Consider the following 120,581-nt stretch of genomic DNA (forward strand, 5'->3'; position numbering starts at 1 on the left):
TATGCAGGATCACAGAGGGCTCAAGGAACAAAGGGGCATTAGTTTATCCGGGCTTAGAGCAGGAGGGCTTCCTCGACACTCGTGGTCTTCCACCCTCCCGAGTTACCTAGCGTAGTGCCCAGTGTCCCCAACAGGTTCATCGCTGAAAGAAACTCATCAACTCAATTACACAGTCGGGGCAGCTGAGACTCAACTGAGGACTTGGCTGGCCTCAGCGTTTGGGCGTATCTGTACTGCCAAGTTTTTCCGCCCATAAGGCAGCTTTTGGCGGCGGAGCAATGGAGGTGTACACACTGCAAAGCCACTTTTGGTGATGAAATGCCGCAATTTCAGCGCTGTAATAAAACCACCTCCGTGAGAGTCATAAGGCTTCTTACACAAAAGTTTTATCGCCATAGTGCCAGTGTAAACACTGGGCTGGCTTTTCTCACTGTAACTAGCCTCCGGAGGTGTCCCACAAGGCCTGCCGTGGCCTCTCTGCTCATTGTTGTGAACTCAGCAGCCCTGCAGGATGCACCTCTCCCCTTTCAAAGCTCCGTTCTGACAGCCGGTCTGCTGTGCAGTGCTGCTCTGCTCCGGGAAACAGAGCCAGTCTTCAGAGTAGCAGCCGTGTTAGTCTGTATCTGCAAAAAGAAAAGGAGTACTTGTGGCACCTTGGAGACTAACCAATTTATTTGAGCATCAGCTTTCGTGAGCTACAGCTCACTTCGTCGGATGAACGGATGCAACTTCATCCGAGAAGTGAGCTGTAGCTTACGAAAGCTCATGCTCAAATAAATTGGTTAGTCTCTAAGGTGCCACCGGTACTCCTTTTCTTTTTGCAGAGCCAGTCATTACCTTGGAACACTCCTGCTCTCCCACACTGGACACGGAGGTAGGCAGGCAGGGGTGGATGTGTGTGTGTGTGTGAGAGAGAGAGAGAGAGACTGCTGTGCTATGCAGAGCCGGGGGGGGGGGCTGGGGGCTGAATTTGGGGGTTTCCCCCTCCCCCTGCCTCAGGACTGGTTGCTTCCAGCGACTGTCTGAACATACAAGACAACATGCTTTGAGCGGGGGGTTGGACTAGATGACCCTCTGAGGTTTCTTCCAACCTTAATCTTCTATGATTCTATGCTGACACACTCACTCCCCCGCCAACACACCCTGTCTCTGACTTTCTCTCTCACACACACACAAGCATGCTCCCTCTCACACACTCCCCCCCACACACACACTTTGGTTGAAAAGCAGCTGGCAATCTCATTGGATGCCCATGGAACAATGGGATTGAGAAACCTGCATCATGTGACACTGTGCCTGCCAACATCAGGCATTGCAAACCCTTCCCAAAGCACCCTGCGGCCAGTTGCACAGTGGGATAGCTACCCACAGTGCGCTGCTCTCTGTGTCGCTTCAAGAGCTGCTAGTGTGGTGGATGCACTCCGCTGACACAGGGAGCATAGTGCGGACATGCAACAGTATTTTAATTAAAGAGCTTTCATTAAAGTGGCATAACTTTTGGTGACAAAACTGTGCAGTGTAGACACTGCCTCAAGGTCCCCAGGAAACACTTGTGAAACCCTCCTGCACTATAAGCAGTGGGACTGGCTACCAAGATTACAGACTGGATGCAGTGTTGCCTGCCTGATCGTAAGAGACAGCCTGCAAAGACATTGCTAAGGAGGTGTGAACTGTCCCATTCATCTCAATGGCATCTTAACTCTGAAATGCAGCACAGACAAGTAGAACTGGATGCAGTATGCAAACAATAATTCAAAGATCTCACTGGGCAGAGTATATAAGTGGTTGTGTTATAGGTTGTAACTGTCAATTTTGCATTAGTAAATGAAACCAGATTCCCTACACATGTTGCTGCGGGTTAGATTTTCACAGCAGTGCACCTTACTATGACTGGCTGGCTGACTCCCAGCACTGCTTTGAAAATCTCAGCCATCTCATGTGCATTTGAAAAATCAGCCTTGAAGCCCAATTGCTTTTGGCCTTGACTCCCCAAGGAAGTGCCACTCTGCCTGTGTTCACCTGTGGCTGCTGGGCTCGGATGAATTCACTGCCATTTGCAGTCCCTCGCCTGGGGGGCTGAGGGCAATGTGCTTTCAGTGGTGAATCTTCAATGCTGGCATACACTGCCCTTGTTGGTCCTACAGATCCTGAGTCACAAAGCAAGGCCCCACTCTGTACTTTTGCCCAAAGTGTGGTGTGTGCGGGGGTATATCTCAGTGTAATGAATTTCATTTCAGCCAGTTAATTGTTTGTGCTATTAAATAACATGGACACGTGCCCAGAGGTGGTATTCTAGGCATATTTGATTGCAAAGAATTGCACAGTAGGTTAATAATTCAGTGGCCCCATAGATTCCCCAGAGGGGCTCACTTACTTAACAACCGCCATGTCTCAAGTGCTCAGATGCCCTGCAAGGGCTCCGAGTGAAGGTGCCATTTACTGCAAGGGGCAGTACTTCATTCATAAGGTTCTGGAGGAGAGAATGTGTCCATGGTCCAGCCTGGCACAACATCCCCATCTACATCTCCAGAGCTAGGAGGCCTCCAGCCATCAGACCTGGCCTTCGCCCTGCCCAGCTCGTGCTGTTACAGAGTCTTTTTCTTAGGCTATGTCTACACTGCACACCTTACAGAGAGTGGCTGCAGCCACGCCGTTGTAAGCTGCACAGTGTAGTCGCTCCGTGGTGCCGGGAGAGAGCTCTCCCAGCAACAAAATAAAACCACCCCGAACCAGGGCGGTAGCTCATTGCTGGACGAGAGTCTCCCGCCGATGAAGCACTGTCCACACCGATGCTTTTTGTTGTTACAACTTTTGTCGTTCAAGGGGGTATTTTTTTCACACCACTGAGCAACAAAGGTTTTAATGATAAAAGTGCCAGTGTAGACAGAGCCTTTGTGTGAGTAACGTTTTAGTCTTGGAAGAAATGTTTGTGGTGTTTTGGTCATACAAGGCGAGAGGGAGCTGTGGGAGCTGCAGGACAGTTTGCTGTCTGCCCAGGGCTCTGATCAGAGTCAATTCTTGAGGAAGAGTTGTTTCCTGGCCCCCTGGCAGTGGTGTTGGGCTGAGATTCCTGGGAGAAGGGCCTGCCTGGCTTCTCCATTCCAGAACCGGAATAGGTGAAAATAAACTTAGCTACACTCAGAATATACCCAGACTCCACGTCACTGATTGCCTCTCCACTGGGGAGCTGGCCTTCAAGACCCAAATGTCTGCCATGGCTCACAGAGGGCTGACACTGGTGTCAGAAAAGGGACACTGATGTTGCTAAAAAAGGCAACAATACAAACACCTACTGGCAGGGGGTGGCTTCCATCCAGTGGGCTGGGTCAATCCTCATCAAGGCAGGTGCAACTGCCTAAGTGCCGGGGTAATCCCTTCCACAGATGTGAGCAGGCTGGTGATGTGATCAGTGCAGAGAAGAACAAACACCCTGACAAGGAACAGCGTGAATGTTGGAAACAACCGTACACCGCTGTTCCCTGCAGCTGTGAGACAGTCAGGAGGGGGCAGCGTTCCCATGACCTCAGCGTGCCGGGCCTGAGCTCTTGTGAAACACTGGAAGGACTGATCGTAGTAATAGCGACTCTGACCACCCGGGGGAGCTCGTCCTCTATCCAGTGCTGGAGCTGGGCGTCTGGGTGAGTGCAGCCGTGTCCAGGTGCCAGGCTACAAACTGCGGGGACAGAGACATCTCTGGGCTTGGGGCTTTTCATACCCCTACAACTTTCCCCTTTCCAATGTGACCCTGGAGGACACTGTGCTTTAGATTCTCACTCCCCAGCCACCCCCCTCCTCTCTCTGCTCCCCGGGCCCTGGAGCAGGGGCACTCAGACTGGCCGTCTCCTTTGGAATGGCTGGAGGGTCACGACAAGATCACCAAAACCCAGTGGCTGCTCTAACCAGGGAGGGGGAAGCGAAGGGGAGAGAAGCAGAAGTTCTCTCCCTCTTCTCCTGCCACATTCCCATCCCGCTGCCCACACCAGGTCCTTCTGCAGGGAAAGCCACAAAAATCCATCAGGAGCCAGCTGCCTTGCTCACCAGGTGCCCCATTGCTCACAGTATCCTCAGCTGGTTCCTCACCATCTTTCAGTGAGTTTCCCATGGGCAGTGTGCAGCGCAGAAGGGTTTCAGCCCCTCCCCTACCCCTTTCCAGCAGGACATCCCTCAGCAGCATCTTCCAGGAGCACCATAACCACCCAGCCGCACGTCCACCACCCAGCAGCCGCCACATTGTCCGCTCCCAAACCCCCGCCAACACCCGCCCCAGGCAGCAGCTGCGAATCCCAGAAGCCATCAGTCCGCACCCGCCAAACCTCTCAGAGACACCTGCACAACCTGCACCGCCAGCAAGTCCCAGCACCCGTCCCACCAAGGACACACAGCCCCAAACCAGACAGGGTTCCTTGACGCAGCAGAAGATTGTGGGTCAGGGTCATGACAAGAAACCCAGCTAGCTTTGCAGTGCCAAGCAGACAACGTTGGAGACTCCTCACTCCGGGGGAGTGTTCTGAACGGTAATGGTCTGAGTAGACAGAGCACTTCGGGAGCCCCTCACCCCCAATATAAGCTACATTTTTCCTTGCAAATGGGAAACAAAACAATTCTTGGGTCTGTCCGTAGCTGTACTGAGGGGAGGGAGGTGCCAGCAACAGCCAGTGAGCAGGGGGCAGATTTGCATGAAGGGGCCGTTCTCCAGCTCTGGGGGTTTAAGAGATAATTGGAGGGTCCCCGCCACAGACCCGTTTGCCTCAGGAAACCGAGCTTGTCTGGATCCACCATGGCCTGGGCCCCTCTGCTCCTCTCTCTGCTCACTTACTGCTCAGGTGCGGCGAGGGAGGGGGGCTTATCTCAGTCTTTCAATCAAAGAGGGTCTTTGATTTTAGACCCATTTCTCCCATTGCTTCACGCGGCTGCTGGCCCAGAGCTTTCATCATCATGATTTTATCCCCGTGTTTTCTCCTCATCTTGCAGGTTCGCTCGCCCAGTACGTGCTGACCCAGCCGCCTGCAGTGTCTGTGTCTCCAGGGCAAAATGCTCAACTCACCTGCACAGGCGAAAAGATTGACAAGCAGTATGTGAGCTGGTACCAGCACAAACCTGGCCGTGCCCCCGTACTCGTTATATATGCAGATAGTGAGAGACCCTCCGGAATCCCGGAGCGATTCTCCGGGGCCAGCTCCGGTAACACGGCCACGTTAACCATCACTGGAGTCCAGGCGCAGGATGAGGCTGATTATTACTGTGAGCGGTGGGACAGTGACAGCAGCTCTGCTCACAGTGACACAGTCAGGTGGGGAAGTGAGACACAAACCTCTGTTGTCGAAGGGACACATTTATTCTTGTTCTTCCTGTGACAGCGTGAGGGGCCCTTTCCGAGGTGGGAATGGAGGCTTCTTATTTCATCTGCCCAGAAAGCCTTCTCAGCAGCCTGGGGTCACAGTATGGTTCCTTAGTAAGCCCTAGGAACCATCTCACCTCCCTGCATGGGGGAAAATCCTGGCCCCATCCATATACAAGGACAGCGAGGGACCCTCCAGAATCCCGGAGCGATTGTGTCTGTTGGGGCCCTGACTGATGCCATCTCAGCACAGCTCTGCTGGGGAGCTGGCCACACGTGGAGTCCTGGGCCGGGTTGGGCAAGGGCTGAGTCTCTCCTCCCCTGACACAGGCTCTGCCGCTGTGCAGACAGGGCTCCGTGCTCCTCTGAGTGGAGAGGCCCATTCTGCTCCCAGAGGAGTGTTGGAAAGTCCCCCAGCAGACAGCTCCCCTGTGGGCTCCTGCCCCAGCCAAGCAGGCATTGCTACTGCAAACCCCAGGGGTCCTGAGGAAAGGGAGAGGGGACACACCCCTGCCTCTCACGAGGTGGCCGGGTTCCTCAGCAGCCCATCAGTTGCTCTACTTCTCAATCAAATCCCCAGGGGAGTGGGATGAATGCCCAGGGCATAGAAAGGCAGAGACGCTCTTCCAGGATATTGTGATTACACCTGAACTCTGTGGAGATTTACGGTTCCTCGGCACTCTCGGTGTAGGGGATCTAAGGTGGTGACAGTCAATTTCTAGTCTGTCCGGCAATGTTCAAAAGCGCAGGGTAAAGCACCATGCAGGAGCCCGGGGTGGTTCTGCCTCGCTGCCCCTTCCCCTGGGGACGGGTCTGTCTGTGTCTCACAGAGTTAGATTCATGTAGCCGCACCCTGGTGGCTGCCCAGCTCTAGAATGTCTTAATCTTTATCCAGGGGGCTGCAGCTGCCTCAATAACTGGCTGATCTCTGCCCAAAGTGACTAAGCCGAGGGCCTGATCCGCTGGTTAGTGTGGAGAAGGACATCCAGGAAGGAAGAGGGTGAATGCTGGAAGGGACTGGTTAGCAATGTTCCCTACAGCCCTGGAGAGTCAGGGACGTGACCATGGCAAGTGCGACGCTGGCCACTAGGGGGCAATAGTAATCTGTGGGAGCCGACCCCACTGCAGGGAGTGGCTGTGAGTGCTGGTGTGCACTGGCCCTAGATGTTGGGGAAGGTGCGTTTGCCACACGCTCAGAGGCAGGGGCTGTCAGCGCGCCCAGCACTAGACCCCTCCGCCTCGAGCCCACGAACACTCACCGTCTGCTGAATAACAAAGGACGCAGTGTGAGGGCTGCCAGAAATAAACGGGGCATCGCACTTGGCACGACGGCTTAAAGGGAGAAAGAAAAGATGAACCAGCAGCTCCTCACTCGTTCCCGTGGGGCGGCCAGGCCAGACCTGAGCAGGGCTGTGACCCGCTCACTAGGGGCCAGGTTGCAGTTCCCAGAGTGAGGAGCCAAGTCCAGCCAGCGCCGTGGAATGGGGAGTTTCTGCGTCACATTGGGACTGTCCTGGGAACCATGGATTTTTCTGCAAATATCAACAGCCTTCATCCAGTCTCCACTCTGAAACTAGCCCAAATCCAGTCTCCATCCAACAGCACCCACCCATCCAGCACCCACTCCATAACCAGCCCCCACACCAGTCCCCATCCAACAGCACCCACACCATCCAGCACACCAGAAATGATCACCCCAAAACTGGCCAGCATTTCTTCCTGCAATGACCGAAAATAGTGGCATAACTCTGAAAACAATTGTGGCCTGGGAGCATGAGAAGAAACCACAGTTTAATGTGAGGTCCAAGGCAGATAAAATTGGAGACTTCTGGGGAGAGGGGTCTGCACTTGACGTTCTCAGCAGACCAAACCCATTGGGAGCTGCTCACCTCTGGAATGAGCTGAACTTTCTTCTTGCTGATGAAAAGCAAAGCAGTCCTTTCCCCTACAGGTGTCTCAGGGGATTTATGCAGAGAGGCTCTCCCCTGGGTCCCTTCGCTCTTGGGGAGTGAAATGCAGCAGCAGCCAGTGAGCAGGGGGGCTGATTTGCATGAAGGGGCCGTTCTCCAGCACTGGGGGTTTAAGAGAGGATCGGAGGGTCCCAGACACAGACCCGTTTGCCTCAGGAAGCCGAGCACATCTGGATCCACCATGGCCTGGGCCCCTCTGCTCCTCACGCTGCTCACTTATTGCTCAGGTATTACAAGCGGGAGAGTTTTTCTCCATCTCTTTAGTCAGGGGATTTTCTCTTCCTCGGGTTCCTGCACGGCCTGTGGTGGGTTAGCTCTTGAAATATTGATTGTATCCCCATGTTTTCTCCTCCTGTCTCAGGTTCTCTCGCCCAGTACGTGCTGACTCAGCCGCCCTCAGTCTCTGTGTCTCCAGGGCAAAACGCTCAACTCACCTGCTCAGGGAACAACATTGGGGGCAAGAATGTGCAGTGGTACCAGCAGAAACCTGGCAGCGCCCCCCTACTCGTTATATACTATAGTAGCAGCAGACCCTCCGGAATCCCCGATCGATTCTCCGGGGCCAAATCCGGTAACACGGCCACGTTAACCATCACTGGAGTCCAGGCGCAGGACGAGGCTGATTATTACTGTCAGGTGTGGGACAGTGACAGCAGCTCTGCTCACAGTGACACGGCCAGATGGGGAAGTGAGACACAAACTGCCTGTTGACACAGGGGATCATTTATTCTCATTCTTTCTGGGACAGCGTGAGGGGCCATTTCTGAGCTGGGAATGGAGGCGTCTTATTTCATCTGCCCACGAACCCTTCTCGGCAGCCTGGGCTCACACTTTGTCTCCTTCGTAACCCCTGGGGTGGGAAAGGGCTGAGTCTTCCCTCCCCTGGCGCAGGCTCCAGGCTCTGCACGCCAGTGAGTTGACAGGCCCATTCTGAGCATTAGTAAGTCTCCCAGCAGACAGCTCTCGTGTGGGCTCCTGCCCCGGCCAAGCAGCCATTGCTAGTGAGAACCCCAGGGGGTCCTGAGGAAAGGGCGAGGTGCCACACCGCTGTCTCTCAGGAGGTGGCCAGATTTCTCAGTAGCTCACCAGCTGCTCTTCTTCTGAATCCAGTCCTCAGGGGAGTGGGGTAAACCCGGCAGTGACACCGTTACCAAGTGTCCAGAGGGTTGTCAATGTGCACCTGCCGGACTGGAGTTGTGCAGATCAGTGATCGAGCGCTTCAGGGGGGATCTCAGCCCCGAAAGAGGGTTTGCTGAGAGTCCCCCCTGGGTTCAACACGGGGCATCGAAAGGCAAAGTGAGTTCCACGTAACTATTGCTGCTCCAAACGTTTCAGACAAATAACTTATTCGGCAAAAGGTGCAGTTTCGGTCCAGCCGAAAGGACGCACAAATTGGACCCGGCTCGTTTTGGCCAGTCACAAACTGGCCAGAGGGGGGCTGGTGCTGCTCTTACTGTTCCTGACACCCCCACCCATTCTTCATTTACCCAGTGGGGAGGGTGCTCACCTAGACCAGGGGCAGCCCACGTTCAACTCCCCGCTCTGGAACCATTCCAAACCAGACTTTTCACGTTTCAGATTCGATCTGAGCTGAACTGAAGACACGTCCAGTGACGCCGGCTATTTAACCATCTCCGGGGCACTGGCAGAGGATGAGGCTGATAATTACGGTGCTGTGGTGCACAGCAGTGCCTGCTCCAGTGACTCGGTCAGATGGGGAAGTGAGACAAACTCCTCCCTCCCCTTTCCCCATCCAAGTTCTGTGGTGGGAGGAACAAAAACACACAAGCTGCTGTGTTTGGTTTCTGCCCGTAACGCATCACACAACAGTTGTTCTTCTCAGCGAAGCTCATTTCCCCACTCTCGGCAGTTGCCCAGTGATTCCCTAGTCTTCCCTGTTCTCTCCTCAGACTCTCTCTGCTGGGGTCCAGGTAGACACCTCTAAGAACATAAGAACGGCCACCCTGGGTCAGACCAATGGTCCATCTATCCCAGTAGCCTGGCTTCCCACAGCGGCCAGTGCCAGAAGCTTCAGACGGAATGAACAGAACAAAGCAATTACTGAGTGATCCGTCCCCTCTCGTCCAGTGCTAGCGTCTGGCAATCTAGCCATTGATGGACCTATCCTCCACGAACTTACCGAGTTCTTTTTCCACTCCTAGTTATTCTTTTGGCCTTCACAACATCCCCTGGCAACGAATCCTACAGGTTGACTGTGCGTTGTGTGAAGAAGTACTCGCTTAGGTTTCTTTTAAACCTGCTGCCTATTAATTTCATTGGGTGACCCCTGGTTCTATTGCTATGGGACAGGTTAATAATACGTCCTTATTGACTCTCTCCGCACCAGTCATGATTTTATGGACCTCTATCATCTCCCCCATGTGTTCTCCAAGATGAACCATCCCAATCTTTAGAATCTCTCCTCAGATGGAAGCTGATCCATACCTCGAACCACATTTTTGTGGTTCCGCTTTCTACCTGATCCATATTGGGATACAGCTCCCAGATGTCAAGAGTTCCAAATAGAAGTGGTGGAACTTCTGAAAGGCCGACCGGGAAATAGACCAGGAAGCGCTGGAGAAGACAGTAGTGACAATACCAGCCTGGCATCTCTCGGTAAATGAGACCTACCATCGCTTCTGTGGTGCTGTCAACAAAGCAGCCTGCAGAGCCTTGACCAAGGCGGCTTTCGCCAAGGCCATAGCACATGCAAACAAGTACTCGCACTGACTATATTTGTTGAAAATGGTTCCAGAAAAACTTGAAAACAGGCGCTGTTTTCATCAATCTAACCACAGTGTACGATACGGTACAGCACACTGGCCTGCCCGTGAAGGTATCAAAGGTCCTGCGACCTTGGGTCAAAGGCGTCATTTAACTATTCCTCCGCGATAGGCAATTCAGAGTCCATATGGGGGAGAAGACGAATGCTTGGAGATGACAGTGCAGTGGGTTACCCCAGGGTTCTGTGCTTTCGCGAACCCTGTTCAATCCTTACATCAATGTCCTGCCAACAACAGAGTCACAAAAGTTCATTTACGCAGACGACATCTGTTGCAGTACCCAAGCCCAGACATTTCACCAGATTGATGACACCTTAAACCAGGACATGATAAAGTTCGCTGACTGCTGGAAGACTTTCTGCCTCCAGCCAAGCGTCATAAAAACAGTCTCCAGTTTGGTCTATCTTCATCACACCAGTGCCAAAACCCAGTGGCTGCTCTGACCCGGGAGGGGGAAGCGAAGGGGAGAGAAGCAGAAGTTCTCTCCCTCTCCTGCTGCCACATTCCCGTCCCGCTGACCACACCAGGTCCTTCTGCAGGGAAAGCCAAGAAAATCCATCAGGAACCAGCTGCCTTGCTCACCAGGTGCCCCATTGCTCACAGTATCCTCAGCTGGTTCCTCACCATCTTTCAGTGAGTTTCCCATGGGCAGTGTGCAGCACAGAAGGGTTTCAGCCCCTCCCCTACCCCTTTCCAGCAGGACATCCCTCAGCAGCATCTTCCAGGAGCACCATAACCACCCAGCCGCACGTCCACCACCCAGCAGCCGCCACATTGTCCGCTCCCAAACCCCCGCCAACACCCGCCCCAGGCAGCAGCTGCGAATCCCAGAAGCCATCAGTCCACACCCGCCAAACCTCTCAGAGACACCTGCACAACCTGCACCGCCAGCAAGTCCCAGCACCCGTCCCACCAAGAACACAAAGTAGGAGGCATCTGGTGACCCAGACGCCGCTGACCCTCTGATCGAATCATTGGACACTGCTCGCCGAGCCAGATGGGAGGAGACGACCGAGAGGATGAGCTTTACCTGCTCCAGATGCAAGTCTTGGAGTCGCACCAACACCTTCGAGCAGCACAGCAGCCACCTGCACCCTGCCGACCTTCAGTGACGTCAGTGGTGAAGAACTGCATCACACCACTGGAGATTCCATCGCTTGGCTAGACGACTATGCACACGCGAAACAAACACCTTTTCCAATTCTAAAACATCTCTTTTGACATGGGGTGTCCAGAACTGCACACAATATTCAAGGTCTGGGCACACCATGGTTTTATATAGTGTCATGATGATATTTTCAGCCTTCTTATCTATCCCATTCCTGTCATTCCGAACACTGTTTGCTTTTTTGACTGCAGCTGCACATTGAGCAGATGTTTTCAGAGACTTCTCCACAATGGCTCCAAGATCTCTCTCTTGAGTGGTAACAGCTAACAGCGACCCCATCATTTTATATGTGTAGTTGGGATGATGTTTTCCAATGTGCATTACTTTGCATTCATCAACATTGAATTTCATCTGCCATTTTGTTGCCCAGTCGTCCAGTTTTGAGAGATCCCTTTCTAACTGTTCGCAATGAGCTTTGAACTAAATTATCTTAAGTAGTTTTGTATCATCTGCAAACTGTGACACCTCGCTGATTGCCCCTTTTCCAGACCAATTAGGAAGATGTTGAACAGCACTGGTCCTACCCAGATCCTTCTGGACTCCACTATTTGCCTCTCCCCACTCTGAAAACTGACCATTTTTTCCTACTCTTTGTTTCCTATCTTTTAAGCACTTACTGATCCACGCAAGGACCTTCCCTCTTATCCCTGGAGAGCTGGCCTGCACGGCCCCAGTATCCGCTACCGCTCACGGTGGGGTGCCACTGGGATCAGAACAGAACATTAGTGTCCCAGGAAGAGACAACAATAGCAAACCAGCTAGGAGGAGGTGACTTCATAGAATCACAGAGTATCAAGGTTGGAAGGGACTTCAGGAGGTCATCTCGTTACTCTTCGAAACCCTTCTCGTTACTCTTAACATCTCTTGCTAGCTGCAGCTCCAGGTGCGATTTGGCCCTCCTGATTTCATTCCTACATGCCCGAGCAATATTTTTATACTCTTCCCTGGTCATTTGTCCAATCTTCCACTTCTTGTAAGCTTCTTTTTTATGTTTAAGGCTCGCAAGGATTTCACCATTAAGCCAAGCTGGTCGCCTGCCATATTTACTATTCTTTCGACACATCGGGAAGGTTTGTCCCTGTAACCTCAATAGGGATTCTTTGAAATACAGCCAGCTCTCCTGGACTCCTTTCCCCGTCACGTTATTCCCCCAGGGGATCCTACCCATCAGTTCCCTGAGGGAGTCGAAGTCTGCTTTCCTGAAGTCCAGGGTCCGTATTCTGCTGCTTACCTTTCTTCCCTGTGTCAGGATCCTGAACTCGACCAACTCATGGTCACTGCCTCCCAGATTCCCATCCACTTTTGCTTTCCCTACTAATTCTTCCCGGTTTGTGAGCAGCAGGTCAAGAAAAGCTCCCCCCCAGTTGGCTCCTCCAGCACTTGCACCAGGAAATTTTCCCCTACGTTTTCCAAAAACTTCCTGGATTGTCTGTGCACCGCTGTAGTGCTCTCCCAGCAGATATCAGGATGATTAAAGTCTCCCATGAGAACCAGGGCGTGCGATCTAGTAGCTTCTGCGAGCTGCCGGAAGAAAGCCTCGTCCACCTCATCCCCCTGGTCCAGTGGTCTATAGCAGACTCCCACCACTACATCACTCTTGTTGCTCACACTTCTAAACTTCTAATCCAGAGACACTCAGGTTTTTCTGCAGTTTCGTACCGGAGCTCTGAGCAGTCATACTGCTCCCTTACATACAGTGCTACTCCCCCACCTTTTCTGCCCTGCCTGTTCTTCCTGAACAGTTTATCTCCATCCATGACAGTACTCCAGTCATGTGAGTTATCCCACCAAGTCTCTGTTATTCCAATCACGTCATAATTCCTTGACTTCACCAGGACCTCCAGTTCTCCCTGCTTGTTTCCAAGGCTTTGTGCATTTGTATATAGGCACTTGAGATAACCTGCTGATCGCCCCTCATTCTCAGGCTGAGGCAGGAGCCCTCCCCTCACAGATGTTCCTGCCTGTGCTTCCTCCCAGTATGCCGCTTGCCCACTTACCTCAGGGCTTTGGTCTCCTTCCCCCGGTGAACCTAGTTTAAAGCCCTCCTCACTAGGTTAGCCAGCCTGCTCACAAAGATGCTCTTCCCTCTCTTCGTTAGCTGGAGCCCGTCTCTGCCCAGCACTCCTCCTTCCCTAGCTTGGGTTGCATTCATCTTAATCTAGGCAGGTGCAACTTCTGAAACCCCTGGGGAATCCCTTTCAAAGATGGGACCAGGCTGATGACGTGATCAGTGCAGCCAGCACAGAGAAGAACACCCTGAAAAGGAACAACATGAATGCTGCAAACAACTGTACAGTGATGTTCCCTGTGGCTGTGAGAGACAGTGAGTGGGGGCCCGCTTTGTGATGAGCTCAGCATGAAGGGTCGACAGCTTTTGTAAAACCCCAGCCAGAATAATTTTAGTAACAGCAGCACTCACCAACAGGGGGTGCTCTTCACCTTCACAGTGCTGGAGCTCAGAGTCTCTACTCGGGCAGTGTAAAGCGAGTCAGGCTACACACTGCTGGGCTAGAGAGATCTCTGGGCTTTGGGGCTTTCTATTCCCCAACAGCACTCACATGACCGAGCTGGACAAGGGACCCTAGAGACCACTGTTTGGATTCCAACTTCCCAGCCACTCCCTCTCTGCTCCCTGGTCTCTGGGGCAGGGGTTCTCCAACTGCCAGTCTTGCTTGGAGTACTGTGAGGGTCACGACAAGATCACCAAAACCCAGTGGCTGCTATAACCCAGAGGGGGCAAGCTTTGTCTTCAGCCTGCCCACACTGTCCTGCTGCAGGGAAGTACCACTATAAGGGGAGCAGTCAGGAACCAGTTGCCTTGATCCTCATGGTCCCCATTGCTCAGCTGGTTCCTCGCTGTCTTTCAGTGGGGCTCCTCTCCAGGAGTGTGCCGTGCAAACGGGTCTCGGCCCCACCCTTCCCAGCAGAGCCTCACCTAGCAGCATACTCCAATAGCACCCCAGAGCCTCCCAGCAGCACCCATCCTGGTCAGTCCCAACCCCAATCAAAAACAACTCCAGAGCCCAGCAGCAGCCACTCACTCCTCAAGCCATCGGTCTGCAGCATCTCCCAGTGACACCTAACCAGCCAGCAGCCGTCCCATCAGACACACAGCTCCAAACTAGCCAGGGTTTCTTGCGGCCACAAAACCCATGGCAAAGGGACGCTGCAAGAGCAATCACGCACCACTCCCTAGCAGCTCAGGTACATCATTTCAGGTACCCGGAGCAGCTGGTGAAGAAGTAAATCACCACAGGGCTGGCGATACCCCATCCAGGAGCTCCAATCCTGAACCAGGATCAGCTGCTAGTCCCGGCTGGGCTGGAGGCAGGAGAGGAAGGGACTTCCTCTTCCTCTGCAAGGAGTACGGGGCTGTGTCAGACTCACCCCAAAAAACCTTCCCCAGCTGCAGCAAGCTCAGCATCCTCCCCGCTTCCTGCCCCCATCGCTCCTCAGCTGCAGGGCGAGGGGACACTGTACGGGGAGCTGCTCCCCCATTCCCCCAACACCCATGCATCTGGACCTCCCATATCCAGACACCCCCACCAAGCCTCATCCCATGCACCTAAAACTCACCTAGCTCTCCATACCCAAACCCCACCCCACTGAACCTCAACTCCTGCATCTGGAGCCCACCTGCACCCAGACCCCCTGCCTCCAACCTCCACCCCTGCACCCACACCGCCCCCACTGACCTCCCTGCACTCAAACCCCAACCCTTATGAGCTCCATCACCCTGAGCCCCCACATGCAGACCCCCATGCCACTTACCCCCCAACTAACTGCAACCAGATTCCCCGCTGAGACCCCCATGCCCAGACCCCTCCATTGATCCCCAGCCACCTTCACCTGGAAGCCCCTGCACAGTCCCATTGTCCCTGCACTTGGACCCTGCCCCTCCCCGAGCCCCTGTGCATCCACATCCTGCCACAGTCTGCCTGCACCCAGATTGTCCCACACAGGTGGGACACCTAGATCCCCCCACACTGAGCCTCTTCAGACTTGGATCCTGCCTGGTTCAGCCTGCCTGCCCCACACCGGGTCCACCTGGCACAGAGGGGAAGAGTCTCATGGTGTTTCTGGGACAGCAGCTGTTCGAACTCATGAGACAGCATGTCGACAAACTCACTCCCCCCCAACACACACTGCCTCTGTCTCTCCCTCTCCCGCTCACACACACAGACACACGCATCCTGTCACACACTCCCCCCGACCCCCACACCTGCACAGGAGAAGAGACTGACGAATAGTTTGTGCAGTAGGACCAGAAGAAGCCTGGCCTTGCCCCTCCCCCCACTCATTATATACAAGGACAGTGAGAGACCCTCCGGAGCGATTGTGTCTGTTGGGGCCCTGGCTGATGCCATCTCAGCACAGCTCTGCTGGGGAGCTGGCCACACGCGGAGTCCTGGGCCGGGCTGGGCAAGGGCTGAGTCTCTCCTCCCCTGACACAGGCTCTGCCGCTGTGCAGACAGGGCTCCGTGCTCCTCTGAGTGGAGAGGCCCATTCTGCTCCCAGAGGAGTGTTGGAAAGTCCCCCAGCAGACAGCTCTCCTGTGGGCTCCTGCCTCGGCCAAGCAGGCATTGCTACTGCGAACCCCAGGGGTCCTGAGGAAAGGGAGAGGGGACACACCCCTGCCTATCACGAGGGTGGCCAGGTTCCTCAGCAGCCCATCAGTTGCTCTACTTCTCAATCAAATCCTCAGGGGAGTGGGATGAATGCCCAGGGCATAGAAAGGCAGAGACGCTCTTCCAGGATATTGTTATTTCACCTGAACTCTGTGGAGATTTACGGTTCCTCGGCACGCTCGGTTTAGGGGATCTAAGGTGGTGATGGTCAATTTCCACTCTGTCCGGCAATGTTCAAAAGCGCAGGGTAAAGCGCCATGCAGGAGCCCGGGGTGGTTCTGCCTCGTTCCCCTTCCCCTGGGGATGGGTTTGTCTGTGTCTCACAGAGTTAGATTCATGTAGCCGCACCCCGGTGGCTGCCCAGCTCTAGAATGTCTTAATCTTCATCCAGGGGGGGAAAAACTGACTGATCTCTGCCCAGCGTGACTAAGCCGGGGGCCTGATCAGCTGGTTAGTGTGGAGAAGGACATCCTGGAAGGAAGAGGCTGAATGCTGGAAGGGACTCGCTAGCGATGTTCCCTACAGGCCTGGAGAGTCAGGGACGTGATCATGGCAAGTGCGAGGCTCGCCACTAGGGGGCAATAGTAATCTGTGGGAGCCGACCCCACTGCAGGGAGTGGCTCTGAGTGCTGGTGTGCACCGGCCCTAGATGTTGGGGAAGGTGCGTTTGCCACACGCTCAGAGGCAGGGGCTGTCAGCGCGCCCAGCACTAGACCCCTCCGCCTCGAGCCCACGAACACTCACCGTCTGCTGAATAACAAAGGACACAGTGCGAGGGCTGCCAGAAATAAACGGGGCATCGCACTTGGCACAACGGCTTAAAGGGAGAAAGAAAAGATGAACCAGCAGCTCCTCACTCGTTCCCGTGGGGCGGCCAGGCCAGACCTGAGCAGGGCTGTGACCCGCTCACTAGGGGCCAGGTTGCAGTTCCCAGAGTGAGGAGCCAAGTCCAGCCACCCCCGTGGAATAGGGAGTTTGTGCGTCACATTGGGACTGTCCTGGGAACCATGGATTAATGTAAGGTCTGAAAACATCAACTGCCCTCATCCAGCCCCCACTCCGAAACAACCCCAATTCCAGTCCCAATGTAACAGCACCCTCCCACATCCAGCATCCATTCCTTAACTAGCCCCAACACCAGCCCCCATCCAACAGCACCCACACAATCCAGCACCCCAGAAATGATCACCCCAAAACTGGCCAGCATTTCTTCCTGCAATGACCGAAAATGGTGGCATAACTCTGAAAACAATTGTGGCCTGGGAGCATGAGAAGAAACCACAGTTTAATTTGAGGTCCAAGGCAGATAAAATTGGAGACTTCTGGGGAGAGGGGTCTGCACTTGACGTTCTCAGCAGACCAAACCCATTGGGAGCTGCTCACCTCTGGGATGAGCTAAACTTTCTTCTTGCTGATGAAAAGCAAAGCAGTCCTTTCCCCTACAGGTGTCTCAGGGGATTTATGCACAGAGGCTCTCCCCTGGGTTCCTTCGCTCTTGGGGAGTGAAAGGCAGCAGTAGCCAGTGAGCAGGGGGCTGATTTGCATGAAGGGGCCGTTCTCCAGCACTGGGGGTTTAAGAGAGATTCGGAGGGTCCCAGACACAGACCCATTTGCCTCAGGAAGCCGAGCTCATCTGGATTCCCACCATGGCCTGGGCCCCTCTGCTCCTTGCGCTGCTCACTTACTGCTCAGGTATTATAAGCGGGAGAGTTTTTCTCCATCTCTTTAGTCAGGGGATTTTCTCTTCCTCGAGTTCCTGCACGGCCTGTGGTGTGTTAGCTCTTGAAATATTGATTGTATCCCCATGTTTTCTCCTCCTGTCTCAGGTTCTCTCGCCCAGTACGTGCTGACTCAGCCGCCTTCAGTCTCTGTGTCTCTCGGGCAAAAAGCTCAACTCACCTGTTCCGGAAGCAACATTGGTAGCAAGAGTGTGCACTGGTACCAACAGAAACCTGGCAGCGCCCCGCTACTCGTTATATATGGTGATAGCAGCAGACCCTCCGGAATCCCCGATCGATTCTCTGGCGCCAACTCCGGTAACACGGCCACGTTAACCATCACTGGAGTCCAGGCGCAGGACGAGGCTGATTATTACTGTCTGGTGTGGGACAGTGACAGCAGCTCTGCTCACAGTGACACGGCCAGATGGGGAAGTGAGACACAAACTGCCCGTTGACACAGGGGATCATTTATTCTCATTCTTTCTGGGACAGCGTGAGAGGCCATTTTGAGCTGGCAATGGAGGCGTCTTATTTCATCTGCCCACAAACCCTTCTCCGCGGCCTGGGCTCACACTTTGTCTCCTTAGTAACCCCTGGGGTGGGAAAGGGCTGAGTCTTCCCTCCCCTGGCGCAGGCTCCAGGCTCTGCACGCCAGTGAGTTGACAGGCCCATTCTGAGCATTAGGAAGTCCCCCAGCAGACAGCTCTCGAATGGGTGGCTCCTGCCCCGGGCAAGCAGCCATTGCTAGTGAGAACCCCAGGGGGTCCTGAAGAAAGGGCGAGGTGCTACACCGCTGACTCTCAGGGGGTGGCCAGGTTTCTCAGTAGCTCACCAGCTGCTCTTCTTCTGAATCCAATTCTCAGGGGAGTGGGGTAAACCTGGCAGTGACGCCGTTACCAAGTGTCCAGAGGGTTGTCAGTGTGCACCTGCTGGACTGGAGTTGTCCAGAGCAGGGATAGAGCGCTTCAGGGGGGATCTCAGCCCCGAAAGGGGGTTTGCTGAGAGTCCCCACTGGGTTCAGCCTGGGGCATCGAAAGGCAAAGTAAGTTCCACGTAACTAGAGCTGCTCCAAACGTTTCAGACAAATAATTTATTCAGTGAAACGTGCAGGTTTGGTCCAACCGAAAGGACGCACAAATTGGATCTGGCTCGTTTTGGCCAGTCACAAACTGGCCGGAGGGGGGCTGGTGCTGCTCTTACTGTTCCTGACACTCCCCCCTACGCTTCATTTACCCAGTGGGGAGGGTGCTCACCTAGACCAAGGGCAGCCCACGTTCAACTCCCCGCTCTGGAACCATTACAAGCCGGACTTTTACAATACTCCAAAACACGTAAAACCTTTCAGATTCAATCTGAGCTGAACTGAAGACACGTCCAGTAACGCCGGCTATTTAACCATCTCCAGTGCCAGAAGCTTCAGATGGAATGAACAGAACAAAGAAATTACTGAGTGATCCGTCCCCTCTCGTCCAGTGCTAGCAGCTGGCAATCTAGCCATTGATGGACCTATTATCCACGAACTTACCGAGTTCTTTTTCCAATCCTAGTTATTCTGTGGCCTTCACAACATCCCCTGGCAACGAATCCCACAGGTTGACTGTGCGTTGTGTGAAGAAGTACTCGCTTAGGTTTCTTTTAAACCTGCTGCCTATTAATTTCATTGGGTGACCCCTGGTTCTATTGCTATGGGACAGGTTAATAATACGTCCTTATTGACTCTCTCCGCACCAGTCATGATTTTATGGACCTCTATCATCTCCCCCATGTGTTCTCCAAGATGAACCATCCCAAACTTTTTAATCTCTCCTCAGATGGAAGCTGATCCATACCTCGAACCACATTTTTGTGGTTCCACTTTCTACCTGATCCATATTGGGATACAGCTCCCAGGTGTCAAGAGTTCCAAACAGAAGCGGTGGAACTTCTGAAAGACCGACCGGGAAAAATACCAGGAAGCGCTGGAGAAGACAGTAGTGACAATACCAGCCTGGCATCTCTCGGTAAATGAGACCTACCGTCGCTTCTGTGGTGCTATCTACAAAGCAGCCTGCAGAGCCTTGAGGATCTAAGGTGGAAATGGACAATTTCTACTCTGTCCGGCAATGTTCAAAAGCGTAGGGTAAAGCGCCATGCAGGAGCCTGGGGTGGATCTGCCTCCCTGCCCCTTCCCCTGGGGACGGATCTGTCTGTGTCTCACAGAGTTAGATTCATGTAGCCGCACCCCGGTGGCTGCCCAGCTCTAGAATGTCTTAATCTTCATCCAGTTGCCTGAATACCTGACTGATCTCTGCCCAACGTGACTAAGCCAAGGGCCTGATCAGCTGGTTAGTGTGGAGAAGGACATCCTGGAAGGAAGAGGGTGAATGCTTGAAGGGACTGGTTAGCAATGTTCCCTACAGGCCTGGAGAGTCAGGGACGTGATCACGGCAAGTGCGACGCTGGCCACTAGGGGGCAATAGTAATCTGTGGGAGCCGACCCCACTGCAGGGAGTGGCTCTGAGTGCTGGTGTGCACCGGCCCTAGATGTTGGGGAAGGTGCGTGTCCAACACGCTCAGAGGCAGGGGCTGTCAGCGCGCCCAGCACTAGACCCCTCCGCCTCGAGCCCACGAACACTCACCATCTGCTGAATAACAAAGGACGCAGTGCGAGGGCTGCCAGAAATAAACGGGGCATCGCACTTGGCACAACGGCTTAAAGGGAGAAAGAAAAGATGAACCAGCAGCTCCTCACTCGTTCCCGTGGGGCGGCCGGGCCAGACCTGAGCAGGGCTGTGACCCGCTCACTAGGGGCCAGGTTGCAGTTCCCAGAGTGAGGAGCCAAGTCCAGCCACCCCCGTGGAATAGGGAGTTTGTGCGTCACATTGGGACAGTCCTGGGAACCATGGATTGATGTAAAGTCTGAAAATATCAACTGCCCTCATCCAGCCCCCACTCCGAAACTACCCCAATTCCAGTCCCAATGTAACAGCACCCTCCCACATCCAGCATCCATTCCTTAACTAGCCCCAACACCAGCCCCCATCCAACAGCACTCACACAATCCAGCACCCCAGAAATGATCACCCCAAAACTAGCCAGCATTTCTTCCTGCAATGACCGAAAATGGTGGCATAACTCTGAAAACAATTGTGGCCTGGGAGCATGAGAAGAAACCACAGTTTAATTTGAGGTCCAAGGCAGATAAAATTGGAGACTTCTGGGGAGAGGGGTCTGCACTTGACGTTCTGAGCAGACCAAACGCATTTGGAGCTGCTCACCTCTGGGATGAGCTAAACTTTCTTCTTGCTGATGAAAAGCAAAGCAGTCCTTTCCCCTACAGGTGTCTCAGGGGATTTATGCAGAGAGGCTCTCCCCTGGGTCCCTTCGCTCTTGGGGAGTGAAAGGCAGCAGCAGCCAGTGAGCAGGGGGCTGATTTGCATGAAGGGGCCATTCTCCAGCACTGGGGGTTTAAGAGAGAATCGGAGGGTCCCAGACACAGACCCGTTTGCCTCAGGAAGCCGAGCACATCTGGATCCATCATGGCCTGGGCCCCTCTGCTCCTCATGCTGCTCACTTATTGCTCAGGTATTACAAGCGGGATAGTTTTTCTCCATCTCTTTAGTCAGGGGATTTTCTCTTCCTCGGGTTCCTGCATGGCCTGTGGTGTGTTAGCTCTTGAAATATTGATTGTATCCCCATGTTTTCTCCTCCTGTCTCAGGTTCTCTGGCCCAGTACGTGCTGACTCAGCCGCCTTCAGTCTCTGTGTCTCTCGGGCAAAACGCTCAACTGACCTGTTCAGGAAGCAACATTGGTAGCAAGTATGTGCAGTGGTTCCAACAGAAACCTGGCAGCGCCCCGCTACTCGTTATATATGGTGATAGCAGCAGACCCTCCGGAATCCCCGATCGATTCTCTGGCGCCAACTCCGGTAACAAGGCCACGTTAACCATCACTGCAGTCCAGGCGCAGGACGAGGCTGATTATTACTGTCTGGTGTGGGACAAGGACAGTAGCACTGCTCACAGTACACGGCCAGATGGGGAAGTGAGACACAAACTGCCCGTTGACAGAGGGGATCATTTATTCTCATTCTTTCTGGGACAGCGTGAGGGGCCATTTCTGAGTTGGCAATGGAGGTGTCTTATTTCATCTGCCCACAAACCCTTCTCCGCGGCCTGGGCTCACACTTTGTCTCCTTAGTAACCCCTGGGGTGGGAAAGGGCTGAGTCTTCCCTCCCCTGGCGCAGGCTCCAGGCTCTGCACGCCAGTGAGTTGACAGGCCCATTCTGAGCATTAGGAAGTCCCCCAGCAGACAGCTCTCGAATGGGTGGCTCCTGCCCCGGGCAAGCAGCCATTGCTAGTGAGAACCCCAGGGGGTCCTGAAGAAAGGGCGAGGTGCTACACCGCTGACTCTCAGGGGGTGGCCAGGTTTCTCAGTAGCTCACCAGCTGCTCTTCTTCTGAATCCAATCCTCAGGGGAGTGGGGTAAACCTGGCAGTGACGCCGTTACCAAGTGTCCAGAGGGTTGTCAGTGTGCACCTGCTGGACTGGAGTTGTCCAGAGCAGGGATAGAGCGCTTCAGGGGGGATCTCAGCCCCGAAAGAGGGTTTGCTGAGAGTCCACCCTGGGTTCAACCCGGGGCATCGAAAGGCAAACTGCGTTCCACGTAACTATTGCTGCTCCAAACGTTTCAGACAAATAACTTATTCGGCAAAAGGTGCAGTTTCGGTCCAGCCGAAAGGACGCACAAATTGGACCCGGCTCGTTTTGGCCAGTCACAAACTGGCCAGAGGGGGGCTGGTGCTGCTCTTACTGTTCCTGACACCCCCATCCATTCTGCATTTACCCAGTGGGGAGGGTGCTCACCTAGACCAGGGGCAGCCCACGTTCAACTCCCCGCTCTGGAACCTTTCCAAACCGGACTTTTCACGTTTCAGATTCGATCTGAGCTGAACTGAAGACACGTCCAGTGACGCCGGCTATTTAACCATCTCCGGGGCCCTGGCAGAGGACGAGGCTGATAATTACGGTGCGGTGGTGCACACCAGTGTCTGCTCCAGTGACTGGGCCAGATGGGGAAGTGAGATTGGTGGGGGGGACAAAAACACACCAGCTGCCGTGTTTGGTTTCTGCCTGTAACGCATCACACAACAGTTGTTCTTCTCAGCGAAGCTCATTTCCCCACTCTCAGCAGTTGCCCAGCACTTCCCTAGTCTTCCCTGTTCTCTCCTCAGACTCTCTCTGCTGGGGTCTAGGTGGACACCTCTAAGAACATAAAAACGGCCACCCTGGGTCAGACCAAAAGTCCATCTATCCCAGTAGCCTGGCTTCCCACAGTGGCCAGTGCCAGAAGCTTTAGACGGAATGAACAGAACAAAGCAATTACTGAGTGATCCGTCCCCTCTCGTCCAGTGCTAGCAGCTGGCAATCTAGCCATTGATGGACCTATCCTCCACAAACTTACTGAGTTCTTTTTCCACTCCTAGTTATTCTTGTGGCCTTCACAACATCCCCTGGCAACGAATCCCACAAGTTGACAAGTGCATTGTGTGAAGAAGTACTCGCTTAGGATTCTTTTAAACCTGCTGCCTACTAATTTCATTGGGTGATCCCTGGTTCTATTGCTATGGGACAGGTTAATAACACATCCTTATTGACTCTCTCTGCACCAGTCATGATTTTATGGACCTCTATCATCTCTCCCATGTGTTCTCCAAGATGAACCATCCCAATCTTTTTAATCTCTCCTCAGATGGAAGCTGATCCATACCTCAAACCACATTTTTGTGGTTCCTCTTTCTCCTGATCCATATTAGGATACAGCTCCCAGGTGTCAAGAGTTCCAAACAAAAGCAGTGGAACTTCTGAAAGGCCGACCGGGAAATAGACCAGGAAGCGCTGGAGAAGACAGTAGTGACAATACCAGCCTGGCATCTCTCGGTAAATGAGACCTACCGTCGCGTCTGTGGAGCTCTCTACAAAGCAGCCTGCAGAGCCATCCCACGCGGTTGCTCCCCGGTCTACATCCCCTGTCTCGAGGAGGAGAGCGCTGCCTTACACAAGCAGTAGGAGGCGTCTGGTGACCCAGACGCCGCTGACCCTCTGATCGAATCATTGGACACTGCTCTCCAAGCCAGATGGGAGGAGACGACCGAGAGGATGAGCTTTACCTGCTCCAGATGCAAGTCTTGGAGTCGCGACAACACCTTGGAGCAACGCAGCAGCCACCTGCACCCTGCCGACCTTCAGTGACACCCAGCCAGGTAGCCGGACACCTACTGAGAGTGGCCAGAAACAGGAGAAACAGGTGCGAAGACAAGTGAGGAACGAATGGCGTATATTTCAATATGTACACCAGATCAGAAGCTGCCCACAACCATTTACTGTAACAGAGCTGGAACAGACACTGGGTAGCATCAAGTGTGGAACAGCTGCGGGCTATCTCCAGAATTCCTGAAAAACCTTGGCCCCCGTGCTTGGCTTTGGTGTGTGATATTCGTCACCAGGATCATCAGTGACGGTAGGTTACAGAAGATATGGCGCACCGCAAAAGTCATTGGCCTCCAAAAGCCTGGAAAGGACCCAAGTCCAGCATCAACCTATTAACCCATATCATTACTGTCGGTGTACTATAAGGCCCTGGAGCGCTTTGTCCTACCGCACATGTTACCCGACGTGGAGAGAATTTTGAGCCTTGACCAAGCCGGCTTTCGCCGAGGCCATAGCACATGTGAACAAGTACTCGCACTGACCATATTTGTTGAAAATGGTTCCAAAAAAATTGAAAACAGGCGCTGTTTTCATCAATCTAACCACAGTGTACGATACGGTACAGCACACTGGCCTGCCTGTGAAGGTATCACAGGTCCTGCAACCTTGGGTCACAGGCATCATTTAACTATTCCTCCGCGATAGGCAATTCAGAGTCCATATGGGGGAGAAGACGAGTGCTTGGAGACGACAGCGCAATGGGTTACCCCAGGGTACTGTGCTTTCGCGAACCCTGTTCAATCCTTTCATCAATGTCCTGCCAACAACAGAGTCACAATAGTTCATTTACGCAGACGACATCTGTTGCGTTACCCAAGCCCAGACATTTCACCAGCTTGATGACACCTTAAACCGGGACATGATGAAGTTCGCTGACTGCTGGAAGACTTTTTGCCTCCAGCCAAGCGTCATAAAAACAGTCTCCAGTTTGGTCTATCCTCATCACACCAGTGCAACCCGAGAACTGAATGTTTATCTGAATGGTCAGGAGGTGAAGCATGAAGTAGAACCGGTCTACCTAGGTGTGACCTTCGACTGCACACTGAGTTATCCTTTCCTCCTGAAGAAGACAGCAGCTAAAGTTAAGAAGCGCAACAATCTTCTTTGCAAACTGGCTGGTTCGTCTTTGGGTGCTCGTGCTCCAACCAGCCCCTTGTCGCCGACCCCACAATTTGCCTGCTCGGTTGTGACCTACCCCATCGCCAGTGGTCCCTGTTGAAGAAGTTCCAGACCGGGCCAGGTCTCTGTGCAGCCGACCAGTATCCCTGTGGCTTTGGTAGCAGCCCTTTGTGCAGCTGCGGCGTAACCCAGACGGTGACACACTTGTCAATGGAAGCTACTGACCAGGTCCAGAGGTGGCCCAGAAGAACTGCATCACGCCACTGCAGATACCATCGCTTGGCTAGACGAATATGCACACGCGAAACAAATACCTTTTCCAATTCTAAAACGTCTTTTTTGACATGGGGTGTCCAGAACTGCACACAATATTCAAGGGCTGGGCACACCATGGTTTTATATAGTGTCATGATGATATTTTCAGCCTTCTTATCTATCCCTTTCCTGTCATTCCGAACACTGTTCGCTTTTTTGACTGCAGCTGCACATTGAGCAGATGTTTTCAGAGACCTCTCCACAATGACTCCAAGATCTCTCTCTTGAGTGGTAACAGCTAACGGCGACCCCATCATTTTATATGTATAGTTGGGATGATGTTTTCCACTGTGCATTACTTTGCATTCACCAACTTTGAATTTCATCCGCCATTTTGTTGCCCAGTCGCCCAGTTTTGAGAGATCCCTTTGGAACTGTTCGCAATGAGCTTTGGACTAAATTATCTTGAGTAGTTTTGTATCATCTGAAAACTGTGACACCTCCCTGATTGCCCCTTTTCTAGACCAATTGGGAAGATGTTGAACAGCACTGGTCCTACCCAGATCCTTCTAGACTCCACTATTTCCCTCTCTCCACTGTGAAAACTGACCATTTTTTCCTACTCTTTGTTTCCTATCTTTTAAGCAGTTACTGATCCACGCAAGGACCTTCCCTCTTATCCCTGGAGAGCTGGTCTGCACGGCCCCAGTATCCGCTACCGCTCACAGTAGGGTGCCCCTGGGATCAGAACAGAACATTAGTGTCCCAGGAAGAGACAACAATAGCAAACCAGCTAGAAGGAGATGACTTCCCTAGCTTGGGTTGCATTCGTCTTAATCTAGGCAGGTGCAACTTCTGAAACCCCTGGGGAATCCTTTCCAAAGATGGGACCAGGCTGATGACGTGATCAGTGTAGCCAGCACAGAGAAGAACACCATGAAAAGGAACAACATGAATGCTGCAAACAATTGTACAGTGATGTTCCCTGTGGCTGTGAGAGACAGTGAGTGGGGGCCCGCTTTGTGATGAGCTCAGCATGAAGGGTCGACAGCTTTTGTAAAACCCCAGCCAGAATAATTTTAGTAACAGCAGCACTGACCAACAGGGGGTGCTCTTCACCTTCACAGTGCTGGAGCTCAGAGTCTCTACTCGGGCAGTGTAAAGCAAGTCAGGCTACACACTGCTGGGCTAGAGAGATCTCTGGGCTTTGGGGCTTTCTATTCCCCAACAGCACTCACATGACTGAGCTGTACAAGGGACCCTAGAGACCACTGTTTGGATTCCAACTTCCCAGCCACTCCCTCTCTGCTCCCTGGTCTCTGGGGCAGGGGTTCTCCGACTGCCAGTCTTGCTTGGAGTGGTGCGAGGGTCACGACAAGATCACCAAAACCCAGGGGCTGCTACAACCCAGAGGGGGCAAGCGTTGCCTTCGGCCTGCCCACACTGACCTGCTGCAGGGAAGTACCACTCAAAGGGGAGCAGTCAGGAGCCAGTTGCCTTGATCCTCATGGTCCCCATTGCTCAGCTGGTTCCTCGCTGTCTTTCAGTGGGGCTCCCGTGCAGGAGTGTGACGTGCAGAAGGGTCTCGGCCCCACCCTTCCCAGCAGAGCCTCACCTAGCAGCATGCTCCAATAGCACCCCAGAGCCCCACAGCAGCACCCATCCTGGTCAGTCCCAACCCCAATCAAGAACAACTCCAGAGCCCAGCAGCAGCCACACACTCCTCAAGCCATCGGTCTGCAGCAGCCGCATCTCCCAGGAACACCCAACCAGACAGCAGCCATCCCATCGGACACACAGCTCCAAACCAGCCAGGGTTTCTTGAGGCCACAAAACCCATGGCAAAGGGACGCTGCAAGAGCAGTCACGCACCACTCCCTAGCAGCTCAGGTACATCATTTCAGGTATCCGGAGCAGCCAGTGAAGAAGTCAATAACCACAGGGCTGGCGATACCCCAGCCAGGAGCTCCAACCCTGTACCAGAATCAGCTGCTAGTCCCGGCTGGGCTGGAGGCAGGAGAGGAAGGGACTTCCTCTTCCCCTGCAAGGAGTATGAGGCTCTGTCAGACTCACCCCAAAAAACCTTCCCCAGCTGCAGCAAGCTCAGCATCCTCCCCGCTTCCTGCCCCCATCGCTCCTCAGCTGCATGGGGAGGGGACACTGTACGGGGAGCTGCTCCCCCATCCCTGCAACTCCCATGCATCTGGACCTCCCATATCAGATACCCCCACCAAGCCTCACCCCGTGCACCTAAAACTCACCTAGCACTCCATACCCAAACCCCACCCCACTGAACCTCAACTCCTGCATCTGGAGCCCCCTGCACCCAGACTCCCTGCCTCCAGACCTCCACCCCTGCACCCACACCACCCCCACTGACCTCCCTGCACTCAAACCCTGACCCTTATGAGCTCCACCCCCCTGCATCACCCTGAGCCACCACATCCAGACCCCCATGCCACTGACCCCCAACTAACTGCACCCAGACTCCCCTGCTGAGACCCCCAGGCCCAGACCCCTCCATTGATCCCCAACCACCTTCACCTGGAAGCCCCTGCACAGTCCCATTGTCCCCGCACTTGGACCCGGCCCCTCCCCGAGCCCCTGTGCATCCACATCCTGCCACAGTCTGCCTGCACCCAGATTGTCCCACACAGAATCCTCTCACCCGACACCTGGATCCCCCCACACTGAGCCCCTTCATACTTGGATCCTGCCTGGTTGAGCCTGCCTCCCCCACACCGGGTCCACCTTGCACAGAGGGGAAGAGTCTCTCATGGTGTTTCTGGGACAGCAGCTGTTCGAACTCACGAGACAGCATGCCGACAAACTCACTCTCCCCCAACACACACTGCCTCTGTCTCTCTCCCTCTCCCGCTCACACACACAGACACACGCGTCCTGTCACACATTCCCCCCGACCCCCACACCTGCACAGGAGAAGAGACTGACGAATAGAAGAAACCTGGCCGTGCCCCCCCCTACTCATTATATACAAGGACAGTGAGAGACCCTCTGGACCAATTGTGTCTGTTGGGGCCCTGGCTGATGCCATCTCAGCACAGCTCTGCTGGGGAGCTGGCCACACAAGGAGTCCTGGGCCGGGCTGGGCAAGGGCTGAGTCTCTCCTCCCCTGACACAGGCTCTGCCGCTGTGCAGACAGGGCTCCGTGCTCCTCTGAGTGGAGAGGCCCATTCTGCTCCCAGAGGAGTGTTGGAAAGTCCCCCCAGCAGACAGCTCTCCTGTGGGCTCCTGCCCCGGCCAAGCAGGCATTGCTACTGCGAACCCCAGGGGTCCTGAGGAAAGGGAGAGGGGACACACCCCTGCCTCTCACGAGGGTGGCCAGGTTGCTCAGCAGCCCATCAGTTGCTCTACTTCTCAATCAAATCCTCAGGGGACTGGGGTGAATGCCCAGGGCATCGAAAGGCAGAGACGCTCTTCTAGGATATTGTGATTACACCTGAACTCTGTGGAGATTTACGGTTCCTCGGCACTCTCAGTGTAGGGGATCTAAGGTGGTGATGGTCAATTTCCACTCTGTCCGGTAGGGTAAAGCGCCATGCAGGAGCCCGGGGTGGTTCTGCCTCCCTGCCCCTTCCCCTGGGGACGGGTCTGTCTGTGTCTCACAGAGTTAAATTCATGTAGCCGCACCCCAGTGGCTGCCCAGCTCTAGAATGTCTTAATCTTCCTCCAGCTGCCTGAATAATTGGCTGATCTCTGCCCAACGTGACGAAGCTGAGGGCCTGATCACCTGGTTAGTGTGGAGAAGGACACCCTGAAAGGAAGAGGCTGAATGCTGGAAGGGACTTGCTAGCGATGTTCCCTAAAGGCCTGGAAAGTCAGGGACGTGATCATGGCAAGTGCGACGCTGGCCACTAGGGGACAATAGTAATCTGTGGGAGCCGACCCCACTGCAGGGAGTGGCTCTGAGTGCTGGTGTGCACCGGCCCTAGATGTTGGGGAAGGTGCGTGTCCAACACGCTCAGAGGCAGGGGCTGTCAGCGCACCCAGCACTAGACCCCTCCGCCTCGAGCCCACGAACACTCACCATCTGCTGAATAACAAAGGACGCAGTGCGAGGGCTGCCAGAAATAAAAGGGGCATCGCACTTGGCACGACGGCTTAAAGGGAGAAAGAAAAGATGAACCAGCAGCTCCTCACTCGTTCCCGTGGCGCGGCCGGGCCAGACCTGAGCAGGGCTGTGACCCGCTCACTAGGGGCCAGGTTGCAGTTCCCAGAGTGAGGAGCCAAGTCCAGCCACCCCCGTGGAATGGGGAGTTTGTGCGTCACATTGGGACTGTCCTGGGAACCATGGATTGATGTAAAGTCTGAAAATATCAACTGCCCTCATCCAGCCTCCATTCCGAAACTAGCCCAAATCCAGTCTCCATCCAACAGCACCCTCCCACATCCAGCATCCACTCCATAACCAGCCCCCACACCAGTCCCCATCCAACAGCACCCACACCATCCAGCACTCCAGAAATGATCACCCCAAAACTGGCCAGCATTTCTTCCTGCAATGACTGAAAATGGTGGCATGACTCTGAAAACTATTGTGGCCTGGGAGCATGAGAAGAAACCACAGTTTAATTTGAGGTCTCAGGCAGATCAAATTGGAGACTTCTAGGGAGAGGGGTCTGCACTTGACGTTCCAAGTACACCAGACCCATTGGAAGCTGCTCACCTCTGGGATGAGCTAAACTTTCTTCTTGCTGATGAAAGGCAAAGGAGTCCTTTCCCCAACAGGTGTCTGAGGGGATTTATGCAGAGAGGCTCTCCCCTGGGTCCCTTCGCTCTTGGGGAGTGAAAGGCAGCAGAAACCAGCGAGCAGGGAGCTGATTTGCATGAAGGGGCCGTTCTCCAGCACTGGGGTTTAAGAGAAAATTGGAGGGTCCCAGACACAGACCCATTTGCCTCAGGAAGCCAAGCTTGTCTGGATTCCCCACCATGGCCTGGGCCCCTCTGCTCCTCACGCTGCTCACTTACTGCTCAGGTATTAGAAGCGGAAGAGTTTTTTTCCATCTCTTTAGTCAGGGGATTTTCTCTTCCTCGGGTTCCTGCACGGCCTGTGGTGGGTTAGCTCTTGAAATATTGATTGTATCCCCATGTTTTCTCCTCCTGTCTCAGGTTCTCTCCCCCAGTACGTGCTGACTCAGCCGCCTTCGGTCTCTGTGTCTCTAGGGCAAAACGCTCAACTGACCTGTTCGGGAAGCAACATTGGTAGCAAGAATGTGCAGTGGTACCAACAGAAACCTGGCAGCGCCCCCCTACTCGTTATATACTATAGTATCAACAGACGCTCCGGAATCCCCAATCTATTCTCTGGCGCCAGCTCCGGTAACACGGCCACGTTAACCATCATTGGAGTCCAGGCGCAGGACGAGGCTGATTATTACTGTCAGGTGTGGGACAGCGGCCCTGCTCACAGTGACCCAGCCAGATGGGGAAGTGAGACACAAACCTCTCGTCAGCAAAGGGCAACGTGTGATAGCATTCGTCCTGTGACAGCGTGAGGGGCCATTTCAGAGGCAGGGAAGCAGGTATCCTATTTAATCTGCCCAGAAAAACTTCCAGGCAGAGCCTGGGACCACACTGCATCTCCCTCATAACCCTTGTGAACAATCTCACCCAATGCACAGAGCTCTAAAGGACACTTCAGAGAGCGAGGGGATCTCTGCCCCATTCCTGTCAAAGGGACAAACTTGACTCACACCCAGTGCCTGGCTCCGTGTCAGTCTCTCATCTCACCTCTCCTATGATACCCCTGGGCATGAGGACGCCCCTCACCTGGCAACAGTCCAGGGCTGGACACTGTTATCCAAACTTCTCCTGCCAAAGTCAGACTCGTTCTCTTCTCCTCACAGCTTCGTCTAGACGTCCACACACACACACAGGGCCCTGCAGTGGGAATAGGGGATGGACCCTGGCACTGGAGAAGATCACTTGAGTGTCAGGCTCCTGGAGCCAGCAGCGAGAGCTCACTTTTCCCTGCTCTCCATCCCCACGGGCCTTGGGGGCATCTGTGTCCTGCACCCTATGTCCCAGCCTCCGGATATCCTACACAACAGCCCACCCGCGAGCCAGGCCGAGGCCTGTGACAAGCCCCCGCGTGGCACCAGCAGGAAGGAGAAGAGCCTCAGTCTCTGACTAACGGGAATGTCAAAGGGCTGATTTCTGAGGGGAAGCACACAGGAGCAGGAGGGCTCTGACCGCACAGAGCTGCGCCAAATTCTCAGAGCCATGAGCGAGGGCGAAGGTTCGTTAGCGCAGCCCTGACACCGGGGTGAGGGAGGCAGTGTGAATGCACCGGGCTGGGTTCCCTGATCCCGGCTTAAAACAAGAAGCCCCAGAATGCACGTCTGCTACTTCCGCAACGATCACTGTCCACTCAGTGCAGGAGCCGGGACCAGAACTGCAGAGTTCCCGGCTCCAAGGCCTGTCCCCTGAGCGCTGCCTCTCACCCCTCCTGCTGGGGCAGGCTCAGTGCTGCTGCTGGTGGCTACCTGCCCCTCCCTGCTCCCTGCTGGGGCCATTCTGGGAGGGAGATCGAACGTGGTTAACAACAACTTCACAATCGCTTCTGCAAACCTCTTTATTCAGCCCCAGACTGAAGGGGGCTGCTTTCCTGCGTGACATACACCCCACCGCAACCAAGGACACCCCACAGACCTTCCCCGCCTGCCCAGCAATGCAGATAGCACAGAGCTGAGCCATAGGATCAGCAGAGATTGAAACCGTGTGAAATGACCCCTTGCGACAGGTGGGAGTGACTGAATAGTTCGCCTCAAGCCACAGACCAGCGTTCGGCAGAGCCAAGGAGCATTTGCGGTGGTGTCCGTGCAGGTTCATGTGAAGCATCAGGAGTCCTATACAGCTACGGCCGCTCCTGTGTATCCGTTTCAGTGGAGGAGGCCTGTGGGCTGTTCTGAAGCGACATCGGCCCATTGTGACTTCCCTGCCCGGTCTGGGACAGCTCAGCTCCTGCCACCACCAAGCTGTGCTGTGGGCAAAACCCTGTCTGCAGGGCGCTGACCCGCTCCAGGGGAATGACTGAAACAGGGCCTGAGATGGCTAAAGACCCTCACCACAGCATGCCCCCCCGCTTCACACACGGCACTTTCCCTGTGATCTTGAGGACCGACGAGGCAGGATCAGATGAGCACAAAGGTGGAGCTTGTGTGCGCCTCCCCCAGGAGGATCAATATAAGGGGCAGATACCGTCAGGCCGTCTCAGCGCATTTGACTCTTTTTCTCCCCGGGGCCTGAAATCTCCTCACCATGCTCTGGGCTCCCCTCCTCCTCCTGCTGGGGACGGGGTGCACAGGTGAGAACAGGGGAGCGGGGTCAAGACACACTGAAGTTGCTGCTGGAGTCAATGCACAAACTGCATCACTCCCGGCCGGGGACGGGCCCCGGGGGGGTTCACCGGATTCTCCATTGTTTCCCCAGCGTCCAGCTCGCACTCTGTGGTGACTCAGCTGCCCTCAGGGGCCTGCGCAGGCTACTAGGTTTGGTCTCTGCCTGTCGCATGACACACAAATACATGTCCTTCACCCTGCCTCTCCGCTCCTCAGCCCCTGTGACGGGGTGAGAGCCGGCTTGAGGCACAGGCACGGTCTATATGGCCAGGCCGAGGGTCCTGGCTCTTGTGGCGAGATCAGAATCTCGGCCTTCATGACGAGAAATTATAGCCTGTCCTCATGGGTTGTTTGGAAAGGCTTGAAGCACAACTGCAGTGTCCCTGACACCTGCCTGAGTCTGCAGAGAGCCTGAAACAACAGCTCCAGAGCTGTGAGCCACCCACTCATCCTGACCCGGAGAACCTGCTGCTTGTTGTAGGTTCTCACCACCAGAGCACTCTGTGTATTGGGGCCCTGGCTGATGCCATCTCAGCCGGGGTCTGCTGGCCACACGCAGAGTCCTGTGCTGGGGTGGGTCAGGGTTGAGTCTTCCCTCCCCTGACACAGGCTCCACCGCTGTGCAGACAGGGCTCCGTGCGCCCGTGAGTTTAGAGGCCCATTCTGCTCCCAGAGGAGTGTTGGAAAGTCCCCCAGCAGACAGCTCTCCTGTGGGCTCCTGCCCCGGCCAAGCAGGCATTGCCACTGAGAACCCCAGGGGTCCTGAGGAAAGGGAGAGGGGACACACCCCTGCCTCTCACGAGGGTGGGCAGGTTCCTCAGCAGCCCATCAGTTGCTCTACTTCTCAATCAACTCCTCAGGGCAGTGGGGTGAACACGGCAGCGATGCCGTTACCAGCTCCCCTGAGGGTTTTCACCATGGACCTGCCATACTGGAGCTGTGCAGAGCAGGGATCGAGTGCTCCATGGGGGATCTCACCCCCACAAGAGGGTTTGTTGGGAATCCCCGCTGGGTGCAGCATGGGGCCCCAACACCCATCCCCATCCAACAGCACCCACCCCATCCAGCACCCACTCCATCACCTGCCCCAGCCTCAGCCCGCATCCCACAGCCCCAAAAACCCTGAAAAGGAACAGCGTGAACGCTGGAAACAACCATACACCGCTGTTTCCTGCAGCTGTGAGACAGACAGGAGGGGGCAGCGTTCCCATGAGCTCAGCGTGCCGGGCCTGAGCTCTTGTGAAACACTGTAAGGACTGATTGTAGTAATAGCGACACTGATCACCCAGGGGAGCTCGTCCTCTATCCAGTGCTGGAGCTGGGCGTCTGGGTGAGTGCAGCTGTGTCCAGGTGCCAGGCTACAAACTGTGGGGACAGAGACATCTCTGGGCTTGGGGCTTTTCATACCCCAACAACTTTCCCCTTTCCAATGTGACCCTGGAGGACACTGTGCTTTAGATTCTCACTCCCCAGGCACTGCCTCCCCTTTCTGCTCCCCGCGCCCTGGAGCAGGGGCACTCAGACTGGCCGTCTCCTTTGGAATGGCTGGAGGGTCACGACAAGATCACCAAAACCCAGGGGCTGCTCTGACCCGGGAGGGGGAAGCGAAGGGGAGAGAAGCAGAAGTTCTCTCCCTCTCCTGCTGCCACATTCCCGTCCCGCTGACCACACCAGGTCCTTCGGCAGGGAAAGCCACAAAAATCCATCAGGAGCCAGCTGCCTTGCTCACCAGGGGCCCCATTGCTCACAGTATCCTCAGCTGGTTCCTCACCATCTTTCAGTGAGTTTCCCATGGGCAGTGTGCAGCGCAGAAGGGTTTCAGCCCCTCCCCTACCCCTTTCCAGCAGGACATCCCTCAGCAGCATCTTCCAGGAGCACCATAACCACCCAGCCGCACGTCCACCACCCAGCAGCCGCCACATTGTCCGCTCCCAAACCCCCGCCAACACCCGCCCCAGGCAGCAGCTGCGAATCCCAGAAGCCATCAGTCCACACCCGCCAAACCTCTCAGAGACACCTGCACAACCTGCACCACCAGCAAGTCCCAGCACCCGTCCCACCAAGGACACACAGCCCCAAACCAGACAGGGTTCTTGACGCAGCAGAAGATTGTGGGTTAGGGTCATGACAAGAAACCCAGCTAGCTTTGCAGTGCCAAGCAGACAATGTTGGAGACTCCTCACTCCAGGGGAGTGCTCTGAACGGTAATGGTCTGAGTAGACACAGCACTTCGGGAGCTCCTCACCCTCAAGATGAGTTTCATTTTCACTTGCAAATGGGAAACAAAACAATTCTTGGGTCTGTCCGTAGCTGTCTCTGAGGGGAGGGAGATGCCAGCAGCAGCCAGTGAGCAGGGGGCAGATTTGCATGAAGGGGCCGTTCTCCAGCTCTGGGGGTTTAAGAGAGAATTGGAGGGTTCCAGTCACAGACCCGTTTACCTCAGGAAGCCGAGCTCGTCTGGATCCACCATGGCCTGGGCCCCTCTGCTCCTCTCACTGCTCACCTACTGCTCAGGTGCAGCGACAGTGTGTGTGCGGGTGGGTGGGGGGAGGGGGCGGGAAGCTTTTCTCAGTCTTTCAATCAAAGGGGACTCTGATTTTAGATCCATTTCCCCCATTGCTTCCCCGGGCTGCTGGCCCAGAGCTTTAATCATCATGATTTTATCCCCGTGTTTTCTCCTCCTCTTGCAGGTTCGCTCGCCCAGTACGTGCTGACCCAGCCGCCTGCAGTGTCTGTGTCTCCAGGGCAAAATGCTCAACTCCCCTGCACAGGAGAAAAGTTTGACAAATACTATGTGCACTGGTACCAGCAGAAACCTGGCCGTGCCCCCGTACTCGTCATATACAAGGACAGTGAGAGACCCTCCGGAATCCCCGATCGATTCTCCGGGGCCAGCTCCGGTAACACGGCCACGTTAACCATCACTGGAGTCCAGGCGCAGGACGAGGCTGATTATTACTGTCAGGTGTGGGACAAGGACAGTAGCACTGCTCACAGTGACACGGCCAGATGGGGAAGTGAGACACAAACTGCCCGTTGACACAGGGGATCATTTATTCTCTTTCTTTCTGGGACAGCGTGAGGGGCCATTTCTGAGCTGGCAATGGAGGCGTCTTATTTCATCTGCCCACGAACCCTTCTCGGCAGCCTGGGCTCACACTTTGTCTCCTTAGTAACCTCTGGGGTGGGAAAGGGCTGAGTCTTCCCTCCCCTGGCGCAGGCTCCAGGCTCTGCACTCCAGTGAGTTGACAGGCCCATTCGGAGACAGCTCTCGTGTGGGCTCCTGCCCCGGCCAAACAGTCGTTGCTGGTGAGAACCCGAGGGGGTCCTGAGGAAAGGGCGAGGTGCCACACCGCTCCCTCTCAGGAGGTGGCCAGGTTACTCAGTAGTCCACCAGCTGCTCTTCTTCTGAATCCAATCCTCAGGGGAGTGGGGTAAACCCGGCAGTGACACCATTACCAAGTGTCCAGAGGGTTGTCAGTGGGCACCTGCCGGACGGGAGTTGTGCAGAGCAGGGATCGAGTGCTTCAGGGGGGATCTCAGCCCCGAAAGAGGGTTTGCTGAGAGTCCCCACTGGGTTCAACCCAGGGCATCGAAAGGCAAAGTGAGTTTTACGTAACTAGATATTCTCCAAACGTTTCAGACAAATAACTTATTCAGCAAAAGGTGCAGTTTCGGTCCAGCCGAAAGGACGCACAAATTGGACCCGGCTCGTTTTGGCCAGACACAAACTAGCCAGAGGGGAGCTGGTGCTGCTCTTACTGTTCCTGACACCCCCACCCATTCTTCATTTACCCAGTGGGGAGGGCGCTTACCTAGACCATGGGCAGCCCACGTTCAACTCCCCGCTCTGGAACCATTCCAAACCGGACTTTTACAATACTCCAAAACACATAAAACGTTTCAGATTCGATCTCAGCTGAACTGAAGACACGTCCAGTAACGCCGGCTATTTAACCATCTCCGGGGCCCTGGCAGAGGACGTGGCTGATAATTACGGTGCTGTGGTGCACAGCAGTGCCTGCTCCAGTGACTGGGTCAGATGGGGAAGTGAGACAAACTCCTCCCTCCCCTTCCCCTATCCAGGTTCTGTGGTGGGGGGAACAAAAACACACCAACTGCCGTGTTTGGTTTCTGCCTGTAACGCATCACACAACAGTTGTTCTTCTCAGCGAAGCTCATTTCCCCACTCTTAGCAGTTGCCCAGCACTTCCCTAGTCTTCCCTGTTCTCTCCTCAGACTCTCTCTGCTGGGGTCCGGGTGGACACCTCTAAGAACATAAGAACAGCCACCCTGGGTCAGACCAATGGTCCATCTATTCCAGTAGCCTGGTTTCCCACAGTGGCCAGTGCCAGAAGCTTCAGACGGAATGAACAGAACAAAGTAATTACTGAGTGATCCGTCCCCTCTCGTCCAGTGCTAGCAGCTGGCAATCTAGCCATTGATGGACCTATCCTCCACGAACTTACCGAGTTCTTTTTCCACTCCTAGTTATTCTGTGGCCTTCACAACATCCCCTGGCAACGAATCCCACAGGTTGACTGTGCGTTGTGTGAAGAAGTACTCGCTTAGGTTTCTTTTAAACCTGCTGCCTATTAATTTCATTGGGTGATCCCTGGTTCTATTGCTATGGGACAGGTTAATAACACGTCCTTATTGACTCCGCACCAGTCATGATTTTATGGACCTCTATAATCTCTCCCATATGTTCTCCAAGATGAACCTTCCCAGTCTTTTTAATCTCTCCTCAGATGGAAGCTGATCCATACCTCGAACCACATTTTTGTGGTTCCTCTTTCTACCTGATCCATATTGGGATACAGCTCCCAGGTGTCAAGACTTCCAAACAGAAGTGGTGGAACTTCTGAAAGGCCGACCGGGAAATAGACCAGGAAGCGCTGGAGAAGACAGTAGTGACAATATCAGACTGGCATCTCTCGGTAAATGAGACCTACCGTCGCTTCTGTGGAGCTCTCTACAAAGCAGCCTGCAGAGCCATCCCACGCGGTTGCTCCCCGGTCTACATCCCCTGTCTCGAGGAGGAGAGTGCTGCCTTGCACAAGCAGTAGGAGGCGTCTGGTGAACCAGACGCCGCTGACCCTCTGATCGAATCATTGGACACTGCTCACCGAGCCAGATGGGAGGAGACAACCCAGAGGATGAGCTTTACCTGCTCCAGATGCAAGTCTTGGAGTCGCGACAACACCTTGGAGCAACGCAGCAGCCACCTGCACCCTGCCGACCTTCAGTGACACCCAGCCAGGTAGCCGGACACCTACTGAGAGTGGCCAGAGCACCTTTGGAGAAACAGGTGCGAAGACAAGTGAGGAACGAATGGCGTATATTTCAATATGTACACCAGATCAGAAGCTGCCCACAACCATTTACTGTAACAGAGCTGGAACAGACACTGGGTAGCATCAAGTGTGGAACAGCTGCGGGCTATCTCCAGAATTCCTGAAAAACCTTGGCCCCCGTGCTTGGCTTTGGTGTGTGACATTCGTCACCAGGATCATCAGTGACGGTAGGTTACAGAAGATATGGTGCACCGCAAAAGTCATTGGCCTCCAAAAGCCTGGAAAGGACCCGAGTCCAGCATCAAGCTATTATCCCATATCATTACTGTCGGTGTACTTCAAGGAACTGGAGCGCTTTGTCCTACCGCACTTGTTATCCGACGTGGAGAGAATTTTGAGCCTTGACCAAGCCGGCTTTCGCCGAGGCCATAGCACATGTGAACAAGTACTACCACTAACCATATTTATTGAAAATGGTTCCAGAAAAACTTGAAAACAGGCGCTGTTGTCATCAATCTAACCACAGTGTACGATACGGTACAGCACACTGGCCTGCCCGTGAAGGTATCACAGGTCCTGCGACCTTGGGTCACAGGCGTCATTTAACTATTCCTCCCCGATAGGCAATTCAGAGTCCATATGGGGGAGAAGACGAGTGCTTGGAGACGACAGCGCAATGGGTTACCCCAGGGTACTGTGCTTTCGCGAACCCTGTTCAATCCTTACATCAATGTCCTGCCAACAACAGAGTCACAAAAGTTCTTTTACGCAGACGACATCTGTTGCGGTACCCCAGCCCAGACATTTCACCAGCTTGATGACACCTTAAACCGGGACATGATGAAGTTCGCTGACTGCTGGAAGACTTTTTGCCTCCAGCCAAGCGTCATAAAAACAGTCTCCAGTTTGGTCTATCCTCATCACACCAGTGCAACCCGAGAACTGAATGTTTATCTGAATGGTCAGGAGGTGAAGCATGAAGTAGAACCGGTCTATCTAGGTGTGACCTTCGACCACACACTTAGTTATCATTTCCTCCTGAAGAAGACAGCAGCTAAAGTTAAGATGCGCAACAATCTTCTTTGCAAACTGGCTGGTTCCTCACTGGATGCTCGTGCTCCAACCAGCCGCTCGTCGCCGACCCCACAATTTGTCTGCTCGGTTGTGACCTACCCCATCGCCAATGGTCCCTGTTGAACAGGTTCCAGACCGGGCAAGGTCTCTGTGCAGCCGACCAGTATTGCTGGGGCGTTGGTGGCAACGCTTTGTGCAGCTGCGGCGTAACCCAGACGGTGACACACTTGTCAATGAAAGCTGATGACCAGGTCCAGCGGTGGCCCAGAAGAACTGCATCATGCCACTGCAGATTCCATCGCTTGGCTAGACGACTATGCACACGCGAAACAAATACCTTTTCCAATTCTAAAATGTCTTTTTTGACATGGGGTGTCCAGAACTGCACACATTATTCAAGGTCTGGGCACACCATGGTTTTATATAGTGTCATGATGATATTTTCAGCCTTCTTATCTATCCCTTTCCTGTCATTCCGAACACTGTTCGCTTTTTTGACTGCAGCTGCACATTGAGCAGATGTTTTCAGAGACCTCTCCACAATGACTCCAAAATCTCTCTCTTGGGTGGTAACAGCTAACGGCAACCCCAGAATTTTATATGTATAGTTGGGATGATGTTTTCCAATGTGCATTACTTTGCATTCATCAACATTGAATTTCATCTGCCATTTTGTTGCCCAGTAGTCCAGTTTTGAGAGATCCCTTTCTAACTGTTCGCAATGAGCTTTGGACTAAATTATCTTTAGTAGTTTTGTATCATCTGCAAACTGTGACACATCGCTGATCGCACCTTTTCCAGACCAATTAGGAAGATGTTGAACAGCACTGGTCCTACCCAGATCCTTCTGGACTCCACTATTTCCCTATCTCCACTCTGAAAACTGACCATCTTTTCCTACTCTTTGTTTCCTATCTTTTAAGCAGTTACTGATTCACGCAAGGACGTTCCCTCTTATTCCTGGAGAGCTGGCATGCACGGCCCCAGTATCCACTACCGCTCACAGTAGGGTGCCCCTGGGGTCAGAACAGAACATTAGTGTCCCAGGAAGAGACAACAATAGCAAACCAGCTAGGAGGAGATGACTTCCCCAGCTTGGGTCGCATTCGTCTTAATCTAGGCAGGTGCAACTTCTGAAACCCCTGGGGAATCCCTTCCAAAGATGGGACCAGGCTGATGACGTGATCAGTGTAGCCAGCACAGAGAAGAACACCCTGAAAAGGAACAACATGAATGCTGCAAACAATTGTACAGTGATGTTTCCTGTGGCTGTGAGAGACAGTGAGTGGGGGCCCGCTTTGTGATGAGCTCAGCATGAAGGGTCGACAGCTTTTCTAAAACACCGGCCAGAATAATTTTAGTAACAGCAGCACTGACCAACAGGGGGTGCTCTTCACCTTCACAGTGCTGGAGCTCAGAGTCTGTACTTGGGCAGCGTAAAGCAAGTCAGGCTACATACTCCTAGGCTAGAGAGATCTCTGGGCTTTGGGGCTTTTTATTCCCCAACAGCGCTCACATGACTGAGCTGGACAAGGGACCCTGGAGACCACTGTTTGGATTCCAACCTCCCAGCCACTCCCTCTCTGCTCCCTGGTCTCTAGGGCAGGGGTTCTCCAACTGCCAGTCTTGCTTGGAGTGCTGCGAGGGTCATGACAAGATCACCAAAATCCAGTGGCTGCTATAACCCAGAGGGGGCAAACGTTGCCTTCGGCCTGCCCACACTGTCCTGCTGCTGGGAAGTACCACTCAAAGGGGAGCACTCAGGAGCCAGTTGCCTTGATCCTCATGGTCCCCATTGCTCAGCTTGTTCCTTGCTGTCTTTCAGTGGGGCTCCCCTCCAGGAGTGTGCCGTGCAGAAGGGTCTCGGCCCCACCCTTCCCAGCAGAGCCTCACCTAGCAGCATGCTCCAATAGCACCCCAGAGCCCCACAGCAGCACCCATCCTGGTCAGTCCCAATCCCAATCAAGCACAACTCCAGAGCCCAGCAGCAGCCACACACTCCTCAAGCCATCGGTCTGCAGCAGCCACATCTCCCAGGGACACCCAACCAGCCAGCAGCCATCCCATCGGACACACAGCTCCAAACCAGCCAGGGTTTCTTGCGGCCACAAAACCCATGGCAAAGGGACGCTGCAAGAGCAGTCACACACCACTCCCTAGCAGCTCAGTACATCATTTCAGGTATCCGGAGCAGCCAGTGAAGAAGTCAATAACCACAGGGTTGGCGATACCCCAGCCAGGAGCTCCAACCCTGAACCAGAATCAGCTGCTAGTCCCGGTTGGGCTGGAGGCAGGAGAGGAAGGGACTTCCTCTTCCCCTGCAAGGAGTATGAGGCTCTGTCAGACTCACCCCAAAAAACCTTCCCCAGCTGCAGCAAGCTCAGCATCCTCCCCGCTTCCTGCCCCCATCGCTCCTCAGCTGCAGGGGGATGTGACACTGTACAGGGAGCTGCTCCCCCATTTCCCCAACGCCCATGCATCTGGACCTCCCATATCCAGACACCCCCACCAAGCCTCACCCCGTGCACCTAAAACTCACCTAGCACTCCATACCCAAACCCCACCCCACTGAACCTCAACTCCTGCATCTGGAGACCCCCTGCACCGAGACCCCCTGCCTCCAGACCTCCACCCCTGCACCCACACCACCCCCACTGACCTCCCTGTACTCAAACCCTGACCCTTATGAGCCCCATCCCCCTGCATCACCCTGAGCCCCCACATCCAGACCCCCATGCCACTGACCCCCCAACTAACTGCACCCAGACTCACCCGCTGAAACCCCCATGCCCAGACCCCTCCATTGATCCCCAACCACCTTCACCTAGAATCCCCTGCAGAGTCCCATTGTCCCTGCACTTGGACCCCGCCCCTCCCCGAACCCCTGTGCATCCAGATCCTGCCACAGTCTGCCTGCACCCAGATTGTCCCACACAGGTGGGACACCCAGATCCCCCCACACTGAGCCTCTTCAGACTTGGATGCTGCCTGCCCCACACCGGGTCCACCTGGCACAGAGGGGAAGAGTCTCTCATGGTGTTTCTGGGACAGCAGCTGTTCGAACTTACGAGACAGCATGCCGTCACACTCACTCTCCCCCAACACACACTGCCTCTGTCTCTCTCCCTCTCCCACTCACACACACAGACACACGCGTCCTGTCACACACTCCGCCCGACCCCCACACCTGCACAGGAGAAGAGACTGATGAATAGTTTGTGCAGTAGGACCAGAAGAAACCTGGCCGTGCCATTCCCCCCCCTACTCGTTATATACAAGGACAGTGAGAGACCCTCTGGACCAATTGTGTCTGTTGGGGCCCTGGCTGATGCCATCTCAGCACAGCTCTGCTGGGGAGCTGGCCACACAAGGAGTCCTGGGCCGGGCTGGGCAAGGGCTGAGTCTCTCCTCCCCTGACACAGGCTCTGCCGCTGTGCAGACAGGGCTCCGTGCTCCTCTGAGTGGAGAGGCCCATTCTGCTCCCAGAGGAGTGTTGGAAAGTCCCCCAGCAGACAGCTCTCCTGTGGGCTCCTGCCCCGGCCAAGCAGGCATTGCTACTGAGAACCCCAGGGGTCCTGAGGAAAGGGAGAGGGGACACACCCCTGCCTCTCACGAGGGTGGCCAGGTTCCTCAACAGCCCATCAGTTGCTCTACTTCTCAATCAAATCCTCAGGGGAGTGGGATGAATGCCCAGGGCATCGAAAGGCAGAGACGCTCTTCCAGGATATTGTGATTACACCTGAACTCTGTGGAGATTTACGGTTCCTCGGCACTCTCAGTGTAGGGGATCTAAGTGTAACCCTTCTGCCCATCTGAGTTGGCAGCAACAAGGGCCGGGTTCAATATCTAGGGGTTCCATTCCAATAACACAATGCAAACCGGCTCGAGCCCCCACCCAGTGACCTGGGACAAATATATATACCACCCCCGCTGGGCACCTCCAAGAGGCAATACTTCCCCTCTCGCAAGCACATAGTCTGAGTGTAGCAAAAGCCTTTTAATAACAGAGAGAAACAATGTGGCATTATGTTGGGGAAACACCACCAACAGGATTCATAACACAACCCATGAGCAAAAAAAACCCACCCCAGGCAAATTGGGGCATGCCCTTTTCCCTTTGGTTCTTGAGTCCAGCAACCCCAAATCACCCAAAGTCCCAAAAGTCCAATGCCCCAAAAGTCTCTGTCCCTGGTCAGGGCAGCCCCAGAGTTCAAAAGTTTATCTGCAGAGCTTTACCTCCCAACCTGGGTGGAAATGGGACGGGGGGTAAGAGGCACCTTACGTGATCTGAAGCTGACCGCCCCATAGCTCCATAGCGGCGCTCCGCTCCGCCAGCCGCCCCACGAACTCCTTCGCTCTGCTCCGCTCCGCCAGCCGCCCCACGAACTCCTTCGCTCAGCTCCATGGCCCACAAGCAGCTCCTGCCATCCACACGCTGCTCCACGTTGAACTGCTTCACCAGCCGTCCCGCAAACTGTTCCACAATATATCTTCAGGCTCCCCCACTACTTAACACAACACTCAGTGATTTCAGCTCTTAGGTGAATTCAGCTTATAGTAGGGGAGCCCCAGTGCTGGTGCACTGTCAGCCCAAAGTGAGCTCAGCAGCCTATAACTAGACTTCTAATGAAATCAAAATTAGCTCTGATATTCCACAGGGGAGAGAGGAGGAAGTGCAATTAGCACGTAAGGCCCTCATCAAGGGGCCCATGCCACCAAGTATTAATACTTGTCCCCAGCCTCTCTCTATTCACACAGTTTTGGAACCCATGACCCTTGCCTAGCGAGTGCTACTTAGTTGATGGTGAATCCCTCCATCATAACAAAAGGCCACGTACAGTTCCAAGCACAGTTCCCATAATCAGGGTAATAACAATTTATTCTTCCTGCCCCAATAACAGAGACACTGGGGATCCCACAGCAGCCAAAGTGACCATTTGGGCAGCTATGGTCTCATTCTAGGCGTGGTGGGTGTGCCTATGCAAATGAGATCGGCCCCTGAAGTTCTTTTCCACAACTTGCCACACCTCACCACCAGATGTCAGGGTGGAGCTCATCCTGACACTGCTTACATCAGGTTCAAATGGACAATTTCTACTTTGTCTGGCAATGTTCAAAAGCGCAGGGTAAAGCGCCATGCAAGAGCCCGGGGTGGATCTCCCTCCCTGCCCCTTCCCCTGGGGACGGGTCTGTCTGTGTCTCACAGAGTTAGATTCATGTAGCCGCACCCTGGTGGCTGCCCAGCTCTAGCATGTCTTAATCTTCCTCCGGCTGCCTGAATACCTGATTGATCTCTGCCCAACGTGACTAAGCCAAGGGCCTGATCAGCTGGTTAGTGTGAAGAAGGACATCCAGGAAGGAAGAGGGTGAATGCTTGAAGGGACTGGCTAGCGATGTTCCCTACAGGCCTGGAGAGTAAGGGACATGATCATGGCAAGTGCAATGCTGGCCACTAGGGGGCAATATTAATCTGTGGGAGCCGACCCCACTGCAGGGAGTGGCTGTGAGTGCTGGTGTGCACCGGCCCTAGATGTTGGGGAAGGTGCGTTTGCCACACGCTCAGAGGCAGGGGCTGTCAGCGTGCCCAGCACTAGACCCCTCCGCCTCGAGCCCACGAACACTCACAGTCTGCTGAATAACAAAGGACGCTGTGCGAGGGCTGCCAGAAATAAACGGGACATCGCACTTGGCACGACGGCTTAAAGGGAGAAAGAAAAGATGAACCAGCAGCTCCTCACGCGTTCCCGTGGGGTGACCGGGCCAGACCTGAGCAGGGCTGTGACCCGCTCACGAGGGGCCAGGTTGCAGTTCCCAGAGTGAGGAGCCAAGTCCAGCCACCCCCGTGGAATGGGGAGTTTCTGCGTCACATTGGGACTGTCCTGGGAACCATGGATTGATGTAAAGTCTGAAAATATCAACTGCCCTCATCCAGCCCCCACTCCGAAACTACCCCAATTCCAGTCCCAATGTAACAGCACCCTCCCACATACAGCATCCACTCCATAACTGGGCCCAACACCAGCCCCCATCCAACAGTCCCCACACCATCCAGCACCCCAGAAATGATCACCCCAAAACTGGCCAGCATTTCTTCCTGCAATGACCAAAAATGGTGGCATAACTCTGAAAACAATTGTGGCCTGGGAGCATGAGAAGAAACCACAGTTTAATTTGAGGTCCAAGGCAGATAAAATTGGAGACTTCTGGGGAGAGGGGTCTGCACTTGACGTTCTCAGCAGACCAAACCCATTTGGAGCTGCTCACCTCTGGGATGAGCTGAACTTTCTTCTTGCTGATGAAAGGCAAAGGAGTCCTTTCCCCAACAGGTGTCTCAGGGGATTTATGCACAGAGGCTCTCCCCTGGGTCCCTTCGCTCTTGGGGAGTGAAAGGCAGCAGCAGCCAGTGAGCAGGGGGCTGATTTGCATGAAGGGGCCGTTCTCCAGCACTGGGGGTTTAAGAGAGAATCGGAGGGTCCCAGACACAGACCCGTTTCCCTCAGGAAGCCGAGCTCGTCTGGATCCACCATGGCCTGGGCCCCTCTGCTCCTCACGCTGCTCACTTACTGCTCAGGTATTACAAGCGGGAGAGTTTTTCTCCATCTCTTTAGTCAGGGGATTTTCTCTTCCTTGGGTTCCTGCACGGCCTGTGGTGGGTTAGCTCTTGAAATATTGATTGTATCCCCATGTTTTCTCCTCCTGTCTCAGGTTCTCTCGCCCAGTACGTGCTGACTCAGCCGCCTTCAGTCTCTGTGTCTCCAGGGCAAAACGCTCAACTCACCTGTTCCGGAAGCAACATTGAAGACGATAGTGTGCAGTGGTACCAGCAGAAACCTGGTAGCGCCCCGCTACTCGTTATATACTATAGTAGCAGCAGACCCTCCGGAATCCCCGATCGATTCTCCGGGACCAACTCCGGTAACACGGCCACGTTAACCATCACTGGAGTCCAGGCGCAGGACGAGGCAGATTATTACTGTCAGGTGTGGGACAGTGACAGCAGCTCTGCTCACAGTGACACGGCCAGATGGGGAAGTGAGACACAAACTGCCCGTTGACACAGGGGATCATTTATTCTCTTTCTTTCTGGGACAGCGTGAGGGGCCATTTCTGAGCTGGCAATGGAGGCGTCTTATTTCATCTGCCCACAAACCCTTCTCGGGAGTCTGCGCTCACACTTTGTCTCCTTAGTAACCCCTGGGGTGGGAAAGGGCTGAGTCTTCCCTCCCCTGGCGCAGGGTCCAGGCTCAGCACTCCAGTGAGTTGACAGGTCCATTCGGAGCATTAGGAAGTCTCCCAGCCGACAGCTCTCGTGTGGGCTCCTGCCCCGGCCAAGCAGCCATTGCTGGTGAGAACCCCAGGGGTCCTGAGGAAAGGGGGAGATGCCACACCGCTGCCTCTCAGGAGGTGGCCAGGATTCTCAGTAGCCCACCAGCTGCTCTTCTTCTGAATCCAATCCTCAGGGGAGTGGGGTAAACCCGGCAGTGACACCGTTACCAAGTGTCCAGAGGGTTGTCAGTGTGCACCTGCTGGACTGGAGTTGTGCAGAGCAGGGATCGAGCGCTTCAGGGGGGATCTCACCCCCGAAAGAGGGTTTGCTGAGAGTCCCCACTGGGTTCAGCTTGGGGCATCGAAAGGAAAAGTGAGTTCCACGTAACTAGAGCTGCTCCAAACGTTTCAGACAAATAATTTATTCAGTGAAACGTGCAGGTTTGGTCCAACCGAAAGGACGCACAAATTGGACCCGGCTCGTTTTGGCCAGTCACAAACTAGCCAGAGATGGGCTGGTGCTGCTCTTACTGTTCCTGACACTCCCCCCTACGCTTCATTTACCCCGTGGGGACGGCGCTCACCTAGACCATGGGCAGCCCACGTTCAACTCCCCGCTCTGGAACCTTTCCAAGCCGGACTTTTACAATACTCCAAAACACGTAAAACGTTTCAGATTCGATCTGAGCTGAACTGAAGACACGTCCAGTAATGCCGGCTATTTAACCATCCCCGGGGCCCTGGCAGAGGACGTGGCTGATAATTACGGTGCTGTGGTGCACAGCAGTGCCTGCTCCAGTGACTCGGTCAGATGGGGAAGTGAGACAAACTCCTCCCTCCCCTTCCCCCATCCAGGTTCTGTGGTGGGAGGAACAAAAACACACAAGCTGCTGTGTTTGGTTTCTGCCTGTAACGCATCACACAACAGTTGTTCTTCTCAGCGAAGCTCATTTCCCCACTCTCAGCAGTTGCCCAGCGCTTCCCTAGTCTTCCCTGTTCTCTCCTCAGACTCTCGCTGCTGGGGTCCCGGTGGACACCTCTAAGAACATAAGAACGGCCACCCTGGGTCAGACCAATGGTCCATCTATCCCAGTAGCCTGGTTTCCCACAGTGGCCAGTGCCAGAAGCTTCAGACGGAATGAACAGAACAAAGAAATTACTGAGTGATCCGTCCCCTCTCGTCCAGTGCTAGCAGCTGGCAATCTAGCCATTGATGGACCTATCCTCCACGAACTTACCGAGTTCTTTTTCCACTCCTAATTATTCTTTTGGCCTTCACAACATCCCCTGGCAACGAATCCCACAGGTTGACTGTGTGTTGTGTGAAGAAGTACTTGCTTAGGTTTCTTTCAAACCTGCTGCCTATTAATTTCATTGGGTGATCCCTGGTTCTATTGCTATGGGACACGTTAACAACACGTCCTTATTGACTCTCTCTGCACCAGTCATGATTTTATGGACCTCTATCATCTCCCCCATGTGTTCTCCAAGATGAACCATCCCAATCTTTTTAATCTCTACTCAGATGGAAGCTGATCCATACCTCAAACCACATTTTTGTGGTTCCTCTTTCTACCTGATTCATATTGGGATACAGCTCCCAGGTGTCAAGAGTTCCAAATAGAAGCGGTGGAATTTTTGAAAGACCGACCGGGAAAAATACCAGGAAGTGCTGGAGAAGACAGTAGTGACAATACCAGCCTGGCATCTCTCAGTAAATGAGACCTTCCGTCGTGTCTGTGGAGCTCTCTACAAAGCAGCCTGCAGAGCCATCCCACGCGGTTGCTCCCCGGTCTACATCCCCTGTCTCGAGGAGGAGAGCGCTGCCTTGCACAAGCAGTAGGAGGCATCTGGTGACCCAGACGCCACTGACCCTCTGATTGAATCATTGGACACTGCTCACCGAGCCAGATGGGAGGAGACGACCGAGAGGATGAGCTTTACCTGCTCCAGATGCAAGTCTTGGAGTCGCGACAACACCTTGGAGCAGCACAGCAGCCACCTGCACCCTGCCGACCTTCAGTGACGTCAGTGGTGAAGAACTGCATCACACCACTGGAGATTCCATCGCTTGGCTAGACGACTATGCACACGCGAAACAAATACCTTTTCCAATTCTAAAACGTCTCTTTTGACATGGGGTGTCCAGAACTGCACACAATATTCAAGGGCTGGGCACACCATGGTTTTATATAGTGTCATGATGATATTTTCAGCCTTCTTATCTATCCCTTTCCTGTCATTCCGAACACTGTTCGCTTTTTTGACTGCAGCTGTACATTGAGCAGATGTTTTCAGAGACCTCTCCACAATGACTCCAAGATCTCTCTCTTGAGTGGTAACAGCTAACGGCGACCCCATCAATTTATATGTATAGCTGGGATGATGTTTTCCAGTGTGCATTACTTTGCATTCATCAACACTGAATTTCATCTGCCATTTTGTTGCCCAGTCATCCAGTTTTGAGAGATCCCTTTCTAACTGTTCGCAATGAGCTTTGAACTAAATTATCTTGAGTAGTTTTGTATCATCTGCAAACTGTGACACCTCGCTGATTGCCCCTTTTCCAGACCAATTAGGAAGATGTTGAACAGCACTGGTCCTACCCAGATCCTTCTGGACTCCACTATTTGCCTCTCTCCACTCTGAAAACTGACCATTTTTTCCTACTCTTTGTTTCCTATCTTTTAAGCACTTACTGATACGCTCAAGGACCTTCCCTCTTATTCCTGGAGAACTGGCTTGCACGGCCCCAGTATCCACCACCGCTCTCGGTGGGGTGCCCCTGGGATCAGAACAGAACATTAGTGTCACAGGAAGAGACAACAATAGCAAACCAGCTGGGAGGAGGTGACTTCATCGAATCATAGAGTATCAAGGTTGGAAGGGACCTCAGGAGGTCATCTAGTCCAACCCCCTGCTCAAAGCAGGAACAATCCCCAATTAAATCATCCCAGCCAGGGCTTTGTCAAGCCTGACCTTAAAAACTTCTAAGGAAGGAGATTCTACCACCTCCCTAGGTAACGCATTCCAGTGTTTCACTACCCTCCTAGTGAAAAAATTTTTCCTAATATCCAATCTAAACCTCCCCCACTGCAACTTGAGACCATTACTCCTTGTCCTGTCATCTTTTACCACTGAGAATAGTCTAGAACCATCCTCTTTGGAACCACCTCTCAGGTAGTTAAAAGCAGCTATCAAATCCCCCCTCATTCTTCTCTTCTGCAGACTAAACAATCCCAGTTCCCTCAGCCTCTCCTCATAAGTCATGTGTTCCAGACCCCTCATCATTTTTGTTGCCCTTCGCTGGACTCTCTCCAATTTTTCCACATCCTTCTTGTAGTGTGGGGCCCAAAACTGGACACAGTACACCAGATGAGGCCTCACGAATGTCGAATAGAGGGGAACGATCACGTCCCTCGATCTGCTGGCAATGCCCCTACGTATACATCCCAAAATGCCGTTGGCCTTCTTGGCAACAAGGGCACACTGTTGATTCATATCCAGCTTCTCGTCCACTGTCACCCCTAGGTCCTTTTCTGCAGAACTGCTGCCGAGCCATTCGGTCCCTAGTCTGTAGCGGTGCATTGGATTCTTCCATCCTAAGTGCAGGACCCTGCACTTATCCTTGCTGAACCTCATCAGATTTCTTTTGGCCCAATCCTCCAATTTGTCTAGGTCCCTCTGTATCCTATCCCTACCTGCCACCGTATCTACCACTCCTCCTAGTTTAGTATCATCCGCAAATTTGATGAGAGTGCAATCCACACTATCCTCCAGATCATTTATGAAGATATTGAACAAAACCGGCCCCAGGACCGACCCTTGGGGCACTCCACTTGATACCGGCTGCCAACTAGACATGGAGCCATTGATCACTACCCGTTGAGCCCGACAATCTAGCCAACTTTCTATCCACCTTATAGTGCATTCATCCAGCCCATACTTCTTTAACTTGCTGACAAGAATACTGTGGGAGACCGTGTCAAAAGCTTTGCTAAAGTCTAGAAACAATACATCCACTGCTTTCCCTTCATCCACAGAACCAGTAATCTCATCATAGAAGGTGATTAGATTGGTCAGGCATGTCCTTCCCTTGGTGAATCCATGCTGACTGTTCCCGATCACTTTCCTCTCGTGTAAGTGCTTCAGGATTGATTCCTTGAGGACCTGCTCCAAGATTTTTCCGGGGACTGAGGTGAGGCTGACTGACCTGTAGTTCCCAGGATCCTCCTTCTTCCCTTTTTTAAAGATGGGCACTACATTAGCCTTTTTCCAGTCGTCCGGGATTTCCCCTGATCGCCATGAGTTTTCAAAGATAATGGCCAATGGCTCTGCAATCACAGCCGCCATCTCCTTTAGCACTCTTGGATGCAACGCATCCAGCCCCATGGACTTGTGCACGCCCAGCTTTTCTAAATAGTCCCTAAGCACTTCTTTCTCCACCGAGGGCTGGCCACCTACTCCCCATGCTGTGTTGCCCAGCGCAGCAGTCTGGGAGCTGACCTTGTTCGTGAAGACAGAGGCAAAAAAAGCATTGAGTACATTAGCTTTTTCCACATCCTCTGTCACTAGGTTGCCTCCCTCATTCAGCAAGGGGCCCACACTTTCCTTGGCTTTCTTCTTGTTGCCAACATACCTGAAGAAACCCTTCTCGTTACTCTTAACATCTCTTGCTAGCTGCAGCTCCAGGTGCAATTTGGCCCTCCTGATTTCATTCCTACATGCCCGAGCAATATTTTTATACTCTTCCCTGGTCATTTGTCCAATCTTCCACTTCTTGTAAGCGTCTTTTTTATGTTTAAGATCCACAAGGATTTCACTGTTAAGCCAAGCTGGTCGCCTGCCATATTTACTATTCTTTCGACACATCGGGATGGTTTGTCCCTGTAACCTCAATAGGGATTCTTTGAAATACAGCCAGCTCTCCTGGACTCCTTTCCCCCTCACGTTATTCCCCCAGGGGATCCTACCCATCAGTTCCCTGAGGGAGTCGAAGTCTGCTTTCCTGAAGTCCAGGGTCCGTATTCTGCTGCTTACCTTTCTTCCCTGTGTCAGGATCCTGAACTCGACCAACTCATGGTCACTGCCTCCCAGATTCCCATCCACTTTTGCTTCCCCTACTAATTCTTCCTGGTTTGTGAGCAGCAGGTCAAGAAAAGCTCCCCCACCTAGTTGGCTCCTCCAGCACTTGCCCCAGGAAATTGTCCCCTACATTTTCCAAAAACTTCCTGGATTGTCTGTGCACCGCTGTAGTGCTCTCCCAGCAGATATCAGGATGATTAAAGTCGCCCATGAGAACCAGGGCGTGCAATCTAGTAGCTTCTGCAAGTTGCCTGAAGAAAGCCTCGTCCACCTCTTCCCCCTGGTCCGGTGGTCTATAGCAGACTCCCACCACAACATCACTCTTGTTGCTCACACTTCTAAACTTCTAATCCAGAGACACTCAGGTTTTTCTGCAGTTTCATACCGGAGCTCTGAGCAGTCATACTGCTCCCTTACATACAGTGCTACTTCCCCACCTTTTCTGCCCTGCCTGTCCTTCCTGAACAGTTTATCTCCATCCATGACAGTACTCCAGTCATGTGAGTTATCCCACCAAGTCTCTGTTATTCCAATCACGTCATAATTCCTTGACTTCACCAGGACCTCCAGTTCTCCCTGCTTGTTTCCAAGGCTTTGTGCATTTGTATATAGGCACTTGAGATAACCTGCTGATCGCCCCTCATTCTCAGTATGAGGTAGGAGCCCTCCCCTCACAGATGTTCCTGCCTGTGCTTCCTCCCGGTATGCCGCTTGCCCACTTACCTCAGGGCTTTGGTCTCCTTCCCCCGGTGAACCTAGTTTAAAGCCCTCCTCACTAGGTTAGCCAGCCTGCTCACAAAGATGCTCTTCCCTCTCTTCGTTAGCTGGAGCCCGTCTCTGCCCAGCACTCCTCCTTCCCTAGCTTGGGTTGCATTCATCTTAATCTAGGCAGGTGCAACTTCTGAAACCCCTGGAGAATCCCTTCCAAAGATGGGACCAGGCTGATGACGTGATCAGTGCAGCCAGCACAGAGAAGAATGCTGCAAACAATTGTACAGTGATGTTCCCTGTGGCTGTGAGAGACAGTGAGTGGGGGCCCGCTTTGTGATGAGCTCAGCATGAAGGGTCTACAGCTTTTGTAAAACCCCGGCCAGAATAATTTTAGGAACAGCAGCACTCACCAACAGGGGGTGCTCTTCACCTTCACAGTGCTGGAGCTCAGAGTCTCTACTCGGGCAGTGTAAAGCGAGTCAGGCTACACACTGCTGGGCTAGAGAGATCTCTGGGCTTTGGGGCTTTCTATTCCCCAACAGCGCTCACATGACCGAGCTGGACAAGGGACCCTGGAGACCACTGTTTGGATTCCAACTTCCCAGCCACTCCCTCTCTGCTCCCTGGTCTCTGGGGCAGGGGTTCTCCGACTGCCAGTCTTGCTTGGAGTACTGCGAGGGTCACGACAAGATCACCAAAACCCAGTGGCTGCTATAACCCAGAGGGGGCAAGCTTTGTCTTCAGCCTGCCCACACTGTCCTGCTGCAGGGAAGTACCACTATAAGGGGAGCAGTCAGGAACCAGTTGCCTTGATCCTCATGGTCCCCATGGCTCAGCTGGTTCCTCGCTGTCTTTCAGTGGGGCTCCCCTCCAGGAGTGTGCCGTGCAAAAGGGTCTCGGCCCCACCCTTCCCAGCAGAGCCTCACCTAGCAGCATACTCCAATAGCACCCCAGAGCCCCCCAGCAGCACCCATCCTGGTCAGTCCCAACCCCAATCAAGAACAACTCCAGAGCCCAGCAGCAGCCACTCACTCCTCAAGCCATCGGTCTACAGCAGCCGCATCTCCCAGGGACACCCAACCAGACAGCAGCCGTCCCATCAGACACACAGCTCCAAACCAGCCAGGGTTTCTTGCGGCCACAAAACCCATGGCAAAGGGACGCTGCAAGAGCAGTCACGCACCACTCCCTAGCAGCTCAGGTACATCATTTCAGGTACCCGGAGCAGCCAGTGAAGAAGTAAATCACCACAGGGCTGGCGATACCCCATCCAGGAGCTCCAATCCTGAACCAGAATCAGCTGCTAGTCCCGGCTGGGCTGGAGGCAGGAGAGGAAGGGACTTCCTCTTCCTCTGCAAGGAGTACGGGGCTGTGTCAGACTCACCCCAAAAAACCTTCCCCAGCTGCAGCAAGCTCAGCATCCTCCCCGCTTCCTGCCCCCATCGCTCCTCAGCTGCAGGGGGAGGGGACACTGTACGGGGAGCTGCTCCCCCATCTCTGCAACACCCATACATCCGTACCTCCCATATCAGACACCCCCACCAAGCCTCACCCCGTGCACCTAAAACTCACCTAGCACTCCATACCCAAACCCCACCCCACTGAACCTCAACTCCTGCATCTGGAGACCACCTGCACCCAGACCCCCTGCCTCCAACCTCCAACCCTGCACCCACACCGCCCCCACTGACCTCCCTGCACTCAAACCCCAACCCTTATGAGCTCCATCACCCTGAGCCCCCACATGCAGACCCCCATGCCACTTACCCCCCAACTAACTGCACCCAGATTCCCCGCTGAGACCCCCATGCCCAGACCCCTCCATTGATCCCCAGCCACCTTCACCTGGAAGCCCCTGCACAGTCCCATTGTCCCTGCACTTGGACCCTGCCCCTGCCCGAGCCCCTGTGCATCCACATCCTGCCACAGTCTGCCTGCACCCAGATTGTCCCACACAGGTGGGACACCTAGATCTCCCCACACTGAGCCTCTTCAGACTTGGATCCTGCCTGGTTCAGCCTGCCTGCCCCACACCGGGTCCACCTGGCACAGAGGGGAAGAGTCTCATGGTGTTTCTGGGACAGCAGCTGTTCGAACTCACGAGACAGCATGCCGACACACTCACTCCCCCCCAACACACACTGCCTCTGTCTCTCCCTCTCCCGCTCACACACACAGACACACGCGTCATGTCACACACTCCCCCCGACCCCCACACCTGCATAGGAGAAGAGACTGACGAATAGTTTGTGCAGTAGGACCAGAAGAAGCCTGGCCTTGCCCCCCCCTCCCCCACTCATTATATACAAGGACAGTGAGAGACCCTCTGGAGCGATTGTGTCTGTTGGGGCCCTGGCTGATGCCATCTCAGCACAGCTCTGCTGGGGAGCTGGCCACACAAGGAGTCCTGGGCCGGGCTGGGCAAGGGCTGAGTCTCTCCTCCCCTGACACAGGCTCTGCCGCTGTGCAGACAGGGCTCCGTGCTCCTCTGAGTGGAGAGGCCCATTCTGCTCCCAGAGGAGTGTTGGAAAGTCCCCCAGCAGACAGCTCTCCTGTGGGCTCCTGCCTCGGCCAAGCAGGCATTGCTACTGCGAACCCCAGGGGTCCTGAGGAAAGGGAGAGGGGACACACCCCTGCCTATCACGAGGGTGGCCAGGTTCCTCAGCAGCCCATCAGTTGCTCTACTTCTCAATCAAATCCTCAGGGGAGTGGGATGAATGCCCAGGGCATAGAAAGGCAGAGACGCTCTTCCAGGATATTGTTATTTCACCTGAACTCTGTGGAGATTTACGGTTCCTCGGCACGCTCGGTGTAGGGGATCTAAGGTGGTGATGGTCAATTTCCACTCTGTCCGGCAATGTTCAAAAGTGCAGGGTAAAGCGCCATGCAGGAGCCCGGGGTGGTTCTGCCTCGCTGCCCCTTCCCCTGGGGACGGGTTTGTCTGTGTCTCACAGAGTTAGATTCATGTAGCCGCACCCCGGTGGCTGCCCAGCTCTAGAATGTCTTAATCTTCATCCAGGGGGGGAAAAACTGACTGATCTCTGCCCAGCGTGACTAAGCCGGGGGCCTGATCAGCTGGTTAGTGTGGAGAAGGACATCCTGGAAGGAAGAGGCTGAATGCTGGAAGGGACTCGCTAGCGATGTTCCCTGCAGGCCTGGAGAGTCAGGGACGTGATCATGGCAAGTGCGACGCTGGCCACTAGGGGGCAATAGTAATCTGTGGGAGCCGACCCCACTGCAGGGAGTGGCTGTGAGTGCTGGTGTGCACCGGCCCTAGATGTTGGGGAAGGTGCGTTTGCCACACGCTCAATGGCAGGGGCTGTCAGCGCGCCCAGCACTAGACCCCTCCGCCTCGAGCCCACGAACACTCACAGTCTGCTGAATAACAAAGGACGCAGTGCGAGGGCTGCCAGAAATAAACGGGGCATCGCACTTGGCACGACGGCTTAAAGGGAGAAAGAAAAGATGAACCAGCAGCTCCTCACTCGTTCCCGTGGGGCGGCCAGGCCAGACCTGAGCAGGGCTGTGACCCGCTCACTAGTGGCCAGGTTGCAGTTCCCAGAGTGAGGAGCCAAGTCCAGCCAACCCCGTAGAATTGGGAGTTTGTGCGTCATATCGGAGACAATGACAAGAAACCCAGCTAGCTTTGCAATGCCAAGCAGACAACATTGGAGACTCCTCACTCCAGGGGGAATGCTCTGAACAGTAAAGGTCTGACCAGACACAGCACTTCGGGAGCCCCTCGCCCCCAAGATGAGCATCATTTTCCCTTGCAAATGGGAAACAAAACAATTCTTGGGTCTGTCCGTAGCTGTCTCTGAGGGGAGGGAGGTGCCAGCAGCAGCCAGTGAGCAGGGGGCCGATTTGCATGAAGGGGCCGTTCTCCAGCACTGGGGGTTTAAGAGAGAATCGGAGGGTCCCAGACACAGACCCGTTTGCCCCAGGAAGCCGAGCTCATCTGGATCCACCATGGCCTGGGCCCCTCTGCTCCTCACGCTGCTCACTTATTGCTCAGGTATTACAAGCGGGATAGTTTTTCTCCATCTCTTTAGTCAGGGGATTTTCTCTTCCTCGGGTTTCTGCATGGCCTGTGGTGTGTTAGCTCTTGAAATATTGATTGTATCCCCATGTTTTCTCCTCCTGTCTCAGGTTCTCTGGCCCAGTACGTGCTGACTCAGCTGCCTTCAGTCTCTGTGTCTCTCGGGCAAAACGCTCAACTGACCTGTTCGGGAAGCAACATTGGTAGCAAGTATGTGCAGTGGTTCCAACAGAAACCTGGCAGCGCCCCCCTACTCGTTATATATGGTGATAGCAGCAGACCCTCCGGAATCCCCGATCGATTCTCTGGCGCCAACTCCGGTAACACAGCCACGTTAACCGTCACTGGAGTCCAGGCGCAGGACGAGGCTGATTATTACTGTCAGGTGTGGGACAGTGACAGCAGCTCTGCTCACAGTGACACGGCCAGATGGGGAAGTGAGACACAAACTGCCCGTTGACACAGGGGATCATTTATTCTCTTTCTTTCTGGGACAGCGTGAGGGGCCATTTCTGAGCTGGCAATGGAGGCGTCTTATTTCATCTGCCCACGAACCCTTCTCGGCAGCCTGGGCTCACACTTTGTCTCCTTAGTAACCTCTGGGGTGGGAAAGGGCTGAGTCTTCCCTCCCCTGGCGCAGGCTCCAGGCTCTGCACTCCAGTGAGTTGACAGGCCCATTCGGAGCATTAGGAAGTCTCCCAGCAGACAGCTCTCGTGTGGGCTCCTGCCCCGTTCAAGCAGCCATTGCTGGTGAGAACCCCAGGGGTCCTGAGGAAAGGGCGAGGTGCCACACCGCTGTATCTCAGGAGGTGGCCAGGTTTCTCAGTAGCCCACCAGCTGCTCTTCTTCTGAATCCAGTCCTCAGGGGAGTGGGGTAAACCCGGCAGTCACGCCGTTACCAAGTGTCCAGAGGGTTGTCAGTGTGCACCTGCCGGACTGGAGTTGTGCAGATCAGTGATCGAGTGCTTCAGGGGGGATCTCAGCCCCGAAAGAGGGTTTGCTGAGAGTCCACCCTGGGTTCAACCCGGGGCATCGAAAGGCAAACTGAGTTCCACGTAACTATTGCTGCTCCAAACGTTTCAGACAAATAACTTATTCGGCAAAAGGTGCAGTTTCGGTCCAGCCGAAAGGACGCACAAATTGGACCCGGCTCGTTTTGGCCAGTCACAAACTGGCCAGAGGGGGGCTGGTGCTGCTCTTACTGTTCCTGACACCCCCACCCATTCTTCATTTACCCAGTGGGGAGGGTGCTCACCTAGACCAGGGGCAGCCCACGTTCAACTCCCCGCTCTGGAACCTTTCCAAACCGGACTTTTCACGTTTCAGATTCGATCTGAGCTGAACTGAAGACACGTCCAGTGACGCGGGCTATTTAACCATCTCCGGGGCCCTGGCAGAGGACGAGGCTGATAATTACGGTGCGGTGGTGCACACCAGTGCCTGCTCCAGTGACTGGGCCAGATGGGGAAGTGAGATTGGTGGGGGGGAAAAAAACACACCAGCTGCCGTGTTTGGTTTCTGCCTGTAACGCATCACACAACAGTTGTTCTTCTCAGCGAAGCTCATTTCCCCACTCTCAGCAGTTGCCCAGCACTTCCCTAGTCTTCCCTGTTCTCTCCTCAGACTCTCTCTGCTGGGGTCCAGGTGGACACCTCTAAGAACATAAAAACGGCCACCCTGGGTCAGACCAAATGTCCATCTATCCCAGTAGCCTGGCTTCCCACAGTGGCCAGTGCCAGAAGCTTTAGACGGAATGAATAGAACAAAGCAATTACTGAGTGATCCGTCCCCTCTCGTCCAGTGCTAGCAGCTGGCAATCTAGCCATTGATGGACCTATCCTCCACAAATTTACCGAGTTCTTTTTCCACTCCTAGTTATTCTTGTGGCCTTCACAACATCCCCTGGCAACGAATCCCACAAGTTGACAAGTGCATTGTGTGAAGAAGTACTCGCTTAGGATTCTTTTAAACCTGCTGCCTACTAATTTCATTGGGTGATCCCTGGTTCTATTGCTATGGGACAGGTTAATAACACGTCCTTATTGACTCTCTCCGCACCAGTCATGATTTTATGGACCTCTATCATCTCTCCCATGTGTTCTCCAAGATGAACCATCCCAATCTTTTTAATCTCTCCTCAGATGGAAGCTGATCCATACCTCAAACCACATTTTTGTGGTTCCTCTTTCTCCTGATCCATATTGGGATACAGCTCCCAGGTGTCAAGAGTTCCAAACAGAAGCAGTGGAACTTCTGAAAGGCCGACCGGGAAATAGACCAGGAAGCGCTGGAGAAGACAGTAGTGACAATACCAGCCTGGTATCTCTCGGTAAATGAGACCTACCGTCGCGTCTGTGGAGCTCTCTACAAAGCAGCCTGCAGAGCCATCCCACGCGGTTGCTCCCCGCTCTACATCCCCTGTCTCGAGGAGGAGAGCGCTGCCTTGCACAAGCAGTAGGACGCGTCTGGTGACCCAGACGCCGCTGACCCTCTGTCAAGGTTCCTCCCCCACTCTGAACTCTAGGGTACAGATGTGGGGACCTGCATGAAAAACCTCCTAAGCTTATCTTTACCAGCTTAGGTCAAAACTTCCCCAAGGTACAAAATATTACCCCCGTTATCCTTGGAATGGCCGCTACCACCACCAAACTAATACTGGTTACTGGGGAAGAGCTGTTTGGACGCGTCCTTCCCCCCAAAATACTTCCCAAAACCTTGCACCCCACTTCCTGGACAAGGTTTGGTAAAAAGCCTCACCAATTTGCCTAGGTGACTACAGACCCAGACCCTTGGATCTTAAGAACAATGAACAATCCTCCCAACACTTGCACTCCCCCTTTCCTGGGAAATGTTGGATAAAAAGCCTCACCAATTTGCATAGGTGACCACAAACCCAAACCCTTGGATCTGAGAACAATGAAAAAGCATTCAGTGTTTTACAAGAAGACTTTTAATAAAAAATAGAAGTAAATAGAAATAAAGAAATCCCCCCTGTAAAATCAGGATGGTATATATCTTACAGGGTAATTAGATTCAAAAACATAGAGAACCCCTCTAGGCAAAACCTTAAGTTACAAAAAAGATACACAGACAGAAATAGTTATTCTATTCAGCACAATTCTTTTCTCAGCCATTTAAAGAAATCATAATCTAACACATACCTAGCTAGATTACTTACTAAAAGTTCTAAGACTCCATTCCTGTTCTGTCCCCGGCCAAGACGACTACAGACAGACACACAAACCCTTTGTTTCTCTCCCTCCTCCCAGCTTTTGAAAGTATCTTGTCTCCTCATTGGTCATTTTGGTCAGGTGCCAGCGAGGTTACCTTTAGCTTCTTAACCCTTTACAGGTGAGAGGAGCTTTCCCCTGGCCAGGAGGGATTTCAAAGGGGTTTACCCTTCCCTTTATATTTATGACACCCTCTGATCGAATCATTGAACACTGCTCACCGAGCCAGATGGGAGGAGACGACCGAGAGGATGAGCTTTACCTGCTCCAGATGCAAGTCTTGGAGTCGCGACAACACCTTGGAGCAGCGCAGCAGCCACCTGCACCCTGCCGACCTTCAGTGACACCCAGCCAGGTAGCCGGACACCTACTGAGAGTGGCCAGAGCACCTTTGGAGAAACAGGTGCGAAGACAAGTGAGGAACGAATGGCGTATATTTCAATATGTACACCAGATCAGAAGCTGCCCACAACCATTTACTGTAACAGAGCTGGAACAGACACTGGGTAGCATCAAGTGTGGAACAGCTGCGGGCTATCTCCAGAATTCCTGAAAAACCTTGGCCCCCGTGCTTGGCTTTGGTGTGTGACATTCGTCACCAGGATCATCAGTGACGGTAGGTTACAGAAGATATGGCGCACCGCAAAAGTCATTGGCCTCCAAAAGCCTGGAAAGGACCCAAGTCCAGCATCAACCTATTAACCCATATCATTACTGTCGGTGTACTTTAAGGCCCTGGAGCGCTTTGTCCTACCGCACATGTTACCCAACGTGGAGAGAATTTTGAGCCTTGACCAAGCCGGCTTTCGCTGAGGCCATAGCACATGTGAACAAGTACTCGCACTGACCATATTTGTTGAAAATGGTTCCAAAAAAATTGAAAACAGGTGCTGTTTTCATCAATCTAACCACAGTGTACGATACGGTACAGCACACTGGCCTGCCCGTGAAGGTATCACAGGTCCTGCAACCTTGGGTCACAGGCATCATTTAACTATTGCTCCGCGATAGGCAATTCAGAGTCCATATGGGGGAGAAGACGAGTGCTTGGAGATGACAGCGCAGTGGGTTACCCCAGGGTACTGTGCTTTCGCGAACCCTGTTCAATCCTTACATCAATGTCCTGCCAACAACAGAGTCACAAAAGTTCATTTACGCAGACGACATCTGTTGCGTTACCCAAGCCCAGACATTTCACCAGCTTGATGACACCTTAAACCGGGACATGATGAAGTTCGCTGACTACTAGAAGACTTTTTGCCTCCAGCCAAGCGTCATAAAAACAGTCTCCAGTTTGGTCTATCCTCATCACACCAGTGCAACCCGAGAACTGAATGTTTATCTGAATGGTCAGGAGGTGAAGCATGAAGTAGAACCGGTCTACCTAGGTGTGACCTTCGACTGCACACTGAGTTATCCTTTCCTCCTGAAGAAGACAGCAGCTAAAGTAAAGAAGCGCAACAATCTTCTTTGCAAACTGGCTGGTTCGTCTTTGGGTGCTCGTGCTCCAACCAGCCCCTCGTCGCCGACCCCACAATTTGCCTGCTCGGTTGTGACCTACCCCATCGCCAGTGGTCCCTGTTGAAGAAGTTCCAGACCGGACCAGGTCTCTGTGCAGCCGACCAGTATCCCTGTGGCTTTGGTGGCAGCCCTTTGTGCAGCTGCGGCATAACCCAGACGGTGACACACTTGTCAATGGAAGCTGCCGACCAGGTCCAGAGGTGGCCCAGAAGAACTGCATCACGCCACTGCAGATTCCATCGCTTGGCTAGACGAATATGCACACGCGAAACAAATACCTTTTCCAATTCTAAAACGTCTTTTTTGACATGGGGTGTCCAGAACTGCACACAATATTCAAGGGCTGGGCACACCATGGTTTTATATAGTGTCATGATGATATTTTCAGCCTTCTTATCTATCCCTTTCCTGTCATTCCGAACACTGTTCGCTTTTTTGACTGCAGCTGCACATTGAGCAGATGTTTTCAGAGACCTCTCCACAATGACTCCAAGATCTCTCTCTTGAGTGGTAACAGCTAACGGCGACCCCATCATTTTATATGTATAGTTGGGATGATGTTTTCCACTGTGCATTACTTTGCATTCACCAACTTTGAATTTCATCCGCCATTTTGTTGCCCAGTCGCCCAGTTTTGAGAGATCCCTTTGGAACTGTTCGCAATGAGCTTTGGACTAAATTATCTTGAGTAGTTTTGTATCATCTGAAAACTGTGACACCTCCCTGATTGCCCCTTTTCTAGACCAATTGGGAAGATGTTGAACAGCACTGGTCCTACCCAGATCCTTCTAGACTCCACTATTTCCCTCTCTCCACTGTGAAAACTGACCATTTTTTCCTACTCTTTGTTTCCTATCTTTTAAGCAGTTACTGATCCACGCAAGGACCTTCCCTCTTATCCCTGGAGAGCTGGTCTGCACGGCCCCAGTATCCGCTACCGCTCACAGTAGGGTGCCCCTGGGATCAGAACAGAACATTAGTGTCCCAGGAAGAGACAACAATAGCAAACCAGCTAGAAGGAGATGACTTCCCTAGCTTGGGTTGCATTCGTCTTAATCTAGGCAGGTGCAACTTCTGAAACCCCTGGGGAATCCCTTCCAAAGATGGGACCAGGCTGATGACGTGATCAGTGTAGCCAGCACAGAGAAGAACACCATGAAAAGGAACAACATGAATGCTGCAAACAATTGTACAGTGATGTTCCCTGTGGCTGTGAGAGACAGTGAGTGGGGGCCCGCTTTGTGATGAGCTCAGTATGAACGGTCGACAGCTTTTGTAAAACCCCAGCCAGAATAATTTTAGTAACAGCAGCACTGACCAACAGGGGGTGCTCTTCACCTTCACAGTGCTGGAGCTCAGAGTCTCTACTCGGGCAGTGTAAAGCAAGTCAGGCTACACACTGCTGGGCTAGAGAGATCTCTGGGCTTTGGGGCTTTCTATTCCCCAACAGCGCTCACATGACTGAGCTGGACAAGGGACCCTAGAGACCACTGTTTGGATTCCAACCTCCCAGCCACTCCCTCTCTGCTCCCTGGTCTCTGGGAAAGGGGTTCTCCGACTGCCAGTCTTGCTTGGAGTGGTGCGAGGGTCACGACAAGATCACCAAAACCCAGGGGCTGCTACAACCCAGAGGGGGCAAGCGTTGCCTTCGGCCTGCCCACACTGACCTGCTGCAGGGAAGTACCACTCAAAGGGGAGCAGTCAGGAGCCAGTTGCCTTGATCCTCATGGTCCCCATTGCTCAGCTGGTTCCTCGCTGTCTTTCAGTGGGGCTCCCGTGCAGGAGTGTGCCATGCAGAAGGGTCTCGGCCCCACCCTTCCCAGCAGAGCCTCACCTAGCAGCATACTCCAATAGCACCCCAGAGCCCCACAGCAGCACCCATCCTGGTCAGTCCCAACCCCAATCAAGAACAACTCCAGAGCCCAGCAGCAGCCACTCACTCCTCAAGCCATCGGTCTGCAGCAGCCGCATCTCCCAGGGACACCCAACCAGACAGCAGCCATCCCATCGGACACACAGCTCCAAACCAGCCAGGGTTTCTTGAGGCCACAAAACCCATGGCAAAGGGACGCTGCAAGAGCAGTCACGCACCACTCCCTAGCAGCTCAGGTACATCATTTCAGGTACCCGGAGCAGCCAGTGAAGAAGTCAATAACCACAGGGTTGGCGATACCCCAGCCAGGAGCTCCAACCCTGTACCAGAATCAGCTGCTAGTCCCGGCTGGGCTGGAGGCAGGAGAGGAAGGGACTTCCTCTTCCCCTGCAAGGAGTATGAGGCTCTGTCAGACTTACCCCAAAAAACCTTCCCCAGCTGCAGCAAGCTCAGCATCCTCCCCGCTTCCTGCCCCCATCGCTCCTCAGCTGCATGGGGAGGGGACACTGTACGAGGAGCTGCTCCCCCATCCCTGCAACTCCCATGCATCTGGACCTCCCATATCAGATACCCCCACCAAGCCTCACCCCGTGCACCTAAAACTCACCTAGCACTCCATACCCAAACCCCACCCCCTGAACCTCAACTCCTGCATCTGGAGCCCCCCTGCACCCAGACTCCCTGCCTCCAGACCTCCACCCCTGCACCCACACCACCCCCACTGACCTCCCTGCACTCAAACCCTGACCCTTATGAGCTCCACCCCCCTGCATCACCCTGAGCCACCACATCCAGACCCCCATGCCACTGACCCCCAACTAACTGCACCCAGACTCCCCTGCTGAGACCACCAGGCCCAGACCCCTCCATTGATCCCCAACCACCTTCACCTGGAAGCCCCTGCACAGTCCCATTGTCCCCGCACTTGGACCCGGCCCCTCCCCGAGCCCCTGTGCATCCACATCCTGCCACAGTCTGCCTGCACCCAGATTGTCCCACACAGAATCCTCTCACCCGACACCTGGATCCCCCCACACTGAGCCCCTTCATACTTGGATCCTGCCTGGTTGAGCCTGCCTCCCCCACACCGGGTCCACCTTGCACAGAGGGGAAGAGTCTCTCATGGTGTTTCTGGGACAGCAGCTGTTCGAACTCACGAGACAGCGTGCCAACAAACTCACTCTCCCCCAACACACACTGCCTCTGTCTCTCTCCCTCTCCCGCTCACACACACAGACACACGCATCCTGTCACACACTCCCCCCGACCCGCACACCTGCACAGGAGAAGAGACTGACGAATAGAAGAAACCTGGCCGTGCCCCCCCCCACTCATTATATACAAGGACAGTGAGAGACCCTCTGGACCAATTGTGTCTGTTGGGGCCCTGGCTGATGCCATCTCAGCACAGCTCTGCTGGGGAGCTGGCCACACAAGGAGTCCTGGGCCGGGCTGGGCAAGGGCTGAGTCTCTCCTCCCCTGACACAGGCTCTGCCGCTGTGCAGACAGGGCTCCGTGCTCCTCTGAGTGGAGAGGCCCATTCTGCTCCCAGAGGAGTGTTGGAAAGTCCCCCAGCAGACAGCTCTCCTGTGGGCTCCTGCCCCGGCCAAGCAGGCATTGCTACTGCGAACCCCAGGGGTCCTGAGGAAAGGGAGAGGGGACACACCCCTGCCTCTCACGAGGGTGGCCAGGTTGCTCAGCAGCCCATCAGTTGCTCTACTTCTCAATCAAATCCTCAGGGGACTGGGGTGAATGCCCAGGGCATCGAAAGGCAGAGACGCTCTTCTAGGATATTGTGATTACACATGAACTCTGTGGAGATTTACGGTTCCTCGGCACTCTCAGTGTAGGGGATCTAAGGTGGTGATGGTCAATTTCTACTCTGTCCGGTAGGGTAAAGCGCCATGCAGGAGCCCGCGGTGGTTCTGCCTCCCTGCCCCTTCCCCTGGGGACGGGTCTGTCTGTGTCTCACAGAGTTAAATTCATGTAGCCGCACCCCAGTGGCTGCCCAGCTCTAGAATGTCTTCATCTTCCTCCAGCTGCCTGAATAACTGGCTGATCTCTGCCCAACGTGACTAAGCCGAGGGCCTGATCAGCTGGTTAGTGTGGAGAAGGACACCCTGAAAGGAAGAGGCTGAATGCTGGAAGGGACTTGCTAGCGATGTTCCCTACAGGCCTGGAGAGTCAGGGACGTGATCATGGCAAGTGCAACGCTGGCCACTAGGGGGCAATATTAATCTGTGGGAGCCGACCCCACTGCAGGGAGTGGCTGTGAGTGCTGGTGTGCACCGGCCCTAGATGTTGGGGAAGGTGCATTTGCCACACGCTCAGAGGCAGGGGCTGTCAGCGCACCCAGCACTAGACCCCTCTGCCTCGAGCCCACGAACACTCACAGTCTGCTGAATAACAAAGGACGCAGTGCGAGGGCTGCCAGAAATAAACGGGGCATCGCACTTGGCACGACGGCTTAAAGGGAGAAAGAAAAGATGAACCAGCAGCTCCTCACTCGTTCCCGTGGCGCGGCCGGGCCAGACCTGAGCAGGGCTGTGACCCGCTCACTAGGGGCCAGGTTGCAGTTCCCAGAATGAGGAGCCAAGTCCAGCCAGCCCCGTGGAATGGGGAGTTTCTGCGTCACATTGGGACTGTCCTGGGAACCATGGATTGATGTAAAGTCTGAAAATATCAACTGCCCTCATCCAGCCCCCACTCCGAAACTAGCCCAAATCCTGTCTCCATCCAACAGCACCCACCCATCCAGCACCCACTCCATAACCAGCCCCCACACCAGTCCCCATCCAACAGCACCCACACCATCCAGCACTCCAGAAATGATCACCCCAAAACTGGCCAGCATTTCTTCCTGCAATGACTGAAAATGGTGGCCTGACTCTGAAAACTATTGTGGCCTGGGAGCATGAGAAGAAACCACAGTTTAATTTGAGGTCCAAGGCAGATAAAATTGGAGACTTCTGGGGAGAGGGGTCTGCACTTGACGTTCTGAGTACACCAGACCCATTCGAGCTGCTCACCTCTGGGATGAGCTAAATTTTCTTCTTGCTGATGAAAGGCAAAGGAGTCCTTTCCCCTTCAGATGTCTGAGGGGATTTATGCAGAGAGGCTCTCCCCTGGGTCCCTTCGCTCTTGGGGAGTGAAAGGCAGCAGCAGCCAGTGAGCAGGGGGCTGATTTGCATGAAGGGGCCGTTCTCCAGCACTGGGGGTTTAAGAGAGAATCGGAGGGTCCCAGACACAGACCCCTTTGCCTCAGGAAGCCAAGCTCGTCTGGATTCCCCACTATGGCCTGGGCCCCTCTGCTCCTCACGCTGCTCACTTATTGCTCAGGTATTATTAGCGGGAGAGATCTTCTCCACCTCTTTACTCAGGGGATTTTCTGTTCCTCGGGTTCCTGCATGGCCTGTGGTGGGTTAGATCACTAAATATTGATTTTATCCCCATGTTTTCTCCTCCTGTCTCAGGTTCTCTCGCCCAGTACGTGCTGACTCAGCCGCCTTCAGTGTCTGTGTCTCCAGGGCAAAACGCTCAACTGACCTGTTCGGGAAGCAACATTGGTAGCAAGTATGTGTACTGGTACCAGCAGAAACCTGGCCGTGCCCCCGTACTCGTCATATACAAGGACAGTGAGAGACCCTCCGGAATCCCGGAGCGATTCTCTGGGGCCAGCTCCGGTAACACGGCCACGTTAACCATCACTGGAGTCCAGGCGCAGGACGAGGCTGATTATTACTGTCAGGTGTGGGACAGCAGTGCTGCTCACAGTGACCCAGTCAGATGGGGAAGTGAGACACAAACCTCTCGTCAGCAAAGGGGAATGTGTAATAGCATTCATCCTGTGACAGTGTGAGGGGCCATTTCAGAGGCGGGGAAGCAGGTATCCTATTTAATCTGCCCAGAAATCCTTCCAGGCGGAGCCTGGGACCACGCTGCGTCTCCCTCATAACCATTGTGAACAATCTCACCCAATGCACAGAGCTCTAAAGTGGAAGAACAATTCAGAGAGCGAGGGGATCTCGTCCCTCTTCCTGTTAAAGGGACAAACTGGACTCGCACCTAGTACCTGGCTCCATGACTCTTGGGATGAGAACAGAATCTCGGCCTTCATTACAAGAAATTACAGTAAGTCCTCATGGGTTGTTAAGAAAACCTTGAAGAATGACTGCAGTGTCCCTGATACCTGCCTGAGTCTGCAAAAAGCCTGAAACAACAGCTCCAGAGCTGTGACCCACCCACTCATCTTGACCCTGAGAACCTGCTGCTTGTTGTAGGTTCTCACCACTAGAGCACTCTGTTTACTGGGGCCCTGGCTGATGCGATTTCCGTATAGCTCTGCTGGGGTGCTGGGCACACGCAGAGTCCTGTGCTGGGGTGAGTCAGGGCTGAATCTTCCCTCCCCTGACACAGGCTCCACCGCTGTGCAGATAGGGCTCCGTGCACCCATGAGTGGAGAGGCCCATTCTGCTCCCAGTGGAGCATTGGAAAGTCCTCCACCAGACAGCCCTTGTGAGAGCCCCTGCCCGGCCAAGCAGGCATTGCTACTGAGAACCCCAGGGGGTCCTGAGGAAAGGGTGAGGGGACACACCCCTGCCTCTCAGGAGGTGGCCAGGATCCTCAGCAGCCCATCTGTTGCTCTACTTCTGAATGCAATCCTCAGGGGAGTGGGGTGAATATGGCAGTGTTGCCGTTACCTACTCTCCTGAGGGTTGTCACAGTGCGCCGGCCATACTGGAGCTGTGCAGAGCAGGGATCGAGAGCCTCAGGGGGGATCTCACCCCCGCAAGAGGGTTAGTTGGGAGTCCCAATTGGGTGCAGCACGAGGCATCGAATGACACAGATGCTCTTCCAGGATATTGTTATTGCACCTGAACACTGTGGAGATTTACGGTTCCTCGGCACTCTCGGTGCAGGGGATCTAAGGTGGTAACAGTCAATTTCTACTCTGTCCGGCAATATTCAAAAGTGCAGGGTAAAGCACCGTGCAGGAGCCCGGGCTGGTTCTGCCTCCCTGCCCCTTCCCCTGGGGACGGGTCTGTCTGTGTCTCACAGAGTTAGATTCATGTAGCCGCACCCCAGTGGCTGCCCAGCTCTAGAATGTCTTAATCTTCATCCAGGGGGCTGCAGCTGCCTCAATAACTAGCTGATCTCTGCCCAACGTGACTAAGCCAAGGGCCTGATCAGCTGGTTAGTGTGGAGAAGGACATCCTGGAAGGAAGAGGCTGAATGCTGGAAGGGACTCGCTAGCGATGTTCCCTACAGCCCTGGAAAGTCAGGGACGTGATCATGGCAAGTGCAACGCTGGCCACTAGGGGGCAATAGTAATCTGTGGGAGCCGACCCCACTGCAGGGAGTGGCTCTGAGTGCTGGTGTGCACCGGCCCTAGATGTGGGGGAAGGTGCGTGTCCAACACACTCAGAGGCAGGGGCTGTCAGCGCGCCCAGCACTAGACCCCTCCGCCTCGAGCCCACGAACACTCACAGTCTGCTGAATAACAAAGGACACAGTGCGAGGGCTGCCAGAAATAAACGGGACATCGCACTTGGCACAACGGCTTAAAGGGAGAAAGAAAAGATGAACCAGCAGCTCCTCACTCATTCCCGTGGGCTGGCAGGGCCAGACCTGAGCAGGGCTGTGACCCGCTCACTAGTGGCCAGGTTGCAGTTCCCAGAGTGAGGAGCCAAGTCCAGCCAACCCCGTAGAATTGGGAGTTTGTGCGTCATATCGGAGACAATGACAAGAAACCCAGCTAGCTTTGCAATGCCAAGCAGACAACATTGGAGACTCCTCACTCCAGGGGGAATGCTCTGAACAGTAAAGGTCTGACCAGACACAGCACTTCGGGAGCCCCTCGCCCCCAAGATGAGCATCATTTTCCCTTGCAAATGGGAAACAAAACAATTCTTGGGTCTGTCCGTAGCTGTCTCTGAGGGGAGGGAGGTGCCAGCAGCAGCCAGTGAGCAGGGGACCGATTTGCATGAAGGGGCCGTTCTCCAGCGCTGGGGGTTTAAGAGGGAATTGGAGGGTCCCTGCCGCAGACCTGTCTGCCACAGGAAGCTGAGCTTGTCTGGATCCACCATGGCCTGGGCTTTTCTCCTCCTCTCACTGCTCACTTACTGCTCAGGTGCGGCCATGGTGTGTATGTGTGAAGGGCGGGCGGGAAGATTATCTCAGTCTTTCAATCAAAGGGGACTTTGATTTTAGAGCCATTTCTCCCATTGGTTCCCCAGGCTGCTGGCCCAGAGCTTTAATCATCATGATTTTATCCCTGTGTTTTCTCCTCCTGTTGCAGGTTTGCTCGCCCAGTACATGCTGACCCAGCTGCCTTCAGTGTCTGTGTCTCCAGGGCAAAATACTCAACTGACCTGCTCAGGAAACAACTTTGGTAGCAAGTATGTGTACTGGTACCAGCAGAAACCTGGCCGTGCCCCTGTACTCGTCATATACAAGGACAGTGAGAGACCCTCCGGAATCCCGGAGCGATTCTCTGGGGCCAGCTCCGGTAACATGGCCACGTTAACCATCACTGGAGTCCAGGCGCAGGACGAGGCTGATTATTACTGTCAGGTGGTGGACAGCGGTGCTGCTCACAGTGACCCAGCCAGATGGGGAAGTGAGACACAAACCTCTCATCATCAAAGGGGAACGTGTAATAGCATTCGTCCTGTGACAGCAGGAGGGGCCATTTCAGAGGCGGAGAAGCAGGTATCATATTTAATCTGCCCAGAAATCCTTCCAGGCAGAGCCTGGGACCACGCTGCGTCTCTCTCATAACCCTTGTGAACAATCTCACCCAATGCATAGAGCTCTCAAGTGGAAGGACAATTCAGAGAGCAATGGGATCTCGTCCCTATTCCTGTTACATGGACAAACTGGACTCGCACCCACTGGCAGGAGCAGATGAGCAATTGTAAGATCTATTCCTCAGTATGCTGAGTCCTGAGCCTCCCAACGACGAGTGCAATGTGGATTTTCTCATTAATGATCACAAAACAATGAGTTTTAAAATCGATACTGGGGCACAGCCCAATGTGATGTCTGTAAAGTCATACAACACATTAAGGTCCAGACCACTTTGCACTTTAGTATCCAGCTGATGAGCTACTCACGGGACCCACTGGAAGTATGTGGTAAATGCAGTTTGAACTGTGAGCATCAGGGTAGGAAAGTGTTGCTGGAATTTCACTCGCAAGCCATACTGGGCTTACAGACTGTGACAAGTGGAGAGGGTCAATCTGGTAACGGAAGAACCAGAAGGTGATTGGGATATATTTAGAGAATAAGAGGATGGATGTGCAGGGCGGGGGTGCGTCCCAGGTAAGCACACCATAAAGATGAATTCACAAGTACCGGCTGCAACTCATGTACCTGGTAAAGTTCCAGTGGCATTTAGAAACAGGGGAGTGAAAGAACTGCACCATATGGAACAGTTGCGAGTAATAACAAGAGTTGCAAGAACTTACAAAATGGGTCAATTCTATAGTAAGTGTAGCCAAATCAGGCGGAGATGAAATAAGAATATGCTTGGATCTGAGGGATCTGAATAAAGCAATACAAAGAGAACACTTTCAATTGCCTACAGTGGAAGAAATTACCAGCAAGTTAGCAAAAACTGCCATTTTCCCTGATTTGGACCCCAGTAGTAGATTTTGGCAAGTACAGCTGGATGACAAAAGTTCTAGACTGTGTACATTCAGCACACCATTTGGGAAGTGCAGTTCACCAGACTTCCTGTGGGCATCTGTTCAGCTCTTGAAGGGTACCAAATAGTGATCCAAAAGACATATGAAGGTCTGGAAGGTGTTAAATATTATACAGATGACATACTGGGTGGGGAAATACCAGATGGGAATACGATGAAAGGCTCAAGAGAGTTCTAGACACCTGTCATGAAAGGAATCTGTGACTGAACTGGATCTGAGAGAGAGAAAATATTTGGGGCATCGTTTGCCAAATGAAGGTCTAAAACCTGATAACTTAAGTTATTGAAATGGCCTTATTGGCCTGCAAGGCTGAATTGCCAAGATTTCTTGCAATGGTTACTTACTTTGGGAAATGTATGCTGAACATGTCAACGGGAGCTACTCCTTTAAGGCAACTGTTGGGAAAGACGACATGTTTGCTGGGATGCCAGTACATGGAAGTGGCACATGAACTCTTGAAAAAATTGCTTACAAGGACACCTGTGCTGAAGTATGTACTGTCAAAGAACCAGTCGCTATGCCGGTGGATGCAAGCTCTCCCAATTAGGGGCTGTATTGCTGCAAAACAGGGCTCCTATGGCTCGTGTCTCTAAAGCTCTAAACTTCCACGCCACAGAACTATGCCCAGAAAGAAGAAGAAATGTTGAAAACAGTATTTGGCTGTATTTGATTTAATCAGTTTACCTATGGGCAAAAAGTAGCTGTGAAAACATACTTTTAGGCCATTTTCAGAAAACCTTTGTAGTGCTCCACCAAGGTTTCCTAGATGGTTGTTAACACTCCCGAAATATTCGCTGGAAGTGAGACATAGACCAGTGAAAGAATTAGCACTTGCTGATTCTTTATCAAGAGCATACATGTTTCAAAGTGAAGGAGTAAGTTCAGAGGAAGCTGATGTTGCAATACGTCTTATGATAGCTTATTTTTCTATTTCCAAACAGAAATTGAAGGAATTCCAAGGAGCTACTGCAAATGATGTTGTCCAGCAAACCTTAAAACAAACTATTTTGCAAGGATGGCTGGATAAGAGACCGGACGTACCAGAGGATATCTGTGCTTATTCATTATATAATGCAGAACTAAGTTTGCAAGATGGATTTGTCTTTAAGAATGGTGGAAACATAGTACCGGCAAATCTCAGAAAAGAGATCTTGGCTATTATTCAGGACAGTCATCTTGGAGCAGAGCTATGTAAAAGGAGAGCTCAAGATGCCATCTATTGGCCGAGCACGTGCTGTCCAATTGAGGACATGATACAGTCTCTGCAACACATGTCAAACTTTCAGAAACAAAAATCAAAAGGAACCAGTGCTACCACATGAGGCCCCAGACAGATCTTAGCAGAAACTTGGCATGGACCTGTTGAGTTTCAAGGTGCAGAGTATCTTATTGTGGCTGATTAATATTCAGATACTTAGAAGTCTGCTTCCTTCAGAACACCACAAGTGTGTCTCTCATCAGACATCGCAAGTCTATATGTGTGTAACCCTTCTGCCCGTCAGAGTTGGCAGCAACAAGGGCCGGGTTCAATATCTAGGGGTTCCATTCCAATAACACAATGCAAACCGGCTCGAGCCCCCACCCAGTGACCTGGGACCAATATATACCACCCCCGCTGGGCGCCTCCAAGAGGCAATACTTCCCCTCTCGCAAGCACATAGTCTGAGTGTAGCAAAAGTCTTTTAATAACAGAGAGAAACAATGTGGCATTATGTTGGGGAAACACCACCAACAGGATTCATAACACAACCCATGAGCAAAAAAAACCCCACCCCAGGCAAATTGGGGCATGCCCTTTTCCCTTTGGTTCTTGAGTCCAGCAACCCCAAATCACCCAAAGTCCCAAAAGTCCAATGCCCCAAAGTCTCTGTCCCTGGTCAGGGCAGCCCCAGAGTTCGAAAGTTTATCGGCGGAGCTTTACCTCCCAATCTGGGTGGAAATGGGACAGGGGTAAGAGGCACCTTACGTGATCTGAAGCTGACCGCCCCATAGCTCCATAGCGGCGCTCCGCTCCGCCAGCCGCCCCACGAACTCCTTCGCTCAGCTGCGCTCCGCTCCGCCAGCCGCCCCACGAACTCCTTCACTCAGCTGCGCTCCGCTCCGCCAGCCGCCCCATGAACTCCTTCACTCAGCTCCACGGCCCACAAGCAGCTCCTGCCATCCACACACTGCTCCACGTCGAACTGCTTCACCAGCCGTCCCGCAAATTGCTCCACAATATATCTTCAGGCTCCCCCACTACTTAACACAACACTCAGTGATTTCAGCTCTTAGGTGAATTCAGCTTATAGTAGGGGAGCCCCAGTGCTGGTGCACTGTCAGCCCAAAGTGAGCTCAGCAGCCTATAACTAGACTTCTAATGAAATCAAAATTAGCTCTGATATTCCACAGTGGAGAGAGGAGGAAGTGCAATCAGCATGTAAGGCCCTCACCAAGGGGCCCATGCCACCAAGTATTAATACTTGTCCCCAGCCTCTCTCCATTCACACAGTTTTGGAACCCATGACCCTTGCCTAGCGAGTGCTACTTAGTTGATGGTGAATCCCTCCATCATAACAAAAGGCCACGTACAGTTCCAAGCACAGTTCCCATAATCAGGGTAATAGCAATTTATTCTTCCTGCCCCAATAACAGAGACACTGGGGATCCCACAGCAGCCAAAGTGACCATTTGGGCAGCTATGGTCTCATTCTAGGCGTGGTGGGTGTGCCTATGCAAATGAGATCGGCCCCTGAAGTTCTTTTCCACAACTTGCCACACCTCACCACCAGATGTCAGGGTGGAGCTCATCCTGACACTGCTTACATGTGCAAGGTATGGCATACCTGAAGAACTCATTAGTGACAATGGACTACAGTTTTGTGCCAGAGACTTAAAAACTTTTGCAAAGCAATGGGACTTGATTCACAAAACTTGAAGTCAAATGGAATGACCGAGAGCAGTTCCAACTATAAAAAGGATTCTTAAAAAATCTAGCCTGGGTTACACAGATCCCTATCTTAGCCTGCTGGACTACTGGAATACACCTAGAGGGGATATGAGATCACCTGCTCAACTCCACATCTTGGGAAGTCTAAGGAACCGATTCCTGACTTCATCAACGTTGGTACAACCTAAGCTCATACAAGGAGACATACAAACTAGCCTAAAATTGAGACAAGCAAAGCAGAAATATTTCTTTGACAAGGTGCAAAGCCTTTATCATCACTGAAAAATGGAGAGACTATTTGTCAAAAAGGAGTATGGAAATCTGCATTGATGATTGACCAAAACCCTGCTCCAAAATCTTATCTTGCTGAGACAGAGGAAGGAGATATCTATGGAAGAAGCAGACAGTATTTGATGAGCACTAACAGAATTGTGCAGGAGAAGAATGAAAATATGAGACAAACAGAAATTGTGTTAACATCCAGCTCAGAAATACCAGCAATACTAAACCAGTGTACTGAATCTACTGAGTCGCAAGTGGCCAGCTCAACGACAGGGGCGGAAATGGGCCCCTGATACTCCTGGTACTACCTCTAAAGGCAGAGTGCTGAGAAACCCTGCAAGACAGAGGAGAGGAAAGTGATCAGGAACAGTCAGCATGGATTCACCAAGGGCAAGTCATGCCTGACTACTCTAATTGCCTTCTATGACGAGATAACTGGCTCTGTGGATGAGGGGAAAGCGGTGGACGTGTTGTTCCTTGACTTTAGCAAAGCTTTTGACACGGTCTCCCACAGTATTCTTGCCAGCAAGTTAAAGAAGTATGGGCTGGATGAATGCACTATAAGGTGGATAGAAAGTTGGCTAGATTGTCGGGCTCAACGGGTAGTGATCAATGGCTCCATGTCTAGTTGGCAGCCGGTATCAAGTGGAGTGCCCCAAGGTTCGGTCCTCGGGCTGGTTTTGTTCAATATCTTCATAAATGATCTGGAGGATGGTGTGGATTGCACCCTTAGCAAGTTTGCAGATGACACTAAACTGGGAGGAGAGGTAGATATGCTGGTGGGTAGGGATAGGATACAGAGGGACCTAGACAAATTATTGGATTGGGCCAAAAGAAATCTGATGAGGTTCAACAAGGAAAAGTGCAGAGTCCTGCACTTAGGATGGTAGAACCCCATGCACCGCTACAGACTAGGGACCGAATGGCTAGGCAGCAGTTCTGCAGAAAAGGACCTAGGGGTTACAGTGGATGAGAAGCTGGATATGAATCAACAGTGTGCCCTTGTTGCCAAGAAGGCCAATGGCATTTTGGGATGTATACGTAGGGGCATTGCCAGCAGATCGAGGGACGTGATCGTTCCCTCTATTCGACATTGGTGAGGCCTCATCTGGTGTACTGTGTCCAGTTTTGGGGCCCACACTACAAGAAGGATGTGGAAAAATTGGAAAGAGTCCAGTGGAGGGCAACAAAAATGATGAGGGGACTGGAACACATGACTTATGAGGAGAGGCTGAGGGAACTGGGATTGTTTAGTCTGCAGAAGAGAAGAATGAGGGGGGATTTGATAGCTGCTTTCAACTACCTGAAAGGGGGTTCCAAAGAGGATGGATCTAGACTGTTCTTAGTGGTAGCTGATGACAGAACAAGGAGTAATGGTCTCAAGTTGCAGTGGGGGAGGTTTAGGTTGGGTATTAGGAAAAACTTTTTCACTAGGAGGGTGGTGAAGCACTGGAATGCGTTACCTAGGGAGGTGGTGGAATCTCCTTCCTTAGATATTTTTAAGGTCAGGCTTGACAAAGCCCTGGCTGGGATGATTTAGTTGGGGATTGGTCCTGCTTTGAGCAGGGGGTTGGACTAGGTGACCTCCTGAGGTCCCTTCCAACCCTGATATTCTATGATTCTGTGATAAAGAGGGTAATTGTTCTAGACTTTTAAGAATTCAGATTAGAGTTGTGGGTGCTACATTAAGCCAATACAGATAAATAAAAATTTGAAAATTAGTTAAATTGTGTGTATTTTTTTAGAAAAGGAAATGTAACAACAGAAGGAACTTTGGAGTAGGAACAAGTTACCCGTTTTGTTGTATGGAAGGAGTCATCATGTCAGGAGACTTATCGGCAGGAGCACTTTGCTACAGCACTTGGAGCCAGGCAGGCAAGTCCACAGTAGTCAGTAATAAGTTAATTAAAGTGTTTACTGTTACATAAAGTCTCCCGGATTTCTTCTTATGTTATAATAGTTGGTTGGCAAGAGCTGTTACACCTTGCACTGGAGAAAGTCACTGGGCTCCTGGATCCAGCAGCAAAACCTCACTTCTCCCACTCTCCATCCCCAGGAGCATCTGGGATTCGCGGGCATCTGTCTCCTGAATGCAGTAGAACTCTCTGAGCCCTCCCAGCCTCCTCAGAGCCCGCACTCCAGCCCCAGTGCGAGCAGGGCCCGAGGCTTGTGAAAAAGGCACCAGCGGGAGAGAGAGACACAATCTCTGAATAACAGGACTATGAAGGAGCCGATTCCTGAGGTGAAACGTGCAGGAGCAGGAGGGCTCTGACTGCACAGAGCTGCACCAAACTCTCAGAGCCATGAGAGAGAGGGTGAAAGTTAGTGAGCATAGCCCTGACTTCGTGGCAAGGGCGGCAGTATGAATGCACTGGGCTGGGTTAGATTGGAGATGTCAACAGAACCTTCCCGTTGCTTTTCTCTTGGGGGCCAGTCTGGGTTTTTATCCACAAGACTGCCCGTAAAGATGCCACCCACACGCCCAGCTGCTTAATATTTCCAGACACTGGGCTATGTTTGTCACCTGAAATTAAGAGTTAGCCCTTGAATGGCACCCCCAAAGCCACGAACAAGAGCTGATGAATTCTCACCATGGCTCTGAGAGGTAAATAACTGCATGTTAAAGTCCCCACTTCTCAAATGGGAAAACAGAGACCTCATTGGCCAAACCCACCCTGCTCTAGAGCCCTGTAACTCGGTGCAGTTACATCAGAGATAAACACGGCCCAGGGAGACCATATGACATGCCCAAGGGTGCGCAGGCAGTGCAGGAGCTGGGAGTAGAGCGATATAGTTCGCGGCTCCCAGTCCTACCCCAACAGCACTAGTCCTATCTCCGTCCCCATTTTATTCCTTCCCCTAGGGCAGAGTAAGTGCTGCTGAAGGTGGATACCTGCCCCTCTCCCTGGTCTGGATGTGCTGGGAACGAGGCTCTGAGACTGACAAACATTTATTGTAACTTCCTCAGCCCCCTTCAGCCACCGACTTGAGGGCTCTCCACACACCCCACAGCAGCTAGGGGCCCCTGCAGACTCTACCTGCCTGCCCAGGCACTCAGAGAACCACAGAGCAGAACCAAAGGGTGGACACAGACTGAGAGCAGGCCCGGGGACCACTCGGGCAAAAGTGAGTTATGCATCACTAGAGCTGGAAAAATGTTTCTGACAAATAATTTATTCAGCTAAAGATGCAGTTTCGGTCAACGCAAAACTGTTCACAGATTAGACACAAATAGTCAAATCTCATCTGGGATGTGGAAGCTCTCTCTTATAGGGCTGTAGCTTGTCCCTCCTCCCGCACAGCCCCCTCCCTGGGATCGTCAGGGCCAATCAGATGAGAGCAGATGAACATAAAAGAAGACTTTAACCCCAGGAGGGTCAATATAAGGAGCAGACACTGTCAGGCATTGTCAGCACCTCTCGCTGCGTTTCTTCCAAGGGCCTGAAATCTCCTCACCATGCTCTGGGTTCCCCTCATTCCCATGTCCCCTGGGGACATGGTGTACAGGTGAGAACAGGGAGAGCAGGTTAAATACACAATGAAGTTACTGCTGAAGCCAATTGCACAAACCCTGTTACTAGTGGCTGGGGACGGACAGGGAGGGGTTGACACGTTTCTACCATATTTTTTCCAGGTTCCAGCTCGCAGCCTGTGCTGACTCAGCCGCCCTCAGTGTCAGTGTCCCCAGGAAACACCGTGAAACTCTCCTGCACCATGAGCAGTGGGACCAGTATCAGTGGCTACAGTGTGTTTTGGTACCAGCAGAAACCTGGGAATTCTCCACGATTCCTTCTGAGATACTATTCAGAGTCCAGCAAGGACCAGGGCTCTGGGGTCCCTGCTCACTTCTCCGGTTCCAAAGACACGGCCAGTAACGCAGGCTATCTGACCATCTCCGGGGCCCTGGCAGAGGATGAGGCTGATTATTACTGTGCGGTGTGGGCCAGTAGTGCGAATCACAGTGATCCAGCCAGATGGGGAAGTGAGACAAAAACCTCCCTCCCCCACCATACGATGGTGTTGGGGGACAGAACCGCAGAGGCTGCAGTGTTTGGTCTCTGCCTATAACACATCCCACAAGAGTTGTTCTTTGCAGTGAAGTCCATTTCCTCACTCAGGAGATGCACAGCGCTCCCCTGATTCCTCCTTGTGTTCCCTCTGCAGGGGGTCGGATGGAACATCTCCCTCCTCCTTCTCTCTCTTTTTGTGGGAAGGAGGGGAGGACAACTCCTCCCAGCTGCCTCCGTGCACTGTGTGAATGGCCCTTCCCTGTCTCCCTCCTCCATCTCCTGGTGCAGGACGGGAACTCTCTACTCAGACTGGCTAAGGGTCATCACCCCCTCCAGCATGAGCAGGGGAGCTCCAGCTCCAGTTACACCCTCTTGAGACATCCCTAGTCAGGGCCCTAGAGGTCTTGCCAAGAGAACATAAGAACGGCCACACTGGGTCAGAGCAAAGGTCCATCTAGCCCAGTATCCTGTCTTCCAACAGTGACCAATGCCAGGTGCCCCAGAGGGAATGAACAGAACGGTAATCACCAAGTGATCCATTCCTTGTCACCCATTCCCCACTTCTAGCAAACAGAGGCTAAGGATGCCAGAACACTCGAGCCTGCAGCAAAGAGAGATCCTGAGATTTCCAGAGTAAAACAAGCCCCTGGGCCAGGTGACGGAGCAGGGCTGTTTGCTTAAATATTCACAGGGAAGCATCAGACTATCCAGGAATGACATTTGGACTGGTGTATGTGTGAACGAACAAGTTACACTCAGAACATACCCGGACTCCACGTCACTGACTGCGGGAGAACCGACCCGAACGGCATTAACGTCTGCCACCGCTCAGCAAAGGGGTGACGCTGGTGTCAGAAAAGGGCCGTTGAGGTCACCAAAAGGGGGAATGATATAGAACCCTACTGGGAGAGGGTGGCTGCTCTACCTTATCCTGGTGCGATTGCCCCAATACCTGGGCAATCTCTTCCAAAGCTGTGAGCAGGCCAATGACTTGAGGAGTCGGTCTCTGCACTCAGAGAGCCAGGGAGGAGCTGCTGGATTCTGAGCCCCCTATTTCCTGTGAGGTGCCCGGGTGGGAACTGAGCTCTTTCATAAGTGATCAGCAGGCAGAACCTGCTCCATTGGGCAGCTAGCCCTTGGAAACAGTCTCTGCCTTTGCCAGGAGCGACCAGATCCGTTGGTGCACGTTGACCTCTGCTGGCCTTGCTTTGCCTGCCCCAGCCCCAGCTTGTCTGACACCATGGTCCGTGAGGTGAGTGCTGGATTCACATCAGCTCCGATCTCTGTGGCTCTGCTGCCATCTTCAGGCTCATCCCAAGCAGGAAGCGTCTCCAGCTGTAAGGGTCTGGTTGACATAGACCCGGGAATCTTCACATGGCACTGCAGCAAAAGGACACTAGATGGGGATGTGCACCAGGGAAGGAGGTTACTGCAGGGCTGGGGGGTGCAGGCAGAGTTGCAGATTCCCACAGACACCCAGGAATCATAATCTGGCTAAGATGTTCCAAAAGGACAGGGATCTGGGGAGCCTCTGTTTCTATTTGCCCAACTGAAGACACGGGAAAGGAGCCTGATTTTCACACGACAGGTACTTCGCCCCCTTTGGATACCCGCAAATCACTAGCCACCTTTGAAAATCTTGGCCAATCTGTTTTCTTTTCCTCTGAATTGAGTTCCTGTTAGAGAGGCCTGAACTCAAGCCCTGGATCTAAACAGAAGCAAACTTTGGCAGGGGCAGGGGGCGGAGAGGTAACTGCAGGGGGAGTAGAGGCATCCAGATCTGAATTTCCTGGCACTGTCAGAGAGTTAGCAGAGGGAGGCTCATTGCTTAGCTCTGGGAATTGGGCCTTGCCCGTTATCTGAACTGTGTTGCGACTGATTGTCAGTGTCTGACATTTGCCCAATATTAATTTGTTGCTGCATTTCAGGGCTTAGGTCCATCTCCTGTTCCTGTCTTTGGCTAGTTTAATCATTTCCCTTTGCGTGGACTCAGACGTATGCATAACTTGATGGGAGATGGCAGCTTGCTACAAAACGTTTACCTGACCTGTATTATTTAGAGTATACGGCTCAGCATCCCTGTCTGAAATTGGGGCATTATGAGCTGCTAAGACTGCACTCATTAAGAAACAATGAAGTTGAGTAACCGACCATATTCATGTCCCTAAGAGACTCAAGTACATGCTGGGACAAATGACTGACCTGGAGGAGCGGCTTGTGGCCTGCTGCACAGCACACGTGCAGTGACGGCACGGTGAATAGTAGGCAAGGCTGCTCAAGCGGAGCACAGTCATCTGCCCCACCTTGCCATGCAAAGCTGCCCAAGTGCACCAGAGCAAAACCAACAGTCTCTTGCCTTGAGAAAGCCCTCTCTGATCCTGGAGGATTCCCAAAGCCCCTCTCAAAATGATCTACAAAGATCACCCATCATTGATCTGCAGCCACCTCTGGGGTGGAGAGAGACAGCTGATGTACAGCCCACAACATCACGACACACAAGTTTGGGGCAGGCAGCACAGAATAATAATACGGCCGATCCAATGAGAAATTGAGGTAGGTAGAATGTAACTAGCTTTGTTACAACAGGCCAGGTCACTGGGGTTAACACCTGAAAGTGCTGTGGAGTCTCATTGAACCCAAATGGCCAGGAGTTCCTTAGACAGCTGCAAAATGCTTCCAAAGTAGGAGTAGTATTTATCACAGGAGCTCAATTTCACATCTCATCTAAAAGATGTTTCTTCCAGAAATCATGTCCCCTCACGCCGTGCTGAGACACCGACTTCCGATCGGTCTCAGCACCTACCCTGTCTACAACACCCAACTTCTTGCAGCCCCCAAGGTGTTTCTTGGAGGTCTCCATGTCCAGCTCAAGCAGTTGTAGTGGGAGAGGCCTGACATGGTGCCCAACCATCCTACGCAAGGCTACGCAGCTACTCACTGAGGCCTTAGCTGATCACTCAGCTGATGAGTGATCAGAGCTCAATTGGTCTTCGCTCCATGTGACAAGGGCATGGCCATTGTGAAGTGATACGTGTAAATACCCCTGACTGCACAACGTCAATGACCAATCACCGTCAGCAGAGCTGAAAGCTTGGCTCTGACACAGACTGTGCTAACAACAAGGTGAAAGGACACCCTGGCAAAGCACAACAAGCCCTGAGCCCCATGGAAGTTTCATTCAACCCTCCAAACAGGGTCTAGGTGTTGGGATGCTGCCCAGGCCCTGGCCTGTGGAGAGAACTGGGTGGGCTCGGCGAGCCAGGGACCAGCAGCCAGAACAACTGAAAAGAGAGCTGGTGATAATGGAAATCTGATTAGCTTCAACTGGCCACCAGATGCCCTGAGCCACAAACAAGGTGGCGTGGGGAACACCGATGCTCGGGGGGTGGGAGGGCTACTGGCTGAGAAAGCTGGGCTAGTGCTTTCTGCTTTGGTTCGATTCTTTGCCGAGTCTCTGACCCTTACCAGTCCAATAAGCCAGGAAAAAGTAAAACAAAGGGGGTGGGATTGTCTATGAGACACTTCACACACACACACACAGGTTTGGGTTTTGTTGGAGTCTGAGTTTTTCTCAAGCTAAACGAAGCCGGTTGACCAGTCTGAATCCAGAACAAAGCAGCCCCAAGCGATGTGTGCGTGCTGGCTGGGCTGGCTCACACATTCACCCTAGGTAAGCACGGCACCCTAGGTAAGCAGGGAGTATGTTCTCTGGCCCAGTCGCTCCCAACCAGCCAGAATGAGCTGGTCCTGGCGGTAGTGAAAGGAATTAACGGGGCTCTTCACCTGGCTCTGGTTTAATGCCAACTGGTGAAACAGTTGCTCTGACACATAAGGGATTGATAGCCCTGGCTAGACCCAGCCAGAGCACCGGCCACTTCTCCAGGCAGCTCCACCCAGGCATCCTAGTCCTGACCCCCAGCACTGTGGTCATTCCACTCCAAGCTCTCCAAGTAGGGTGACTGCCCATGGGAACAGGGGCAAGGCAGAGACCAACTCAGCCTCATTCCTGCAATAAAAAGGCTTGGAATCCAGATACCCAGAGGTGAACGGTTACCAACTGAAGGAAGGGAGACTTGCTTTCCTGAAAGCCTGGCTGCTTGCATGATGCTTCTTGCGCATGCAGGGAACTATAAACAGAGTGATTGCCACTTGCACTGAGAGGCACTTACGCTCCCCAGAAACTACTCTGATTTCCTTTCAGGTTTAGCAGGAAAAGGAAGTGGTTTCCAGGAGCCAGACAGTTACACACCATCTGCCAGGTGCGCATGCAATCGCAGGACAGTTGGCAACGCAAGACTGCTCAACCCCACAGTGTGTTTCCCCCATGACTAGAGTGTTTCAGTGCATCAATGGAAAAAGAAAAAAAGCATGAAATCATGTAACCACAAGTCAACTTGTAATCACAGGAGCTGACCGCAGAGGGCACTTACTGATTACACGTGGTAACTGTCCTGCCGCATGATATCACACGGCAGGTTTTCATCGGCTACATGTTTCGGGACCAACTGGCACTTCCCCGCCTATGAGATAATTTCAGGTGTACAAAACTGCCACTCAGGGTCAAGCAACCAGCTGTGAAACAGGTAAATTTCATGAGTCCATCTGCCATCGTCAGCTGATCCAAGGGGATTCGGTTCTGATAAGGCAGGTGCAGTGCAGTATTTTCTTACCATTAGCGCATCTCAGCTCTGGCTGCTCCACACAAGGGACAGCAGAGAGGTGGCAGCCACTTTGACTGAAATAAAACTGTGAGTGGGGGACCCCCCGCCCCCCTCCAAGGAAGCTTTGGAAAGCTGGAGCCTTTTGCCGCCTCTAATTGCTTTCTAGGGTCTCCCCCCTGGTTGGCCATTCGGAGCAGTAATAGAATGATCAGGATGGGGAATGTTACGGGAATGCCCTCATCTTTTCAGCCGAACACCAGCTATTTTCCCAGCTGGGCAGGTTTCTGCTCTCCTCCCCCCCAGCCCCAAGAGCATGGAATCAGGTGTCTGAATATTTTGATGTTCACTTTAAAATCCTTCCATTTAAAATAGCACCCACCAGCTGGGGAGGGGGTCGCTCGGTCTGGACTGAACACCCTGCACAGTATGGGATTGGGGACTTTCAAAGGGGATGTTATTGAAGAAAGCTTTAAAGAGCAACAGGAAGCCCTAGTAGCTTGGGAATCTGGGGTTGACGGAGCAGGCTTGAATTTCAGTTTAAACCTTTCCCCGGGGACCTCCTATTGCAGATGTGTTCAGGCATCGGCCGTCACTGCCCCCGCTGACTCTGTCTGCTATCAGCCCTTGGCTCCTGGCCCCTCCCCTCCAAGCTCACATTGCCAGCTGTACCTATCACCCGATGTTCCTCTCTGTCTCTGGCCTGTACTGCGCACACCAAGCTCAGCTTGTCAGGCATAACTGGCTGAATCCAGGGGTTAAGAAGTGATGTTTCAGTTCCCAGTCAGGTGGCAGAGCCAGAGCAGTGGGATTCCTGAAGACGCCAGTTGAACAGAAGACTCTGTCCATGGCTGAGATGGTGCCCATCCATCCCCCACGGGGCAGATAGGGGAAGGACTTATCTTGCTACTGCAATGAATTATTAGACTGTAGGAGCAGCATCTGTTGGGACAATTTAGCTTTGTGCCTTGGACATACAGAAAGACGGACCTATGTGGCTTTCTTGGGACCCAGGAACTTGCACAGAAGATGCTTATGGTAGATGTCAATGGTGTGAACATCCAGAGGGCCATACTCTGCGAGGGGCAGCCAGACCCTCCCTAATCCTAAGAGACAGCACACGTCATGGCTCAAAACTTGGAAATGGCCTGTGGGTTCCCCTTGTTGTGGATCACTCCATGGTTCCCAGCAAGGACCAACCCCAGGGGCTAGGAGGGCCGTTTACAGCAAGAGTAACCCGTACATTGCGACAAACACCCAGGAGCCTTCCTACCTGCTGCTTCACAGGGATGTCTCTGACTGGCCTTCTGGGGAACCCGTTGGGCTCGCATGTTCTAAAGACGTCTCCAGCGCTGCCTTCGCTGTGGGCCGAATGGAGGATGCTGCTGATACTTCAGTAGCAAGTGTCCTTTAGCCACTGCATTCTCCTTCCAGGATGGGATTCATTCACGGCATCAAGGTGGATTTCAGAGCAAAGAACCTCATTGTCCTGACCTTCTGCGTCAGTGGGACCCACGGGGAATCAAGCCACAGGCTCACTGGAAATATAGAAATACGGAACCAGGTAAACCAGATTTCAAGTCCTAATATCGCCTTTTTCTTGATTTTTATTTGTCTTGACCTAAACGAAAGCAAGGCTGCACTGCGGCTAGCTCTGAGTTTCCAAAGGACCTGGGCAAAGGGACCCCTACACTCTAGACATCTGTCTGTGACCTTCTTGCCTCCCCGACCATTTCAGATCACACATTGATTCAGACGCTCAGCCTGAAAAGTAGGGGAGTCTGCAGCCATGGAGTGGGGGGAAGTGCCATGGTCTGTGGGGTGGTTCAGGGGAGATATGGATACAGGGGGGCCCATAAGGTGCTGGCTTCATAAGGGGAGACTATTGCTTGTGGCCCTTTGCTAGAACTGGCCCGGTGCAGCATTCTGGAAACTGGGAATAATCATGTAGCCTCTTTTCAATTCTGTCTATCGGCTCCAGTACGATGTATTTTATTGATCCATACTCCAGTCCCTGCCACCTTATCCATTCTGTGGACAACTTCATAACAGAGAGAGCCAGGCTCCCCTTCCTCCCAACCCCTATCTCTTAGCTCTCCACGTCTTGTTGTGCGGTTCCCTGGAGGCCCCTGGACTCCGGGCCGAAAGGTCCTGTGCCAGGCTGGCTGGTGGAAACTCTGCTCGTCTCTGTGATCTGGTTTATTCTATGGGTTCTGAACACTGCTGTGCACCAGCTCCGTTAACGTTACACTCACTGTGCTCACATATGTACACGGGGCCCGTTGCCAGGTAGCAGGGCACCGTAGAAAGGTCAAACACAGAAATGGAAACCAAGCTGGGCCCAGTGACCCCATTCTGCCAAAATGAGGAGGAAAAAAGATCCAGAAAGGACGAGCTGGTGAAGAAGACAGGCCAAGATGCTCAATGACAAACAGATCTGAATAGAAAGGCCCTGTGCTAGGACTCAAAGAGAAAGAATTTGTTCTTTGGGATTAGCATCCTATTTAACTCAAGACCTTGACCAGAGGCACAGTGGCTTATCCCTTGGGAGAGAAGCTGATTCCACAATTACACTCCCCACTAAATTATTGTCCGTCCCCCTGTATCACCCAAGTTTCTTCAGAGAAGAGAAATCTGGGTCCCTTCTCCCAAAGCTCAACATTCTGGCCAATCAACCTCCCCATCTAATTCACCCTGCCGATGGGACGCCTGGGCCACAAAGCAGAAGCAAGCAGCTGCCGGGATATTTTTGCACAGCCGTGTGTCACTGTGCGTATGTCTTCGGCGGCGGAACCCAGTTGACCGTCCTTGGTAAGTCACTCTAATATTCATTTACAATCGTTTCCCAGTTGTTGCGAGTTTTGAATTTTGTTCCTTTGTCTCCCCTTCTCAACTTCTCTATCTATTCCAGGCTGGGTGCTCTTCTACTCTGTCCTAATCACCATGAAAATGTGTGCGTGGACAGAGGGGGGGTTGCTCTGTTGAATGACAAAACGCAGGTCCTGTGTAGTTACAGATTTTTCCACTTGTAAAAATGTTTTTGCCCTTTTGTTACTGATGAGTCCCCACTGATCAAAGCTTTGGTCACATAACAGGGTTTTGTTTTATTACAGGCTATAGGTGTGTGGGGGGGTACCTCCTAATTTCAGAGCCCAGCAAATTGTATTTTAATTGTTTATCTAACAAAACTTTCTATGTCAGTTTTCACTCTCTGATGGAAAGATTCCCAGGTAAGGCTATGGTAACGAGGAGAAAATATTCAGGAGTTTGAGATATAAGGTTTTAGTTTCATAGACGACTGGTCAGTCCTGCAGCCAAAAAAGAAAAAGCGTCTTTGTTTCAGAAATGGTCAAAAATGACAGCTGCTTTTTGTTTTTTTTTGTGTCTGATGCTTTTCCTGAGGTTATGCTGGAAAACTTAGACTGTTTTGGTGAGAATTTTCAACTCAGGGAAAGAAAATAGGAGTGGTCAATGAGCTGAGAGAGAGAGAGAGAAACTCCTCTTGAAAACATAGGTGGATGTTTTCGGTCATCCAGGGGGCAGAAGCAATTAAAAGGAGACTTTGAATTCTCAGGTGCAATTAAAAGGGATACAGAGCAAATGACTTCTTCTTGAAACATGAGACACCCTCTTTTGCAAATAGCCTGTTCAGTTTTAAGCATCTGGCTGGCTAGTCACTGTTGTATCGGAGCTTGCAGAGACTGAAAAGAGCCAGAGAAGGATTTCTCCTGGTCAGGCAGTTACTTAGATATTACTGCAATGGGCGCAAGGAATACCTGCGGTAGCTAGATAGGCAACAAAAATGGTCTTAAATAGCGAGACTCACATACGGATGAGGAACTGCTCCAAGTAGGACTCTGTCGCTTGGAATAGAGAGGTGCAGGAGAGGATTCAGTCGAAGTGTTTAAGGTTATGAATGAATTATTGTGATTGTTAACAAGCGAGCACGGCTCACTCCTCCTTTTTGACTGCCCGTTGAGCCACGGGGTCTCTAGGTGGAACGGCTGGCAAGTATGTATTCGCTAAGTAAAAGGGTGTGTTATCCCCTGGGGAGATGATAGAGTAGAACACTGTAGCTTGAGTTAACAAGAAGCTGGATAATTTTATGACCAGTTAACACCACTGTTCTGTGACTTGCACATGCAAAGACAAGGGAATTGATATCTTGTGCTTCGGGACAGAGGATGATCATTGCGATAGGACAGAAGCATGTCCCTGCCCAGCACTGCACAGCTGCATTGAAACGGGCCAGACTATGAATTCAGTGGGATCTGTGATGGCACAGTGCCTCTGAGAATCAGATCAATAGGAATTGCTGTACAGTGTCAGACCACTGAGCTGGCAATTACCACACATGCTTAGGAGGAAAGTGACCAACCCTTATTAGCTAATTTTCAGAAGTGCTGCACGCCCATAGCTCCCAATAGCAGTGCTGGGTGCTCAGCGTCTCTGAGAATCAAGCTGTGTGTGCAGGTCTGAACATGTCTGTGCAGTCAGAATATGCAGAACTAAGTCAAGGGATGATTTCCTTTGGGAGTTTAGCCACAGATATTTATTCCTCTCTACTAGCGAGAGGGAAACCCGCAGCAGATAGGGTCACACCAGCAGTGTTCAAAAAAATTTTTTTTTTTGAGAAAGCTTCTCTTAAAACATCTAAGACAGTGGTTTTCAACCCTGGGGGGCCATGGACTATGGCTAAGGTTGTCAAAGGGGTCCGCGCCTCCATTCAAAGTCTTTGAAGGGTCCGCAAATGAAAAGAAGGTTGAAAGCCACTGAACTAGAAATTTTAGATATTCTGATGGGACTAACGTTGTCATTTAAGAGAAAACGAACCCCGATCCAGAAACAATGGGCCAAATCTGCTCTCGGTTACATTGGTGTAAATCTGGAGTAACTGGATTCACTTCGTCCTAGAAGATATTAAAATGATGGGTTCTCCTGCCAACAGTGTGTTTGTGTGTGTGTGTTTGTGTGTGTATACACACACACACTAACACAAACATTTTATAGATATATATTGGCCTCTCTCAATCAAAGCCGTGAATTTACAATAGCTGAGAATCTGACCACAACCTTGAGCTCTGAGTGACTATCATTGACCACTGAATCCAGTGGGCCTCTGTGCTAGCACATGGGTCCCCTTGGGGGAACTCATTGCAGGATAAGGGCTTAAGTCTCTGAAAGATCAGTTTCCCTTCAGGAGGAGGGAATCTTATTGGTTATTGGTTGCTACTTATTGGTTGCAGCATTAACTGCAATGTAGCACTGAACAATCATTGATGAAACACAGGGAACTCTAGATGGCTCTCTGCTTCTCTTGATTGTTCGGCAATCAGTGCTGTGAATATTAGCCGCTCTGGCAGTTGTTAGCAAGGAGGTTTCTTTAAACATGAGCTGAAATTGACTTCTGAAAATATTGGGCCATATTCTTCTCGGTACTGTGGCAAAAGTGCATTGACTACACAGGATTTACACAGCGTAGATGAGAGGAGAGTTTGCCCCAGAGACTCTAGTTAACTAAAGATATATCTTTGAATTGCCAAACGCTGTACAACTGAACGCAGGAGAGCGAGCCCTTCCGGCTCTCTACTCCGATAAAATATTGCCCCACTCCTGCGATTGGATCCACACAGGCATACTCACAGAGCATCTTTGAAGCCAATAGGAATCCAGCCCGGGCCGGTGGTATGGACCTGATTGCAGGATCAAGGCCTAAGAGGCTAAATTTCTCTGACTTGAACACAAAGAAATAATCTGACGTATCAATGCCCCGGAGTGATTGTGAACTCCGCAGTAACGGAGCTATGGGATTAAATGTTGGCTTGTGCCAGGTCAGCCGTCGGCTGAGCATTTCTCAGTAAAGGGCCATTCATTCCCACTAATGTGATGTTCAGCTGGTATAGCTGTAGAGCCAATGAGGTCGTAATGGACAAGATTATTAATGCTAGGACCAAAGGCCTAATTCCAGGCAAGCAGGATATCTGCAGTGGGAGAACTGTGCCCACAGGAATTATCAATGTAGGGTGCCGTGACAGATTCTGAATCTGCGGAAACTTTGATGCTGCCTATGAGCCATAATCTATCCTAAATCTTTGCACAAAGAATCTGATCCAGCAGAGCAGTTAAGCACGTGCTTAACTTTAAGCGCATGAGTAGTCAGTCTATTGACTTCCAGGGGATGGCTGATGCATGCATCTAAGTGCTCAACTGGATTAGGGCCCTAGTTCTTATTTTAAGGGCCCAAATTTTGCTTTTGGTTTCTCTGATGCAATCAAATTAACATCAGTGGTTTAACATTTCCCTCAGTACCTGCTTCAATGCGAGCTGAATTTGCCGACATGCGGCCCCAAAGTATTGAGAAAACAGTAAGAATAAAAACTTGAAACACACTATGTGAGTTCTCTGCCGTGTATGGAGTATCCTGCAGGAGGAGATACTGAAGGGGCACAAATTTCTAGAATACCAACAAACCAATTTAAGTAGCTCTCAGGTCAGGCAGGATTCCAAATCAGAGCTAAACCTGGAATCCTCTGAAACATCCACTTTTCCTACAGCCAGCGACACAAGATGGCAAATGCTAGCTGGCAGTTTTAAAGATAGACATGTTAGAGCCAGATGACAGCAGACCAGCCATAGCGGAGCGCCATTTTGCATATGAAAGCAACAGCTGCTTTCGATGTTCTGAGGGCAGCTCGCAGCAGATCAAACATGGTTGACTCAAAGAATAAGCCAGCTACATTCCTCGGCCCTGAATTCCTGGGCAATCATGCAAATGCAGCGTCAGTGCCATATGGTTCCTTAGCTGGTGGGAGAGGGAACAAGTACAAGGAGAGATGCTGGGGGATGTTTAACACGGGAGATCATTATATTGGGCTAGCGCAGTGTTTTAGCTGAACTTAGCTTTTCCTGTTCTACTCCACTCTAACTTTACCAGATAGAATCCGGGGATATAGGTGAGCTTTCATTTGATTTTTAATGGTAAGACTTTGTAGTTACAAAGCAGCATTGATTTACAGTTCAGGCAGTTTCTCCCTCAGCTGTCATGGAACTACATTCATTTATAGTAGGTGAGGATCTAGCTCAAAATATCTAGTACCTTGGATTCTGCACTGGCAGCGTCTGAATTTGATGTTCCACTGTGTATCTGAATTCTCTTTGGCTTTGTTCCTAATCTGACTCTGAATCTCCTTGTCTTGTAGGTCAGCCAAAGGCATCTCCTACCGTGCACCTCTTCCCTCCATCCTCGGAAGAGATCAAAACAAAGAGCAAAGCCACACTGGTCTGTCTGCTGGGCAGCTTTTACCCAGGCTCAGTCCAAGTCACCTGGAAAGCTGACGGCCAGCAGCTGTCCACTGGAGTGGAGACGACCAAGCCATCCAAACAGAGTGACAACAAGTTCATGGCCAGCAGTTACCTGTCTCTGGATGCATCAAAGTGGAAGACTCATGAGACCTACACCTGCCAGGTGACACACGATGGGAAGAACTTCGAGAAGTCCCTGAAGAGCTCAGAGTGTTCTTAGCCCTCTGACCACAGGGGGCTCAGCTGGTTCCCGAATCAGTCTGTAGGGGGTTCCCCAAGGGAACCTGGATCTGTCTGTAGCATTCCCATAATGCTGATTTCCAGCAAAACTCCTTCCTCTTTAAGGTGGGAGATTTTACCAATCCATATGACACCTGTCTTTATTCCCACGTCCCCACTGCTCTCACCCCCTGCATTCCCTGGAAATGTCCTTCCTGCTTTAGTCTCTGATGCAGCCTTGTTAGGATATTAATAAAATCAGAAAAATTTGACTATCACTGTGACTCTGAAGGGTTTAACTTCTTCTGTCCCCTTTTCTCCTGATGTATTAATTGCAATATTCACATAATCTTCCAATAAAATAAACTTACCTTTTATCAGCCAATATGGTTTTCTTTTTAGTAGGGATCTCGTTGGCTTTGGGGTTTCAGACAAGCTAAGGGAGAAGTAACGCTGAGTGACGTGTAATATCATGGAGATCAGGGGAGGGGGAGAGATGTCACAGAGGGATCATTACCCAAGCTGTGACTGTTCTCCCCTAACACGGGTCACTCTGGCTCTCAGCCAGCCTTCTGGGAGGGGTGACAATTGCTGCTGCACAAATCTCTCTGCAGAGTACACGTTGTGTTAGGGAATCACTGGGGATCATGGGCTGCATGAGAGCATAATGCAAACCCCTGTGGCTCTGCAGCCAGCCCTGCTTGTGCTGGGATCCTGGCACCTCCCAACAGACCAGCAGGGCTAGGCTGGCTCAATGCTCAGCTGGGTCACTAGCCCTGCAGAGACCAGTCTGCTCTGTGAGTTAGTATTGAGTCACCCTCTGCCCTCGCAGGGGGCAGATTCCGGCTCCCGTTTTCTCCCTTTAGTCATTCTTCAAGAAGCCTCATTAGAGTCAGTCAATGGGCTATTGGCTGAACAGCTCAGGACTCAGGGGAATAAGCGTCCAAATCTGGCCCATAGGGTGAGGGGCACGACACTGCTGCAGGTTGGTCCCTGGGTTAGGCTATAAATAGAGCTCCTGGCTACTTCTGGTCAGTAGAGACCCAACGGACCTCTTTGGAAGAGTTGCATTGGGCAGGATATTAAACACCAACTTGGGGGACAGCTCCCTACGCACCCAACCTGCCCTCCCAGCAGGGGCAGCTGTACATGGAAATCTGCCTGAATTAAACAAGTGCTGCTGGCCACTGAGACACACCTGCTGTGTTTCAGCCAGAGGGGAAGGCAGTAACCTTTATGTGCAGTTTGACCAACTGTGTAAATGAGTAAAGTGCTTTGGGAGTCTTCAGATTCAAGATGCTTTTCAAATGAAATCAAAACATTACTGATGATATGGATTCTCTGGAAACACTCAGGCCTTTGTTACTTCTGGGCTTTTGCACAATTTGAGCCTTGACAGGCCAGAGCAGACAATTTGTGTCCCATTAATTACCCCATAGTTGTCCTGGGGAATCAGTTTCATGTGAGACTGGATACTCGGAGGGGAGCTCCGGGGTCTGTCTCACCCTTCCCAGACAGCAGCATGCACCGTGTGTATAGCTGGAAATTTGCATCACAAAGACATTTATCATGGACCCCGAGCCGTGCTGGGCCACCAGCCAAAGGAGACCCTGATTCCCTGACAGTCCTGGGGCCAGGGAGGTAAAGGGATACGTTTGTATCACATATGCCACGTATGTGTCAGATACCACCGAGCTGTCACCTCTCACAATACGGGTGACATGGATGGGTGGATGGATGGCCAGTCATGCACTGCCATCTTCTACAGAAGGGGTTAAGTGGAAAGGGAGCAGAGGGAGGCTGCGATATGGATGAGTTTGAAAGAATGAAGGGTTCTTAAACTTCACAAAGTATTTTTAACATCACCAGACCAACTGTCCCACCATTCCCCCCCTACACAAACAGGTCTGTACATGGTGGAAGGGTAAGAATTCCAGGTTATGATCTGTGGAGCCCCAAGAGTGTGCAGTACACAGAGGAGACAATGGCTCTCAGAAGTTTTCAGCAGCTCACACAGAACGTGTGTATGAGAGGGAGAACGAGCATGGGCCATGGAGTTCGCTACTCGAATTCAGGGCGTGCGCTGATTTTAACACTACTTCATTGACAAAAAGGCTCTGTTGCCTTGCACATGTAAACTACAATAGACTGATGAATGGACTGACAAGCTACATGAAGTATTTAAGGTGTTTTCAAAAGTGACTAACTCCATTAAAAGTCTAAGTTCAACTGAAAGTCAATAGGATTTAGAAGTGTAAGGGCCAGATTTAAAAGGCAATGAAATGAATGGGCGTTTGGCAGCTAGGTGCTTTTGAAAATCCCGCTAGGTGCCATCCTGTACATATAGGTGCTTAAATACCTTTAACACTCCAGCCCAACGTGCTGAAGTCCCTTCTGACAAGGGGACTTCAGCACTTTTGCCAGAGGCTCAGGCCTCCCCTCCCTACCCAGGGAATTCTCACAGAGTCTGAGCCTGAGCCACTGAAGTCACAGGAGCTTCCCCACCAACTCCAGTAAGTGTCTGTTAGTGTGTCAAACACAGCATGTGAGCCTTGGCTTCAACTGCGGCCCATTAATGAGGAAATTAGGCTGGTACCATTCACACCCCTGGCCGTGCTGAGCTGACACACACCAGGCACTAAGGGAGGGTTCGTGTTTACAGTCAGAGGGAGGGTCCAGGGCCCTGGTTTAATTCACGAGAAACCAGCTGAGCATGGACACAGCTCACAGCCTGGACGTTTACTGGCCCTGCCTTTGGCGAGAGGGGCACCACACGCCCACACTCTGCTGGGCAGCAGGCACCAGTGCGGCTCCCCTAAGGTGAGGGGAAGGGAATAGCCCAGCAATGGTGGGAGTCTCATGGCAGCTCCGTCCAGGGAGACAGCGCTGGGATTTACTGCTGAGAACAGCTGGGAAATACAGAGCACATGGCTGTCGTTGGGGGCAATGTGTTAATTTCTAAAGGCAACTGGAGGCTCCCACGAGGAAAGTGCTGATCTCTGCTGTGCACTGCACATGGGCGGATACCAGCCTGGCCTTGTATTGGTGCCAACAGGGTCTGGGGCATTTTCCAGCATATGTCAGCTGTGCGATGGACACGGCTTTTACAAACACCAAAGGTTCTGAGCATCTTGCTTGACTCTGGGCTTCCAGCAATGCCTGCACCTGACCCACTGCTGGGGTTCAGACAGAGCGTGGTGGTCATCGGTTTCATGGCACATGGATCTTCAGCCCTTCCTCAGGCATGTCCAATGTGGAGACTTCACCAGCCCCCTGCATGGCTCAGCTGAGAGCGAACACAGGACGTCATGACGCAGCGTCTGGCAGAAGGGCTGTGCCCAGTGAGTCAGAGCGACCCCCTGGACGATCTGAAGATCCCGATCAGGTACGTTAGGACAATGGGGGAGGGGACGTCTTAGCTTCTCACGGACAGGTGCAGGGAGGCTGCACTATTCAGAGAGTAGACGAGGACAGCACGTGGTTTGGATCACACCCGATCCACGCGTGTGCAGCGCCTGACATGTCTGATCTGTCTCTTCGCTGACACTTATTGGTGGGTCACCGGGACATGCTGTACATTAATTAGGTCGAGAAGGATGCTGGTGCTCCCAGGCGTGTGGGGTTCCGGACACGTGCTTTCTAAGTTTGGTTATCGCATCCTTAACATACACGACAGCTCGTGCGCCTCATTCTTTCCCCGACGTAATTCCACTGAAGTCATTACAATGGCACCAGTGACGAATGTGGCCCAGTATTGACCTGTCCTGGCCAAATGGCAGTGGAGGGACCAACACGCAGTCCAGTTGTGTACATGCCCTCCAGCACCCAGACCCGTTCTCCACGGGCTCCAGGCACAGCAGCACAGACACGCATGCAGATCCACAGCCGGTGCGGGGGTTGGAGGAGCGCTGTAGTGGTGGGACCCAGCACAGTACCAGAGCACAGAGCTCCTTTGGTTCCCTCTAGGTACCATCACGCCCCCATCACTGTAGTGCCTGAGCATCTCTGGGACACGACAGAACTTATCCTTACACCACCCTCGGAGGCACGGAAGTGCTGCCCCCATTTTACAGACGGGGAATGGAGGCACAGAGAGGGTGTCACTTGCTCAAAGATACAAAGTCAGTGGCAGAGCCAGGACATGAACGCCGCTTTCCTGACTCCCAATCCACTGCCTTAACGACAAGCCCATCTTCTGCTCTCTTATGTGGGCTGTCTGCGGGGACCAGGATTTGGCCTTATTCTGAGTTCTCCCAAGGAATACTCCATTGCTTCACTTCCCAGTGGATCTTCACTCCTCCGATTGTACAATGAGTTTCTCCGGAAAGGATAAACCTGCACTCCCATGGGGTGCCAGTGGAGATTGCCCCATACCTCTTTTCCCCCCCTCACGGGCAGTGGAGGTGACCTCTCCCTGCCATCGACTGGGACAGGTTTTTGTACAGCCGTGTGTCACTGTGGTGGATCTTCGGTGGAGGAACCCAGTTGACCGTCCTTGGTAAGTCACTGAATTACTCTCAAACTTTCCTCCTCCTGGCTGTATGGTACATTTTCCATGGTTTTTTCCTGCTTTCTTCGTCTTCATGCTGGGCTCGGGACTCCTCTCACTTTATATATGGACCTTTACACTGTCTTGGGAAGAAAGTTTAGTCTCTCTGGATAGTCATAGCAGGTGTACATGGCCCATGTTGGATTTTCTTTTCTTTTCCCGCTCAAGAGAAGTTTGAATTTGACCATGAAAGCTATTGAGATTCTGCCACTGGGTCCCCACTTACGATGACCTAGTTTTAGCCCCTTCAGGAAAAGATTTTCCCTCTTTTTCTTTTCGGGTATGAACTATTTCTCATTAGCACCGGGTGCTAGTCAGTGTATGAAAGAAACCCCGGGTCAGCTTCTCTGGTGCCGTGCAATGCCCTAGCTCCATTGTCCGCAATAGACCTCCACCAGCACTCACCCCAGGATCCTGCAGACAGGTGTCCAATCCCGTGACATCTCATCTGCTATAAAAATCCTTGCTCCCTGGTGATTTAAAATTGGATTTGTTGGGGGCCGTTGGAAGGGAATGCTTAGGAATGAGAGCTGGGCAGAAAATATGGTTTTCTTCTGTGAATAATTTCAGAAAAAGCAAAACAAAAAAATCATTTTCATCTCAATGGGCCCAAAATCCCAAACAAGCATTTTCAGCTGAAAACCGAGAATGCTTCAATTATTGAGAGGTTTTGGCTTAAGATTTCCACTTTTTCCATTTTCGGATTTTCAACAAAAAAAATGATTTTTTTTTGAGAAAAGCAGATACTTGCCACAAAAATATTCATTCAGTGGAAAACCAATTTTCCACTGAAAATGGTTTTGATGGTCATTTTCAACCAACCCTATTGTAGCATTGCTCAGTTGGAGCTAGACAAGGGACTGATCAAATTCTAAAAATAGATGGCCAGCTCCCCACATGGTGTAAATCCACGTAGCTTCCTTGCGAGCAATGGACTACACTGATTTACGCTTACCCTGAGTGAGTCTAATTGCACTGACTGACTTACTCCTGACACTGAAGATCTGCTCCATTGTACCTTGGAGAAAATTGGATTTCAGTTTGGCTATGCAACCCAAACCCACCCAAAACCTTTCAGATATGCAAGATATTAGTTAAATGGGGTGGGGTGGGAGCAGCCTGCAGGGGGAAGGGATTTAAAGAGGTTGCACTAACTGTGCACTAGCAAGGTTGCTGGCCAGTCTGAAAGGCTGGACGGCTTCATAGAGGCTGGATTGTGTGTCTGCCAAGCTCAGAGCTCAGTGATCAGGATGCTGGCTGGACCAGCCGGCTTCACTTACAGAACAGCCTAGGGGACATAGTGGACCTGGCTTAGCCAGGGCTCAGTAAGTCAGGGCTGACAGTATTAGCTCAAATACCATTCTTGGCTGCTTTGACCTACATAAAGCGTGAAATAATTAGGGCCCAGACTGCGGGAGCCCTACTCATGCCGAGTAGCACATTGCTTTTCATACAGTCGCACTAATGTAATGGGACCGACCGCCTATGGAGTAAGGTGCAACCTGGCGCGAGGACGGGCATCCCAATTTGGCCCCAGCACCAAGGCTGCTGCTGCAGAAATGTTACTAAGGGTTTAAAAATTCCCCAAACTTTTGCGTCCCTTCTTAAGCAGGTAGTGCCTTCAATGTCCCCCCGTCTCTATGCAGTTACACAGCATAGTACCAGGTTAGGGCCCAGGGGAATCTACTCTGCCCCCACCATGAAATCAACCCTCAGTGTGGTAGTTTGCAAGGTCCCTTTTCCTCTGGTCTTGAGCCCCAATCTAGCAAAACACTCAGATGCACACTGGATCGGGCCCTGAAGCAGGGATTGGTCCCATAAATGAGTCTGTACTTTACAGCTGCTGAACACAAGCTTGCTTGATAACTAGGCTGTTCAGCAACAGGAACAGGCAACCAGGCTGTGGTAGGAGATTGTTTGTCACCCAGGTGTTAAGCAGAAGATCTGACCCTTAGCAGAGAGACCTACAGACCCAGACAGACAATGATGATTCAACAATGGGTTTATCGACCCACTTGGCAGAATAGAGAATTTATCCCTGCTATGGAATTCCATAGGATGGTTCACAAACAAACTCCCCCCCCACCTCAAAACTACAGAATTTTATACTACTTTCTATAAAACACTATTTAATGCATGTAGCTCTCCCATCCTATGCTTTGGATCCTACTGTTTTGTTTTTTTTCTAATTATCTGTTATAGCATTTTTTTCATTTGGAAATATGTGGGTTACCCCACATTCCTCTGTGACTCTAGTGAAGCAGCCCCCAAGGCCTGAACAGGCAAATTAAACTCTAAGCTTAGACCCTAAGAAATAGCCCCATTCTCAGATAGTCTGTTCTTGAGAAATGAGAGAGAGTGTTTTCACCATGGAAATATCTTCCTACTTAATTCAATGAGTAGCACCTTCCTCTGCACTAAATGGCACCATTTGAGAAGGAAGGTGCTACTCAATGTGAGGAAAGGTATCAAAATCTTGCACTTAATAGGGAGGAATTCTCTGCAAACTGCCGAGGTTGCTAGCTGTTCAGAAGTCGTATTTCCCTTTCTCTGAGCAACAATGAATGAAAAGGTGAGCTTGGAAACAATCCTGATAATACTTCGCACTTCTACAGCACCTTCCACCAAGTGTCTCAGCGCTTTAGAAATATGTAAAAAACCATAAACCTTGAGAAAAAGCCTGCGTGCGCTGAGGTCAGTGATGTGACCCCCTTCCATAGCCTGAGAGGTAAGTGACTTCATCAGGTTCACTAAGGAAGCCTGGGGCAGAACTAGGAATGGACCCCAAGTGTCCAGATTCCCAGTCCTGTGCCTTAACCACAAGAACACCTTACATCCCAGATCATTACCCTGCCCATGGTGCTTGTGAGAAGTTGGATTTGTTACACTGCAGAGATCTGTTTTAGAGTAACAGCCGTGTTAGTCTGCATTCGCAAAAAGAAAAGGAGTACTTGTGGCACCTTTGCAGAGATCTGGAATTTCTTACATTCTGCACTGGGAGTCTCTGGATTTGGGTTTTCTAACACTGAATCTCCTTGTCTTGTAGGTCAGCAAAAGGCATCTCCCACCGTGCACCTCTTCCCTCCATCCTCGGAAGAGATCAAAACAAAGAGCAAAGCCACACTGGTCTGTCTGCTGGGCAGCTTTTACCCAGGCTCAGTCCAAGTCACTTGGAAAGCTGATGGCCAGCAGATCTCCACTGGAGTGGAGACGACCAAGCCATCCAAACAGAGTGACGACAAGTTCATGGCCAGCAGTTACCTGTCTCTGGATGCATCAAAGTGGAAGACTCATGAGACCTACACCTGCCAGGTGACACACGATGGGAAGAACTTCGAGAAGTCCCTGAAGAGCTCAGAGTGTTCTTAACCCTCTGACCCCCGGAGGGCTCGGCCGGTTCCCGTGTCAGTCTGTAGGGGGTTCCCCAAGGGAGCCAGGATCTCTCTGTAGCATTCCCATAATGCCGATTTCCAGCAAATCTGCTTCCTCTTTTAGGTGGGGGATTTTACCAATCCATATGACACCTGTCTTTATTCCCATGTCCCCACCGCTCTCACCCCCTGCATTCCCTGGAATTCTCCTTCCTGCTTTAGTCTCTGATACAGCCTTGTTAGGATATTAATAAAATCGCAAAAATTTGACTATTGCTGTATCTGTGAAGAGTTTAACTTCTTCTGTCCCTTTTACATCTTGTGTATTAATTGCAACATTCACCTTCTCTTCCAATAAAATAAATTTACCTTTTATCAGCTAATATTGTGTTCTTTTTACTCTGGGTCAATGCTCAGCTGGGTCACTAGCCCTGCAGAGAGCAGGCTGCTCTGTGAGTTAGTACGGAGTCACCCTCTGCCCTCGCAGGGGGCAGATTCCGGTACCACCTTCTCCCTGAGCATTAGTAATTCTTCAAGTAGCCTCATTCGAATCAGTGGGGTTATTGGCTGAACAGCTCAACACTAAGGGGAATAAGTGACCAAATCTGGCCCATAGAGAGAGGGGCACTGCTGATGGCGGTTCCCTGGGATAGGCTGTAAACAGAGCTCCTGGCTACTTCTAGTCAGTATAGACACAAACCCCTCTTTGAAGAGTGGCCTTTAATATCCTGCCAACACCGACTTAGGTGACAGCTCTCTGCCCAGATATCCAGATGATGATTTCTGGAGCACCAAGCGTGTGCAGAGCACAGAGGGGATAATGGCTCTCAGAAGTTTTCAGGAGCTTACAATGCTAGGATGAGAGTGAAAGGATCAGACAGAGCATGTGTGTGTGTGTGAGTGAGAGAGAGAGCGCGTGTGCCAACGAGTACACTACTGGAACCCAGAGCGTGCGCTGATTTTAACGCTACTTCATTGACAAAAAGGCTCTGGAAAGCGATTCACTTCCTTTGCTCAATGTTTAGTAATTGGTCCTGCTCCCTTGCACAGGTGAACCGTAATAGACTGACGAAAGGACAGAAAAACTGCATGAAGTATTTAGGGTATTTTCAAAAGTGACTCACTCCATTAAAAGTCTAAGTTCAACTGAAAGTCAATAGGACTTAGGAGCGTAAGGGCCAGATTAAAAAGGCAATGAAATGAATGGGGGTTTGGCAACTAGGTGCTTCTCAAAATCCCACAAGGTGCCTACCTGTATATTTAGATGCTTAAACACCATTAACACTCCAGGCGTGAGTACTTACGTCACTTCTGACAATGGGACTTGGGGACTTTTGCTGGTGGCTCAGGCCTGCCCTCCACTACCCAGGGAATTCTCACAGGGTCTGAGCCTCAACCACTGAAGTCACAGGAGCTTCCCCACCAACTTCTGTAGGTGCCGGATCAAGTGTCAAACACAGCACGTGAGCCTTGGCTTCAACTAGGGCCCATTAATGAGGAAATTAGGCTGGTACCATTCACACCCCTGGCTGCGCTGAGCGGGGACACACCAGGCGCTAAGGGGGGGTTGTATTTACAGTCAGAGGGAGGGTCCAGGGCCCTGGTTTAATTCATAAGAAACCAGCTGAGCATGGACACAGCTCACAGCCTAGACGTTTACTGGCCCTGCCTTTGGCGAGAGGGGCACCACACGCCCACACTCTGCTGGGCAGCAGGCACCAGTGCGGCTCCCCTAAGGTGAGGGGGAGGGAATAGCCCAGCAATGGTGGGAGTCTCATGGCAGCTCTGTCCAGGGAAACAGCGCTGGGATTTACTGCTGAGAACAGCTGGGAAATACAGAGCAAATGGCTGTCGTTGCTGGCAATGCGTTAATTTCTAAAGGCAACTCAGGGGCTCTCTTCAGGAAAGTGCTGATCTCTGTTGTATACTGGATATTGATCCCAACATTGCCTTGTATTGGTGCTAACAGGGCTTGGAGCATTTTCCAGCATATGCCAGATGCAGAATCTTGGCTTCTAGAGAGGCCGCCAGGAACGCCTGCATCCGAACCAAGGCTGGGGTCCCAGCAGATGATGGTGGTGATTGCTTTCATGGCACACAGATCTTGTGCACTATTTACTTGTTCCTCCAACATGTCCAGTGTGGAGACTTCACCAGCCCCTGGCATGGTTCAGCCAAAAGTGAACACACGACGTTTTGACACAGTGTCTTGCAGATCTTCTGTGCCCAGTGACTCAGAGCGACCCCTCGCCCACGGACTATCTGCAGATCCTGATCAGGTAAGGCAGGATCATGTGTCATGGGATGGGGTAGCGTCTCACTGACGGGTGCAGGGAAGGCTGCATTGTCCAGATGAGAGACGAGGACTACACGTGGTGTTGGTTTCCTATCCACACACAAGCAGTCCCAACATGGCAGATCTGTTTCTTTGCTGACACTTCTTGGTGTGAAGCTAGGATAGTTTTGACACTGACTAGGTCTGTAGAGAGGCCAGTGCTCCCAGGGGTGTGGGCTACAAACAAGTGCTTTGGAAACATGGGTATCGCCCACATGAGATTCCCTATTGGATACATTAAATACTGACAATAAATGGGCCTAATTCTTCGGTAGTAAAATTCCATACAAACCACTATAATTGCACCAGGGTTGAACCTGGCTCAGCATGTTCACTATCAGCATCCCAAATAAATCTGCCAGCCTGTCCCTCCTATGGACCTACGAGGGCCAGCTGAAGATCCACAGACCGTGGGTGTGTTTGGGGAGCACAGGGGCAGTGGAACCCAGTGGAGTGGCAGCTGCTTAGCACACAGCCCCTTTACTTCTATCTAGGTTGGTTTATGACCTGTAGCACTGTTGTGCCTGAGCATCTCACAGCCCTAAAGGAATTTATCCTTACAGCATCCCTGGTGAAATAGGGAAGTACTATCCCCATTTTACAGATGGGGAATTGAGGCACACAGATGATCTGACTTGCCCAAGGGCACAACATCAGTCTGTGGCAGAGCCAGGACTTGCATCCCGGTCTCCTGACTCCTGCTCCAGTGCCTTAAGGACAAGACCATCCTCTGCTCTCTTACATGGGCTGTGTGCTGGGACCAGGATTTGGCCCCACGTCAGCTCTCCCAAGGAATACTCCATTACTTCTCCTCCCAATGGATCTTCATTCAATCAATTGTACTTTGAGCTTCTCCAGAAATGATGAACCTTCACTCTCATGGAGAGCCAGCAGAAGTTTTCCAATGACTATTTTCCCCACACGTGCAGTGGTGGCGACCCCTCCCTGCCATTGTTCATGACTGGTTTTTGTACAGCCGTGTGTCACTGTGGGATGTCTTCGGTGGAGGAACCCAGCTGACCGTCCTTGGTAAGTCACTGAATTACTCACCGCCTTTCCTTCTCAATGCCAATACTGTCATGTTTCCATGATTTTTTCCTCCTTTTCTACCTTAGTGTCAGGCTCGGGTCTCCTCTCTCTTTATGCACACACCTTCCCACAGGGTTGAGAACAATGTTTAACTCGTGGATAGTCAGAATAGGGTGTACATGTCGCATGCTGGATTTTCTTATATTGTACCTGTGAACAGGGTTTTGAATTTGCCCATGAAACATGTCCAGATTCTGCTGTCAGGTCCCAATTTTGAAATAACTGGTATTAGCCTCTTCAGGGAAATATTTCCCAACCCCCAATTGTTTTTTATTTGCTTTGGTTTTACTGGATTAGACATTTCTTATTAGCACTCGGTTTTGACTCATATGTGAAAGAAACCAGGGGCCAGATTCTCAACCAAGATCAAACAAAATAGTCCCATGGTCTTCAATAAACCTACACCAAAAATCATCCAAATCTCTTTAAGATGGGTGTACAATACCTTGAAACGTAATGTGATAGAGAAAATAATGTGTTTGTTGCAATCTAAAACCCGATTTGTCTGGTTAGCTTGAAGAAAATTCAAATTAGTGAGAGTTGGTCACAAAATATTATTAAAGTTTCCTTATAGGAAATTTTCAACAAAAATTAAAAAAAATATTTTCATCTAAATTTTCAGCAGAAAATTTTGACTTTTGGGCAAAACCCCCAAACCCAAACACCAAAATGTTGTCACCGAACAATTACTGAAAAGCCGGGGAGGTGGGAGAAATCAGAGTTCAGGTGAAAATATTTGGTTTTGAGTTTTTGCTTTTCCAACAGTAAAAAAAGATGTTTTTTCGAGATCTGGAGAAACATTCTGCAAAAACTTCCATTTAGATAAAACCCCAATGTTTTAACTGACAAGAGATTTGGTGGGTAATTTTTAACACCCCTATTTGCAGTCTCCTTTCAGAGCAAGTTCAGCGATTGATATTTTTACAGTATAAGAACAGATCCTCATGTGGTGTAAATCAGTGTAGCCCCCTTGGCACCAATGGAATGACACTGATTTACACTTACACGGAGTGAGTGCAATTGCACTGACTGACTTCTGACCCAGGGGATCGGTTCCATTGTTCCTTGGATGACTGTGGCTATCATGGATTTCAGTTTGGAAATACCACTCAGACCTGATTTTCTGACTGTGCTGAAGGACACCCAACACCTTTGAAATATGGAGGGCTGAAGATAAATGGGGGTGGGGTGGTTTGGAGCAGCCTATGCGGGGTGCAGGAAGGACTTGAAAGAGGCTGCACTAATTGCCTCTCCGAAGTCTGGAGCACATTAACAAGGTTGCTGGCCAGCTTCTTTGAAGCTTCATTCTAGGGCTGCCAAGCTCAGAACTCAATGGAGAGGATGCTGGCTGTGCCAGCAACTTCTGTTAGAGTAAAACCTTGAGGAGCAGATAGTTCTCGGCTAGCCAGGGCTCAGTAAATCAGGGCTGCCTGTGCTAACTCAGACAACATTGTTTGTCACTTTGACCTGTGTAAAGCGTGAAATAACTACAGCCCGCAGGCTGCACTGAGCCTACTCATGCTGAGTAGCACCTTGCTCTTCAAACAGGCCCACTGACGTCAGTGGGACCGACCCCTTGTGGAGTAAAGTGCTACCTGGAATGAGGAAGAGTTGCTCAGTTTGGTCCCAGGTGTCTGGATGTTACAAGTCTGAGGAATTTTTAAACCCCTGGTGCACCCATTCCTAAATCAGTATGTCCTTTATTGTGTCCGTATCTTGCAATGTCCCTTTTCCTCTTGTCTTGGACCCTGATCCAGCAAAGCACTGAGACACATACTGACTCGAGTCCTTTGGTCCCATAAATGTTTCTGAAAACATTTTAGCAACAAGAAGAAAAGGAGTACTAGTGGCACCTTAGAGACTAACCAATTTATTTGAGCATAAGCTTTCGTGAGCTACAGCTCACTTCATCGGATGCAACTGATGAAGTGAGCTGTAGCTCACGGAAGCTTATGCTCAAATAAATTGGTTAGTCTCTAAGGTGCCACTAGTACTCCTTTTCTTTTTGCGAATACAGACTAACACGGCTGTTACTCTGAAACTTAGCAACAAGAGTATCCAGTATATAACACGGTGCGATAAAAGGCTATTTCCCAGCCAAGACTCATGCAGACAGATCTGACCCTTAGCTTAGAGACCTACAGAATGTGATGAACAATGGTAACTGCTCAATGAGATCTTTGATTTATGTTGCAGAATTTTATATCCTGAAACTTTATCTGTGCCATAGAATGACATAGAGTGGTTCAAAAGAGCTCTCTCTATGAAAGTGCTGTACTATATTACAGTAGTTTCTATGGAATGCTATCAATGTGTCTAGATCCCCTGTCCCATTCTTTGGCTCTTGTTGGTTGCTTTGTTATTACATTTTATAGGATTATTCCATACGGGAAAATGTGGGTTACCCCAGATTCCCTTCTGGGCACTGAAGCGGCTTCTGGTGCCCTAACCACACACATTAAACTCTAAGAAATAACCCCAAACAAATATCCAGAACATAGTCCAAAACCCTTAGAAAGCGGATTTTAGATTTCTAAAATGCAGCACAATGTAGAACGAATTGCAGCTTTTCTTTGTGAACCACTCATGCTAGACATCCAATGCATATAGATCGCAACATACTTCTTTGCTCACTTTCATAACAATAATTTGTATCTTTAGTGCCAACACTGTACACCTTGCAGGCCCCAAGTTATTATTTGAAGTCAGTGGGAGTTATGGGTGCAGCAGGAATACAAGATAAAGCCTTCACGGATCAAAGTGACAAAAAGGATGAGTAAAGTAATATTATCCCCTTTTACAGCCATAGGGACAGTAAATAACTAGGCCAGGTTCACTAAGGAACCCTATGGCAGAGCAATGATTAGACCCCAAATCTCCTGATTCCCAGTCCTGTGCCTTAACCAGAAGAACATCTTACATCTCAGATAATTACCCTGCCCATGGCACTTGTGAGAGTTTGGATTTGTTACACGGCAGAGATCTGGAACGTTGAACATTCTGCACTGCAGTCTCTGGATTTGGGTTTTCTAACACTGAATCTCTTTGTCTTGTAGGTCAGCCAAAGGCATCTCCTACCGTGCACCTCTTCCCTCCATCCTCGGAAGAGATCAAAACAAAGAGCAAAGCCACACTGGTCTGTCTGCTGGGCAGCTTTTACCCAGGCTCAGTCCAAGTCACTTGGAAAGCTGACGGCCAGCAGATCTCCACTGGAGTGGAGACGACCAAGCCATCCAAACAGAGTGACGACAAGTTCATGGCCAGCAGTTACCTGTCTCTGGATGCATCAAAGTGGAAGACTCATGAGACCTACACCTGCCAGGTGACACACGATGGGAAGAACTTTGAGAAGTCCCTGAAGAGCTCAGAGTGTTCTTAGCCCTCTGACCCCTGGAGGGCTCGGCCGGTTCCCGTGTCAGTCTGTAGGGGGTTCCCCAAGGGAACCAGGATCTGTCTGTAGCATTCCCATAATGCTGATTTCCAGCAAAACTCCTTCCTGTTTAAGATGGGAGATTTTACCAATCCATATGACACCTGTCTTTATTCCCACGTCCCCACTGCTCTCACCCCCTGCATTCCCTAGAACTGTCCTTCCTGCTTTAGTCTCTGATGCAGCCTTGTTAGGATATTAATAAAATCAGAAAAATTTGACTATTGCTGTGACTCTGAAGGGTTTAACTTCTTCTGTCCCCTTTTCTTCTGATGTATTAATTGCAATATTCACATAATCTTCCAATAAAATAAACTTACCTTTTATCAGCCAATATGGTTTTCTTTTTAGTAGGGATCTCGTTGGCTTTGGGGTTTCAGACAAGCTAAGGGAAAAGTAACACTGAGTGACGTGTAATATCATGGAGATCAGGGGAGGGGGAGAGATGTCACAGAGGGATCATTACCCAAGCTGTGACTGTTCTCCCCTAACACGGGTCACTCTGGCTCTCAGCCAGCCTTCTGGGAGGGGTGACAATTGCTGCTGCACAAATCTCTCTCCAGAGCACACATTGTGTTAGGGAATCACTGGGGGATCGTGGGCTGCATGAGAGTGTAATGCAAACCCCCATGGCTCTGCAGCCAGCCCTGCTTGTGCTGGGATCCTGGCAGCTCCCAACAGACCAGCAGGGCTAGGCTGGCTCAATGCTCAGCTGGGTCACTAGCCCTGCAGAGACCAGTCTGCTCTGTGAGTTAGTATTGAGTCACCCTCTGCCCTCGCAGGGGGCAGATTCAACAAGCCTCATTGGAGTCAATGGGCTATTGACAGAACAGGTCAGCACTTAGGGGAATAAGTGTCCAAATCTGGCCCATAGAGTGAGGGGGACCACACTGCTGCAGGCTGTTCCCTGGGATAGGCTGTAAACAGAGCTTCTGGCTACTTCTGATCTGTAGAGACACAGCCCCCCCCTTTGGAAGAGTGGCCTTTAATATTCTGCCAGCACCAACCTGTATGACAGCTCCCTACGTACCCAACCTGCCCTCCCAGCAGGGGCAGCTGTACATGGAAATCTGCCTGAATTAAGCAAGTGCTGCTGGCCCCTGGGTGACACCTGCTGCATTTCAGCCAGACATACTTATGTCCAGTATGACCAGCTGCATAAATGTGTAAAGTGCTTTGGGAGCCTTCAGATTCAAGATGCTTTTCAAGTGAAAGCAGAACATTGCTGACGCTCTGGATTCTCTGGTATCACTCAGGCCCATGTTACTTCTGGGGCGCTGCACAGTTTGAGCCCTGATGGGCCAGAGCAGACCGTTTGCATCCCTTAAAAAAACCATTAGTTGTGCTAGGGAATCGGTTTCATGTGAGACAGGATACTCTGTCTGAGGGGTGCTCTGGAGTCTGTCTCACCCTTCCCAGACAGCAGCATGCACCATGTGTACAGCTGGGAACTCACATCACAGAGCGGGTTTATGATGGACCCCGGAGCCGTGTTGGGCCAGCCAGCCACAAGGGACCCTGATTCTCCTACAGTCCTGGGGCCAGGGAGGGAAAGGGATACATTTATGCCACGTATTTGTCAGATCCCATCAAGCTGCCCCCACTCACCATATGAGTGACACTGATGGATAGATGGATGGCCAGTCATGCACTGCCATCTCCTACAGAAGGGAATAAGGGGAAAGGGGAGCAGAGGGAGGCTGAACTACGGAGAAGTTTTAAACAATGAGGGTTTTTTAACCTTCACAAAGTATTTTTAACATCCCCAGACCGACTGAGCCGCCCCCCGCCCCCATCCCAACACACTCACAGGACTGTACATGGCAGGATAAGAATCCCATATAGTGATCTGTGGGGCACCAAGAGTGTGCAGAGCACAGAGGGGACAAAGCAAGGATGAGAGTGAAGGGATGGGACAGAGCGTGTCTGAGAGAGAGAGAGCGCGCATGTACCATAAATAGTTCGTTGCTAGACCCCATTGAAGTAGTGTTAAAAATCAGCACACACCATTGGCAAAAAAGCTCTGGAAAGAGATTAACTTCCTTTGCTCAAAGTTTATTAACTGGGCCTGTTCCCTTGCACATGGGAACTGCAATAGACTGATGAATGGACTGAAAAACTACATGAAGTATTTAGGGTATTTTCAAAAGTGACTAACTCCATTAAAAGTCTAAAGTTCAACTGAAAGTCAATTCAAATTAGCTTCCTAAGGGCCAGATTTAAAAGGCAATGAAATGAATGAGGGTTTGGCAGCTAGCTGCTTTTGAAAATCCCACTACGCGCCTGCCTGTAACTATAGGTGCTTAAATACCTTTAACTCTCTGTCCCCAAGTGCTTACGTCGCTTCTGACAATGGGACTTGGGCACATTTGCCAGCGGCTCAGGCCTGCCCTCCACTACCCAGGGAATTCTCCCAGGGTCTGAGCCTCAACCACTGAAGTCACAGGAGCTTCCCCACCAACTCCAGTAGGTGCCGGATCAAGTGTCAAACACAGCACGTGAGCCTTGGCTTCAACTAGGGCCCATTAGTGAGGAAATTAGGCTGGTACCATTCACTCCCCTGGCCGTGCTGAGCTGACACACACCAGGCACTAAGGGGGAGTTCGTATTTACAGTCAGAGGGAGGGTCCAGGGCCCTGGTTTAATTCATAAGAAACCAGCTGAGCATGGACACAGCTCACAGCCTGGACGTTTACTGGCCCTGCCTTTGGCGAGAGGGGCACCACACGCCCACACTCTGCTGGGCAGCAGGCACCAGTGCGGCTCCCCTAAGGTGAGGGGGAGGGATTAGCCCAGCAATGGTGCGAGTCTCATGGCAGCTCCGTCCAGGGAAACAGCGCTGGGATTTACTGCTGAGAACAGCTGGGAAATACAGAGCACATGGCTGTCGTTGGGGACACTGTGTTAATTTCTAAAGGCAACTGGGGGACTCCCTTCAGGAAAGTGCTCATCTCTGCTGCACACTGGACACTGATCCCAACATTGCCTTGTATTGGTGCTAACAGGGCATGGAGAATTTTCCAGCATATGCAAGATGCAGAACCTTGGCTACCAGCTAGACCGCCAGGAACACCTGCATCCGATCGATGAATGGGGTCCCAGCAGAGGATGGTGGTGATTGCTTTCATGGCCCACGGAGCTTGTGCACTATTTACTTGTTCCTCGGACATGTCCGGTGTGGAGACTTCACCAGCCAAATGAGAGACGGAACAGGAGGGTGCAGTTTCTTCAGAGCAACCCCTGGCCCACGGACTATCTGGAGATCCTGATCAGGTAAGGCAGGATCATGTGTCATGGGATGGGGTAGCGTCTCACTGACGGGTGCAGGGAAGGCTGCACTGTCCACATGAGAGACGAGGACAACATGTGATGTTGGTCTCCTATCCACACTCATGCAGCCCCGGCATGGCAGATCTGTTTCTTTGCTGACGCTTGTTGGTGTGACGCTAGGATAGTTTTGACACTGACTAGGTCTGTAGAGAGGCCAGTGCTCCCAGGGTGTGAGCTACAGACACGTGCTTTAGAAACATGGGTAACGCCGACATAAAATACACTATTGGATACATTAAATACTGACAGTAAATGGGCCTAATTCTTCTCTAGTAGAATTCCCACAAGTCACTATAATTGTAGCAGGGTTGAATGTGGCTCAGCATGATCACTCTCAGGATCCCAAATAAATCTGCCAGCCTCTCCCTCCTGGGGACCTATGAGGGGCAGCTGGCAATGGAAGGACCAACAGCTTAGCAGCCCCAATTCAAACACTCTCTGCGTCCCCTCCACCACCCACAGTGGTGCTAGATGGAGCTCCATCCACAGCAGCACACACAGGCATGCTGGACATATCTGTAGATCCACAGACTGTGGGTGTGTTGGTGGAGCACAGGGACAGTGGAACCCAGTGCAGCAGCAGCTGCCTTGCACACAGTTCATTTGCTTCTATCTAGGCAGGTTTATGACCTGTATCACTGTCATACCTGAGGAGCTCACAGCCCTAAAGGAATTTATCCTTATACCACCCCTGTGAAATAGGGAAGTACTATCCCCATTTTACAGATGGGGAACTAAGGCAAGAGATGACGTGACTTGCCCTAGGGCACAAAGTCAGTCTGTGGCAGAACCAGGACTTGAACCCATCTTCTGACTCCCACTCCAGTGCCTTAAGTACAAGACCCTCCTCTGCTCTCTTATGTGGGCTGCATGCTGGGACCAGAATTTGGCCCCATGTCAGCTCTCCCAAGGAATACTCCATTGCTTCACCTCCCAATGGATCTTCATTCAATCAGTTGTACTATGAGCTTCTCCAGAAACGATGAACCTTCGCCCTCAAGGAAATCCCAGTTGTCGTCCTGTGTCTATTTTCTCCACACGTGCAGCGGTGGCAACCTCTCCCTGCCATTGAACATGAGTGGTTTTTGTACAGCCTTGTGTCACTGTGGATTGTCTTCGGTGGAGGAACCCAGCTGACCGTCCTTGGTAAGTCACTGAATTACTCACCGCCTTTCCTTCTCAATGCCAATACTGTCATATTTCCATGATTTTTTTCCTCCTTTTCTCTCTTAGAGCCAGCATTGGGTCTCCTCTCTCTTTATGCACAGACTTTTCCACAGGATTGAGAACAATGTTCAATCTGTGGATAGTCAGAACAAGGTTTAGATGTCCCATGCTGGATTTTTCTTATCTTTTCCCAATGAACAGATTTCTGAATTTGCCCATGAAACCTACCCAGATTTTGCTGCTGGGTCCCAATTTTTAAATAACTGGTGTTAGCATCTTAAAAGAAAACATTTTAAAAGAAAATGTTTTTTGTTTTAATGGACTAGACATTCCTTATTCACACTGGGTGTTCCCAAAATGAGAAAGAAACCAAGGGCCAAATTCTCAGCCAGGGTAAAACGACATAGTGCCTTTACTTTCAATAGATCTCCACCAAAATGCACTGAAGCCTCCTTAAAATAGATGTACAATCCCTTGAAATGTAATGTGAGAAAGGACACATTATTTTCATGTCATTTGAAATCTGACCTTCTGGAGTAGTTTGAAGACTTTTCATTTTGGCAAGAGTTAGTCACAAAATGGGGTTTCAATTTCTGGAAAATTTCAACAAAAATGAAAACTGTTATTTTTGTCTAAATTCTCAGCAGAAAATTGATTTTTGCAGGAAAAAAATTTAAAAAACAAACACTCTCTTTTCAGTAATTATTGGGTGAAAAAGAAAACCCCCAGATATTTACAGAAACCTTTTGGTTCTGAGTTTTTGCGTTTCCAACAAGAAATATTTTGACCTCAAACACATTCTGTAAAAATTTCCATTGAGATGAAAACCCAGTTTTTCACTGACAAGAGATTTGATGGGTCATTTTTGACAGCCCTAGTTGTAGAATTGCTAATTTCGAGCGAGATATGAGATCAATGTAATTTTACAGATATAAGAACGAATCCTGATGGAGTTTAAATGAACACAGTCCCCTTGACAACAATGGAACTACACTGATTTACACTTACACTGAGTGAGTGTAATTGCACTGACTGACTTAATCCTGACCTGGAGGGTCGGTTCCATTGTTCCTTGGATGGCTGTAGCTTCAGTCTGGAAATACCCTCAGACCTGTTTTTCTGCAGGTGCTGAGGGACACCCAACACCTTTGAAATATGGAGGGCTACAGATAAATGGGGTGGGCTTGGAGCAGCCGGAGGGGGGAGAGGGCTTGAAAGAGGCTGCACTAACTACCTCTCTCAAGCCTTTAGCACATTAACGAGGTTGCTGGCCAGTCTGGACGGCTTCCTAGAAGCTGCATTCTCGGGCTGCCAAGCTCAGAGCTCAACAATCAGGATGCTGGCTGGGCCAGCAGGCTTCAGGTACAGCAAAACCTTGAGGAGCAGATAGATCTCAGCTAGCCAGGGCTCTGTAAATCAGGGCTGCCTGTGCTAATTCAGACAACATTGTTTGTCTCTTTGACCTGTGTAAAGCGTGAAATAACTACAGCCCGCAGGCTGCACTGAGCCTACTCTTGCTGAGTAGCACCTTGCTCTTCAAACAGGCCCACTGACGTCAGTGGGACCGACCCCTTGTGGAGTAGGGTGCTACCTGGAATGAGGAAGAGTTGCTCAGTTTGGCCCCAGTTAGAAGGCAGGTGCCTTTTACTAGGGGGTTGAAAATTCCGCAAACTTGTGTGTCCCTTCCTAAGCCAGGAGGTCCCTTATTGTCTCCATAGCTCCCTGCAGTAACATAGCACAACATCGTGCAAGGGGGCAGGGGACTCTACTCTGTACCCACCCTGACATCAACCAATACTGTGATATTTTGCATTGTCCCTTTTGCTCGTCTTGAACCCTGATCCAGCAAGGCACTTAGACACATACTGGCTCGAGTCCTTTGGCTGCAATTGGTCCCGTACAGGAGTCTGTACATTACAAGCTTCTGAAAACATTTCAGCAACAAGCCAGCTTGGTAACAAGGCTGCTGTTCAGCAGCCGCCATATCACAGGAGGAGTTAGGAGGTTATTTCCCATTGAGGTCTTATTCAAAAGTGCGGTCCCTTAGTAGAAAGGCCTGCAGAGTGTGACAGACAATGATAACTGCTTAATAGGTTTATTGACCCATCTTGCAGAATTTAAGGTATAGACTTTATTCCTACCATAGGATGGTTAAAAAAAAAATCTTTCTTTTAGAACTCCATAGAATTTTATGGTACTTTATATGAAACACTCTTAAACTTGTCTAGCTCTCTGCCCCATTCTTTGGATCATGTTGCTTGCTTTGTAATTACATTTTATAGGATTATTTCATAAGGGAAAATGTAGGTTACCCCGGATTGCTCTCTGAGCACTGAAGTGGCTTCCAATGCCCTAACCACACACATTAAACTCCAAGTAAAGCTTAGACCTTAACAAATATCCTTAAACTAGTAAGTACAACGTCATCCAAAAGCTTTAGAAAGCTGCTTTTAGATTTCTAAAATGCAGCACAATGCAGAATCAGCTGCAGCATTCCTTTGTGAAAGGCTCTTGCGAGAAGTCCAGTGCATACAGATTGCAATGCAATTCTCTACTCCCTTTAACACCAATTGATTTTTCTTCCCTTTAGCACCAACACTGTACCCCTTCAGGCCCCAAGTTGTTATCTGAAGTCAGTAGGAGATACCTGTGTAGGAGGAATATGGGATCAAGCCTTCAGTGATTCAAGGGACAAAAAGAATGAGTAAAGTGATATCCCCTTTTACAGGCATAGGGACAGTTACTAACTAGGCCAGGTTCACTAAGGAAGCACGTGAGAGACCAAGGATTGGGTCCCTGATTCCTAGTCCTGTGCCTTAACTAGAAGAGCATCTTACATCTCAGATAATTACTCTGCCCACGGCACTTCTGAAAAGTTGGATTTCTTACACGGCAGAGATCTGGAACGTTGAACATTCTGCACTGGCAGTCTCTGGATTTGGGTTTTCTAACACTGAATCTCTTTGTCTTGTAGGTCAGCCAAAGGCATCTCCTACCGTGCACCTCTTCCCTCCATCCTCGGAAGAGATCAAAACAAAGAGCAAAGCCACACTGGTCTGTCTGCTGGGCAGCTTTTACCCAGGCTCAGTCCAAGTCACTTGGAAAGCTGACGGCCAGCAGATCTCCACTGGAGTGGAGACGACCAAGCCATCCAAACAGAGTGACAACAAGTTCATGGCCAGCAGTTACCTGTCTCTGGATGCATCAAAGTGGAAGACTCATGAGACCTACACCTGCCAGGTGACACACGATGGGAAGAACTTCGAGAAGTCCCTGAAGAGCTCAGAGTGTTCTTAACCCTCTGACCCCCGGAGGGCTCGGCCGGTTCCCGTGTCAGTCTGTAGGGGGTTCCCCAAGGGAGCCAGGATCTCTCTGTAGCATTCCCATAATGCCGATTTCCAGCAAATCTGCTTCCTCTTTTAGGTGGGGGATTTTACCAATCCATATGACACCTGTCTTTATTCCCATGTCCCCACTGCTCTCACCCCCTGCATTCCCTGGAAATGTCCTTCCTGCTTTAGTCTCTGATGCAGCCTTGTTACGATATTAATAAAATTGGAAAAAATTGACTATTGCTGTATCTGTGAAGAGTTTAACTTCTTCTGTCCCTTTTACATCTTGTGTATTAATTGCAATATTCACATAATCTTCCAATAAAATAAACTTACCTTTTATCAGCCAATATGGTTTTCTTTTTAGTAGGGATCTCGTTGGCTTTGGGGTTTCAAACAAGCTAAGGGAGAAGTAATGCTTAGTGACATGTAATATCATGGAGATCAGAGGAGGGGGAGAGATGTCACAGAGGAATCATTACCCAAGCTGTGACAGTTCTCCCCTAACACTGGTCACTCTGGCTCTCAGCCAGCCTTCTGGGAGGGGTGACAATTGCTGCTGCACAAATCTCTCTCCAGAGCACACGCTGTGTTAGGGAATCACTGGGGGATCGTGGGCTGCATGAGAGCGTAATGCAAACCCCCGTGGGTCTGCAGCCAGCCCTGCTTGTGCTGGGATCCTGGCAGCTCCCAACAGACCAGCAGGGCTAGGCTGGCTCAATGCTCAGCTGGGTCACTAGCCTTGCAAAGAGCAGTCCGCTCTGTGAGTTAGTATTGAGTCACCCTCTGCCCTCGCAAGGGGCAGACTCCAGCTCCTGTCTTCTCCCTGAGCATTAGTCATTCTTCAAGAAGCCTCATTGGAGTCATTGGGGCTATTGGCTGAACAAGTCAACACTCGGGAACAAGCGTCTAAATCTGGCCCATAGAGTGAGGGGCACGACAGTCCTGCAGACTGTTCTCTCGGATAGGCTGCAAACAGAGCTCCTGGCTACTTCTGGTCAGTAGAGACACAAACCCCTCTTTGGAAGAGTGGCCTTCAATATCCTGCCAACACCAACCTGGCCGACAGCTCTCTACCCACCCAACCGGCCCTCCCTTCAGGGGCAGCTGTACATGGAAATCTGCCTGAAAGAAACTCGTCCTGTTGGCCCCTGGGTGACACCTGCTGTGTTTCAGCCGGAGAGGAAGGGGGGCACCCTCATGCCCAGTGTGGCCAGCTGTGTAAGTGTGTGAAGTGCTTTCGGAGCCTTCAGAGTCAAGCTATTCCATTTGAAAAGCCTCATTATTTAGAACTAAATCAGAGCATTCCTGATGATCTGCATTCTCTGGGTGCACAACACTGTGGCCCTTAGTACGTTTTGTGTGTTGCACAGTTTGGGCCTTGAGGGGCCAAAGCAGTCAGTTTGTGATCCCTTAAAACCCATAAATGGAGCTGGGGGTCCAGGGATCAGTTTCATGTTGCATGTGAGACTGGATACTCTGAGGGGCGCCCTGGAGTCTGTCCCACCCTTCCCAGACAGCAGCATGCACCCTGTGTACAGCTGGGAACTTGCCTCATGGAGAGCGGTTGTCATGCACTTCCACCTCCTCCAGAAACGAATAAGGGGCAAGGGGAGCTGAGGGAGGCTGCACTATGGATGAGTTTTAAAGAATGATGGTTTTATGAATAAGTATTTTTAACATCCCCACACCGATTTGTCCTACCATCCCAACACCCTCACACACACACGTCTGTACTTGGGGGGCTTAAGATATTCAGATGATGATTTGTAGAGTACCAAGAGAGTGCAGAGCACAGAGCAGACAATGGCTCTCAGAAGTTTTCAGGCCCCTACAATGCAAGTCGGAGAGTGAAAGGATCAGAGAGAGAGAGGGAGAGAGAGCGCGCGCATGTGCCAATCAGTGCACTACTAGAACCCAGAGCGTGCGACGATTTTCACACTACTTCATTGACAAAAGGGCTCTGGAAAGCGATTCACTTCCTTTGCTCAATGTTTAGTAATTGGTCCTGTTCCCTTGCACACGTGAACAGCAATAGACTGACGAATGGACTGAAAAACTGCATGAAGTATTTAGGGTATTTTCAAAAGTGACTCACTGCATTAAGAGTCTAAGTTCAACTGAAAGTCAATAGGACTTAGGAGCGTAAGGGCCAGATTTAAAAGGCAATGAAATGAATGGGGGTTTGTCAGCTAGCTGCTTTTGAAAATCCCACTAGGCGCCTGCCTGTAACTATAGGTGCTTAAATACCTTTAACTTTCTGTCCCCTAGTGCTTATGTCGCTTCTGACAATGGGACTTGGGCACATTTGCTGGCGGCTCAGGCCTGCCCTCCACTACCCAGGGAATTCTCCCAGGGTCTGAGCCTGAGCCACTGAAGTCACAGGAGCTTCCCCACCAACTCCAGTAGGTGCCGGATCAAGTGTCAAACACAGCATGTGAGCCTTGGCTTCAACTAGGGCCCATTAATGAGGAAATTAGGCTGGTACCATTCACGCCCCTGGCCGTGCTGAGCTGACACACACCAGGCACTAAGGGGGGGTTCGTGTTTACAGTCAGAGGGAGGGTCCAGGGCCCTGGTTTAATTCATAAGAAACCAGCTGAGCATGGACACAGCTCACAGCCTGGATGTTTACTGGCCCTGCCTTTGGCGAGAGGGGCACCACACGCCCACACTCTGCTGGGCAGCAGGCACCAGAGTGGCTTCCCTAAGGTCAGGGGGAGGGAATAGCCAGCAATGGTGGGAGTCTCATGGCAGCTCTGTCCAGGGAAACAGCGCTGGGATTTACTGCTGAGAACAGCTGGGAAATACAGAGCACATGGCTGTCGTTGGGGACACTCTGATAATTTCTCAAGGCAAATGGGGGGCTCCCTTCACAGAAGCACTCATCTCTGCTGCACACTGGACATTGATCCCAACATTGCCTTGTATTGGTACTAACAGGGTTGCAGCAGAGGATGGTGGTGATTGGTTTCATGGCACATGGATCTTGAGCATTATTTACTTGGTCCTTGGACACGTCCAGTGTGGAGACTTCACCAGCCAAATGCAAGACAGAACATGATGATGCAGCTTCTTCAGAGTGACCCCTGGCCCTATGGACTATCTGATCAGGTAAGGCAGGATGTGGTAGCTTCTTACTGATAGGTGCAGGGAAGGCTGCACTATCCAGATGAGACGAGGACAGCACATGGTGTTGGTTTCCTATCCACACACGTGCAGCCCCAGCATGGCAGATCTGTGTCTTTGCAGACACTTGTTGGTGTGGTGTTAGGAGAGTTTTTACACTATGTCTTTAGAGAGGCCAGTGCTCCCAGGGGTGTGGGTTACAGACACGTGTTTTAGAAACAGGGTATATCCAACATGAGCATCTCACAGTCATAAAAGAATTTATCCTTACAGCACCCCTGTGAAATAGGGAAGTACTATCCCCATTTTATAGATAGGATATTGAGGCACAGAGATTATGTGGCTTGCCCAAGGGCACAAAGAAAGTCTTTGGCAGAGCCAGGACTTGAACCCCCGTCTCCTGATTCCCACTCCAGTGGCTTAACAACAAGACAATCTTCTGCTCTCTTATGTGGTGCGCATGCGTGGACCAGGATTTGACCCCATGTCAGCTCTCCCAAGGAATACTCCAGTGCTTCACCTCCCAATGGATCTTCATTCAATCAATCAATTGTACTATGAGCTTCTCCAGAAAGGATGAACATTCCCACTCATGGAGGTCCATCAGAAGTTGTTCCATGGTCATTTTCTCCACAAGTGCAGTGGTAGAGACCTTTCCTTGCCATTGAACATGACTGGTTTTTGTACAGCCGTGTGTCACTGTGGTATGTCTTCGGTGGAGGGACCCAGCTGACCGTCCTTGGTAAGTCACTGAATTACACTCCAACTTTCCTTCTCAATGCCAAGACTGCAATGTTTCCATGATTTTTTCCTCCTTTTCTGCCTTTGATCCAGGCTTGGGTCTCCTCTTACTATACACTCAGACCTTCTTACGGTGTTGAGAACAATATTTAGCCCGTCCGGACTCAGAACAGGGTGTAGATGTCCCATGCTGGATGTTTTTTTTATCTTTTCCCAATGAACAGGTTTCTGAATTTGCCCATGAAACCTACCCAGATTTTGCTGTTGGGTCCCAATTTTTAAATAACTGGTGTTAGCATCTAAAAGAAAATATTTTCTACCTTGTTTTTGGTTTTCATGGACTAGACATTTCTTACTTATTCGCACTGGGTTTTTCCAATATGTGAAAGAAACCAAGGGCCAGATTCTCAGCCAGCTAAAACAACATAGTCCCTTTGTTTTCAATAGATGCCCCTCAAAACGCATCTAAACCTTCTTAAAATAGTTGTACAACCCCTTGAAATCTAATCTGATCTAAAAATAATTTGTCCTTTGTGATTTGAAATCTGATCTTCTGGAGTAGTTTGAAGACTATTCATTTTGGTAAGAGTTAGTCACTAAATGGGTTTCATTTTCTGGAAAATTTCAACAAAAATTAAAAATTTTATTTTTGTCAAAATTCTCAGCAGAAAATAGATTTTTGGCAAAAAAAAATAAAAAATGAAACATTTTCACAAAATAATTACTGAAAACAGGGGAAAAAGTCCCCAGATATCTGCAGAAACCTTTTGGTTTTGAGTTTCCAACCAGAAATTCCTTCGACATGAGACACTTTCCGTCAAAACGTCCGTTGAAATAAAACCCCAATTGTTAACTGACAGGAGATAGAGTGAGTCATTTTTGACCAGCCCTTTTTGTAGAATTGCTAATTGAGAACGAGATAAGAGATTGATGTAATCTTAAAAATATGAGAGCAAATGCTCATGTGGTGTAAATCAGTGTAGCCCCCTTGGCAGTAATGGAACTACACGGATTTACACTTACACTGAGCGAGTGTAACTGCAATGAGTGACTTACTCATGACCCAGAGGATCAGTTCCACTGTCCCTTGGACGACTGTAGCTATCGTGGATTTCAGTTTGGGAATACCACTCAGACCTGATTTTCTGACAATGCTGAGGGACACCTTTGAAATATGGAGAGTTGCAGATAAATGGAGTGAGGTTGGACCAGACTGCGCGGGGAGAGGGCTTGAAAGAGACTGCACTAATTGCCTCTCTCAAGCCTGGAGCACACTAACAAGATTGCTGGCCAGTCTGGAAAGGCTGGATGCCTTCCTAGACTGGTATTCTAGGGCTGCCAGCAGACTTTACATCGGCTTTGGCTACACTGCCAATTGAATGACAAAACTTCTGGCGTTCATGGGTGCCTTTTACTAGGGGGTTAAAAATGCCACAAACTTGTGTGTCCATTCCTAAGCCAGGAGGTCCCTTATTGTCTCCATAGCTCCATGCAGTAACATAGCACAACATCATACGTGGGCGCAGGGGACTCTACTCTGTACCCACCCTGACATCAACCAATACTGTGATATTTTGCAATGTCCCTTTTGCTTGTCTTGGCCCCGCATCCAGCAAGGCACTTAGACACATACTGGCTCCAGTCCTTTGGCTGGGATTCGTCCCATACAGGAGTCTGTACATTACGAACTTCTGAAAATGGTTCAGCAACAAGCCGACTTGGTAACGAGGCTATTCAGCAGCCGGCATATCACAGGAGGAGTTAAGGAGATTATTTCCCGTTGAGGTCTTTTTCAAACGTACGTTCCCTTAGTAGAAAGGCCTGCAGAATGTGACAGACGATGATAACTGCTGAACAGCTTTATTGACCCAACTTGCAGAATTTAATATATAGAGACTTTCTTCCTGCTATAGAATACCATAGAATAGTTAAAAAAAGAAAAAAAGTCTCTTACTTGAACTCCATAGAATTTTACGGTACATTATATGAAACACTCTGAAACGTGTCGAGACCCCCTATCCCATCCTTTGGATCATTCTGGTTGCTTTGTTATTACGTTTTATAGGTTTGTTCCACAAGGAAAAATGTGGGTTACCCTGGATTCCTCTCTGGGCACTGAAGTGGCTTCTGATGCCCTAACCACACACATTAAACTCGAAGCGAAGCTTAGACCCTAAGAAATAACGCTGAATAAATAACCAGAACATAGTACAAAATCCTTAGAAAGCTGCTTTTAGATTTCTAAAATGCAGCACAATGCAGAATCAGCTGCAGCATTCCTTTGTGAAAGGCTCTTGCGAGAAGTCCAGTGCATACAGATTGCAATGCAATTCTCTACTCCCTTTCACACCAATTGATTTTTCTTCCCTTTAGCACCAACACTGTACCTCTTGCAGGCCCCAAGTTGTTATTTGAAGTCAATAGGAAATACCTGTGTAGGAGGAATATGGGATCAAGCCTTCAGTGATTCAAGGGACAAAAAGAATGAGTAAAGTGATATCCTCTTTTACAGGCATAGGGACAGTGACTAACTAGGCCAGGTTCACTAAGGAAGCACGTGAGAGACCAAGGATTGGGTCCCTGATTCCTAGTCCTGTGCCTAACCAGAAAAACATCTTACATCTCAGATCATCACCCTGCCCAGGGCACTTCTGAAAAGTTGGATTTGTTACACGGCAGAGATCTGGAATGTCGAACATTCTGCACTGGCAATCTCTGGATTTGGGTTTTCTAACACTGAATCTCCTTGTTTTGTAGGTCAGCCAAAGGCATCTCCTACCGTGCACCTCTTCCCTCCATCCTCGGAAGAGATCAAAACAAAGAGCAAAGCCACACTGGTCTGTCTGCTGGGCAGCTTTTACCCAGGCTCAGTCCAAGTCACTTGGAAAGCTGACGGCCAGCAGATCTCCACTGGAGTGGAGACGACCAAGCCATCCAAACAGAGTGACAACAAGTTCATGGCCAGCAGTTACCTGTCTCTGGATGCATCAAAGTGGAAGACTCATGAGACCTACACCTGCCAGGTGACACACGATGGGAAGAACTTCGAGAAGTCCCTGAAGAGCTCAGAGTGTTCTTAACCCTCTGACCACAGGGGGCTCAGCTGGTTCCCGAGTCAGTCTGTAGGGGGTTCCCCAAGGGAACCAGGATCTGTCTGTAGCATTCCCATAATGCTGATTTCCAGCAAAACTCCTTCCTCTTTAAGGTGGGAGATTTTACCAATCCATATGACACCTGTCTTTATTCCCATGTCCCCACTGCTCTCACCCCCTGCATTCCCTAGAACTGTCCTTCCTGCTTTAGTCTCTGATGCAGCCTTGTTACGATATAAATAAAATCGGAAAAATTTGACTATCGCTGTGACTCTGAAGGGTTTAACTTCTTCTGTCCCCTTTTCTCCTGATGTATTAATTGCAATATTCACATAATCTTCCAATAAAATAAACTTACCTTTTATCAGCCAATATGGTTTTCTTTTTAGTAGGGATCTCGTTGGCTTTGGGGTTTCAGACAAGCTAAGGGAGAAGTAACGCTGAGTGACGTGTAATATCATGGAGATCAGGGGAGGGGGAGAGATGTCACAGAGGGATCATTACCCAAGCTGTGATTGTTCTCCCCTAACACGGGTCACTCTGGCTCTCAGCCAGCCTTCTGGGAGGGGTGACAATTGCTGCTGCACAAATCTCTCTGCAGAGCACACGTTGTGTTAGGGAATCACTGGGGATCATGGGCTGCATGAGAGCGTAATGCAAACCCCCGTGGGTCTGCAGCCAGCCCTGCTTGTGCTGGGATCCTGGCAGCTCCCAACAGACCAGCAGGGCTAGGCTGGCTCAATGCTCAGCTGGGTCACCAGCCCTGCAGAGACCAGTCTGCTCTGTGAGTTAGTATTGAGTCACACTCTGCCCTCGCAGGGGGCAGATTCCGGCTCCCGTTTTCTCCCTTTAGTCATTCTTCAAGAAGCCTCATTAGAGTCAATGGGCTATTGGCTGAACAGCTCAGGACTCAGGGGAATAAGCGTCCAAATCTGGCCCATAGAGTGAGGGGCACGACACTGCTGCAGGTTGGTCCCTGGGTTAGGCTATAAATAGAGCTCCTGGCTACTTCTGGTCAGTAGAGACCCAAAGGACCTCTTTGGAAGAGTTCCATTGGGCAGGATATTAAATACCAACTTGGGGGACAGCTCCCTACGCACCCAACCTGCCCTCCCAGCAGGGGCAGCTGTACATGGAAATCTGTCTGAATAAAACAAGTGCTGCTGGCCACTGAGACACACCTGCTGTGTTTCAGCCAGAGGGGAAGGCAGTGACCTT

The 120,581-nt window shown here is 51.4% G+C and overlaps 1 protein-coding gene, 1 pseudogene and 1 gene segment (V, D, J or C); all 3 read left to right on the forward strand.

Annotated features, from left to right (window-relative positions):
* Positions 1-65,982: 65,982 nt before the first annotated feature.
* On the forward strand, positions 65,983-112,598 carry LOC311531648 (immunoglobulin lambda-1 light chain-like; the record flags this gene model as incomplete). The annotated part of the gene is made up of 3 exons (XM_084649208.1): positions 65,983-66,028; positions 66,163-66,450; positions 111,999-112,598. The coding sequence occupies 3 exons, from the start codon at positions 65,983-65,985 to the stop codon at positions 112,364-112,366; spliced, it is 702 nt and encodes a 233-aa protein (XP_084505334.1). The 3' UTR covers positions 112,367-112,598.
* LOC311531774 (immunoglobulin lambda-1 light chain-like) lies at positions 77,067-104,822 on the forward strand (annotated as a pseudogene). The gene is made up of 6 exons: positions 77,067-77,116; positions 77,244-77,663; positions 97,394-97,708; positions 99,934-99,997; positions 101,030-101,082; positions 104,199-104,822. The product of its transcript is annotated as an immunoglobulin lambda-1 light chain-like (transcript).
* Positions 112,599-115,498: 2,900 nt separating the features above from the next.
* Positions 115,499-119,351, forward strand: LOC311531430 (immunoglobulin lambda constant 1-like). The segment is given in 3 exons: positions 115,499-115,515; positions 116,220-116,272; positions 119,029-119,351.
* The last annotated feature ends 1,230 nt before the right edge of the window (positions 119,352-120,581 follow it).

This window comes from Lepidochelys olivacea (genome assembly GCF_965140295.1).
Source record: "Lepidochelys olivacea isolate rLepOli2 genome assembly, chromosome: 15".
Taxonomy (NCBI): Eukaryota; Metazoa; Chordata; order Testudines; family Cheloniidae; genus Lepidochelys; species Lepidochelys olivacea.